At 45.8% G+C, this 143226-nt stretch overlaps 1 protein-coding gene across 1 annotated transcript; it reads right to left on the minus strand.

Moving 5' to 3' along the window:
- Window positions 1-33736: 33736 nt before the first annotated feature.
- LOC140722871 (NACHT, LRR and PYD domains-containing protein 3-like) lies at window positions 33737-84534 on the minus strand. The gene is made up of 9 exons (XM_073037508.1): window positions 84521-84534; window positions 82769-82863; window positions 66949-67115; window positions 55428-55593; window positions 55260-55325; window positions 50901-50978; window positions 49417-49574; window positions 34406-35589; window positions 33737-33827 (listed from the first exon to the last, which is right to left on the minus strand). The coding sequence occupies exons 1-9, from the start codon at window positions 84532-84534 to the stop codon at window positions 33737-33739; spliced, it is 2019 nt and encodes a 672-aa protein (XP_072893609.1).
- Between the last annotated feature and the right edge of the window lie 58692 nt (window positions 84535-143226).

Below are 143226 nucleotides of genomic sequence, written 5' to 3' on the forward strand. Positions count from 1 at the left end.
ATTTAAAAAATGCCAGGAAAAAAAAACACAGACAATCGAAAGCATTACAGGACCCTGTAACCGCTCAACACAATCTGAATAGTTACAGAGCCACAATCAAATGCAAACATCATTCATCTAAATCTGGCGTTAAAATGCAAACCTGGAAACGAAGTCACACCTTACATGCATACAATATGATCCATTTTTAGAGTCAAAATACCACAAATTATATTAAGTCAGATCAACTTATTGCAGACTGGACAATCCATAATAACAGTTCGGTGCAGTAGTACAGGATAAACAAGCAAGGGCAACTTACTTAATAGATCTAGCCATTCCAAACACACCTAAAATACAGAACTCAATAAGTTCAAATCCCAAAGAAAAGACCTCGGGGACGCGGATCTCAGTCTAATTTCACAAACAGGCGAGTTTTAACAGTCTCCGAATAACCAGCCTTACACGTGTTATATGTTCCTCACACCGGTTAGAAAAGATCAAACTGTCATCGAGATACCCTCAGTATATAGCATAGTCATGGCACCGATGGGGCAGATGTGTGGTTGCCATCTATTTACTAAACACCTCAAGGAAGTCGGAACACTCAGGGGTGGGGACGTATTTGACATTATCAGACGTCACAGACTCGGTAATTTTGGATCAGGATGAACTCAAATGCAGAGTAAAGTCTGTAATTAGCTCAGACTCAGACTCAAAATTAACAAAACGATACAAACACAATCCATTGGTGAAATCCCAATCAATAATACGAAAAATGCAACACTTCCGATTGAGCCCTGAGCGCTCAGTACGAGGACTTCATGCAGGGACTTTCTATGAATAAATATGACAGCAATAATAGGCAGTCTGATAAGGGACTGATTGATAAGGGACGTATATCATCAATACAGTTAAAACTGGGACAGCAAGTGAGGGATTACACTCTGCCGACTCGTTGTCTACTGGATCATGGAATTCAGTCGGCCCTTGTAAATACCCTTGAAGTGACAATTGAATGATGAACTGACATCACTCCCATGTCACAGTGTATCTACCTTGTGGTATCAATCCGGTAAAATTGAGAAAAGAACTATTTAAATATTCAAAACTGCTTCTCATTGTCCATCTACTTGTGAAGTGCGCTTGATCAAAGTCAAAATATCTGGGAAGAAGTAGATGAACTGTTACGTAGTCAGGCAACAATAAATATATGTGAGTAAGGCAAGGGTATTTATAACAAATAACACGTTTATTAAACACTGAAAACAACCCCCCCAAACGTAAACAAACACTAACGTAACCGGAAATCAGCTGCTGTGCTGCAGCTTAAACAGTTCTTAAAGCGATGGAACTCAATCAGTTTTTTAAAGTGGTATTGCCAAAAGTTCAAAATGCTCACAGTCCATTTAAGAAGGAGAGACATTTTAAGACGATTTAAATTATCTTTCACGTCGTTTTTCTTCAGTCCCACAAAGTCGAACGTTTCCCACGAAGAATTTTATGAAACAAAACGGCTTAAAGGCACTGACCTTTCCTTCCACACTGTCCTCAATCTTTTCTGCTACCCAGCAAAGATTAACACGAGAACAGTCAACAAATTCCTTCTGAATAAGGATCAAACAAGGTCGAATCTGTTTCACCGTTGAACATCGATTCTCCTCGATCTTTAAATCCCGAACTCCGATCTTCACTCACCACTGATTCTTAACTAGCAGTATTGTAAAGAAACTGCTGGCAATGACATTTTAAACTTTAGGCATTAGATAAAACTTCATCTTTCAACTAAACTGCGTCATCACATTAAATCTCGCAGTGGCATGAAGTCAACATCGCAAATCCAGCCACGAACTGCCCCACCTCACAGGGAGGGGTCCTCCTCTTATACCCTGTAAAAAAAAACCTGTCACATGATCTCTACTGGCGGGAAAATGACGTCACTCCACCGTCACAAGACGATTACCTCAAGTCCAGTATAGCTTCAACCCCAGTCACGTGACAAGGGTACCACTGTCACGTGTCACGAATACGTAACAAAACAATATACAGTTACACAGACAAAGAGACAGAGAAACAAGCAGGCAGAGGACAGGCACACCGGCAGACGGCCAGATAGTTAGAGAGATAGATGGATAGATAGGTAGATGTGCAGACACTCATATCGACAGACGAACATATATGTTGTCCTGAAACCATAATCTGCAAATCAGTGAACGGAAACGAGGCAAAGGCAATGGAAATAGACAAAGAAGATGCTTTTGTTCTTGCCATGTGATCGCAGGAATGGAGGTCCGTTCTCAGGGATGGCTTCATCAAAACAACTACAGGTGGACACAATGAGTTGTTTTGTTTTTGATGATCGAAAGCAAACCATTTTTAGATGAGAAGGAACAGTCTGTGACCTGGTGGTCTGATCCGAGTGTCTGGCTTGAACCAGTCTGAGTTGGGAAGGACAAAATCAGTTCCCAAGATCACATGTCGGAGGAAAGGACCATAAAGTTTGAGTCAACGACACTGACAGCTATTAGATTAGTGTGATAAGGGAAAGAGAGGAATAGAGGTTTTCAGGAGTACATGCAGCGACAACTCTGTGGAGACCAGCCATCGCGGAAGTGAATGACCCAAAGCTGAGATCTTGAAGGTTATATCAGGATGACGAGGAGCGCCCGGCCAGCGTGGATTACTTTCCTCCAGTTTTACCCTCCCTATGCGTTGACTCTTTGTAGCGGGTACAAACTTACTGGGCGAACACACAGGTATTTAATCTTCTTTTATAACACAGTCGCTTTCCACAATGTGCATTTCATCCTCGAGGAACTCTCGCGATTTTCTGGATGTGATTCGCCTGTCACTACACCACGTTAACCAATGCCGCCACTTTACTCCCTTCCATAGATCGGCCAGTGTTGTCCTTAGGCATTTGACAATGTTGGCCACATTATTTTTCCCAAAAGTGTGTATCGCTACGATGTCATTCCAAGGTGTGAAAGAGAAAAATTGTTAGAACACCTCCAAAGTAGCAGAGTGTGCAGAAAGTGAATCCCCGTTAATGGTTTAGCTGCTGTGTGTAACACCCCCTGGTCCTCCGCTTCAAGAGAATGACAGATTCTCCGCTGATATCGGAAATGTTCCATGTTCGGCAATTTCCTGGTGAAACACTTGTGCAGCGGCTCCACAGCAATCACGTCCATCACTCATGGGGAGCAGAAAATCAGACTACTATTATATATTATTGCATCATGACTTTTCCCGTCGGTGATGGCATCTGTTCAGAACGTATTGTATGCCCCATTGTAAATCTGCTTTCATACCTTTATTGATGTTTGGACTTCCATTTCTTTCTTCCTGTCCGCATCAGCACTCCCGAGAACCCCGTCACTCTTTGTGAATTTCCCAGCCATATTCACCCATGAAAAGTAACCTCGTACCTCAATATTGACCCCGGTCTGCCCTTCGCTGACTAGCTGACAAAATGACTAATTTAATCCCACAACCGACGACCCATTGATGAAGGGCTCTTCTCATGAGCCATTCTGTTCAGACCATTCAATACATAAGGAAATCGAGGTGGGATATTAGGAACATAAAAACAGAATAAACAATGTTGTGTTGTGTTTACCATGGAAGTGTCAAATAGGCAAATGCCATTGTCTACAACACTATCAACAACGCTAGCAATTTAGCGCATCTGCCAAACAATTGTTGTTACAAATGTAATGAATGCAGATGCTATGTCGGTTTACACATATACACAAATTCGTGGGTGATGTGTACGGCGGTTGAATTACTTTGCTTCATACCTGTGCGAGCATTGGTGGCCGCTGGTTTACTACACGAAAAACTGCATGTATATCAATTATATTCACATATAAAACGCTGGGAGTATCTCCGTAGTTCTGGCAGCATCTATGGAAATGAACAAACAGACGACGTTTCGGGCCAAGACCCTTCATCAGGGAGTAGAAACGAAGGAGGAAGATGGCAGAATAAGAACCGCTTGGGGAGAGGGAAGGACAAGCTAGAAGGGAATGGGTGTTGCCAGGTTGGCGAAATAAATGTCCGGGTGATGATAGGTGAACAAGGCAAAGGGCTGCAGAAGAAGGAAGCTGATAGGAGAGGAGAGTGGATCCAAGGAAAAGGGAAGGAAGAGGGGCGTCATCGGAAGGCGATAGGCAGATCAGGCGGAGCGATAAGAGGCCGAAGTGGGGAAAGGAAGGAGGGGAAAATACCGGAACTCAACGGACATCGATGTTCTTGCCATGAGATTGCAGGCTACCTGGACGGAATTTGAGGTGTAGCACATCCGGCCTGAGAGTAGCCTCATTGTGGCACGAGAGGAAGCCACGGGTCGACATATCGGACCGTGAACGGGGATCGGAAAGAAAATGGTTTGCCACTGGGAAATCTCGCTTCTGTTGATGGTGGTGAGGAGCGACGAAGTGTTAATTAATTTGAAGAAAGGTCTTGGCCAGGAAGGTCGACAGATTAATCTTTTCCAAAGATGCTGTCTAACCTGTTGAGTTCCTCCAGCATTTTGTGCGTGTTGCAGTAAATTTGATTAAACGTTTACGTGCATTCAGTAGCTGTGTAAGCCTGGATGTGATATCAGTTTAAGGTTCTTCACTATGTTACAGGAACTTACAAATATCTTATTCTTTATTTTATATTTCTGTTGCAAGATCTATATCGAGACAATTCCCAGAGTGAAACAGAACAGCCCATTGACAGTTTAATATTGGTCTATGTTGACAAAGTCCATGGATCCTCGGAATGGACAAGATCAACAATAACAATCGTGAAACCGAGATGAGTCTGAGATTGTCTCACAACAACATTCACTGACTTCTCCAATCGTAATTTCTTCATCTTTGAGATGTTGTAATTTCGTGTCAAACTTTTCATACCTCATCACATTTGGTAATTTACTTGAATGACATCATGTTTATTTTAATCCCAACTGTTGGAAAACACGTCAGTCTTGTGTGATATTAAATAGTTCGTGCGATGGAGCGAGTATAAATGAATGAGCGGGCGGATTCAACAGCTCAGAGCTTCTCCAGCGAGATCGCGGACAGCTAGAAGACAGGGTGAATATCAGACAGCATGCGTGAAACCTTTTACCGTGTGAGGAAGATATGGTACTTGGTCATTGCCGTGATCGGTGTTCCTGGTAAGAGCACAAGCAAATTAACATTTTAAGTTTTGTGTGCGCGGTCCGTGGACTCGTTCAGTGACTGGCAGCGCTGTGATGTCGGAGTATCAGAGAGTGCGGTGTTCACATTGCGACCAATCTCTGCGTTCCTTCAGAAGTTCCCTTGCTTTTTAATTCATGGCTTCTGCTGGAAGTAAACCGGCAGCTGAAGCGGCCGTAGAGAGGAAGATCGGGTAGATGGATTCATGTTGTAGATTCATAGCAGGCAGTTGTGATTTATCAATGCAAAGCCGCTGTCAAGTAAACCCCGATAGTCCAGCGCGCTCGCCACCTTTACGGCTATTTGGTTTAATACCGTTTCATCAGAGCAACGTGCTTTAAATTCAAAATTCAAGGTATTGTGCTCTGATTAGAGAAATACCTGCAAATTTGAAGGGAGAGCGGGAAGCGAATGGACTTTGTGATTCAGGGGAGAGTGGTCAATTCATTTGTAAGTCAGACTCCGAATATAAGTCAAGTCAGGGCCTGTGTGCGTGTTTTGTACCAGGGTTTATTACCACGCCCTGTTATCCGTGAAGTGAAGCAGGAGTTAAGAGCAAGCCCAGCGGTGTCCGTTAGAGGTCAGATGGGGTAAGGTGCACGCGATACTCCGCTCTTGTACAATATGCTTCGGAACATTTAGAATAATGCTGAAGTAATTCGGAGCGGCCCCAAACGGGGCAGACCTTTTGGAGTACCTACACTGTATTTGATGATATAAGCACTAGCGTGCAAAATAGTTTAAACTTCAGCGGGTCGAGCATAAACCTCAAAAACGAATATTGAGCCTTTCTGATCGGATTCGTTGAGAGCGTGTGAAGGAACCCCAGCCAAGGGTAGTTGCGGAATTTAAAAGAAGCCATCAAAACGGAGGTGGGTGGTGGGGGGGGGGGGGGTGCTGTGTGCGGGTGATAAACGGGGGGTCAAGAAGGAGACGCAGGCATTGGAACGGTGGAAATGAATTTGCTTTGAACTTTGTAGATGGACAGAGGTGGAGGGAGCGGGACTTCGCTGCACAGTGAGAGTGCCAGGACATAGGTGACAGGAACGCGGTAATCAGCATCGCTGAGAAAGTTGCCGAGGTACCCAGGTTTTACACATCAGTCCAAAACCTGACGGGGGGCGATTTATATTGATTTATCTCAATCGCTCTCGGCGATCCGCTGAAAACGCCTCCTTCCCAAACCTTGTTCGTTTTCCAGTATCGAGTACCTTCTCCGTTCACCCCGCATGCATTCGTGAGAGGGATCTGGGATTCCCGCATTACTCCTTTTAAACCCCCAGAAATGAGTTGTCTGCACAATGTGATTGTTCTCAATTTCCAGCTTGTCCTTTCCCTGAGACCCACTGATCGGTGAGACAGTAATTCACTCATTCTGTTTGCTGTTCCCCCAGTGAATTTAGTGGCGATTGTGATCCTGTCCCGGGGAAAGTGCGGCCTCTCTACCTGCACCACTCGCTACCTGGTGGCCATGGCAACGGCGGATCTACTAACCATCATCTTTCAGGTCATATTGTGGCGCGTCAGTTATTATCACTTACCCGGGACTTTCCTGGACATTACCCCCGTGTGCAGTGCGATCTCTGTCCTGGGACAGGCAGCTAGTGACTGTTCTGTCTGGTTCACCGTCATGTTTACATTTGATCGGTTTGTCGCCATCTGTTGTCAGAAGCGGAAAGCGAAGTATTGCACCGGGAAAATTGCGGCTGTGGTTCTGACAACAACCGGCGTTCTGTTCAGTGTTAAAAATGTGCCCGTCTTTTTCATATATCAGTCTGTGAAAGTGATTGAGAATATACCCTGGGACTGTATTGCGAAGCCAGGCTACTATAGGGATCCCGGGTGGTTGGGATATAACTGGTTTACCATAGTTCTAATGCCATTACTCACGTTCGTGTTAATACTACTGCTCAACGCTCTGACAGTCAGACACAGAGATCTTCACAGAGGCCGTCGCAGTGTTTTCATCTTGTTACTATGGAACTGACGGTCACCGGAGAACGAGGCAGAGGTGAGAAATAAACTGTTTTATAGCCCGAGATAGACACAGCACGGGAACAGACTCTTCGGCATCCGCAGCCCGCGACCTCCACCTCCTAACAATTACTCAGCTCTTTCCAGCATTTTCTTCGCCATACTCCCGCTCCCGTTACAGCCACACCCCTTTAGACAATGATAGGGCTGTTCAGGATCTGAGGACATTTAAGACCAATTCGGCAGATATGTAAGCCATTCGTTACTTTTGCACAAGAATAAAACGAAAAAGAAAGTCAACAGTCCGCACGAACTTACAGTAAACCTTACACTTGTCCTTCGCGTTAGAAAACCCTATAGTTGAGAAATATGTAACACCGCAGAAATCATGCATTCTGATTATAATCGTGCAAATTCCTATGGAAAACCCAGATGCCCACTCTGCTCCAGGGAAAGATTGTCATCTCACCTGACGATTTCGATTAAATTTCCACCCGAGGAAAATAAATGTCGAATCTCCTCTGCATTCATCCCAGTACAGTCGCAAGTTTATTATCACTGTATTTATACTAATATATAGTACCTTCAGTATCAGGCGTTTGTATTGTAAAGCACGGTTTTGGTGAATGACTCTTACCACTGATTTCTGCCTGTGTAAGAAATCAGACTGAATTAAACTGTTGTAGGACTCTGTAATGTGTTGGATAGCTTCTGTGCTTTCCTCGGCATTTTCTACTTTTATCGTCTTGAATTTGTTGGACTTTTGTTGTGTAATTTTGATATTTTTGTGCTAACCACCTGACACCCTTTTACCACAAGCAACCACTCCGTTTCTGGAAGGAGGTCTCCAACATTGAAACAGGTTTTGGACGCTTCCTGTCGACATCTACTCTGCTCCGATTGAGGGGATGTCGATAGAAGATCATGTTCATCCACTGCTTAATCATTTCATCCATGGCGACGCTGTAGAAGGAGATTCACTGTTTTCGACATGTCGAGAGTGTGATGGGACAGTGTGGAGTGAGCTGTACTCTGTATCTGAGCACGTGTGTGTGTGATGGGACGATGTGGAGGGAGCTTCACTCTCTGTCTGACCCCGGAAGTGTGTGATTGGACGGTGTGGAGGGAGCTTCACTCTGTGTCTGACCCCTGGAGTGTGCGATGAGACGGTGGGGAGTGAGCTTCACTCTGTGTCTGAGCCCTGGAGTGTGTGGTGGGGCGGTGTGGAGGGAGCTTCACCCTCTGTCTGACCCCGGTTTTTTTTTGAAGCTAGAATGCGGAAAGAGCGTCACTTAGTGTTTGACCCCGGGGTGAGTGATTGGACGGTGTATACGGAATTTCACTCTGTGTCTGAACCCGAGGAATGTGTGATGGATGATGCAGATGGAGCTACTCTCTGTTTCGGACACAAGGAGTGTGGGATGGGATGATGCGGATGGAGCTACTCTCTGTTTCGGACACAAGGAGTGTGGGATGGGATGATGCGGATGGAGCTGCTCTCTGTTTCGGACACAAGGAGTGTGGGATGGGATGATGCGGAGGGAGCTTCACTCTGTGGGTCGGGCGTGTTTGATGGGATGATGCGGAACGAGTTCCATTGTGTTTGTGATCCCCGGAATGCTTAATAGAACGTGCAGGGAGTTTCACTCAGTGTCTGAGGAGACGAGGCTGAATGAGCTTCACTGTGTGTCTGACCCCGTGAGTGATAAGAGGATGAGGAATGAGCCTCTCTGCGGGGCTGCATCAATGTCACAGCGTTCGGCTGGAGCTGGGGTCCGATGGAACAGTTGGGAATGAAACCCGGAGCGCGGCCGTTAAAGGGGAGGATGGCTTTGAATGGGTCGGCGGGGAAGCGGCCAAAATGTCCCAATCCCAAACCACGGTTCACACATTCGGATGTTCACAACTCACTCTCAGTTCGGGTCTGGGTTCCTGCAGAGATCTCAGTTCCTTCTTCCATTTCTGACTGAACTGATTGTACTGCAGACTAAAACAGATGGAAGGATACAGATGAAATAAACAGATTACACAACAGTGTCAGTAACAGGACAGTGGGTTAATGTTTCAATAACACTCATTGACAAATATTGCCAGAAAACCCACGGATCGGCTGAAATTTTATCACATTGGTAACACAAACACTCATCCGATCGGGAGGGTCAATATGAGGCTGTGGAGAGCGGGGACAGATCAGCCTGTCAGTCAACTTGATACCAGATCCAGCACCGTCACTGATGGGTTTGTACTAAGAGCAGAGACGAGATCTTCGGCACCAGAATCTGTGAAGCAGATACTGGGCAGCCTGAAGATGAGAGAGAGTGAGGGTGAAGGACACAAAGAGACAGGAGACGGTACAAATTCCCAGTGTTTATCAGTAACACAATTACTGATCACATTAATATTCAGTGTCAAACACCCAGTGACTCTGTACGCAATCTCCCAAAGTCAGGTACTTAACACCAGTGTCTGTATTTTACACTCCGGGTTCCTCAGAGACGCAGACATCAGTTTCAATCCTGAATCTCCCAGTTTATTTCACTTAGGTTCAGCGTCGTCAATAACACAGTGGGACGGGTGGTCACCAGCACTGAACACCCTGGGAGCAGCATGCCCTGGATTAAACTGTACACAATGTCAGACATCTTGCACCGGAATGCAGGATCTGTGCATGTGTATTGGGGTTCTCTGTCTCTCCGGCTGTCAGCAAAATCAATGTTGTCATTGAATTCATCAAAACCATCCAATATGAACAGCAACACCTCTGGGTTGTGTTCTATTTGAAGGCTACGGATGTGTTCATTAATTATACGCCGACTCTGAGACGGGTATCAGTAATATCTGTCAACGTAACGTCCCAACACACTCAGGCTGTATAAACGTTAAAGTGAGAGACTCAGTCCAGATTGCGTGTACAAGTAAATGTGCAAAATCTTCATGAAGCTAGTCATTCCCCGTGACGCCGCTAGTTACTCCTTTCTGTAGATACAGAACCGGGTCAAAAACTTTACCGGGTGTTTTTTATAGGCGGCCAAATAGTAACAGGGACATCGAGGAGCAGATCGGGAAACCGATCCTGGAAAGGTGTAAGAAGAACAGAGTTGTCGTGATGGGAGATCTTAATGTCCCAAATATCGATTGGCATCTCCGTAGTGCTAGGGGTTTAGATGGAGTGGAGTTTGATAGAACACAGAATAGTACAGGACATTACAGGCCCTTCGGCCCACAATTTCGTGCCGACCCTCAAACCCTGCCTCCCATATAACTCCCCACCTTAAATTCCTCCATATACCTGTCCAGTAGACTCTTAAACTTCACTAGTGTATCTGCCTCCACCACTGACTCAGGCAGTGCATTCCACGCACCAACCACTCTCTGAGTGAAAAACCTTCCTCTAATATCCCCCTTGAACTTCCCTTCCCTTACCTTAAAGCCATGTCCTTTTGTACTGAGCAGTGGTGCCCTGGGCAAGAGGCGCTGGCTGTTCACTCTGTCTATTCCTCTTAATAACTTGTACCCTTCTACCATGTCTCCTCTCATCCTCCTTCTCTCCAAAGAGTAAAGCCCTAGCTCCCTTAATCTCTGATCATAATCCATACTCTCTAAACCAGGCAGCATTCTGGTAAATCTCCTCTGTACCCATTCCAATGCTTCCACGTTAGGTGTGTTCAGGAAGGATTTTTGACACAATATGTAGAAAGCCTATGAAGAAATGTTGCAAAAATTCAATAAGATTTGTCGAACATGACCTTCCACGCACAAATCTCTGTTGACTGTTCCTAATCAGACCCTGTCTATCTAAGAGTACTTTCCATTAATTTACTAAGTCTGTGACGTCTGATGATGTCAAATACGTCCCCACCCCCGAGTGTTCCGACTTCCTTGAGGTGTTTAGCAAATAGATGGCAACCACACTACTGCTCCATCGGTGCCATGACATGCTATATAGTGAGGGTATCTCGATGACAGTTTGATCTTTTCTAACCGGTGTGAGGAACATATAACACGTGTAAGGCTGGTTTTTCGGAGACTGTTAAAACTCGCCTGTTTGTGAAATTAGACTGAGATCCGCGTCCCCGAGGTCTCTTCTTTTGGATTTGTCAACTTTGAAACATTTGACTTTTCTAGGATGTGCTCTCACTTCCGTTTAGTAGCGTACTCTTCTTATCAGAATTGCAATGCTCTCAAGGAGGGCCTATATTAATCTTATTATTTACTATGTTTGTATTTGCACATTTTGTTGTATTTTGCACTCGTTCGCTTAGCGTTGTTGGTGCGGACATTCATTGATTCCGTTATGGTTACTGGGATTATTTCAGTATGCCCGCAAAAATGTGGCTAGTCGTTTCCACCCATATGGTGACATGTGGCTACTTTCGTAATAAATTTACTTTGAACTCTGAAAATGATCATCCCTGTTTAAATTGATCCGAGAGGACCAGCTTTTCGTCGCCTTCAAAGTGAAATCCTCCCTGTCAACTACTGTCATGTTCACCGCAGTCGGTGGTACAACTCTCTTCCTCACTTAATTTCCTCTTTAACAGCGCATTCGGACCCGGTCAGCCTGAGATGCCAATCGTACTCATACGTCAAACACATTTCCATAACCATGTGTACATAATACTGTCATTCACAACCACCTGCAGATTTTACTGGATTCACTACTCTCAGAGATGAAGAAAATAGCGATACTAATTTAAATAAATCCGCTAAATGACTATAATTACTATAATTATATGAAATTATAATATTATAATAAATATCAAAATAAATATAAATATAATATAAATATAATAGATTATAAATATCCCTAAATAATATTTAGGGAAGACGATTGCAAAACATCGCTTTGTCTTCCAGTAGACTGCACCATAAAGCACGTCGTCATTAAAAAATAAATTTATAATTGAAAGGTGTTGCTAATAATGTAAATATTGCATTTCAGTTTGACAAGGTGACTGAAGTATTTTTAGACTCGGAGATATTTATTTATTCCCCATGAAGCTGCATCGGGGCAGAGCAACAGAATTTGTATATCTTCTCCGATTAAAACTGAATCTTAGCAGCGTGTGTGTGCGTTAAGTCTTCGCGATTATGGACGCGATTAAACAAAAACGTGCATTTGATGTCAAGATTAGCATATTATTGTTGGTGAATGTGTAAAAATAATTAAAGTCCAACAATTAAAAAACTAAAAATGCATTAAATATCTACTACAGTGTGTGTGTCTGTGTGTGTGTGTGTGTGTGTTTGTGTATTAACAAGGATATTCATTGCTAGTGGAGACGGGATGTCGCAACGTGCAAAATTACGACCATATAGTTTCAGCTGTCACATTAGATCTTGACCTCAGAATTTTACTGTGCAGCGTATTCGACTTGCAGTAGTCTGTGTTTCTCACGGTCATTTTATTTTCCTCCAAAATTCAAAAGACTTTCGGGGAGCCATTCAAGGTTGCTTCGTTCGCGGACACTAGTAGTTTGTTGATTAGTTTCCACTTAAAAGTCCTCCACATCCTGGTCACATTTTATATCGGTTGTGGGTCGAACGACACAGCGATCTTGAGATTGGATGACACAGGAGCCGTCTCATCTTGTGAACGTAACGAGAGAGGTTTGGATCAGGATGAACTCAAATGCAGAGTAAAGTCTGGAATTAGCTCAGACTCAGACTCAAAATTAACAAAACGATATAAACACAATCCATTGGCGAAATCCCAAACAGTGATACGAAAAATTTAACTCTTCCGATTGAGCCCTGAGCGCTCAGTACGAGGACTTCATGCAGGGACTTTCCATGAATAAACATGACAGCAATAATAGGCAGTCTGATAAGTGAGAACGGCATTCATTCTTTTACATTATTACGTTGTATGTCCAGACACCACATTAGGGCTGAGAACTTGTATTTTCATTTGAGCTGATTGTCCACTCACTGTGCTTCATTTGCTCAGCCAGTTCACGTGAACCTTCACTTCATTGTTGTACTCCATGTCCAACAAACCATATGTCATCAATACAGTTAAAACTGGGACAGCAAGTTAGGGATTACACTCTGCCGACTCGCTGTCTACTGGATCATGGAATTCAGTCGGTCTTTGTAAATACCCTTGAAGTGACAATTGAATGATGAACTGACATCACTCCCATGTCACAGCGTATCTACCTTGTGGATATCAATCCGGTAAGATTGAGAAAAGAAGTATATAAATATTCAAAACGGCTTCTCATTGTCCGCACTCTTGTGAAGTGCGCTTGATCAAAGTCACAATATCTGGGAAGAAGTAGATGAACGATATATAGTTACGCAGACAAACAGACAGAGAAACAGGCAGGCAGAGGACAGGCACACCGGCAGACGGCCAGATAGTTAGAGAGATAGATGGATAGATAGGTAGATGTGCAGACACGCATATCGACAGACGAACATATATGTTGTCCAGAAAACTATAATCTGCAAATCAGTGAGCAGAAACGAGGCAAAGGCAATGGAAATAGACAAAGAAGATGCTTTTGTTCTTGCCATGTGATCGCAGTAATGGAGGTCCGTTCTCAGGGATGGCTTCATCAAAACAACTAAAGGTGGACACAATGAGTGCTTTTGTTTTTGATGATCGAAAGCAAACCATTTTCAGATGAGATGGAACAGCCTGTGACCTGGTGGTCTGCGCCGAGTGTCTGGCTTGAACCAGTCTGAGTTGGGAAGGACAAAATCAGTTACCAAGATCACATGTCGGGGGAAAGGGCCATAAAGTTTGAGTCAACGATACTGAAAGCTATCAGATTAATGTGATAAGCGAAAGAGAGGAATAGAGGTTTTCAGGAGTACACGGAGCGACAACTCTGTGGAGACCAGCCATCGCGGAAGTGAAAGACCCAAAGTTGGGATCTTGAAGTTTATATCAGGATGTCGAGGAGCGCCCGGCCAGCGTGGATTACTTTCCCCCAGTATTACCTTTCCCATGCGTTGACTCTTTGTGGTGGGTACAAACTTACTGGGCGCACACACAGGTATTTACTCTTCTTTTATAACACAGTCCCTTTCCACAATGTACATTTCATCCACGAGGATGATTCACCTGTCATTACACCACGTCAACCAGGGTCTCGGCCCGAAACTTCGACAGCTCTTCTTACTATAGATGCTGCCTGGCCTTCTGTGTTCCTCCAGCATTTTGAGTGTCTGGTTGTTTGAATTTCCAGCATCTGCAGATTTCCTCGTGTTTGCACGTCAACCAATGCCTCCACTTTACCCACTTCCATAGATCGGCCTGGTTTGGCCTCAGGCATTTGACAATGTAGGCCACATTATTTTTCCCAAAAGTGTGTATCGATACAATGTCATTCCAAGGTGTGAAAGAGAAAAATTGTTAGAACACCTCCAAAGTAGCAGAGTCTGTAGAAAGTGAATCCCCGTTAACCCTAACCCACGGGATTGAGTCAAGTGTGCAAGTGTGCCAATTTTCAACATGGAGATGACAGAGCGGTGAAAGATCAATTAGACCATGGAACTTTATGCGAAATACTGGCCGTTATTTAGGATTTTGTGGTACCGGGGCAGGAAGAGGTCATGGCCATCATCGGAGTAAAAGCAAAAGGTAATTCAGCCAGAATAAGAAAAAAATAGCAGTGTGTTCTCTATCATTGTGAGGTGTCTAGTCGGAAGATGAGATGCCGTTCTCCTCATTTATGTTATGCCTACGATGGCAGTGGAGAAGGCCCCAGACAGAGGAAAGAAGTCTGAATATCAGTGGATTAAGTATTAAATTGTGATGAGCTCAGGATCAACCATGCTCGCAGTCCGAGCAAATCCAGGTTGTGTTTTATTTTCCAATGTAGTGGAGACATCATTGTGAACCCTGAAAGTGCAGTAGGCTCGGTCGGCAGGGCACAGCACTAACAAGCTAATTAAGGTCTGAGAACTTGGTCAAAGTTATCTCAGAGCTCAAATCTCTTGCGGTACCCAAACTTTTGTATGGTGCTCCTTTCCTATTTGTCACTCTAAAATTGTACAAAACAAAAATAATATACTAAACTTGCTTAAAATGATGAAAAAAAGTTGCATCAATAACTTTATGACTTCTGGAGATCATTTCAACTTTTCTTCACTTAATTATTCAAAGTAACATAAATTTTGACCAGTGGTACCCCAGACTTTTACAAGACTGTCACTAATAATAGTTTAGCTTCAGTGTGTAACACCCTCTGGTCCTCCGCTTGAAGGAGAGAATGACAGATTCTCGGCTGATATCGGAAATGTTCCATGTTCGACAATTTCCTGGTGAAACACTTGTGCAGCGGCTCCACAGCAATCACGTCCATCACTCACGGAGAGCAGAAAATCAGACTACTATTATATATTTTTGCATCATGACTTTTCCCGTCCGTGACGGCATCTGTTCAGAACGTATTGGATGTCCCATTGTAAATCTGCTTCCATACCTTTACTGATGTTTGGACTTCCATTTCTTTCTTCGTGTCCACATCAGCACTCCCGAGAACCCCGTCACTCTTTGTGAATATCCCAGCCATACTCACTCATGGAAGGTAACCTCGTACATCAATATTGACACCTGACTGCCCTTCGCTGACTATCTGACACAATGACCAATTTAATCCCACAACCGACGACCCATTGAGTGAAGGGCTCTTCTCATGAGCCATTCTGTTCAGACCATCCAATACATAAGTAAATCGAGGTGGCATATTAGGAACATAAAATCAGAATAAACAATGTTGCGTTGTGTTTACAATGGAAGTATCAAATAGGCAAATGCCATTGTGTACAACACTATCAACAACGCTAGCAATTTAGCGCATCTGCCAAACAATTGTTGATACAAATGCAATGAATGCAGATGCTATGTCGGTTTAAACATATACACCAATTCGAGGGTCATGTGTACGGCGGTTGAATTACTTTGCTTCATACCGGTGCGAGCATTGGTGGCCGCTGGTTTACTACACGAAAGACTGCATGTATATCAATTGTATTCACATATAAAACGCTGGGGGTATCTCCGCAGGTCAGGTAGCATCTATGGAAATGAACAAACAGACGTCGTTTCGGGCAAAGACCGTTCATCAGGGGGTAGAAAGGAAGGAGGAAGATGGCAGAATAAGAAACTCTTGCGGAGAGGGAAGGACAAGCTAGAATGGAATGGGTGTTGCCAGGTTGGCGAAATAACAGTCTGGGTGATGATAGGTGAACAAGGCAAAGGGCTGCAGAAGAAGGAAGCTGATAGGAGAGGAGAGTGGATCCAAGGAAAAGGGAAGGAAGAGGGGCGTCATGGGAAGGCGATGGGCAGATCAGGCGGAGCGATAAGAGGCCGAAGTGGGGAAAGGAAGGAGGGGAAAATACCGGAACTCAACGGAAATCGATGTTCTTGCCATGAGATTGCAGGCTACCTGGACGGAATTTGAGGTGTAGCACATATTTCTATTGCAAGATCTATAACCGGGACAATTCCCAGAGTGAAACAGAACAGCCCATTGACAGTATAACATTGGTCTATGGTGACAAAGTCCATGGATGCTCGGAATGGACAAGATCAACAAGAACAATCATGAAACCGAGAGATGTGCCTGAGAGCGTTTCACAACAACATTCACTGACTTCTGCAATCGTCATTTCTTCATCTTTGAGATGTTGCAATTTCGTGTCAACCTATCCACACCTCATCACAACTGGGATTTTAATTGAATGACATCATGTTTATTTTTACCCCAGCTGTTGGAAGACACGTCATCCTTGTGTAGTATTGAATATTCAGTGTGCTGGAGCGAGTATAAATGAATGACCGTGGAGATCCATCAACTCAGAGTTTCTTGGGCGAGATCGCGGGCAGCTGGAAGACAGACTGAATCTCACGGAGCATGCTAGAAACGTTTTACCGTGTGAGAAAGATATATTACATGATCATTGCCGTTATCGGTGTTCCTGGTAAGAACATAGGTGAACAAATGTTTGCAGTTCAGTGTGCGCGGTCTTTGAACTCCTTCAGTTAGTGACCGAGTTGTGAGGCCGGTGTATCAGTGAGTGCGGTGCAGACATTGTGAAAAAACTCTGTGCTCGTTCAGAAATTCCCTTGCAATTTAATCTGTGCCCTCGGATAAAATCCAACTGGACGTTGCAATGGACGTGGAGTGGAAGATCTGGGAGATGGAATCATTGAAAGGAAGTTTCATTTATCAGCGTAAAGCCGCTGTCGAAGTTAACTCCGACAATCCTGCGCACTCGGCACCTTTACGGCCGACTTGCTGTTATCCGTATTAAAAGTGAAACTTGCTTTAAGTTCAAATTGGAACGTATTGCGCTGTTTTCTAAGGATTTGCTGAGAGTTGAAGGGGATGCGGGAAGCGGATCACCGGTGTGATTCAGGGGAGAACGGTAGAAATCACTTGTGAGTTTGACTCCGTATCATCGTGAGGAGGTTCTAACATTAGAATAAGTGTCTGTCTGCATTTTAGTCAACCTGATTTGTTTTTCTCCACGCCTTATTATTCATGAAGTGAAGAGGGGTTTCCTTTAGAGGTCAGTCGGGTTAAGGATATGCGATACTCCGCTCTGGAACCATACGCGTCGAAGCATTTAGAATAATGCTGCAGTCATTCAGAGTAACCACCGAAAGTGGCAAATATTTTGAGGTGTCGATATTGTCTTTGCTTTGGAAGTCTGATGGCTTTAGCAGGAACGTGCGAAATAGCTGAACACTCAGAGGGTCGGCAAAATTTTTCAAAGTGAAAATTGAAGTTTTCTGGTTGTATGCCTTGCATTGCGTACAGGAAACAGTGGCCGAGAGTAGTTGGTGACTTTAGAAGAGAAAAGCCATGCTGGGCCGCTGTGGACTCTTGACCATCCAGAGTCGAGGAGGGGACAGACAGACAAACTTTATTGATCCCGAGGGAAATAATACTAAGTCATGCGAACGGGTGAAATACATTGGCTTTGATATTTGTGAATTGACAGAGGAGGGGGGGAGCGCGGCCTCGCGGTATGGGGAGACTGACCTAACATAGGTGACGAGAACACAGCGATCTCCATCGTGACAAAGTTGCTGAGGCGTCCAGGCTTTGCACCTCATTTGAAACCGCGATTGTGGGAAATTTATATTGATTTCTCCAAACCGCCGTCGGTGATCAGCTGCTAAACACTGTCAAACACTACTCCTCTCCCTGAACCGCATATCGGACCCTATCGCGCAGATTGCACTCGTCTGAGGCATTCGGGTCTCCCGCTCTACGACTCTGAATCCTCCAGAAATGAGTTACCTGCAAAGTTTCATTGTTCTCAGTTACCCGCTTATTTCTGTCCTGCGACATAGAGAGCGACGAAACAGCTATTAACTCTTTTTTTTTGCTGCTCCCCCAGTGAATTTGGTGGCGATAGTGATCTTGTCCCGGGGCAAATGCGGCGTCTCCACCTGCACCACTAGCTACCTGGTGGCCATGGCAACGGCGGACCTTCTTACCATCATCTTTGAACTCATATTGTGGCGGGTCAGTTATTATTACTTCCCCGGGACTTTCCTGGACATCACCCCGGTGTGCAGTGCGATCTCCGCCCTGGAAATGGCAGCCACAGACTGTTCTGTCTGGTTCACCGTCACTTTCACGTTTGATCGGTTTGTCGCGATCTGTTGTCAGAAGCGGAAAGCGAAGTATTGCACCGGGAAAACTGTGGCTGTGGTTCTAACAACAACCGGCGTTCTGTTCTGTGTTAAAAATGTGCCCTACTTCTTCATATATCACTCTGTGAAAGTGATTGACAATATACCCTGGGACTGTATTATAAAGCCGGGCTACTATACCGATCCCAGCTGGGTGGGATATGACTGGCTTTCTACAGTTCTAACGCCATTACTCCCGTTCGTGTTAATACTACTGCTCAACGCTCTGACAGTCAGACACATTTTAGTCACTAGTCGCGTCCGTAAGGGGCTGAGAGGACAGAGTAAGGTGGAGAACCGCAGAGACCCGGAGATGGAGAGCAGGAGGAGGTCTGTGATCTTACTTCTCACCATCTCCGGAAGCTTCATCATCCTGTGGTCGGTGTCTGTTGCCGAATTCCTTTATTACACGATTTCCAGATTGGATCAGAATAATTACAACGATTCGGAATACATATTTCAACACACCGGAGACATGCTGATGGTATTAAGTTGCTGCACAAACACGTTTATTTACGGGGTAACTCAGTCCAAGTTCAGAGAGCAGTTCATCAACGCAGCGAAATATCCGCTCGCGTCAATTATTCAAATAATTAATAAACAGAATATCTAAGTTCTTCTCAGAGGCGGTCTCACTGTTTTCCATCATATTACCACCGAACGGGCCGTCGTCAGAGAACGTGGCAGAGGCGAGGATAAACTTGGTTAGAGCCCGAGAGAGAAACAGCTCAGGAACAGATCCTTCAGCACCCGCAACGGACAGTCTAATTCTCAAGGTAGCTTCCCGACATTGTGAAGTAGCTGCCTGTATTCCTCATTTCACTGGGTATTGTATCGTAGGTTAACATAGAATTTTGACGAACACCAACTGTAGAAGCGAGCATAGGCACATCAGTAAACTTCAGGCGGAGGCCTGGCGGTTAATTCAAATGGTCATATGGGATGAGCTGATGATCAAACCAACAAGACACACGAGCAGAACTGGGCTCTTCATTCCACCGAGTTCCTCAGCCTTTCTTTGTCCTTTGTTCTGCTCCACAACCACAATATCCTTCTTTATCCCGAAAGCCGTTAACCCCCCACACCAATCAAGAACATTTCAAGCTTTTGCGTCACTACATCCAATGGCTTACGCTGCAGCATTTCTGTGGCATCAAATTCGACTCCCCTTGAAATGAATGCCAGCATTGCATTTGCCTTCGTTACTGTCGAATTAACTCACAAGTTCGCCTTCAAGGAATCCAGTCAAAGACTCTTAAGTCCACGTACATCTCTTATTTCTGAATTTTCTTTTCAGTTGGAAACTTCTCTGAAATTTAATCGATCGTTCCAAAGTGCATACCCCACACCTCCATACTTTCCATTCCTCCTGTCTCTTCTTTACCCACTCGGTCAAATTGATGCCCTACCGGAGACACTAATTGCCTCTGCAGCTAAATTCTGCCCATCTGAATCCCATCCATTAACTGACTCTCCACCGTTGTAAATCTCATCTACCACTCAGTCCCTGTCTGGTCTCAGTTTCCCATATAAAGGTACAACATTAGATGTTTGCTGGCATTTCAAGTCATTGCTTCTTGATCAGGCAGGCGCAAAGATCTCTGCCAAGGTGGCAACATCCTGCGCTCTTCTTTCTCATAATATCCTGGGATAAGGATGGCGAGGATCTGGGGGCATTCATGATGACCTCCAGCACGTCATCCATTCTAACGTAGATATGCCTCAGACAGCACAGTTTCCTCCGGGGAAACTCACAAACTATGTCCGTCTCAGGAGTAACTGTAGAAGAGATGTATTAATTTAACATTTCGATCATTTTTAGTGATTCTATACATTGATCTTCCTTAAGGCTAACGCTGTCTATTCCGCACCTACAGCCTACAGCCAAGCATGAAGACAAATCAGTTCTCTATTTACCCCAAGTATACAGTACTATGCAAACGTCATAGCCACATATATGTATCTAGACTGTCAGAGACCTTCACACCGTGCGGAGTTGTCAATCTTGAGAGGAAAGCGAGTTTGTAACGCGTCATCTCCAGTCTTTCCCGCTGCGTGTCCAGTCCCGATGAAGGATCTCGGCCCGAAAAGTCTGCTGAGTGTAGAAATGCACAACCATTGTGTGCATCGCTCTAGATTTCCAGCATCTGCAATACCTCTTGATCTTTGTACATCTGTCGGGGTCAAAGGAGGATGGGAATCGGGAGGGTGGAGCGCAGCAGGAGGTGTGTAGGGCTGCTGGCAGGAAATCAGAATATTATTAGGCACATAGAGCACACCGGCAATGAAATAGGCCCTTCGGCCCATCGAGTCTATCTTCCGTTAATGCCCCTCCTCCCCTTCTTACAACATCCCTGACATATTTTTTTGTTCGTGATTTTTTTCACTCTCTCTGCCCATCACTCTGCCTGTTCTCCATCTCCCTCGGGTGCTCCCCTACCCCTTTCTTTCTTTCTTTCTTTCTCCCTAGGCCTCCCGTCCCATGATCCTTTCCCTTCTCCAGCTCTGTATCACTGTTGCCAATCACCTTTCCGGCTCTCAGCTTCATCCCACCCCCTCCGGTCTTCTCCTATCATTTCGTATTTCCCCCCCTCCCCCACTACTTTCAAATCTCAGTATCTTTCCTTTCTGTTAGTCCTGACGAAGGGTCTCGGCCCGAAACGTCCACAGTGCTTCTCCCTATAGATGCTGCCTGGCCTGCTGCGTTCCACCAGCATTTTGTGTGTGTTGCTTGAATTTCCAGCCTCTGCAGATTTCCTCACGTCTGAACTTTTATTTGGTTTCTGCTGCCTCGGCTCTTTAGTGCTTAAATCAGACTGGCATCTAGCACTACCGTGGGCAGCTCATTCCACACCCCACCAACCCCTGAGTGAAGTTCCCCTTCATATTCCCCTAAAATCTATGACCTTTCAAACTTAACCAATGAGTACAATGAGGGAGGAGAGGGAAGCTAGTAAGGGGAAGGGAGGCCGAAGGCAGAAAAAGAAACAAAGGGGAATGTTTATACATACTGCCTTTAAAAAAAGTGTTCGATCTCACTTGCTGCAAACTTGCTAACTGTACCCTATACGTTCTCAAGCAAAATATTGATCTACATGTCAAGTAGCAATAGTCAAAGTAAATTTTATTATTAGAGTACATACATGACACACCGAGATTTATTGTCCTGCAGGCATATACTCAACAGGTCTTTAGAATAGTAACAATAACGGGATCGATGAAAGATCAAGTAGTGCATAGAAGAGAGTTTTCACTCAAATGTAGTTAAACTCTGGATCATTCTGCCCAAGGTGGTCGTAGAGGCAGGTCCCTTCACAGCATTAACGCAGTGGATGAGCATTGAAACTGCCGAATGCTGATAAATGGGACGAGTCTAGACAGTGAGTGGACGGTCAGAAAAGGTATGACCAGCGGTGTGTGATTCACCACTCCGGATGTGCTCAATTAACAATGGTGGCGCTGAAAGTCAATGGTTTCAAAACTCCACACCCCTCTCCAGCCTGAAATAAACCAGAGTGCACCCCTTAGTCGCCACTGCGAATATCTGTTTCTGTCAAGGTAACCTCGAGCTTGATAACTTCTGCTCACAACTGACAATTGATGCAGTTTACATATCTTCAAATAATGCTGCATTCTTACAGAAAAAAATAAGCATCTCTAAACTAATTTGTAAGGGGGATGGGACCCAGAGCGATAGAGCAGTGAAAGAAGTGCATGGAGTAATGCCAGATCTAACATATAGAGATACTTTCAGGAAAGAGAAGCAGAATAAAGGGTGTAAAGGTGGTAAGGTAGAAGGGCTAAAGTGTGTGTATTTCAATGCAAGAAGCATCAGGAATGAACTGAGAGCTTGGATACATACATGGAATCATGATGTAGGGGCCATTACGGAGATTTGGCTGGCACCAGGGCAGGAATGGATTCTCAATATTCCTGGATTTCAATGCTTTAAAGGGGATAGAGAGGGGGGGGGGAGGGGAGGAGGGGTGGCATTACTGCTCATACACGGATATTGCAGGATGATGTCATTCACCGGACACATTGACCCGGGAATGAGAATTCCGTCACCAATGGGAGATGGATATACAGCGTAACGAGTCTGACTGTGAGCAGGTTTGTGCTTCGTTAGGGGGTTGCTCTGTTAATGAACCGGAGTACTGAAATGAACGGATATTTCACCGCGCTTTTCACCTGCTCTCGGAATCTGGACTGAGTGGCGGCGTAAATGAATGTGTTCGTGTAGCAGCTGAAATTCCTCAGCAAATATCCGGCATAGGTGTAAATAATTTCCGAGTCATTCCCCTGTGTTCCTATCCCGGTGATGATAGTTGGAGATAAATTCTGCAACATTCGTCAGCCACAGGAGGATGAAGCTGCCGGAGAGGGTGAAGAGCAAAACCACAGACCCTCTTCCGGCTCTCCATCTCCGGCTCACTGCTGTTTCCCCCCTTGCTCTTACCCCTCAGCCCCCTAAGGACCCGACTGGCCACTAAAATGTGCCTGAGTGTCAGAGCTTTGAGCAGCAGAACTACATCGAATGGGAGGAACGGAGTCATGTCAAACCAGTCATACGCCACCCACGCCGGTTCAGTGAAGTAACTTGGCTTCGGATAACAGAACCATGGTACATTGTTAATGATCTCTCTGTAAGTGGAGTGGGCCGTTTTTCAGACGGAACAGACCGCTAGATGGCGCTAGAACCACGGCCGCCGTTCTCCCCGTGCAGTACTTTGTTTTCAGTTTCTGACAGCAAATGGCAACAAACCGATCGAAGGTGAAAGTGACGGTGAACCAGACGGTACAGTTCACGGCAGTGTGGGACAGGACACGGAGAACAGTGCACACAGAGGTGACGTTCAGGAAACAAACGGGAAAATAATGATAATGAAGTTGACATAAAACGACCTCAGTGATAATTAAAAACACAAAATGCTGGCAGAACTCAGCAGGTCAGACAGCATCTATGGGAGGAGGTAGTGACGACGTTTCGGGCCGAAACCCTTCATCAGGATACTTCCTCACATAGATGCTGTGGCCTGCTGAGTTCTGCCAGCATTTTGTGTTTTTATTTATTTCCAGAATCTGCAGATATACTCGTGTTGCCTCAGTGATAATGACCAGTAGATCCGCCGCTGCCATGGTCACCAGGTACCGCGTGGTGCAGAAGGAGAGGCCGCACTTTCCCCGGGACAGGATGACAATCGCCACTAAATTCACTGGAGAAGGAAAACGGAATGACATAAACATTATGATTCGCAATCAGGCACCCCGAACTTAATCGCCCTCCACTACCCATCAAGGGTAAGGTTCAGTTACTATTAACCTCAGATTCACTGTTATCGGATTCCAATGATTCTCCACTCAAGAGCGTTAAGGAATTTCATCTGATATCCGTCGTGAGCAGTGTATTCATTCTTCTGATATTTTGCCTCCTAGGCTTCGACTGCACGGTGCAGGATACATATTCCCTGCACCCGGTCTGTCAATCATAGAATCATAGAAATCTACAGCGCATTACAGGCCCTTCGGCCCACAATGTTGTGCCGACCATGTAAACTCAGATAGAGATTATCTGCAATATTTGCCAATCATTCATCTTGCTCAGTGTGAATGAATGCACAGGTCATTGTTTGAATGCATTAGCTTCGTGACGGAGGGTCCAGTCCACGTGATCCAATCGCCGTCACAGTACAGCCACGTCAGAAGCTAAGATGGTGAACATTCCTCTATTGCGAGTCGGTTTTTCTTAAGCACGGAGCACAAGTTACATGCGACACTCCAAATTTTGCCTCATAATGTCGAGACGAAGTTGGAGTAGGAAAACATTACTCTGACAGGGGGATAAAAGTTACTTGCTGAGAATATCAACTGACCATCTCTGAATCTGACGGGTTGTCCTATTTACACGTGAACAGTGAACAGTGTTCCAGGTGACCTGAGAATTGGCGCACGAGAAGTTTCCAATATATTATGCAAGTCGCTATTTTGGTAACACTTCGCTTTTAATTTTCCCCATACAGTACATTTATCCGCGTTATTTATTAATTGCCATGGATTTTCGCACACATCGAGATTCACAAAATTGCACTGGATCATCCCGGCGTCCTCATAATTCTCCACATCGCCCAATTTCACCTCGCCCGGGACGCCAAATAAATATGTCTCGTCCGCATAATTCTCACATCAACCAATTTCACCTCGCGGGAACAGTAAAACCCATCCTCATAATTCTCCACATCGCCCAACTTCACCTCACCGGGAACGCCAGAAAAGAATAAAACGCCCGGTCCCGATCTAATCGACATAATCGATACAGTCTATATCGTGACAGACAGGCTCCATTCTGTCCGGTACCGCACATATGATTGCCTGCTACCCTAAAACGGAATAATTTCTTGCCAATGTCTGTATTTTTCGTCTGACAACGATTGTTCAAACTCGCACATCACTGTCATTTACGCGAGGGAATTTATCCGAGATAATACTTATAATTTCATACTTTATCGGGGATCAGAGAATCGTTCCTGTTATTGCTGATAGACTAGACAGTTTAGAGAGCTGGGGCAGAAAAGGAATAAAAGGGTGGGAAGAGGGGTGGAGAGAGGAGCATAGGGTGTGGAGAGGGGTGGACAGAGGATAGGGTGGGGAGAGGGGTGGAGAGAGGACGATAGGGTGGGGAGAGGGGTGGAGAGAGGATAGAGTGGGGTGAGGGGTGGAGAAAGGAGGATAGAGTGGGGAGAGGGGTGGTGAGAGGAGCATAGGGTGTGGAGAGGGGTGGAGAGAGGATAGGGTGGGGTGAGGGGTGGGGAGAGGATAGGGTGGGGAGAGGGGTGGAGAGAAGACGATAGGGTAGGGAGAGGGGTGGAGGATAGGGTGTGGAGAGAGGAAGATAGGGTGGGGAAAGGGGTGGAGAGAGGAGCATAGGGTGTGGAGAGGGGTGGAGAGAGGATAGGGTGGGGAGAGGGGTAGAGAGAGAGGATAGGGTGGGGAGAGGGGTGGAGAGAGAAGGATAGGGTGGGGAGAGAGAGGTGGGGGATGAGATGAAGAGGGGACAGGGAGGGAGAGAGAGGCTGAGGGAGTGGGTAGTGTGACATCTCTCCTCATCTTCACTTTCTCCCCTGCCCTCCACATTCTCCCCTCCCTTCCTCAATCTGATCCTTCCCTTTCCCCCACCCTGCAGAAAATGGTGGTGATTCACGCCAACCAGCCCGTGCCGCCAGATCTCGCCTCCGTCTTCTCCCGCAAGCCAGCGCCCACTCCTGCCTTTGACGGGCCCCACTCCACGGGACAGCCTGAGGGATTCAGACCGAGCGACCTGAGGCTCGGCCCGAAAGAAAAATCAAGGCGGGATTTTGGAGACGGAGGGGGAAGGAGGGTAGCGGTGCTGGCCACATTCCTCCCCATGGGAACACCCCCAGTTCCAGCTCCCTTGTTACGAGTCGCCCTCTCCCACCCTCGGCTCCCGTCACTCCTGAAACACTCCGCTCTCTGTCCCCTCTATCACCGCCCATCTCACCCTGGCTGGCGGCCATTTTGTGATGGTTACCATTGACAACCGCTTTCCCACCATGGTAGAATGGGGCACACCCTTTTCATCACCTTCCACTCACTTCCCTTCCTGTTTATTCAATCTCAAATCCTCATCCCTCCTCTCCTTTCCCTCGGTGCCCGATCTCCCGACTCTCCATTTAACCTTCTGCCGACAGCCATTGTGTGACAGTGTGAGACCCTCCTTCCCACTTCCTCCACCATGAAGTGTGTCACTCCCTCACACTCACCATCTTGTCACCCTCCTTCCCATCCCATCACTTGCAAACACCTTCCCTCCCTCCCCTCGCTCTCCTCTCCCAACCACCTCGATGCTCTGCATCGTATGCTGGTTGGCTGCCAATTTGCGATGCCAATCTTCACCTCTCCTCATCGTCCTGTCTCTCTGTCTCTGTTACCCAGTGATTCACTCCCCTACTCACCCCATCACTCCTGACACCCTTTCCCCTTTCTTCCGCCATGCACCACATCCTGGGTGATGAACGGTTTCTGATGGGAAATTCTGCTCCCGCACCCGATCCCTTCCCTCCGTCGTTGAGTGAGTCGCTCCTCTCTCCCTCTGTTGGGACACTCAACTCTCCGTCTCATCAGCCCTGGCCGTGTCCCCAACCGCTCCCCCCCCCCGCTCCCCCTTGCCTCCGAGCACGCCGCCTTTCTTGCAGCTCGTCTTATTTGCGAAGGCAATTGTCACCACCCATTCATCTTCCACTATTGAAAAAGTCACTCTCCCACACTCCCCACCCTGTCCAATCAGACCACTCCCTCCCGTCCCATTACATCCTCTCCCTTCCCATTACATCCCCTCCATCCCCGTCCGAGCACTCCCCCTCCCTTCACATCGTTTCACTCCTCCTCACCCCGTCATTATCTTCTCCGTGTCGGCCACCAGTTTGTGACAGGAACTTCCGCCCCTCCCCTTTCCGTCCTCTGACTTCGCCAGGCTCACCGGCTCATCAGTCCACTCCTCGTCCCATCACTCCTCTTGCTCCCAAATCCCTCACCCCTCCTCCCCAAAACCCACATGTATATGTGTATGTGTGAATATCTGAGATACGTACATTAGTTTATTCAATGACAACATTATTAGAATTAAAACATATATACAATATGGTAGACGATATAAAACACAAATTAAAATACTGTTATTACAATCAATAACACACTCGATCCCGGGATTGTATCCATGGGCACCGCATGCTCCTTCGCCATAGATTCTGTGTGTGACAGTGGCCATTGTAAGTCAGTGTCTCACTCCATCCCTGGCGGCCACATTAACCAAGGATTCGCCCGTTTTAAATCAGCGCGTCCCTCCCTCTCTTGTGCTCACTTCTACCAAAGCCGCCACTCCCTCCCCAGCGGCCATTTCAAGTGAAGCGTCGGACATCCCAACTCTCCCGGAAGTTCCGGGAGTCTCCAGCCTATTGACAGCGGCTCCCTGACGCCCGCAAATTGTATACAATATCCCGGAAATCGATTTTTTGAGAACGATCGAGAGAGAGAGAGAGAGAGAGAGAGAGAGAGAGAGAGAGAGAGAGAGAGAGAGAGAGAGAGAGAGAGAGAGAGAGAGAGAGAGAGAGAGAGAGAGAGAGAGAGAGAGAGAGAGAGAGAGAGAGAGAGCGCCATGGCAGAGTATTCCAAAAAATAAAATACAAAACGTACTTCACCCCAGACTACACTAAAGTATACCCCTGCTTAAAGGGGGTCAAAAATAATGACAGTTGCTCGCTGCACTGTTTACTGTCTGCAACTGTGAATTTTCTATTGCCCATGGGGGGTTAAATCACTGTTAAGGTGAGTTTAACGGTTGTCATTCGTTCATTAGCATAGCTAACGTTATTTAAACTAGCTGGCTAGCCGCTAAGGAGCTACTCTATTGCAGACATCCCACCTCTCCCGGGAGTTCCGGGAGTCTCCCGCAAATTGATGGTGACTGCTTCCCTGAAATGAGATTTTGCAGGGTGGGATTAATTGAGTGATGGAATGGTGCAGACGGAGCTTCACTGTGTGTTTGGCATTGCAAATGTGTGATGGGACAGTGTGGAGGGAGATTCACTCTGTGTTTGAACCAGGGACTGTGTGATAGGACGGTGTGGAGGGAGATTCACTCTGTGTCTGACCCCGGGAGTGTGTGATGGGACAGTGTGGAGGGAGCTTCACTCTGTGTCTGACCCCGGGAGTGTGTGATGGGACAGTGTAGTCGGAGATTCACTCTGTGTTTGAACTAGGGACTGTATGATAGGACGGTGTGGAGGGAGATTCACTCTGTGTCTGACCCCGGGAGTGTGTGATGGGACAGTGTGGAGGGAGCTTCACTCTGTGTCTGACCCCGGGAGTGTGTGATGGGACGGTGCAGAGGGAGATTCGCTCTGTGTCTGACCCCGGGAGTGTGTGATGGGACGGTGTGGAGGGAGATTTACTCTGTGTCTGACTCCGGGAGTGTCTGTATGGGATGGTGTGGAGGGAGATTCACTCTGTGTCTGACCCCGGGAGTGTGTGATGGGACGGTGTGGAGGGAGATTCACTCTGTGTCTGACCCCGGGAGTGTCTGATGGGACGGTGTGGAGGGAAATTCACTCTGTGTCTGACCCCGGGTGTGAGTAAATTTACAAATATAAATTAAACAACGTGTGAGCTGCTGACGTGCGGGAATAAATAAGCTGCTCCCGACTCACTCACAGTCACACACAATTAACTGACCGGCGACAACGAGTGACAGTTTGAATAATCAGTCCCGTTTCTCACCGTCACTCTGCATCGGGGAACCGATGATTATAAAATCACATTTCAGGGTCGTGTCCGAGATCGCTGCAGATCCAGGGTCACTGCCGAGGGATTTGTCAATTTAACATCATTATTTCGGCCAGGCTGCGGAATGCACCGTCCTCAGCAAAGGGAGCAAAAGGAATCTCTCTCGGGATAATCCCACCCCGGGACACCGGCGTCCCAGACTGAGCCCCGGCCCCTGGATATTCCTGTCTGGGTAATTCCCAGGGGTGTCACGTGGGCGGGTCTCGAACCCGCACATCCGGCGGAAGCTGCGCCGCCGGACAACAGGCGGAAACACGTCACTGCGGGACCGCTCCGAGCGACACACAGCGCGAGACCTGAGCCGGTTCCGTTAAAACCGTTCGGAATCACCCCCGGCGCGCAGCCATTAAAGGTAAGGGCGGGAGTTAAAGGGGAGGGCGGGGAATCGGCCAAAATGTCCGCATCCCGCGGGCGGGGATGTTCACACATTCAGTTGTTCAGATTCCCACTCTCAGTCCGGGTCTGGGTTCCTGCTGAGATCTCAGTTCCTTCCTCCCGGTCCCACTGAACCGATTCCCCATCAGCCTGAAACAGATGGGAGAATAAAGATGAAATAAACAGATTACACAACAGTGTCAGTAACAGGGGACTGGGGTTAATGTTTCAACAACACAAACACTCACCGGATCACCTCCAGACTCGGAAGGGTCAGTATGAGGCGGCGGAGAGCGGGGACAGACCGGTCTGTCAGCGAGTTTCCATTCAGGTCCAGCTCCGTCAGTGATGGGTTTGTACTGAGAACGGAGGCGAGATCCTCGGCACCAGAATCTGTGAGACCGACCTCCCTCAGCCTGGAGATGAGAGAGAGTGAGGGTGAAGGACACAGAGAGACAGGAGACGGTACAAATCCCCAGTGTTTATCAGTAACACAATTACTGATCACATTAATGTCCAGTGTCAGACACCCAGTGTCTGTAAACACAATCTCCCACAGTCCGGTACTTACCGCAGTTTCTGTATTTTACACTCCGGGTTCCTCAGAGCCGCAGACACCAGTTTCACTCCTGAATCTGCCAGTTTATTACCACTCAGGTCCAGCTCCGTCAGTGATGGTTTTGTACAGAGAGCGGAGGCGAGATCCTCGGCTCCAGAATCTGTGAGACCGACACGCTTCAGCCTGGAGATGCGAGACAATGAGGGTGAAGGTCACAGAGATACAGGAGACGGTACAAATCCCCAATGTTTATCAGTAACACAATTACTGATTTTTTTCTTCAGCACGACTGCGCAAGTCGGCCAGTGAGAACAGCGAGAAGAGTTTAAAAGGAAGACAGATTTACAGAGCGAACGTCAGAGGAGCGGGAGACAGAGTAGGAAGGCTTTGGCTCAACGGGGCTTCGGCGATAAAGGGTCGAGGCGAGGTAGGTTATCTGTTTACAATACAGACAGAGAGTATGTGTGTGAGGCTGGTTTTCTGTGCTCGGTGTCAGATGTGGGAGATCCTGGAGACTCCCAGCCTCCTGGACGGCAACATCTGCACCCGGTGTGTCGAGCTGCAGCTCCTTAGGGACCGAGTTAGGGAACTGGAGATGCAGCTCGATGACCTTCGTCTGGTCAGGGAGAGTGAGGAGGTGATAGAGAGGAGTTACAGGCAGGTGGTCACACCGGGGCCACGGGAGACTGAAGAAGTGGGTCACAGTCAGGAGAGAGAAGCAGGTACTAGAGATGAATAAAGCGGATGAGCTTAGAGTGTGGATCAGTACTTGGAGCTATGATGTTGTGGCCATTACAGAGACTAGGATGGTGCAGGGGCAGGAATGGCTACTTTGAGTGCCAGGCTTTAATTGTTTCAGAAAGGACAGGGAGGGAGGCAAAAGAGGTGGGGGTGTGACACTGTGGATCAGAGATAGTGTCACGGCTGCAGAAAAGGAGGACGTCATGGAGGGTTGTCTACTGCGTCTCTGTGGGTAGAAGTTAGGAACAGGAAGGGGTCAATAACTCTACTGGGTCTTTTGTATAGGGTACCCGACAGTAACAGGGACATCGAGGAGCAGATAGGGAGACAGATTCTGGAAAGGAGTAATAATAACAGGGTTGTTGAAGTGTGAGATTTTAATTTCCCAAATACTGATTGGCATCTCCCTAGAGTAAGGGGTTTTGACGGGGTGGAGTTAGGTGTGTTCAGCAAGGTTCCTTGACACACTATGTAGATAAGCCTACAAGAGCAGAGGCTGTACTTGATCTGGTATTGGGAAATGAACCTGACCAGGTGTCAGATCTCTCAGTGGGAGAGCATTTTGGAGATAGTGATCACAGTTCTATCTCTTTTACCACAGCATTAGAGAGGGATAGGAACAGGCAAGTTAGGGAAACCTTTAATTGGAGTAAGGAGAACTATGAGCCTATCAGGCTGGAACTTGTAAGCATAAATTGGAAACAGATGTCCTCAGGGAAACGGACCGAAGAAATGTAGAAAATGTTCAGGGGATATTTGCGTGGGGTTCTGAGTAGATACGTTCCAATGAGACATGGAAAGGATGGTAGAGTACAAGATCCGTGGTGTACAAAGGCCGTTGTAAATCTAGTCAAGAAGAAATGAAGAGCTTCCGAAAGGTTCATAAACTAGGTAATGATATGAATCTGGAAGATTATAAGGCTAGCAGGAAATAGCTTAAGAATGGAATTAGGAGAACTAGAAAGGGCCATGAGAAGGCCTTGGCGGACAGGTTTAAGGAAAACCCCAAGGCATTCTGCAAGTATGTGAAGAGCAAGAGGATAAGCCGTCAGAAAATAGGACCAAACAAGTGTGACAATGGAAAAGTGTGTATGGAACCGGAGGAAATAGCGGAGGTATTTAATGAATCATTTGCTTCAGCATTCATGACGGAAAAGGATCTTGGCGATTGTAGGGATGACTTGCAGTGGACTGAAAAGCTTGAGAATGTAGATATTAAGAAAGAGGATGTGCTGAAGCTTTTGGAAAGCATCAAGTTGGATAAGTCACAGGGTCATGAAGGGATGTACCCCAGCATACTGCGGGTGGCAAGGAAGGAGATTGCTGAGCCTCTGGAATGATCTTTATATCATCACGGAGGACGAGAGAGGTTCTGGAGGATTGGAGGGTTGCGGATGTTGAAAGGGAGTAGGGATAGCCGAGGATATTTTAGGCTAGTGAGTCTTACTTAAGTGGTTGGTAAGTTGATGGAGAAGATCCTGAGAGGTAGGATTTATGAACATCTGGAAAGGCAAAATATGATTAGGAATAGTCAGCATGGCTTTGTCAAAGGCAGGTCGTGCTGTACGAGCATTATTGAATTTTTCGAGGATGTGACTAAACACATTAATGAAGGTAGATCAGTAGATGTAGTGTATATGGATTTCAGCAAGGCATTTGATAAGGTACCCTATGCAAGGCTTATTGAGAAAGTAAGGAGGCATGGGATCCAAGGGGACATTGCTTTATGGATCCAGAACTGACTTGCCCAAAGAAGGCAAAGAGTGGTTGTAGACGGGTCATATTCTGCATGGAGGCCGGTTACCAGTGGTGTGCCTTGGGGATCGTTTCTGGGACCCTACTCTTTGGGATTTGCATAAAGGACCTGGATGAGGAAGTGGAGGGATGGGTTAGTAAATTTGCAGATGACACAAAGGTTAAAGGTGTTGTGGATAGTGTGGAGGGCTGTCAGAGGTTACAATGGGACATTGATAAGATGCAAAACTGGGCTGAGAAGTGGCAGATGGAGTTCAACCCAGATAAGTGTGAGGTGGTTCATTTTGGTAGGTCAAATGTGATGGCAGAATATGGTATTAACTGTAAGACTCTTGGCAGTGTGGAGGGTTGTGGGGATTTTGGGCTCTGAGTCTGTAGGTCACACAAAGCTGCTACACATATCGAAAGCTATGCATTCTATACATATGCTATGCTAAGAAGGCTTACGGTGTATTTCCCTTTATCAACTGTGGGATTCAGCTTAAGAGCCGACAGGTAATGTTGAAGCTATATAGGACCCTGGTCAGACACCACCGAGTACTGTGCTCATTTCTGGTCGCCTTAACATAGGAAGGACGTGGAAACCATAGAAAGGGTGCAGAGGAGATCTACATGGATGTTGCCTGGATTGGGGAGCATGCCTTATGAGAATAGGATGAGTGAACTCGGCCTTTTCTCTTGGAGTGATGGAGGATGAGAGGTGATTTTGATAGAGGTGTACGAGTTAATGAGAGGCATTGATCATGTGGATAGTCAGAGGCTTTTCCCCAGGGTTGAAATGGCCAGCACGAGAGGGCATATTTTTAAGGAGCTTGGAAGTAGGTACAGAGGAGATGTCAGTGGTAAGTTTTTACACCGAGAGTGGTGAATGCGTGGAATGGGTTGTCGGCAGTGGTGGTGGAGGCGGAAACGATAGGATCTTTAAGAGACTCCTGGATGGCTACATGGAGCTCAGAAAATAGAGGGCTATGGGTAAAACCTAGGTAGTTCTAAGGTAGGGACATGTTCGGCGCAGCTTTGTGGGCTGAAGGGCCTGTTTTGTGCTGTACGTTTTCTTTGTTTCTTTGTTTCTGCTGATCACATTAATGTTCAGTGTCAGACACCCAGTGACTGTAAACACAATCTCCCACAGTCTGGTAGTTACCACAGTTTCTGTATTTTACATTCCGGGTTCCTCAGAGCCGCAGACACCAGTTTCACTCCTGAATCTCCCAGTTCATTCCTCCCGAGTCTAAACACAAACAGACAGATTGATGAACAAAGTGATTCAAACCGTGGGTTTGGGTGAATTTCTGTCACTAGGATATTTCAGGAAACATTAAACCCTTCAGTAAATCACTGATCGGAGTTCCCATCACTGTCAATGTCCCTCACTGCCCAGCTCCAGCGTATTCACCAAATGTCAGAAATTTAGTCTGTCGGTGTGACCCTGTAAACTCCACATATTCTGTCTCATTCCCCGATGGTTAGAAAAGTGTTCCTGATGTGAGAGGGTCGGGAGGGGAGGTATGAAGGACGGGAGAAAGACCCACAGTGAGGAAGATTTGTGAGTGGGAGAGGAGATGCGCCCATGGGGTCTGGGTCTGTGGTAGTGAGCACAGTCACACAGGTGATCTGATGAAGTCTCCAAAATTCCTTCACAAGGAACTACAGAACCCTCCCGTCCTTGGGGAATTGCTGACTGACCCCGTGGGCATTTGTCACAATTCTTCACAATCTGATTTACTACAAATTTACCGAAATTCCTTTACACTGAAACAACACAATGGAACAGTTTCACAGTTCAGATTGAGAGATAAATCAAGTTACCTCAACTCCTGGCACTTGTGCAGCCCGGGTCCCAGCCACTGGATTCCTTCATACTGAATGTGGCAGTTCCCCAGGTCGAGGTGTTTTATTGTATCACAGAGTCCGATGGCATGAGACAGGACCGCGCAGTCAATCGGGGTCAGTGTCATTTCACTGAATGAAAGTGTTTCCACAGATCCCAGTGTGGCCTGAGCCAGTGGACGATTCTGAGACTCAAACAGGTAGTGCAATGTGTTCAGGAGGCTCCTTTTACCAGCTTCACTCCATGTGTTTCCACTCCGGCGTTTAACCTCCTCCTTTACCCAGTCAATCACCCGGCAGGTTGTTTCATTAGGAAATGGACCCAGAAACTCCTCCAGGCCCCGAGCAGTCATTGGGTTGGAGAGACCAGCAACAAAACGGAGAAATACCTCAAATCGCCCATCAGTCGTGTTGTGGGCTCCAGTGAGGAATTTCAGGATATTTCCGGGATGTGGATTCAGGAATTGTGCGACTGCAGCTACAAACTCTTGGATGGTGAGGTGTGGGAATGTGTACACCACGCTCCGGGCAGAATACTCTCTCTCCAAAAGCTCCATCAGGAATCCGGACAGGAACTGGGAAGGCTGTAGATTGTAGTTGATCAAATCTCCATCTGTAAACACAATCTTCTTCTCGGACACTCCTCTGAAGGCCATCTGGCCAACTCTGAGTAACACATCACGGGGGTTCTCAATCTCACGGCCGTGGTTTTTCAGGATGTTGTAAATATAGTAGGAATACAGTTGGGTGATGGTCTTGGGAACTCGCTGCGGGTCCCTGACTCTTTGTGTGAAGAATGGGCCCAGTGCCAGAGCGAGGATCCAGCAGTAGGAGGGGTTGTAGCTCATGGTGTACAAGATCTCGTTCTCCTTCACGTGTTTGAAAACAGCTTCTGCCACCGTCTGATCTTCAAAATGTCTGATGAAGTATTTCTTCCGTTCCTCATCAGAAAATCCCAGGATTTCAGCCTGGATACCGATCTGAGCATTTTCCAATAAATGTAACGCAGTGGGGCGGGTGGTCACCAGCACTGAACACCCTGGGAGCAGCTTCCCCTGGATTAAACTGTACACAATGTCGGACACTTCACACCACCACTCGGGATCTGGGCACAGGTGCTTGGATTCTGTACCTCTCCGACTGTCAGCAAAATCGATTCTGTCCTTGAATTTATCCAAACCATCGAATATAAACAGCAATCCCTCTGGGTTCTTCCAGACCTCTCTCAGGATAGTCGCAAAGTAGGGATACTGATCCAGAATCAGTTCCTTCAGGCTTATTCTGTTGTTACCGGAGTTTAAATCCCGGAATTTGAAACTGAAGACAAACTGGAACTGTTGGTATATTTTCCCCATGGCCCAGTCATAAACAATCTTTTGAACCATTGTTGTTTTCCCGATCCCCGGGACTCCGGCCACTGCTGCCGTACTCCAAGATATGGAGTAACTTTGGGAAAATCTGCTCTGGAACAACTGATCAGTCCGGATTTTTTCCAGCACTCCGTGAAGATGTTTCTGTCTCCACTCCTCGTGGTCTCTGCCTTTTGCCAGCAGCTCATGTTCCACCAGTTTCCGATCTCGAACAGTAGAAATGACCGTGAGCTCAGCGTATCGATCAACAAGTTGGAAAACCTTCACCTTTTCCCTCATCAGCATCGTGTTCACTCTCAGTGTTTCAGTTTGTGCCCGCAGAGTCTCCTTGTGTTTCTGTTGAACAACTTCCATGGGAACAGACAGTGGACAAACTGTTAGATGCCTCAACTCAGAACTCAGTATTTAAGTGCACAAGAGTTAGTTAGCGCAAAGCTATTGCATTAACTGGATTCATCAATGGATGTTTGCACAGTAAAGTATATTTGATTAACAGACCCGAAACTGGACAGAGAGGCACGGTCTAGATAAAAATCCAATCATCACATTTCCACATTAATTGTGTTGTAAAGGTCAGTATTTTCCTGGTAGTTTACTGACCCCCGACTGTCCCGTACCAAAAAATCTCCCACTACTGTCACAACTGTCATTTTCTTCTGTGGAAGAAACTTTCAATCCTCAGTGTTGATGTGGCCTATGGAGATAGAGAAGAGGGTGGAGGGCATTCTGTCAAAGGAACAGGTTGGGGAATCACAGCTCCCCCACCCATCCCACCGTCACTGATTGAAAATACCAAGAAGTGGCTTTGCTGATCAGCACGTGCACTGTGGGTGGGTGGTTGGGGTGTGTTGGGTATCACAGTGTGTCAGGACCCTGGCAGGAGTGTGTGGGGTCTCACAGTGTGTCAGGACCCTGTCAGGGGTGTGTAGGGTCTCACAGTGTGTCAGGACCCTGTCAGGAGTGTGTGGGGTCTCACAGTGTGTCAGGACCCTGTCAGGGGTGTGTAGGGTCTCACAGTGTGTCAGGACCCTGTCAGGAGTGTGTGGGGTCTCACAGTGTGTCAGGACCCTGTCAGGTGTGTGTAGGGTCTCAGAGTGTGTCGGGACCCTGTCAGGGGTGTGTAGGGTATCACAGTGTGTCAGGACCCTGTCAGGAGTGTGTGGGGTCTCACAGTGTGTCAGGACACTGTCAGGGGTGTGTGTGCTCTCACAGTGTGTCAGGACACTGTCAGGGGTGTGTGGGGTCTAACAGTGTGTCAGACCCTGTCAGGGGTGTGTGGGGTCTCACAGTGTGTCAGACCCTGCCAGGGGTGCGTGGGGTCTCACAGTGTGACAGAACCTGTCAGGGGTGTATGGGGTCTCACAGTGTGTCAGGACTCTGTCAGGGGTGTCTGAGTTCTCACAGTGTGTCAGGACCCTGTCAGGGGTGTGTGGGGTCTCACAAAGTGTAAACACCCTGTTAGGAGGCTGTTGCGTCCTACTGTGTGTCAGGACACTGTCAGGGGTGTGTGGGGTCTCACAGTGTGTCAGGAACGTGCCAGGGTTGTGTGGGGTCTCACAGTGTGTCAGGATGCTGTCAGGGGTGTGTGGGGTCTCACAGTCTGTCAGGACCCTGTCAGGAGTGTGTGGGGTCTCGCAGTGTGTCAGGACCCTGTCAGGGGTGTGTAGGGTCTCACAGTGTGTCAGGACCCTGTCAGGAGTGTGTGGGGTCTCACAGTGTGTCAGGACCCTGTCAGGGGTGTGTAGGGTCTCACAGTGTGTCAGGACCCTGTCAGGAGTGTGTGGGGTCTCACAGTGTGTCAGGACCCTGTCAGGTGTGTGTAGGGTCTCAGAGTGTGTCGGGACCCTGTCAGGGGTGTGTAGGGTATCACAGTGTGTCAGGACCCTGTCAGGAGTGTGTGGGGTCTCACAGTGTGTCAGGACACTGTCAGGGGTGTGTGTGCTCTCACAGTGTGTCAGGACACTGTCAGGGGTGTGTGGGGTCTAACAGTGTGTCAGACCCTGTCAGGGGTGTGTGGGGTCTCACAGTGTGTCAGACCCTGCCAGGGGTGCGTGGGGTCTCACAGTGTGACAGACCCTGTCAGGGGTGTGTGGGGTCTCACAGTCTGTCAGGAACGTGCCAGGGTTGTGTGGGGTCTCACAGTGTGTCAGGATGCTCTCAGGGGTGTGTGGGGTCTCACAGTCTGTCAGGACCCTGTCAGGAGTGTGTGGGGTCTCGCAGTGTGTCAGGACACTGTCAGGGGTGTGTGGGGTCTAACAGTGTGTCAGACCCTGTCAGGGGTGTGTGGGGTCTCACAGTGTGTCAGACCCTGCCAGGGGTGCGTGGGGTCTCACAGTGTGACAGACCCTGTCAGGGGTGTATGGAGTCTCACAGTGTGTCTGGACTCTGTCAGGGGTGTCAGAGGTCTCACAGTGTGTCAGGACCCTGTCAGGGGTGTGTGGGGTCTCACAAAGTGTAAACACCCTGTTAGGCGGCTGTTGCGTCCTACTGTGTGTCAGGACACTGTCAGGGGTGTGTGGGGTCTCACAGTGTGTCAGGATGCTGTCAGGGGTGTGTGGGGTCTCACAGTCTGTCAGGACCCTGTCAGGAGTGTGTGGGGTCTCGCAGTGTGTCAGGTCCCTGTCAGGGGTGTGTAGGGTCTCACAGTGTGTCAGGACCCTGTCAGGAGTGTGTGGGGTCTCACAGTGTGTCAGGACCCTGTCAGGGGTGTGTAGGGTCTCACAGTGTGTCAGGACCCTGTCAGGAGTGTGTGGGGTCTCACAGTGTGTCAGGACCCTGTCAGGTGTGTGTAGGGTCTCAGAGTGTGTCGGGACCCTGTCAGGGGTGTGTAGGGTATCACAGTGTGTCAGGACCCTGTCAGGAGTGTGTGGGGTCTCACAGTGTGTCAGGACACTGTCAGGGGTGTGTGTGCTCTCACAGTGTGTCAGGACACTGTCAGGGGTGTGTGGGGGTCTAACAGTGTGTCAGACCCTGTCAGGGGTGTGTGGGGTCTCACAGTGTGTCAGACCCTGCCAGGGGTGCGTGGGGTCTCACAGTGTGACAGACCCTGTCAGGGGTGTGTGGGGTCTCACAGTGTGTCAGACCCTGCCAGGGGTGCGTGGGGTCTCACAGTGTGACAGACCCTGTCAGGGGTGTATGGGGTCTCACAGTGTGTCAGGACTCTGTCAGGGGTGTCTGAGGTCTCACAGTGTGTCAGGACCCTGTCAGGGGTGTGTGGGGTCTCACAAAGTGTAAACACCCTGTTAGGAGGCTGTTGCGTCCTACTGTGTGTCAGGACACTGTCAGGGGTGTGTGGGGTCTCACAGTGTGTCAGGAACCTGCCAGGGTTGTGTGGGGTCTCACAGTGTGTCAGGATGCTGTCAGGGGTGTGTGGGGTCTCACAGTCTGTCAGGACCCTGTCAGGAGTGTGTGGGGTCTCGCAGTGTGTCAGGACACTGCAAGGGGTGAGTGTAGGCTCACAGTTTGTCAGCAGCCAAAGAGGGGTGTGTGTGGTCTTACCCTGTGTGTCAGGACTCTGTCAGGGGTGTCTGAGGTCTCACAGTGTATCAGGACCCTCTCAGGGTGTGTGGGGTCTCACAGTGTGTCACATCCCTCTTATGGGTGTCTGAGGTCTCACAGTGTGTCAGGACCCTGTCAGTGGTGTGTTGTGTCTCACAGTGTGTCAGGACTCTGTCAGGGGTGTGGGGGGTCTCACAGTGTGTCAGGAACCTGTCAGGGGTGTGTGGGGTTTCACAGTGTGTCAGGACCCTGTCAGGGGTGTGTGGTGTCTCACAGCGTGTCAGGACTCTGTCAGGGGAGTGTTGTGTCTCACAGTGTGTCAGGACCCTGTCAGGGGTGTGTGGGGTTTCACAGTGCGTCAGGACCCTGTCAGGGGAGTGTGGGGTCTCACAGTGTGTCAGGACTCTGTCAGGGGTGTGTGGGGTTTCACAGTGTGTCAGGACCCTGTCAAGGGTGTGTTGGATCTCACAGTGTGTCAGGACTCTGTCAGGGGTGTCTGAGGTCTCACAGTGTATCAGGACCCTCTCAGGGGTGTGTGGGGTCTCACAGTGTGTCACGTCCCTCTTATGGGTGTCTGAGGTCTCACAGTGTGTCAGGACCCTGTCAGTGGTGTGTTGTGTCTCACAGTGTGTCAGGACTCTGTCAGGGGTGTGGGGGGTCTCACTGTGTGTCAGGAACCTGTCAGGGGTGTGTGGGGTTTCACAGTGTGTCAGGACCCTGTCAGGGGTGTGTGGGGTCTCACAGCGTGTCAGGACTCTGTCAGGGGAGTGTTGTGTCTCACAGTGTGTCAGGACCCTGTCAGGGGTGTGTGGGGTTTCACAGTGCGTCAGGACCCTGTCAGGGGAGTGTGGGATCTCACAGTGTGTCAGGACTCTGTCAGGGGTGTGTGGGGTTTCACAGTGTGTCAGGACCCTGTCAAGGGTGTGTTGGATCTCACAGTGTTTCAGGACTCTGTCATGGGGTGTGTGTGGCCTCACAGTGTGTCAGGACTCTCTCAGGGGTGTGTAGCGTCTCACAATGTGTCAACACTCTGCCAGGAGGCTGTTGCGTCTCGGTGTGTGTCAGTCCCCTGCCAGAGTCGTGTGGGGTTTCATGGTATGTCCGGAACCTTTCACTGGTGTGTGGGGTCTCACAGTGTGTCAGGATCCTATCAGGAGTGTGTGGGGTCTCAATGTTTGTTAGTATCCTCTTAGGAGGGTGTGCTGTCTCTCATTGTGTTTGGATCCTGCCAGGGTTTTATGGGGTCTCAGTGTGTGTCAGGACCCTGTCAAGGATGTGTGGGGTCTCACCGTGTTTCAGTACCCTAAGAGGGGTGTGTGGGGTCTCACAGTGTGTCAGGACCCTGTCAGGGGTGTGTGGGGTCTCACAGTGTGTCAGGACCCTGTCAGGAGTGTGTGGGGTCTCACAGTGTGTCAGGACCCTGTCAGGGGTGTGTAGGGTCTCACAGTGTGTCAGGACCCTGTCAGGAGTGTGTGGGGTCTCACAGTGTGTCAGGACCCTGTCAGGTGTGTGTAGGGTCTCAGAGTGTGTCGGGACCCTGTCAGGGGTGTGTAGGGTATCACAGTGTGTCAGGACCCTGTCAGGAGTGTGTGGGGTCTCACAGTGTGTCAGGACACTGTCAGGGGTGTGTGTGCTCTCACAGTGTGTCAGGACACTGTCAGGGGTGTGTGGGGTCTAACAGTGTGTCAGACCCTGTCAGGGGTGTGTGGGGTCTCACAGTGTGTCAGACCCTGCCAGGGGTGCGTGGGGTCTCACAGTGTGACAGACCCTGTCAGGGGTGTGTGGGGTCTCACAGTGTGTCAGACCCTGCCAGGGGTGCGTGGGGTCTCACAGTGTGACAGACCCTGTCAGGGGTGTATGGGGTCTCACAGTGTGTCAGGACTCTGTCAGGGGTGTCTGAGGTCTCACAGTGTGTCAGGACCCTGTCAGGGGTGTGTGGGGTCTCACAAAGTGTAAACACCCTGTTAGGAGGCTGTTGCGTCCTACTGTGTGTCAGGACACTGTCAGGGGTGTGTGGGGTCTCACAGTGTGTCAGGAACCTGCCAGGGTTGTGTGGGGTCTCACAGTGTGTCAGGATGCTGTCAGGGGTGTGTGGGGTCTCACAGTCTGTCAGGACCCTGTCAGGAGTGTGTGGGGTCTCGCAGTGTGTCAGGACACTGCAAGGGGTGAGTGTAGGCTCACAGTTTGTCAGCAGCCAAAGAGGGGTGTGTGTGGTCTTACCCTGTGTGTCAGGACTCTGTCAGGGGTGTCTGAGGTCTCACAGTGTATCAGGACCCTCTCAGGGTGTGTGGGGTCTCACAGTGTGTCACATCCCTCTTATGGGTGTCTGAGGTCTCACAGTGTGTCAGGACCCTGTCAGTGGTGTGTTGTGTCTCACAGTGTGTCAGGACTCTGTCAGGGGTGTGGGGGGTCTCACAGTGTGTCAGGAACCTGTCAGGGGTGTGTGGGGTTTCACAGTGTGTCAGGACCCTGTCAGGGGTGTGTGGTGTCTCACAGCGTGTCAGGACTCTGTCAGGGGAGTGTTGTGTCTCACAGTGTGTCAGGACCCTGTCAGGGGTGTGTGGGGTTTCACAGTGCGTCAGGACCCTGTCAGGGGAGTGTGGGGTCTCACAGTGTGTCAGGACTCTGTCAGGGGTGTGTGGGGTTTCACAGTGTGTCAGGACCCTGTCAAGGGTGTGTTGGATCTCACAGTGTGTCAGGACTCTGTCAGGGGTGTCTGAGGTCTCACAGTGTATCAGGACCCTCTCAGGGGTGTGTGGGGTCTCACAGTGTGTCACGTCCCTCTTATGGGTGTCTGAGGTCTCACAGTGTGTCAGGACCCTGTCAGTGGTGTGTTGTGTCTCACAGTGTGTCAGGACTCTGTCAGGGGTGTGGGGGGTCTCACTGTGTGTCAGGAACCTGTCAGGGGTGTGTGGGGTTTCACAGTGTGTCAGGACCCTGTCAGGGGTGTGTGGGGTCTCACAGCGTGTCAGGACTCTGTCAGGGGAGTGTTGTGTCTCACAGTGTGTCAGGACCCTGTCAGGGGTGTGTGGGGTTTCACAGTGCGTCAGGACCCTGTCAGGGGAGTGTGGGATCTCACAGTGTGTCAGGACTCTGTCAGGGGTGTGTGGGGTTTCACAGTGTGTCAGGACCCTGTCAAGGGTGTGTTGGATCTCACAGTGTTTCAGGACTCTGTCATGGGGTGTGTGTGGCCTCACAGTGTGTCAGGACTCTCTCAGGGGTGTGTAGCGTCTCACAATGTGTCAACACTCTGCCAGGAGGCTGTTGCGTCTCGGTGTGTGTCAGTCCCCTGCCAGAGTCGTGTGGGGTTTCATGGTATGTCCGGAACCTTTCACTGGTGTGTGGGGTCTCACAGTGTGTCAGGATCCTATCAGGAGTGTGTGGGGTCTCAATGTTTGTTAGTATCCTCTTAGGAGGGTGTGCTGTCTCTCATTGTGTTTGGATCCTGCCAGGGTTTTATGGGGTCTCAGTGTGTGTCAGGACCCTGTCAAGGATGTGTGGGGTCTCACCGTGTTTCAGTACCCTAAGAGGGGTGTGTGGGGTCTCACAGTGTGTCAGGACCCTGTCAGGGGTGTGTGGGGTCTCACAGTGTGTCAGGACCCTGTCAGGAGTGTGTGGGGTCTCACAGTGTGTCAGGACCCTGTCAGGGGTGTGTAGGGTCTCACAGTGTGTCAGGACCCTGTCAGGAGTGTGTGGGGTCTCACAGTGTGTCAGGACCCTGTCAGGTGTGTGTAGGGTCTCAGAGTGTGTCGGGACCCTGTCAGGGGTGTGTAGGGTATCACAGTGTGTCAGGACCCTGTCAGGAGTGTGTGGGGTCTCACAGTGTGTCAGGACACTGTCAGGGGTGTGTGTGCTCTCACAGTGTGTCAGGACACTGTCAGGGGTGTGTGGGGTCTAACAGTGTGTCAGACCCTGTCAGGGGTGTGTGGGGTCTCACAGTGTGTCAGACCCTGCCAGGGGTGCGTGGGGTCTCACAGTGTGACAGACCCTGTCAGGGGTGTGTGGGGTCTCACAGTGTGTCAGACCCTGCCAGGGGTGCGTGGGGTCTCACAGTGTGTCAGGATGCTGTCAGGGGTGTATGGGGTCTCACAGTGTGTCAGGACTCTGTCAGGGGTGTCTGAGGTCTCACAGTGTGTCAGGACCCTGTCAGGGGTGTGTGGGGTCTCACAAAGTGTAAACACCCTGTTAGGAGGCTGTTGCGTCCTACTGTGTGTCAGGACACTGTCAGGGGTGTGTGGGGTCTCACAGTGTGTCAGGAACCTGCCAGGGTTGTGTGGGGTCTCACAGTGTGTCAGGATGCTGTCAGGGGTGTGTGGGGTCTCACAGTCTGTCAGGACCCTGTCAGGAGTGTGTGGGGTCTCGCAGTGTGTCAGGACACTGCAAGGGGTGAGTGTAGGCTCACAGTTTGTCAGCAGCCAAAGAGGGGTGTGTGTGGTCTTACCCTGTGTGTCAGGACTCTGTCAGGGGTGTCTGAGGTCTCACAGTGTATCAGGACCCTCTCAGGGTGTGTGGGGTCTCACAGTGTGTCACATCCCTCTTATGGGTGTCTGAGGTCTCACAGTGTGTCAGGACCCTGTCAGTGGTGTGTTGTGTCTCACAGTGTGTCAGGACTCTGTCAGGGGTGTGGGGGGTCTCACAGTGTGTCAGGAACCTGTCAGGGGTGTGTGGGGTTTCACAGTGTGTCAGGACCCTGTCAGGGGTGTGTGGTGTCTCACAGCGTGTCAGGACTCTGTCAGGGGAGTGTTGTGTCTCACAGTGTGTCAGGACCCTGTCAGGGGTGTGTGGGGTTTCACAGTGCGTCAGGACCCTGTCAGGGGAGTGTGGGGTCTCACAGTGTGTCAGGACTCTGTCAGGGGTGTGTGGGGTTTCACAGTGTGTCAGAACCCTGTCAAGGGTGTGTTGGATCTCACAGTGTGTCAGGACTCTGTCAGGGGTGTCTGAGGTCTCACAGTGTATCAGGACCCTCTCAGGGGTGTGTGGGGTCTCACAGTGTGTCACGTCCCTCTTATGGGTGTCTGAGGTCTCACAGTGTGTCAGGACCCTGTCAGTGGTGTGTTGTGTCTCACAGTGTGTCAGGACTCTGTCAGGGGTGTGGGGGGTCTCACTGTGTGTCAGGAACCTGTCAGGGGTGTGTGGGGTTTCACAGTGTGTCAGGACCCTGTCAGGGGTGTGTGGGGTCTCACAGCGTGTCAGGACTCTGTCAGGGGAGTGTTGTGTCTCACAGTGTGTCAGGACCCTGTCAGGGGTGTGTGGGGTTTCACAGTGCGTCAGGACCCTGTCAGGGGAGTGTGGGATCTCACAGTGTGTCAGGACTCTGTCAGGGGTGTGTGGGGTTTCACAGTGTGTCAGGACCCTGTCAAGGGTGTGTTGGATCTCACAGTGTTTCAGGACTCTGTCATGGGGTGTGTGTGGCCTCACAGTGTGTCAGGACTCTCTCAGGGGTGTGTAGCGTCTCACAATGTGTCAACACTCTGCCAGGAGGCTGTTGCGTCTCGGTGTGTGTCAGTCCCCTGCCAGAGTCGTGTGGGGTTTCATGGTATGTCCGGAACCTTTCACTGGTGTGTGGGGTCTCACAGTGTGTCAGGATCCTATCAGGAGTGTGTGGGGTCTCAATGTTTGTTAGTATCCTCTTAGGAGGGTGTGCTGTCTCTCATTGTGTTTGGATCCTGCCAGGGTTTTATGGGGTCTCAGTGTGTGTCAGGACCCTGTCAAGGATGTGTGGGGTCTCACCGTGTTTCAGTACCCTAAGAGGGGTGTGTGGGGTCTCACAGTGTGTCAGGACCCTGTCAGGGGTGTGTGGGGTCTCGCAGTGTGTCAGGACGCTGTCAGGTGTGTGTGGGGTCTCACAGTGTGTCAGGACCCTGTCAGGGGTATGTCGGGTCTCACAGTCTGTCAGGACCCTGTCAGGGGTGTGTGGGATCTCACAGTCTGTCAGGACCCTGTCCGGAGTGTGTGGGGTCTCAATGTTTGTCAGGATCCTCTTAGGAGGGTGTGGTTTCTCTGAGTGTGTTAGGAACATGTCAGGGGTGTGTAGCATCTCACAATCTGTCGGGAACCTGCGAGGGGTGTGTGGGGTCTCACAGTCAGTCGGGACCATGTCAGGGGTGTGTGGGGCCCCTCAGTGTGTCAGGACCCTCTCAGGGTAGTGTGGGGTTTCAGAGTGTGTCAGGAACCTATCAGGGGTGTGTGGAATCACACAGTGTGTCAGGACACTGTCAGGGGTGTGTGGGGTCCCACGGTGTGTCAGGAACCAGCCAGGGTTGTGTGGGGTCTCACAGTGTGTCAGGATGCTGTCAGGGGTGTGTGGGGTCTCACAGTCTGAAGGACCCTGTCAGGAGTGTGTGGGGTCTCACAGTGTGTCAGGACCCTGTCAATGTTGTGTGGGGTCTCGCAGTGTGTCAGGACACTGCAAGGGGTGAGTGTAGGCTCACAGTTTGTCAGCAGCCAAAGAGGGGTGTGTGTGGTCTTACCCTGTGTGTCAGGACTCTGTCAGGGGTGTCTGAGGTCTCACAGTGTATCAGAACCCTCTCAGGGGTGTGTGGGGTCTCACAGTGTGTCACGTCCCTCTTATGGGTGTCTGTGGTCTCACAGTGTGTCAGGACCCTGTCAGTGGTGTGTTGTGTCTCACAGTGTGTCAGGACTCTGTCAGGGGTGTGTGGGGTCTCACAGCGTGTCAGGAACCTGTCAGGGGTGTGTGGGGTCTCACAGCGTGCCAGGACTCTGTCAGGGGAGTGTTGTGTCTCACAGTGTGTCAGGACCCTGTCAGGGGTGTGTGGGGTTTCACAGTGTGTCAGGACCCTGTCAGGGGAGTGTGGGGTCTCACAGTGTGTCAGGACTCTGTCAGGGGTGTGTGGGGTTTCACAGTGTGTCAGGACCCTGTCAAGGGTGTGTTGGATCTCACAGTGTGTCAGGACTCTGTCAGGGGTGTGTGGGGCCTCACAGTGTGTCAGGACTCTCTCAGGGGTGTGTAGCGTCTCACAATGTGTCAACACTCTGCCAGGAGGCTGTTGCGTCTCGGTGTGTGTCAGGCCCCTGCCGGAGTCGTGTGGGGTTTCATGGTATGTCCGGAACCTTTCACTGGTGTGTGGGGTCTCACAGTGTGTCAGGATCCTATCAGGAGTGTGTGGGGTCTCAATGTTTGTTAGTATCCTCTTAGGAGGGTGTGCTGTCTCTCATTGTGTTTGGATCCTGCCAGGGTTTTATGGGGTCTCAGTGTGTGTCAGGACCCTGTTAAGGCTGTGTGGGGTCTCACCGAGTTTCAGTACCCTAAGAGGGGTGTGTGGGGTCTCACAGTGTGTCAGGACCCTGTCAGGGGTATGTCGGGTCTCACAGTCTGTCAGGACCCTGTCAGGGGTGTGTGGGATCTCGCAGTCTGTCAGGACCCTGTCCGTAGTGTGTGGGGTCTCAATGTTTGTCAGGATCCTCTTAGGAGGGTGTGGTTTCTCTGAGTGTGTTAGGAACATGTCAGGGGTGTGTAGCATCTCACAATCTGTCGGGAACCTGCGAGGGGTGTGTGGGGTCTCACAGTCTGTCGGGACCATGTCAGGGGTGTGTGGGGCCCCTCAGTGTGTCAGGACCCTCTCAGGGTAGTGTGGGGTTTCAGAGTGTGTCAGGAACCTGTCAGGGGTGTGTGGAATCACACAGTGTGTCAGGATACTGTCAGGGGTGTGTGAGGTCTCAATGTTTGTCAGGACCCTGTCAAGGATGTGTGGAGTCTCACCGTGTTTCAGTACCCTAAGAGGGGTGTGTGGGGTCTCACAGTGTGTCAGGACACTGCCAGGTGTGTGTCGTCTCACAGTGTGTCAGGACGCTGTCAGGGGTGTGTAGTGTCTCACAGTGTGTAAGGACCCTGTCAGGGGTGTGTAGTGTCTCACAGTGTGTCAGGACCCTGTCAGTGATATGTGGGGTCTCAGTGTTTGTCAGGATCCTCTTAGGAGCGTGTGGTGTCTCTCAGTGTGCTAGGACCCTGTCAGGGGTGTGAGTGGTCTCACTGTGTGTCAGGACCCTATCAGGTATTGTGTAAACACGTGATGAAGACCATGGAGCGGCTGATAATACAGAATCTGAGGCCACAAACCAGGCACGCCCGGGTTCCGCTTCAGTTTGCGTATAAGGAGAAGGTGGGAGTGGAGGATGCTATCACGTATTTGCTGCACAAATCACTCTCTCACCTAGATGGGGTCAGTTGTGCTGTGTGGATTACATTCCTTGACTTCTCTAGTGCCTTTAACACCATCCAGCCCAAGATCTTAAAGCACAAACTAACGGAGATGGGAGTAGACTCTCACATGGTGGATTGGATAGTGGACTACTTGACAGATAGACCTCAGTATGTGCGGTTGGGAGACTGTAGGTCTGACACAGTGGTCAGCAGCACAGGAGCGCCACAGGGAACCGTACTCTCTCCGGTCCTGTTCACCCTGTACACATCTGACTTCCAATATAACTCGGAGTCCTGCCATGTGCAGAAGTTCGCTGATGACACGGCCATAGTGGGGTGTGTCAGGAATGGACAGGAGGAGGAGTATAGGAAACTGATACAGGACTTTGTGATATGGTGCAACTCAAACTACCTGCGTCTCAATGTCACCAAGACCAAGGAGATGGTGGTGGACTTTAGGAGATCTAGGCCTCATATGGAGCCAGTGATCATTAATGGAGAATGTGTGGAGCAGGTTAAGACCTACAAGTATCTGGGAGTACAGTTGGACGAGAAGCTAGACTGGACTGCCAACACAGATGTCTTGTGCAGGAAGGCACAGAGTCGACTGTACTTCCTTAGAAGGTTGGCGTCATTCAATGTCTGCAGTGAGATGCTGATGATGTTCTATAGGTCAGTTGTTGAGAGCGCCCTCTTCTTTGTGGTGGCGTGTTGGGGAGGAAGCATTAAGAAGAAGGACGCCTCACGTCTTAATAAGCTGATAAGGAAGGCGGGCTCTGTCGTGGGCAAAGTACTGGAGAGTTTAACATCGGTAGCTGAGCGAAGGGCGCTGAGTAGGCTACGGTCAATTATGGAAAACCCTGAACATCCTCTACATAGCACCATCCAGAGACAGAGAAGCAGTTTCAGCGACAGGTTACTGTCGATGCAATGCTCCTCAGACAGGATGAAGAGGTCAATACTCCCCAATGCCATTAGGCTTTACAATTCAACTGCCAGGACTTAAGAACTTTTTTTTTTAAAGCTATTATTAATGCTTTTTGAGTTAGTGATTTAGATGCATATCATATTATTACTGAGTTAAGTATTGTATGTAAGGAGTTTTTGCTACAACAAGTGTATGGGACATTGGAAAAAATGTTGAATTTCCCCATGGGGATGAATAAAGTATCTATCTATCTATCTATCTATCTATCTATCATTCAAAGTATTCAGGTGAAGCAGGATAATATAATATTAATTGTTGAAATGTTTACCTTAAAGAATGTGACATTGGTTGAAATAATGTTCTTCAATAATCAGGGAGAGGGTCTATTTAGTATTCAGAAATAGATATGGGTATTTCACTGCCATGACAATTCCCTCAGCAAACAGCATGAAGAACAGTGAAGAATAAGTTTGTAGGGAAACCGTACAGAATTACCAAATCCTTAGTGCAGAGAAACGGAGGGTTTTTATTGTCTGAATGTGGACTGGAAAAACATTAACACAGATGACAGAAATGTGAGCAGTTTGAAATCTTCCTCTGGTACCATTTGAAAATTAACATCTTTGGAATTAGTTCTTGGAAATGAGACAGGCTGAGGCAGGCTGAATGTGGATGTTGGCCTAGATACTTTATATTTCTGTTCAAGGGCTTCGAGCGATCAGTTAAAACATTGGTTACTGTAAGATTAATAATTTTTACGATATCTGTCTTTGCTTCACTCTCTACTCTGTTAAATGTGCAGTTGAGTAATCGAATTCAGTCTGAGATCATGACCCCTGACAATCTCTTGAGCCCATGGACTGCCCTGGGCTCCATTTTCACCGACACAATGTGTTTACGGATGTAGTGAGTTTCTTATCCAGTCGATCACAATTTAATTGCAATATTACTTATAGAGATGTTCAGTTCTCTCCACCTTCCTTGCCGCAATCCCACAACCCTCGGTTTCTCTGTCCTAATTCCCATCTCTCACCCTTCCACAGTGTCCATCACACAACACATCAATCTCAGCTTCTGTGGACTGAGATGAGGATTTTGTCCCCATGTCACCCTCACGAACACTGTCTCCTGATGGAATTCCCAGGATTATTGAGTGGCAAATTAAACTGGATAACTGTAGCAGTGTTTGCACTATGGGAGTGCAGATGTGAACAGAGTGGGGTTCATATGCTGCTTTGGGGTTGAACAGACTAGGTGGGGTGTTACCTGCTTTTCTCATTAAATTATCATTGTTATTCTGTGACGAGAACTTCAATGGATTCCCGGTTCTAAAAAGGATCATCTGTAGGATCTGAGGGAATTTAGAAAAGTGATTTGGGATGAGGGCTGTACTGGGGGTTGTGTGGTTGTAGGGAAAGGATTTCACCTTTCAGAGTAAGACATTTCCCATAGTGTCTTGCCCTCTTCTCCATTCTGACCCCGGTGGAGGGATCTGTAGTTGCGGGACACAGAGAGGAGTGATCCCGTTCAGCAAGGCCCCGAACTCTCTGAGTTGTTCCTCATAATGTCCGGTGAAAACTCTCCCTCCAGCAAACATTTTTCCATGCGCTGTGTCACGGTGGAACATTTACCTGATCAAATCCCCGTGGCTCAACAACGACATGGCCCTACACAACATCAACCTGTGGTGGAAACAGCGGTTTCTTTACTTAGCGTTCAGCTCACTGGGAATCTCCGGTACGGGTTGACGGACCGGAACAGAACCTGTTAGGATTTAAACAATTTGACACACTTCAATTCCTCTAATTATAAGTATGTAATGTTTGAATCCAAAATTAAATTAATCTCTGATACTATCTCACCATATTCCTGTATTTCTTTCAGTATTTCTGTTTATTGAAAACTTGAAATGACTGTTTATTCCTGAGAATATAGTAACCCATTACCATCACTCTCCTGGTAAAGTCCATCACCACCGCTTTGCTCTGGGTTACTGTCTGCCTGCCTGGTCAACCCCTCCCTCAGCAAATCTCTGGAATATCTCACAAAATGCAGGAGCTACTCAGCAGGTCAGGCAGCATCTCTGGAGGAGAATTAACAATCAACGTATCGAGACAAGGCCCTTCAACAGACTGGAAATGAGGGGACAGAAATTCTGGATATTGTCACATTACTTTCTATTCCTTGTGATCCTGATCCGAAACATTAACTGTTTATTCCTCTCCATGGATGCTGCCTGACCTGCCGAATTCTGCCAATGTTGCTCAAAACTTTAAGCATCTGCAGAACGTCTTGTGTTTTGAAGCACCTCTCTGTTTTAATGTCCGTCTCAGTTTGCAAGACGAACAAAAAGCAGACAGTAATTGCACCCCTTCCACATGTGATTGTTCCCCCAGAGATGTTAATTCTCTCTCTCTTCTCTCTGCTCAGTCCCCTCACAAATATTTGGTGAATTGCCAATATTGCATTAAACTCAGACACAGAGTTAAGGCAATATTTATAAATTTGCAGACATACCCGTGTCCTTTCCCGATGTTGACGTCTCTGGAACTCCTCCTCTGCCCGCCTGTCCAGGTGTGATCAGATTTTGCTGCTCTGCAACAAACAAAATTAACAGGAGGGTCAGTGTCGCTTGGGGGACGTTGGTGGTGAACCCAAATGCAAAACACAGTCACTGAGGTACAAGGAAAAGGACTAGTTGTATCAAGAAAGCAAGGGAAATGGGGACGAAACGACGCTGGACATCAACACAGGCGCTGGACGAGACCAGGATTCAGGGCCTGGGCTGCGACATGGACTACAGGCACAGGACCCGGGCGTGGACTAGGAACAAGCGGCCTGGACGAGGAACACGGTACTCCGGAACAAAGCCTGGACAAGGACCCAGAACCTGAGTCTTGGTTGGAACTAGGAGCCTGGGTCTTGACTCGGAAAACGAGACACATGGACAGGACGAGAACACGAAGCCTTGACTAGGTTTTGGGGAAACTGGAAACACAGAACCTTCTCTTGGACATGATGCAGCTTCAGAAGGAAGAGAAAGGAACAGTCCTGCACTGAAGCTGAACCCAGGAGGTATTTATGTAGCCAGCCCAAAGTGAGAATCAGGTGCCTCAATTGAGACACCCCAGTAGAACAAGTGAAAATCATAATGAGGATCGATGGACTGGACCATGAACCGGAATGCGGACTTCATGGACCGGACCACAACAGTCAGACATTAATTGAGGTGCAAAGGAGAACATGTTTTGTTTTTAAACTGAGGAAAGCACTTCCAAACATCTTGGAACAGCCACTGACACGGCTGGATCCACCTGCGCCCATCCACACACACTCACACAATACTTTCAGCTTTCTCCATGGATTGTACACTGTGCCGGGTTTCTCCGGGGTGCCCTCGCTATACTGCTGGCAGTTCCTTTTTATGAACCAATCTTGTGTCTTGGACCAGCAGGAATGTGCCAACAGAATATCAAGGCAGGTTGAGCAGACTGTGCCCACCTATTTGGTCCTCCAACCACTGGTGGCGCTATGGTGAGTAATGGCAACGGTTATACCAGTGTGGGTTGAAACATTTCTGCTGACGATGAGACTTCTATTCCTCTCGTCACTGAATTATACAGATTTCTCAGTCACACCTGATTCCCACCGTCTCCTTTCAGTTTAACATCCCCCGGCATTGACACCTATGTAAATATATCGTTTGACAGAACTGAAATATCTAATACCAGAGGGCATTTGGTTTGGGTGAGTTCTGGTAGAATCAAAGAGCATGTGGGTATTTTTTCAAAGAGCGGTGGGTGCCTGGAATGTATTGCCTCAGTGGGGGACGAAGCAAATATGATTGGCGTGTTTAAACTGCTCCCAGATGAACACAAAATGGAAGGTTCTGGTCAATAATGTAAAAGAGGATATCACATTTCTTCCCTTCCCGCCTCCCCAGATAGATAAAGAGTAAAATAGAAAATGGATGTTGAACCACTGGAGAATGAAGTTGCTGACCTACTAAAAAAGAAATGGCGGAAGAACTCAATAAATACTTTCCGTCAGGAATAGCAGACAAACTCATCAGTATTTTCCATTGCTGCTGCAGCGGTATGCCAGATAGTTAAGAGTGCAATGAGGTAGAAGGGAGTGCGGTTGCTATTACGGCAGAGAAGCTGTTTTCAAGGCTGAAATGTCTGAAGTGAGATAATGCACCTGGACTGGATGGCACAGTATATCAGGAGTCTGCCTTGGGTATGTGGGGATTCCCCGTGTGTTTGGCACCAGGAGTGAAGGTCTTAGCAGAATCAACAACTCTATCTCATTTACTATTTGGAGAGGGATAGGAACAGACAAGTTAGGAAAGGTAAAATTGGATTAATAGGCAATATGAGACGATCAGGCAGGAACTTGGAAGCATAAACTGGGACAGAAGTTCTCAGGGAAATGTACGGCAGAAATGTGGCAAATATTCACAGGTTATTTGCCTGGAGTTCTGAATAGGTATGTTCCAATGAGACAGGGAAGTGATAGTAGAGTACAAGAACCACGGTGAACAATACCAGGTATACATCCATTCATGAAGAAGAGCTAATGAAAGGTTCGAAAACTGGCTAATGATAGAGATCTAAAAAATACAAGGCTAGCAGGAAGCAGCTTAAGAATGAAATTAGAAGAGCTAGAAGGGGCCATGAGAAAGCCTTGGAGGACTGCATTAAATAAAACCCCAAGGCATTCTACAAATATATGAAGAGTAAGAGGATAAAACATGACAGAATAGAACCAATCAAGTGTGACAGTGGAAAAGTGTGTATAGAACCGGTGGAGATAGCAGAGGTACTTAATGAAAATTTTGCTTCAGTATTCACTGCAGAAAAGGATCCTGGTGATTGTAGAGATCAGTGGACTGAAAAGCTTAGCATACAGATATGAAGAACGAGGATGTGCTGGAGCTTCTGGAAAGCACCAAGTTGGTTAAGTCACCAGGACCGGACGGGATGAACCCAGGCTTCTGTGGGAGGCGGGAGAGGAGATTGTTGAGCCTCTGGCGATGATCCTTTCATCATCGATGGGAACGGGAGAGGTTCTGGAGGATTGTAAGATTGTGGATGCAATTCCCTGCTTCAAGAAAGGGAGTAGGGATAGCTCAGGAAATTATAGACCAGTGAGTATTACTTCAGTGGTTGGTAAGTTGCTGGAAAAAATCCTGAGGCGGGATTTATGAACCTTTGGAGAGGTATAATATGATTAGGAATATTCAGCACTACTCTGACAAAGGCAGGTCATTCCTTACGAGCCTGATTGAATTTTTTGAGGATATGACCAAACACATTCATAAAGGTAGAGCCGTAGATGTAGTGTATATGGATTTAAGCAAAGTATTTGATAAGGTACCCCATGCAAGGCTGATTGAGAAGATAAGGAGACATGGGATCCAATGGGACATTGCTTTGTGGATCCCGAATTGGCATGCCCGCAGAAGGCAAAGTATGGCTGTAAATGGGTAATATTCTGTATGGAGGTCAAGTGACTAGCAGTGAGCCTCTGGGATCTGTTCTAGGACCCCTACTCTTTGTGATTGTTATAAATGACCTGGATGAGGAAGTGGAAGGAAGGGTTAGTAAATTTGCTGATGACACAAAAGTTGGGGGTGTTGTGGATAGTGTAGAGGGCTGTCAGAGGTTACAGTGGGACATTGATAGGATGTAAAACTGGGCTGAGAAGTGGCAGAAGGAGTTCAAACCAGATAAGTGTGAGGTGGTTCATTTTGGTAGGTCAAATATGATGGCAGAATATTGTATTAATGGTAGGAGTATTGCCAGTGTGGAGGATCAGAGGGATCTTGGGGTCCAAGTCCAAAGGATGCTCAAAGCAGCAGTGCAGGGTTAATATGTTATTAAGAAGACATACCGTGCATTGGCTTTCATCAATCATGGGATTGAGTTTAGTAGCTGAGAGAGAATATTTTAGCTCTGTAGAACACCTGTCAGACGCCACTTGGAGTACTGTGCTCAGTTCTTGTTGCCTCACTACAAGAAGGATGTGGAAACCATCGAAAGAATTCAGAGGAGATTTACAAGGATGTTGCCTGGATTGGGGAGCAGGCCTTATAAGAACAGATTGAGTGAACTTAGCCTTTTCTCTTTGGAGCGACGGAGGATGAGAGGTGACGTGATAGCGGTGTCCAAGATGATGAGATAATTCCCGGAATGAACGGGTTATGATATGAGCATCTTGTGGATAGTCAGGGCTTTTTTTTTTTCGCCAGGGCTGAAATGGCTACCACGAGAGGGCACGGTATTAAGGTGCTCGGAAGTAGGTACAAAGGAGATATCAGGTGTAAGTTGTTTTGTTTTTTACGTAGAGAGAGGCGAGTGCGTGAAATGGGCTACCGGCAGCGGTGGTGGAGGCCAATACGATAGGGTCTTTTAAGAGAATTCTGGATAGGTACATGGATCTTAAAAATTAGAGGGCTACGTGTAACACTAGGTAATTTCTAAAGACAGGACATGGTCGACACAGATTTGTGGACCGAAGAGCCTTTATTGTGCCTCTATAGAGTTTCTATGTGTCTATCAACAGACGTCCAGAAACATTGACTGTACTCTTATCCACAAATGTTAACTGTTCTGCTGAGTTCATCCAGCATTTTGTGGGTGTTGTACCAATTTCCAGCACCTTCAGATTTCCTCTTGTGTGTGAGCAGAAGCAACAGCTGGATTCGTGAAAAATACATTATAGCATTTTCAGGATGCAATGAGACATTCTTTCAATTGTAACTTGCGTCCAGAACTCAGCACATGATTATGGTGAAAAAAATCGATTCCCAGGTTGTGCCAAGCCATTTCTAAGATTTGAGATGCTGTTTGAACCGGGCATTTCATCACTCACCTATCAGTTGAGTGGGTACCTGAGATAACCCTTGGGAGATGTTTATGTCTTCCTGTGGGTCGGGGCCTGTTTAAGTCAAAAGGCTTTCGTGAAAACAGAGTTGATAAATTAAAATTGTTATAATTCAGTACTGTATGACTTTGTGTTCAGTGCGTGTCTTTAACATACCGAGCTCCTGTAATTCCTTGAGTATTTTGTTCAACTTCTGTAACTCAGTCCGCATTTTCACAAAAGATTCCCACATCGCCCTTCCAGTTTGCGAGCCTTCTCCCATCATCAAACTGAGGAAGAGTGTGATACTCTCTGTCCGATTTTTCTTCAGTTCAGTGACTTCCTATAAAAGAAAAACAGTGAATTCATTCGGTTGCACACGAAAAGACATGGAGAATATGACAGAATATACCTCATTGTCTCGGTAGCTTTCTGAACAGGCACAATCATTGCTATTTCATCTACCGAACTACTTCGTCCTCCCTCTAAATATCTGGGCTTTACCACGCAGAGAGATGTGTAACTGAAGGAAATTCCAAATCAATATTGTGCCCGAATAAGGACAATCAGCAGGAGAGGTTTTGTGATTAGTTTGCTCAATTCGTCAGATTCGCAACTTTGCTTCAGTTTACTGAAGAGTGGCATGAAACATCTGTATAAAATTAAATCAATACTGCAAAACAAAACAAAACAAAATGACACAATGTGAAAACATGTAGCAGTTTATCCGTTATTTATGGAGAGAGGAATAAGGCTTATGTTTCAAATATTTCATTAGTAGAGATATCTATATTTGCCAATATTGATATTGAATTTGTTAGAGCAGTTTCTCACAACTTCATCATTTCATCCTTCAGGGTTTCAGCTAAGTCAAGCCAGCATCACGTGACACATTAATTAAAAGGACATTTTACTGAAGGTGACAGCAAGCAAACAGACATGGCCGTCAAGTTGCCGCATCAACCCATTGCTTTAATCAGAAACAGTGAAGAATTCAGGAATTTGCATTTGACCTGTTAGATATTTTCTTTTGGCATAACTACTGCTGATATAAAATCCCTCACCACATATTTGGCAATGGGGTTAGATTGTTAGTGCAGGCAGAATTTCTGTGTATGTTATTTTTTTTCATCCAATGAACAGTGCTCCAAGACACATATCCGATGGCGTTGGAAATGGCAGAATGATGCGGAAACAATGCGGAGTAAATTGCAGAGTGACAACAAGGCAAAGGGAGGGTAGAGCGGGAGTTAAAAAGATGGAGTGTGGGATCAAGTCTCACATAGATGGGAACATGACTGAATTTTCAGAGGCTGCAGTGTAGATAATTGGAACAGGCCACATTCAGTGTAACAGGCATTCGGTAAGTTGTGGGCGAGTTCGGTCGCAGCGGCTTCTACGGGGTCAGTAAAAGGTGCTACGTTATTCCTAATGATCGTAAGATCCTTCTATGCATTAGGAACCTAACGTAATGCTGGGCAACACCATCAGCAAATTTTTCGCGGGTGGAGAACATGAAGGAGCTACTCAATGTGCTACTTCCTGAGTCCAAAGGAGGTTTACAGTCTAATAGCCAGTGGCAAGTTTGATTCACCAATTCATTGGTCTGAGAACAGGGGAGGATGGCGTGGGAGCTGCGTGGTAGCAGTCGTAGTGAGGATATGAGCTTAAGCCAGGAATGAGAAGTCGAAACCAGTTCACACCCCCGGTAGTGGTGTGACACAGCCTCCAGGATGGAGTCAGTGCTCTCTCCCAGTGTTTGGCTCGGCAGAATACAAGCGGTGCTGTGGACTGGACTGATGGCCTCATGCCGCGGGGTTGCCTGTTTTATAGTTACCAGCAAAGAGGCGCCTTAGCTGGTGCACTACAATGTTCACTTGACAAAGGCAAAGCTCTATTGTGGTCGACTGAAGGTTTCAATAGTTTGGGCTGTAAACTGCATGCATGCATCTTTGGATGGTTGCATTTCACTGATATTTTCAGTTGGCCTTTAACAATGTGCCGCACATGAGGCTGCTTAGCAAGCTATGAGCCCATAGTACTATATGAAAGATTATGGCGTGGACAAGGCAGTGGTCGATTGGCAGGGACAGAGAGTGGGAATAAAATAAGCTTTTACTGGCTGGGGGAAGTTGACCAGTTGATATAGCATTGATTTGGATGATGGAATTGATGGCTGTGTTGCAAAGTTTTCAGACGATATGAAGATAGGTGGAAGGGCATGTAGTTTTGTGGAAGTAGAGGCTACAGAAGAATTTAGACAGATTAGGAGAACGGGCAAATAAATGGCAGAAGGTATACAGTGTTGGGGTATGTTCATATACTTTGGTAGAAGAAAATAAAGCGTTGACAATTTTCTAGACAGAGAGAAAATAAAAGAAAAACTGAGGTGCAAAGGGTCTTGGGAGTCCGTCTGCAGGATTCCTTAAACGTTAATTTGCAGGTTGAGTCTGTGGTGAGGCAGACAAAAACAATGATGGCATTCACTGCAAGAGGTCTAGAATATAAAAGCAATGATATAGAGCAAAAACATTTATAAAGCATTAGTGAGACGCCACTTGGTGTATTGTGAGCATGTTTGATCCTTTTATCTCGGAAAGTATGTGCTGAAACTGGAGAGGGTTCAACAGGTTCACGAAAAAGACTACAGGATTGAATGACTTGCTATATGAAGGGCGTTTGAAAGCTCTAGGCGTGTCTTTACCAGAAATGAGAAGGACGAGGGTAGACCTCATTGAAATCACCGAATAACGAAAGACTTTAATAGATAGGACGTCGAGAGAATGTTTCCTATGGTGTAAGAGTATAGGACGAGAGGAGACAGCCTCAGTATACAGGGTCGTTGTTTTAGAACGGAGATGAGAAATAATTTATTTTGCCAGAGAATGAGGTTGAGAGGCATTAGAGAGGTTCCAGTGAAGAATCACAAGAAAAATTCCTGGAATGAAAGTGTTAACGTATGAGGACCCTTGGGCGATTCCGCGCCTGTACTCCCTGGTGTTCAGAAGGATTACGGGGAGCATCATTGAAACCTATGAAATATTGAAGGGATGTAGTTATGATGTTTTCCATATTTGGGGAGTCTAAAACCAGAGAACACAGCCACAGGATAGAGAGACCTCCATTTAGAAAGGAGATGAGGAAGAAAGTCTTTTAGATGAGATTAGATTAGATTATGAGGACACTGAGTCCTCGTTTATTGTCATTTAGAAATCTATTCGTTAAGAAATGATACAATGTTCCTCCAGTATGATATCACAGAAACACAAGACAGACCAAGACTAACTTAGAAAAAACACATAATTATAACATATTGTAGCGATGTACTACATACAGAGCTAGAGACAACAACAGCAGTCGGTAAATCGTTTCAAGACTAGTTTATTCAAACTTCGCGGCGCTGGCATTTAATCCCTAGCGCCCGCCCTCTCCGGGCGGAAATGACGTCGGAGGTGCATTACCAAAGCACTGGCTATTTGTGAGCCGGTTCGCCTGCGCAGAAAGTGGGTCGCCACATACTCCCTCCACCAGAACCGGCGATACACCGCCCAATGTCCACAATCTGGATCAGCCTCTGTTTGGGAGGTCTGCTTCTGCGCCGCGGTGCCTGAACCTCGACCGGCTGCGCCAAGACCACATGGGTTGGTTTGAGTCGGTCCACCGTGAAAACCTCCTCTTTACCCCCAATGTCCAGAACGTACGTGGACCCGTTGTTGTTGATCACCTTGAAGATCACCATACTAATGAACTCCTGCAGGCCTTTGACCGTGTTGGGCCGGGCAAAGTGGCGGATCGCGTTTACCTTGGCGGGCAGAGGTGTTGCCCCGTCTTTGGTAATCCTGTGGCCCAGGAAGTCGATGGTATCGAGACCGAACTGGCATTTGGCCGGGTTGATCGTGAGGCCGAAATCACTCAGGCGGGAGTAGAGCTGGCGGAGGTGGGACAGATGCTCCTGACGACTACTGCTGGCTATGAGGATGTCGTCCGAATAGATGAACGCAAAGTCCAGGTCACGTTCCACTGCATCCATTAGACGCTGGTACGTCTGTGCGGCATTCGGAGGAAAACGAACGGGGTGATGAGTGCTGTTTTGGGGATGTCTTCAGGGTGCACCGGGATTTGATGGTATCCCTGGTCGAGGTTTACTTTGGAAAAGATTCTTGCTCCGTGCAGGTTTGTTGCAAAGTCCTGTATGTGCGGCACGGGGTAGTGGTCTGGAGTTGTAGCCGGCTGCTTTGGGCACCATGTGCAGGGGGGAGGCCCATGGGCTGTCGGACCTCCGTACGATCCCCAATTCCTCCATCCTCTTGAACTCCTCCTTCGCCTGTCGTAGCTTTTCCGGGGGGAGCCTTCGTGCGCGGGCTTGGAGGGGTGGTCCCTGGGTCGGGATGTTGTGCTGTACCCCGTGTCTGGGCATGGCTGCCATGAACTGCCGTGCCAGAACCGATGGGAAATGTGCCAAGACTCTGGTGAAGTCATTGTCGGACAGTGATGGACTCCAGGTGTGGGGCCGGCAACTTGGCTTCACTCAGGGAGAATGTCTGGAAAGTCTCGGCATGTACCAGTCTTTTCCCTTGCAAGTCGACCAGCAGGCTGTGAGCTCGCAAGTTGCCCGCCCCCAGGAGTGGTTGGGCCACCGCGACCTGTGAAGTCCCACATGAACCGGCTGGCGTTGAACTACAGCTGCACTGTGCGGGTGCCGTAGGTCCGTATCGTGCTGCCGTTTGCGGTCCTCAGGGTGGGCCCTGGCTTCCTGTTGCGGGTGTCATACCCCGTCGGGGGCAAGACGCTGATTTCCGCTCCGGTGTCGACCAAGAAGCGGCGACCCGACTATTTGTCCCAGACGTACAAGAGGCTGTCCTGGTGGCCAGCCGCCATAGCCATTAGTGGCAGCTGGCCCAGGTCCTGGCCCTTGCAGGGCGGGAGACAACGGCGGGCTTCTGTGCCCCACCACTGGTGGTAGAAACACCACTGTTCACTGGCCTCCTCACTCCTGCCTCTGTGTTGTGTGCGCCCCCCTGCGGGCCCTGGTCTGGTCTGCTGTTGGGCGCGTGGCCTGGTAATCTGACTGATGGACGCCACACTCTCCCTCTTGGCTTTCCACAGCACGTCTGCCCGTGCCGCCACCTTCCCGGGGTCACTGAAATCTGTGTCGGCCAGCAGCAGATGTATGTCCTCAGGCAGTGACTCTAGGAACGCTTGCTCGAACATGAGGCAGGGCTTGTGTCCGTCAGCCAGGGACAGCATCTCGTTCATCAATGCTGACGGCAGTCTGTCTCCCAAACCATCCTGCAGCAGGTGGGCACCCCACTCACACCGGGAGAGGCCAAAGGTCCCAATGAGCAGTGCTTTGAATGCTTCATATTTGCCTTCTTCCGGGGGCGACTGCATGAAATCCACAACCTGGGCGGCCGTCTCCTGGTCAAGGGTGCTCACCACGTGATAGTAACGCGTGGAATCAGAGGATATCTGCCGAATCTGGAACTGTGCTTCTGCTTGGCTAAACTACACGCGTGGTCGCAGCGTCCAGAAAGTCGGCAGTTTTAGCGAAACTGCGTGAACAGATGAAGAGTCGGTCATCTTTGGTCCAAATCCCGTATGGACCGTCGGGGTCACCAATGTAGCAATACAGCGCTGAAATAACGACACGCAGTCGTAAGTCGTTTCGAGACTAGTTTATTCAAACTTCGCGGCGCTGGCATTTAATCCCCAGCGCCCGCCCTCTCCGGCCGGAAATGACGTCAGAGGTGCATTACCAAAGTCTCTCCCCGCGCGTGGCTATTTGTTAGCCCATTCGCCTGCGCAGAAAGTGGGTCGCCACAATATAGTTGCAACAGTGGAAAGCAATACCGTAATTTCATACGGGCAGACCATGGACACGGTAAAAAAAAGTCTCAAAGTTCCCGACAGCCCATCATCTCACGCAGACGGTCGAAGGAAGAAAAGCTCTTCCTGCCATGAACCTCCAGCGCCGCAAAACTTCCTGATGCAGCCTCTGGAAGCATCCAACCACAGCCAACTCCGAGTCCGTCCGAAAACTTCGAGCCTTTGACCAGCCCTCCGACACCGAGCACCGAGCACCATCTCTGCCGAGCACTTCGACCCCGGCCCCGTCCGCCAAGCAACAGGCAAAGCCGAGGATTCGGGGCCTTCCTCTCCGGAGATTTTTCGATCACACAGTAGCAGCGGCAGCGAAATAGGCATGTCAGAAGTTTCACCAGATGTTCCTCCGTCCGTCCCCATCAAATCAGGATTGTACACGGCATCCTACTTGACAGATAACAGATATTCATCCTGGAGTGGCCGCTGCGCGCTGACGTCGCACCGCCATCTTCTCTTCTCCACCTTATTATTTTCCAGTTGGAAGCGCATCTGTAGACTTTGTTGGCACAGATGGTTGTAGAGACCATGTCACTGGGTATATTTATATCTATCCTCAACCAACATACACCTAAGACGTCATGATGGAATGAAGGAACAGGATGCAACTGAAGACAGACAGGCCTCGGACTTTGCTCTGAGAAATAGCTAGTGATGTTCTGGGACTAGAACCAGAGATCTCCAAGAAAGGGCACCAATAGGGAAATGGAATGATTTCCCCTAACAGGAATAGTGGAGATAATTGTGGAATATTTCAGCATAATTTCCTGATGGTCCACTGCACTGGGAAATAATCCTCAGTTTCACTATTACCGGGTCTGAGGAGTTACAGTTGTGAAAGGGATTGAAAGGTTTAAGTTCCATGCCAGTAAAATTGAAGTCTTCAGATGATGAATTTGTAGATGAACATACATGTTTACAAATCGCTCCACTTGCCTGATTAATTACATCTAGCGCCAATCAATCCCAACGAGAACAGAGTCAATCGCTTGTGCCATGCACTTAATTTTCTAATTCCACTACTGGCTGGTTAGGAAATATCGTAATGGGAAGCTTTGCTCGTGATATACATTTGAGAGGGGTGGGGAGTGGGGTGTTGGAGGGTAGAGTTTGTTCAATCTGGAGTTGCAGAGTGATGGGAACCATAGTGCCGGGCCAGATAGTGGGAAGATTGTGGAGACATATGTCGTAAAAAAAAAATCAGACAAAGTTAGGCATGAAAAGGTTGAGCATTGGGTGAACATTGTCTTGAGGAGCGTATATCTCAATGCAATACGTATGGAAGGAAAGGAGGATGAACTCAAGGAATGGATCAATTATGAGACTTTAGCATTTCCACTTATTGACTGGGTCTTCCATAGTCTAAAAGGATTAGATGGGTAGAATTTGTCAAATGCGTTCAAGAAAGTTTTCTTAATTAGTTCACAGAAATCCCAATGAAAGAATGTGTGTTACTTGATCCGCTATTAGTGAAAGAGACAGGGCAGGTGCCAGAAGTTTGTGTATGGAACACTTTGCATCTAGTGACCACTCTGCCATTAGTTTCACAGTAAATATGCAAAAAGATAGGCCTGGTCCGTGGGTTGCGATACTAAATTATTCTAAATTAGATGAAGGCGAATTTTGATGGTATCAGAAATGATCTCACAAGTGCCGATTAAGACAGGCTGGTTTCTGCAAATGTGTACTTGATAAGTGGGAGATGTCAGAAGTGGAGCTTTGATAGTATAAAGCTTATATATGCCTACCAGAATATAATGTAAATATAATAAGTTTTGGAATCTTGGTTTTCAAGCGATATTGAGGACCTGGTTGATAACATTGCAGGTGTAGGCTGGTTAGAAAAATGCGGCGATTATGGAGCATAGAAATGCAAAAAAAATACTAAAGAAAGAAATCAGGGGGCTTAAAAGGAGTCATGAGCTTGCATTAGCAGACAAGGTGTTGGAAAATCCAAAGGGATTCTACCGATATGTTAAGATCAAAAGGATTGCACTGGACAAAATTGAACAAATACAGAACTGGTCCTCTGCAAGATCAGATTGGTAATTGGTGCATGGAGCCAAAGGAGATGGGGTAGATTTTAAATGCATTTTTTCATCTGTGTTCACTCAGGAGACGGACACAAAGTCTATACACCTAAGACAAAACATCATGAACTCCATACAGATCATGAGGAGGAGTTTGCTGTTTGAGGGCAAATTAGTGTGGATTACTCCATTGCCTGCCAAGGTCCCTACGTCCCCTGTCCCTACGCCTGACAAGGTGGTCCCTCTGACTCTGCGGGAGGCAAGGGCAGGAAATGCTTGAGACCCATTTAAATCATCTTTAACGATAGGTTAGGTACCAGATTGTTGAAGGATAGCCAGTGTTGTTCATCTATTCAAGAACGGCTCGAGAAATAGAACAGAAAATTATAGGCCAGAGTGCCTGCCATCAGTAGTGGGGGAGTTATTCTAAGGGACTCAATATATAAGTATTTGGCTGCAAGTGGAGTGACGAAGGATAGTCAGCATGGCTTCAATCGTGGTAGGTCGTGTCCAATCAAGCTTAGTTATTGGTGGAAGGTACCAGGAAAGTTGATGAAGGCAAGGATGTTCTCTATATGGACTTTATCAAGGCATTTGGTAAGAGCCCGCATGGGAGGTTGAACAAAAATGATCAGTTGTTTGGCATTCAACATGAGGTAGTAAATTGGATTAGACTGGCTTTCTGGGAGAAGCCAGAGAGTAGGAGTACATGTTTACCTCGCTGACTGGAGGCCTATAACTAGTGGAGTGTCTCAGTGGTTGGTGCTGGACACGTAGATGTTAGTCATTTCTATCAAAAGTCTGGATGATCACATGGTTAACTGCATCAGAGCATTCGGTGAGATCTGGACCAGCTGGAAAAATGACAGATAGAACTTAATACAGATAAGTGCGAGGAGCTGCAATTTAGTAGTAGGTAGATCTTACACAGTGAACGGTAGGGCACAGGGCACAGAGGAGTGTAGTACAAGAAAGGTATCTGAGAGTACAGGTCTATAATTAGCTGAAAGTGGCATCGTAGTTAGATAGAGTTGTTAAGAAAGCTTTTGGTACATTGGCCTTCATAAATCAAAGTATTGATTACAGGAAATAGGATGTTTAAGTTGTATATGGCGTTGGGGAGGCCTAACGCTGAGGACTGTGTGCAGTTCTGGTCACATATCTACAGAGAAAACAAAAACAAGAATGAAAGATCCCCAGCTATAGGTAAGTAACCCCACAGATTTATAGGCAGCCTCATGAGTAACGGAGTGTATGGGAATAAACACAGGCAGAAAAATGGGAGTGGCGCCCCAAAGGCAGCTGGACATAACTGAACATCCTTCCAGCGTCTTCCTGTGGCCAAGTTGGTGCCAAACGAATTGCATCGCTTTCCGTTGTCCACAGCGATGAGGCCAAGAGTGGGATCTTGACGACCGGAACTCTACACCTTCCGCCCTGGCTTGTACCCGGGAGAGGTCACTCCAGTGCCGCTGTTCGCAGCGACACTAATGTATAGGCCCATTCTGCACTCACCGTTGCCCCTCGAGACAGGCCGATGACAACATAAGGCACAGATAAATGAAATGCATGCAAGCTTTTTGCATTGAGTTTCAGTGGCACTAAAACTAAATATCATGGTTTAAGTGGAGAATGTAAGATGTTCAAGGGGACCAGGAGTGGAAACTTATTTACTCAGTGGGGCGAGAGAGTGTAAATAAGTTGCCAGAACAAGTGGTGCAAACAAGTTTGATCTCAACGTTTATAGTAGCTACGGATGGGGGTTGGGAACGCTGTCGTTTGTGCTGTACTCATACACGGATTGTAGCGTAGAGACGACTGTCGATGGTGCTGTATAGGTACAAGGGTAGTAGAGATAGGTAATACTGTCGATGGAACTGTATAGGTACACGGATAGGTGTAGGGAAGCCTGTCAGTGGTCCTGTGCAGTTACAGAGATGGGTGAAGGGAAGGCTGTCGATGGTCCTGTACTGGTACAAGAATGGTAGGTGTGTAGGGAAGGCAGTCGAAAGTGTTGTATTGATACACGGACGGCAAGTGTAGGAAAGGCCCTGGTACTTTAGTTGGTACTGTAGAGGTAAGTGTAGGGAAGGCTGTCGATGGCGATGTACAAGTATACGGATGGCAGTGGTAGGGAAGGTTGTAGACGGTATACGTACATGGAATGTAGTGATTGGGAAGGCTGTCGATAATGCTGTACGGTTACACGAACAGGTGTGGGGAGGCTGTTGATGATGCTGCACTGGTACACGGATCGTAGGTGTAGTGAAGGTTGTCGATTGTTTGTAAAGAACACGGATGGGTGTAGTGAAGGATGTGGATGGTGCTCTGCAGATACAGGGAAGGGTGTAGGGAGGGCTGTCGATGGTGCTGTACAGGTACAAGGATTGCAGGTGTAGGGAAGGCTGTTGATTTTGCTTTACTGGTATTGGAATGGTGATTGTAGGAAAGCTGTAGATGGTGCTGTACACGTACACGGATGGTAGGTGTTGGATAGTCTGTCGTTGGTGCTGTACACGTATACGAATGGGGGAAGGGAAGGCTGTCGATGGCGCTGTACAGTTTCACGGATTGTAGAGTTCGCGAAAGCTGTCAGTGGTGGTGTACAGTTGCATGGATGGGTGTAAGGAAGGCTATCGATGGTGCTGAACAGCTACAGAATTGGCAGGTATAGGGGAGACTGTCGTTGGTGCTATACAGATGCACCATTGACTCTAGAATAGTCTGTCAATGGCGCTGTAAAGGTACACGAATGGGTGTACGGAAGGCTGTTGATGGTGATGTACATGTACACGAATGGGCGTCGGGAAGGCTGTTGACTGTACTGTACAGTTACACGGATTGGGGTAGGGTAGGCTGTAATTGCTGCTGTACATGGACGGATTGCAGAGGTAGGGAAAGCTGTCGATGGCGCTGTCCAGTTACACGGCTGGTTGTTGTACCGAAGGGTATCTATGGTGCTTTACAGGTACAAGGATGGTAAATGTATGGAAGGCTGTTGATGGAGCGGTACAGGTATACGGATGGGTTTAGGGAAGGTTGTTCAGGGTGCTGTACATGTACACGATGGATGTTTTCGGGAGGGGTCTCTGACGCTGTACAGGTACACGGATCGGTGACGAGAAGGCTATCGATGGTGCTGTAGAGGTACATGGATGGCTGTAGGGAAGATTTTATATGGTGCTGTGCAGATACACTGATAGCTGATGTAGGGAATCTGTCGATGCTGCAGTATAGGTATATGGATAAAAGTAGGGAAGTGTGTCGATGGTGCTATACGGGTACATGGATGGTAGGGGTTGGGGAGACAATCGATGATGTTGTACAGGTGCACGGATAGTAGTGGTAGGATAGGTTGTTGAGGTGCTCTACTTATCTATGTCTATAAGAAATGTCACCCGATGAGTTATTTGCGAACTCAGATGGAGACCAGAGCTGGTATCGCTGCTGGAGTTCCATCCCTCAGTGGCTGCAATGAAGCCAGCGGGTCAACTGAACTATACTGATTGCCCTGATAAGATGCATAGTTAGTTTGAAATAGACTGCCTGTTTAACAGTTCGGATATGCAGAAACTGTTTTAGTGCCACGCTGGCAAATACAGCAGGTTTGAGAAGAAGTTCAGCAGCTCCCCACCTCAATGAGCTTCATGGCTGAGACCTGGTCTGCTCTGGGCAATTCGGAGATCGAACATTTTGCCATGTCGAACCCAGAACCTGTAGGAGATTACTTTTGATCACTATCCCCCCTGATATAAACTGTTCTGCGATAATTATCTAAATACACTCACCTCATGTTCTTCTGCATGGAAATGTCCCTCCTTTGACGACATACATCTGAGTGTTTTCACCCCTTCTTCTATCGCTTGTTCCAGCCTGTTCCTGTAGTACTTCGTCAGTTCGTACAGTCCACATTCGTTCCACTGTGCCAGGAGGGCGGAGATTGTAGACTCTGCGACTGTGAATATGAAAAAGAAGAAAGCAGATACTAAACCAAATTACCACGTCTCCAACGCTCTCACCACACGCAGCAAGCCATTCATGTATCGAAACTCCAGCGCTCAGCTACAAACGCAGATTATCTCCCAACATCCAACACTGGCCTTAAACCCTACTCAACAATGAACTGGGAGTTATGTTACCAAAAGGAACATATTTGCCAAAAACTATACCCTCCCTCTCCACTCACGCACCCAGTTCAATTTTGGATGGGCAATAAATGCTGGGATTGTCAATGATGCTCACTTCATAACGATAATCTCTGCATCCGGGCGGCTACATGTCCCTTTATTCACATTCCAGAAGTACACTCTTCAGCCGTATGACTCCATATGCTCTACAACCCATCCTGAAAACCCTAAGAGCAGGTAGAATATTTCTTGTAATGCGGAAACGTTTGCCCCACTACAACACATGCATCACAGGCACACCAACTGACCAACCTCAAACAAGGAACCGCATTCTGCGACCACATCACCCTCGTATATCACTTACTCGCTCCTTGTCGTGCACTTGTCAATTCCGTGTTCAATGAGCCAAACAGAACAAGGATTTACAATGGGTGTCTGCAGTGGAGCCGAGACTCTGGCTGACCAGATTTGGAGTGGGGCTGTGCTGGTGAATGTGAACCACACCTCCTGCCAGGTGACCATCCCGATAAGCCGGTGACTGGACACATCAACTCCCCGAAAAAAGAGCAGGATAGACAATGACTACGCGGTAGAAACATTGAAAGCCTATATCACAATACCAGACCACAACGCTGTGCCGCATATGTCCTTACCTTAGAATTTACCGAGCGTTACCCATAGCACGCTATTTTTCTAGGCTCCACATACCTATCCAGAAATCTCTTAAACGACCCTATTGTATCCGCCTCCCCCAATGTCGCTGTCATCCTATTCCACGTACTTACCTCTCTCCGCGTAAAAAAAAACTTACCCCTGACATCTCCTCTCTAGCTACTTCCCAGCAGCGTAAAACTGTGCCCCCTCCTGTTGGCCATTTCGTCCCTGGGAAAAAGCTTCTGACTATCCACACGATCAATGCTTCATCTTATACACCTCTATCCTCTCATCCTCCTTCACTCCAAGGAGAAAAGGCCGAATTCAGTCAACCTATTCACACAGGGCATGCTCCCCAATCCAGGAAACATCCTTGTAAATCTCCTCTTCACCCTTTCTATGGTTTCCACATCCTTCCTGTAGTGGGGAGAACAGAAATGAGCACAGTCCTCCAAGTGGGGTCTGACCAGTGTCCTATATAGCTGCAACATTATCTCTCGGCTCTTATAATTTATCCTACAATTAATTACAGCCAATGCACCGTATGCCTTCTTAACCACAGAGTCAATACGTGCAGCAGATTTGAGTGTCCAATGGACTCGGACTCGAAGATCCCTCTGATCCTCCAGACTGCCAAGAGTCTTACCATTAATACTATATTCTGCCATCCTATTTGAACTACAGAAATGAACCACCTCACACTTATCCGGGTTGAACTCCATCTGCCAATTCTCAGCCCAGTTTTGCAACCTATCAATGTCCCGCTGTAACCTCTGACAGCCCTCCACACTATCCACAACACCTCCAACCTTTGTATCATCAGCAAATTTACTAACCCATCCCTCCACTTCCTCAGCCAGGTCATTTATCAAAATCACGAAGAGTAAGGGTCCCAGAACAGATCCCTGATTCACACCACGGGTCAACGGACTACATGCAGAATATGAACCATCTACAACCACACGTTGCCTTCTGTGGGCAAGCCAATTCTGGATTCACAAAGGAATATCCATTTGGTTACCATGCCTCCTTACTTTCTGAATAAGCCTTGCATGGGCTACCTTATCAAAGGTCTTGCTGGAACGCCTATACACTATATCTACTGCTCTACCTTCATCAACGTGTATAATCACATCCTCAAAAAATTATATCATGTTCTTAAGGCACGACATGATTTTGACAAAGCCATGCTGTATTTATAATCATATTATAAGTCTCAACATTTTCATAAATCCTGCTTCTCAGGATCTCTTCCAGCATCTTGCCAACCTCTGATGTAGGACTCACTGGTCTATAATTCCTGGGCTATCTCTACTTCCTTTCTTGATTAAGGGAACACTATCCGCAACCCTCTAATCCTCGGGAATCGCTGCACGTCACTAATATTCTTTTTCGTAGTGAACACTGAAGCAAAGTATTCATTAAGTATCTCTGCTAACTCTTCCGGTTCCATAAACACTTTCCCACGGTCACACTTGATTGGTCCTGTTCTCTCACGTCTTATCCTCTTGCTCCTCAAATACTTGTAGAGTGCCTTGGGCTTTTCCTTAATCCTATCCGCTAAGGCCTTCTCATATCCCCTTCTGGTTCTCCTAATTTCATTCTTAAGCTCCTTCCTGGTAGCCTTATAATCTTTTAGATTCCCATCATTACTTAGATTTTTTTCTTCTTGATTAGATTTACAACATGGATCCTGCACCTTAGCATCCTTTCCATGTCTCATTGGAAAGTACCTATGCGAAACTCCATGCAAATATCCCCTGAACATTTGCCACATTTCTGCCGTACATTTCCCTGAGAACATCTGTTCCAATTTATGCTTCCAAGTTCCTGCCTGATATCCTCATATTTCCCCTTACTCCAATTAAATCCTTTCCTAACTTGTCTGTTCCTATCCCTCTATAATGCTATGGTAAAGGAGATATTATTGTGACCATTATCTCCAAAATGCTCTACCACTGAAAGACCTGGCACCTGACCAGGTACATTTCCCAATACTAGGTCACTTACAGTCTCTCCTCTAGTAGGCCTATTTACATATTGTGTCAATAAACCTTCCTGAACATACCTAAGAAACTCCACTCCATCTAAACCCCTCACTCTAGGGAGATGCCAATCAATATTTGGTAAATTATAATCTCCCACCACAAGAACCCCGTTATTATTACTCCTTTCCAGAATCTGTCTCCCTATCTGCTCCTCGATGTCCCTGTCTCGATTAGGTGGTCTGTTAAAAACACCTAGTAGAGTTATTGGCCACTTCCTGTTCCTAACCTCTACAAAAAAGACTCTGTGGACAATCCCTCCATGACATACCCCTTTTCCCCAGCCGTGACACTATTTTTGATCAACAGTGCCTGGCCCTCACCTTTTTTTGCCTCCCTCCCTATTCCTTTCTGAAACTTCTGAAGCCTGGCACTCGAAGTAACTATTCTTGCTCCTGAGCCATCGAAGTCTCTGTAATGGATGCACTTTATATTACCATGTACTGATCCACGCTCTGAGCTCATCCGCTTTGTGCATAATACTCCTTGCATTAAAATAGACACATCTCAAATCATCAGTCTGAGCACGTCCCTTCTCTGTCACCTGATTTTAGCACTGCCTAGAAGTTTCTCTATTTGTGAACCAACAGCCTCTTCCTCCGTCTTTTCAGTTCGATTCCCATCCCCAGCCAGTTCAGTTTAAACTCTCCCCAGAAGCTTTAGCAAACCTCCCCGCCAGGATATTGAGCCAGCCGCCTCTTCCCTAGTCTCTTCAGTTTGGTTCCCACCCCCAGCCATTCTAGTTTAAATTCTCTCCAGTAGTTTTAGCAAACCTCCCCGCCAGGATATTGGTCCCTCAGCATTCAAGTGCAACCCGTTTTTTTTTTTTGTATAGGTCACGCCTGCCCCAAAAGAGGTAACAATGATACAGAAAACTGAATCTCTGCACCCTGCTCCAATCCCTCAGCTACACATTTATCGTTCACTTCTCTCTATTCCTATTCTCACTGTTGCGAGGCACGGGCAGTAATCCCGAGATTACTACCTTTGAGGTTCTGCTTCTCAACTTCCTTCCTAACTCCCTGTAATCTGTTTCCTCCTCCCTTCTCCTACCTATGTCGTTGGTACCAATATGTACATTTCATTTCTCAATATTTTTATTGATTTTCAAATAAAGAATATACAAATCAGAGGAGATTTAACAAACAGATAATATAAAAGACAAATAAACAACAATAATAAAAATAGAAAGTATATAATTTCAAAATTAAATAGATAAAATATTATTCTGTTTTTTTATATATAATGGTCATAAACACTACAACTCCTCATAGCAATCATAAAAAAAATTGGAAATTATATTGATAAAAAAACACTAACTAACCTGAAACAAAAAAAAGAGAAAGGAATAAAAAGAAAGAAAAAGAAAGATTGGGCAGTCCAATTGAGGATAAAATTTTAAAATGAGAAAGAGAAGAAATACCCTTCCAGTCATCTCCGAACCTTCATGGATAAGGAATTTCCCCAAAGAAAATTTTAAAAATATATAATAATAATAAATTAAATCATGTGAAAATATTGAATAAAAGGTCTCCAGACTTGTTCAAAATTAAAGGATATATCAAATGTCTGGCCTCTAATTTTCTCCAAGCTTAGACATGACATAATGGAGGAGAGCCAATAAAAAACAGTCGGGTTGTTAGATTCTTTCCAGTGTTGCAAAATAGCTCTCCGAGCCAGTAAAGGTGAAAAAGCTATCACATGTTGGGCGGAAGCAGACACTTTGCTTGCTTCCTCTGGAGTAATCCCAAAAATTGCTGTAAGTGGATTAGGTTTCACATCCACATCTATAATTTTAGATAATATTCCAAACACATCCCTCCAAAAATTGTTTAAACTTACACATGACAAAAACATATGAGTTAGAGTCGCCACTTCTGCGTTACATCTGTCACAAATAGGGTTTATATTAGGAAAAATATGCGCCAATTTATCTTTGGACATATCGGCCCTATGTATTATCTTAAACTGAATTAAGATATGGCGTGCGCAGATAGATGAATTATTGACTAAATAATAAATTTTACTTGATTGATTATCTGAAAGTGAATGTTGAGGTTCTACTTCCCAGGTACATTGAACCCTATCATTAGGCGACATACGAGCATTCATTAACTGTTTATAAATGATAGCTATTAATCGTTTGTGAAAAGGTTTAAACTGAAAAATAGCATAAGCCAAATTTAAAGAGCAGGCCGAGAGGTAATTCATTAGAAAATCACGTAAAAATTCCTAACCTGTAAACATCTGAAAAAAAAATGTGTATTGGGGATATCATATTTATCCATTAACTGTGAAAAAGACATTAAACAATCTTGTAAAAACTAATCTAAAAAAGTTCTTATTCCCTTAATTTTCTATTTTAAAAAAGCCTTATCCGAAGTTGATGGTTGTAAAAAGAAATTAAAATAAATATTACTAGAAAGTAGAAAATCATTTAATTGAAAAAATCTACGAAATTGAAACCTAATTTTTAAAGTATGTTTGACAATAGGGTTGAAAGCTTGTCTACCAATTCTGGAGAGCGAAAACGGAAGAGAGGCTCCTAATAAAGAAGCTAACGAAAACCCCATTGCTGAATTTTCCTCCAGCTGTAATCGTGAAGGGCGATCTTGGTCGTCCATATCATAAATACAAAAAGTAATATAACAAATATTAATTTCCCAATAATAAAATCTAAAGTTTGGTAAAGCCGTCCTCCATCTTTTTTTGATTTTTGCAATAAAAGTTTATTCACTCTAGAGCTTTTATTATTCCAAACATAAGACAAAATCAAAGAATCTTTCTTAGCAAAAAATTTTTTTGGAACAAAAGCGGGAACTGCTTGAAATATATATATATATATATATATATATATATATATATATATATAAATTTCGGTACAATAACCATTTTTATAGCATTCATTTGACTTATCAATGACATCGACATAGGTGACCATTTTGAAAGCGCCTGTTGAGTATATTCAACTAAAGGAAAGAAATTATACCTATGTGGGTCTTTAAAATTTTTTAGTAATTTTGATACCAAGGTAATTAAAATGGCTTTTGGCAATATTAAAAGGTATCAGATCATAATAATCAGAATAATTATTAATAGGAAATAAATAACCTCTATGTGAATTAAGTTTATATCCAGAAAAAAGTATCAAATTCCATAAATATAGATAACATAAAAGGAATAGATTTCCTAGGATTTTAATTTTAAACTAATAAATCATCCGTGTATAATGAAACCTTATGTCATTTATCCCCTCTCCTAATACCCTGCACAGAATTAGAATCCCTGAGAGCAAAAGCAAGTGTCTCTAAAGCCAAATTAAATAATAAAGGACTAAGGGGGCAACCCTGACGGGTACCTCTATATAATCTAAAATAAGGAGACATTTGATTATTAGTTAGAATCTCAGCTACCGGGAAATGATAAATCAATTTAATCCAGGAAATAAATCCTGGACCAATATTAAACCTCTTCAAAACCTGAAATAGATAAGGCCACTCCACACTATTAAAGGCTTTCTCTGTATCCAAAGATACAATACATTCCGATTCTTTGGCTGAGGGGGAATAAATGATATTTAACAATCGTCGAACATTAAAATGTGAGTACCTATTTTTTATAAATCCTGTTTGATCGGTTGAGATAACATTAGGCAACATAGTCTCAAACCTATTTGCTAGAATCTTAGAGAAAATTTTTAAATCAACATTCAGTAAAGAAATAGGTCTATAGGATGAACAATTCAGTAGGTCTTTTCCTTTTTTTTGGGAACAATTAAATTAGTGCCTCATAAAAAGTTTTAAGGAAGGTTCCCAGAGGATGTAGAATCGGTAAACGTTTGATGAAGATGTGGTATAAGCACTTCATAAAAGGTGTTGTAAAATTTTACCGTATAACCATCAGGTCCCGGAGCTTTACCTAGTTGCATAGAGGATGCAACCTATCTTGTCTAATAGGTGCATCTAACATATCAACATCTTGAATCGAAATTTGAGGTATGTTTAACATTTGCAAAAACTATTCATTGTAATAGTACTTCCAACGAATTCAGATTTATAATGATTAGAATAAAGGTCCATAAATATCTTATTAATTTCATAAGGATCTAAAGATTGTTTTCTATCTGGTCGGTAATTTTTCAAAATCTGTCTTCTGAGCATCCCAGCCTTTAACTGACCCGCTAAAAGTTTAGCAGATTTTTCCCCATGTATATAAAGTAAGCTTTTAGATTTAAAAATGTTCTGTTCAATGGGAAATGTCAGAAGCAAATCATACTGTGATTGAAGTTCGACCCTTTCTTTATATAGGTCTTCAGTAGGTTTAACTGAATACACTTTATCTATCTGATTAATTTTATTAATAAGCACTGACAATTCCGCTTTAGTATTCTTTCTCAAGGCTGCTGAATATGAGATTATCTGTCCCCTAAGAAAAGATTTCAAGGTGTCCCATATAACCAGATTTGACATTCCTTCAGTTGTATTAAATTCAAAAAATATAGAAATTTGCTCCTTAATAAAATTAACCGAAGCTGGGTCCTGTAACAGTACAGGGTTCATTCTCCACTGTGAGATTTTCAAAAATCTTTCCGAAAGCTTAAGGGTTAATTTTAAAGGCTAGTGATCTGAGAGCGCAATGATGTCACACGCACATTCAACAACGGAGTTTAACAGACGTGTATCTAAAAAGAAGTAATCAATTCGAGAATACTTGTGATGGACGTGTGATAAAAAAGAGAAATCTTTATCATTGGGGTGTTTATATCTCCAAATATCGACATGGCCATATTCTAATAAAAAAGAGTTAATACAAGCTGCCGCTTTATTAGGAAGCGACGGATTGGTAGATGACCTGTCAATCGCCGGACTTAAACAACAATTAAAATCACGACCCATGATCAGCTTATATTCATTGAGATTCGGTAACTCTGAAAAACGTTTTTTTTAAAAATCAGAATTATCTACATTAGGTGCGTATACACACCAGAGCTACCTTTTGCTCACATAATAAACCAGTAATAATCAATTATCTTCCAATCGAATCAGTAGTTGTATTAAAGTGTACAAAAGTGATTTTGGGACTAAAAAATATAGAAACGCCTTTTATTTTACTATCCGATAGCGAGTGAAATAGAGGTTCTTTCCAAAAGCGGAAATAACTGTCAACATCCTTTTTCCGTATATGATTTTCTTGCGCAAAAATAATATCTGCATTGTGTTTTTAATTTCTTAAAAATCTTTTTACGTTTAATGGTGTGATTAACACCGTTCCAGTTCCAAGATATTATATTGATTTTATTAACATCCATGTTTAAAATTGAACTTAATATTATATAAAAGAAATGCTACACAAGTACAGATTAAACCAAAAAGTGCGGGTACAACCAGAAGGAGTGACGCATTTACGAAAGAGAAATCCATCAAAAGAATCAAGAAAAGAAACTACTCTCCATCACAACCCTCCCCTCTCCCCCCACCCAAAACATAGAAACTAAAGAACCAATAGGCTGGTCCCATGCTGACTAATAACCCTTGACCCTGTTCTCCATCTTGCAGCTCCGTATAGTAAAAATAAAGCAAAAATCCCACAAATAGCCATAATAAAAGACACTAACAGAATTCAACTACATAATGTTATGTCTAACATTAATAAAAGCATAATTAACAACGGCCATCTTAGAATCAGCTAAAGTACCTTAAACACATATTTAGAAAAAGGAAGAAATCCGAGCGAATAATATTGCAAACAATATTCGTTCTCTTGAAGAAGAAAAGTAAATGAGTAAATGAGTATAGACCTAAAACTATAAGTATTGAAACAGATAAAGGAAATAGAAAGATTAATACACAACAGGTCCTACATGGACCATTAAAGTGCAACACTATAAAAGTTCCCTGCAAGACTGCTGCATATGTGCTAATTATTAATAAGGTAAAAAAAAATAAATCAACCGCGTCCCATACCAGAGAATAAAAAGGTATAGAATGTACTTAACTCAGAAGCTCCATAAACAGCTCAAACAGCAAATACTTCAAACTTGCCTATTGAGTAATCCGAATAACTTTAATATTTTATTCAGTAGGCTTCGTTTTAAGGTTTTTAATATACTCCCATCCCTCCTGAGGAGAGTAGATTCTCAATGACTGGGCTTTTTCAGGAAAAATTATCAGCTTTGATGGAAAGCGAAGGGAGGGATTTAAATCTAATTTATACATTTCACTCATAACTTCTCGATATTTCTTTCTTTCGGCAAAAATCTCGGGAGGATAATCTTCGACTATACGAATCTGTGACGAATTAAAGAATAACATCCGCTTCTTTCTGGCTTCTCGAAGAATAGCTTCTTTAGTCGTATAATAATGCAAAGATAGTACAACTACTCGAGGATGTAATTCGGCTGAACGGCGAGAAAATGGAATTCTGTGAGCTCTGTCGATTAAGGGGCTAGCTTCAAGAGTCTCTTTGAAAAGTAAGTACAACATATCTGAAAAGAATTTTAACAAATCGCCAGCTTCAGTATTTTCAGGCAGTCCCAGAATACGCAGATTCCGCCGATGCCTTCTACTATTTAGATCAACCATACTTTTCTTCGTTTTAGATAGTTCATTGATTTCCTTTCCTTGATCTTTAATAGTTTGCTTGAATAGATCATGCTCACTCTAGATTCGGGTTGCAGTCTGTTGAAGTGTTTTAAGTTGAGAGTCCAAGTTTTTCAAAGAATCTTGAATCGTAGAAATAGTTTTTTGAAGCTTCCCGTTTGAACTGGCCAGCTTAACAATTTTAATATTAAGCGATCGGAACTCCGATTTCATGTCTTGTATTGAAGAAAATATTTCTGCTCGTGTAACAGCTTCCTCCGTTTTCTTGGTGTTATGAAGGATGAACAGCTCTGATGGGCAGAAGGGTGCAGAGTTGCCCATGCCCCCCGCGGGAGAATCACAAACCGTTACTGTTGCTATGCTGCTAGTGAGAGAGAGATGAAACAAAGACATGCCAGATCATCTGCTAGAGATAAGGAAGAGATAAAGCAGGGGGGGAGAGACTTGTTGATTCACCGGGTTATTTATCTTATACCATTCTGTTCATTAAAATTCCTCAGTGGACAGCCGGAGTGGGCTGGTTTGATGGACACAGCCAATTCAAAATTGATTGACAACTGAGACCCCGTGAGTAGGGATAAAAGTCAGGTCTGGAGAGACTCCCTTCAGACACACCAGGAGACACACTACTGAGCAATGATTGAGTGTTGGAACCCACGGGAAGGTGTGGGACATTGGAGAACGAAAAAAGAGATCGGTCAGTTTAACTCACAGTGTGATAGCAGGACCGGTGGGGGCTTGTGTGTGTGTCCACTCATGCCAGAGTGACGAGTTCACCACAGAAGAACTGTCTAGCTGAGGGACAGAGGGGTCATACCTGAATGGCCACAACAGAACGGCGGATCAAGAACGTAAAGGAAGCTTTGCCTGCCTGTAGCTGTTACTGCTCGCTCTCTCTCTCTCTCTCTCTCTCTCTCTCTCTCTCTCTCTCTCTCTCTCTCTCTCTCTCTCTCTCTCTCTCTCTCTCTCTCTCTCTCTCTCTCTATCCAACGATTACAAAACAACAACCAACATCTATCTCAGCACGTATGAACTGAACTGAACTTTATACTTATATATGACAATTCGTTATCCCCTAGACATCGGTAGAGCTTGTTTATTATTGATTATTATTATTCCCACACTTTTAGGTTTATTATTGCTAACGTGATTATCTATATATTTGCATTATTGATATCGATTTGTGTATTTTACTAGTAAACACTTTGAATATAGTACCACCAGACTCCAACGGATCTTTGCTGGTTAGACACCCAGTTACGGGGTACGTAACATTGGTTTGTTCCGTTTGTTCCATTTCAGAAAAAATCTTGCCGCTTCTCAGTTCAATACCAAAACGACTTTTTTCGGCCATTGTAATTAATTCGTAAATCCTTCAGTAGAAGTAACAACTCCTTCAGTAGAAGTAATAAGTCATCAAAACTTAAAAGGATCTGTTAGTGGGATATAAAATATATTAAAAGAGAGAGAGAGCCGCTAGGAATGCGACATAATCCATAAGCTACAAGATGGGAAATCGGTACCAATATGTACCGCGACCCCAGGCTGTTCTCCTTCCCACTTCAGGAATCGTGGACGCGATCAGAAACATCCCGGACCCAGGCACCTGGGAAGCAAACAACCGTCCGCGTTTCTTTCCTGCGTCCGCAGAATCGCCTGTCTGACTCCTAACTATATAGAGTCCACTATCACTGCTGCCATCCTCTTCCTTTCCCTGCCCTTTTAGGCCACAGGGCCAGACTCTGTACCGGAGGCGCAACCACTGTTGTTTCCAGAACGTCGGTCGCCCCCCGAACAGTACTCAAACAGGAGTACTTATTGTTAAGGGTGACAGCCGCTGAGGTACTCTCTAGCCTATAACTCTTACCCTTCCCTCTCCTGACTGTTACCCACTTGTCAGTCTCCCTAGGCCCCGGTGTAACAACCTGCCTATAGCTCCTTTCTATCACCTCCTCACTCTCCCTGACTAGACGAAGGTCATCGAGCTGCATCTCTAGTTCCCTAACCCGGTCCCCTCGGAGCTGCAGATCGACGCACCTGCCGCAGATGTGGCCGTCCGGGAAACAGGGAGTCTCCAGGACTTCGCAGAACTGACACCCAGCAAAGACCAGCATGCCTCACACACATGCTTCCTGTCTAATTCTACACAGGCAGCCTACCTCGCCTCAACCCGTCATTGTTTAAGACCCGGTGAACCAAAGCGTTCCTATTCTGTCTTCCATCGCCCGGTACTTCGTTGCCCACTCTGTAAAGCCGTCTCGCTTTTAAACTCTCATCGCTGTTCTCACTGGCTGACGTCCACACGCTTGCGCATTCGTGCCCCAATTGAAAGTGGTAGTTGAACAAACGGATGACCAGGCAATCTTAATGAAGCAGTGTCTGGTAATACTGGAAAACATCATTGTGATTATCTCCCACAAGCAAATATCACAAAGTGTCCAGTCACCTGTGTCACTCACAGTCCAGCCACTGGATTACATACTGTCCAATCAGCTAGATCTCTTAGTCCATTGTGCAACACACTTTGCTCACTTGGGTTGAATATTGACCATTACCATAGAACCATAGAACACTACAGCACAGTACAGGCCCTTCAGCCCTCCATGTTGTGCCGACCTATATAATCCAAAAAAGAAAAAGTACTAAACCCACACTACCCCATAACCCTCCATTTTCCTTTCATCCATGTGCCTGTCCAAGAAGCTCATAAGTACCCCTAATGTTTTAGCCTCCGCCACCATCCCTGGCAAGTCATTCCAGGCGCTCACAACCCTATGTATAAAATAAAGTACTCTTGATGTCTCCCCGAAACTTCCCTCCATTAATTTTGTACATATGCCCTCTGGTGTTTGCAATTGGTGCCCTGGGAAACAGGTACTGACTATCCACCCTATCTATGCCTCTCATAATCTTGTAGGCCTCTATCAAGTCCCCTCTCATTCTTTTATGCTCCAAAGAGAAAAGTCCCAGCTCTGCTAACCTTGCTTCATATGACTTGTTCTCCAAACCAGGCAACATCCTGATAAATCTCCTCTGCACCCTCTTCATAACTTCCACATCCTTCCTATAACGAAGTGACCAGAATTAAACACAATACTCTAAGTGCGGTCTCACCAGAGATTTGTAGAGTTGCAACATGACCTATCTACTCTATACTCTTGAACTCAATCCCCCGGTTAATGAAGCCTAGCATCCCATAGGCGTTCTTAACTACCCTATAAACCTGCGCAGCGACCTTGAGGGATGTATGGATTTGAACCCCAAGGACTCTTTGTTCTTCTGCACTCTTAAGTAACTGACCGTTAATCCTTTCTTCTGGTTTGTCCTTCCAAAATGCATCAGCTTATAATTATTCTCCCTGAAGGTCGGTGACTAGTGGAGTGTCTCGTCCTGGGGCCCCTGCTATTGTGATTTTTATAAATGACCTGGATTTTGAGGCGGAAGGATGATTGAGTAAGTTTGCAGATGGCACGAAAATTGGAGGACGGATATAGTACTTTTTCTGCTTCTTCCCCAAGATAAGGACAAATAGTTCGTGCAACAGGAAGAACAGTGCCAACTTGTCCTGATTCCCCTTACAGCTCAATAGCTACACTCCAGGTAATACCCTCTGGAATATTTTCTGTGCTTTTTTCCATCTTAATGACATCCTTCCTGTGTCCTACCGATGCGTATAAACAATTCCAGGGAATCGTGCATCTGTACCCCTGTCTCTCCCTGTTCTACAACACTTTTCAGGGCCCTAATATTCACTGTGCAACTCCTGCACTGGTTTAACTTTACAAAGTGAATCTATTCCAGGGTGCACTTTCCACGTTCGTTTCAGTCTCCTTATACGTCTCAGTCTGACACGGTGGTCAGCAGCACAGGAGCGCCGCAGGGAACCGTACTCTCCCCGGTCCTGTTCACCCTGTACACATCAGACTTCCAATATAACTCGGAGTCCTGCCATGTGCAGAAGTTCGCTGATGACACGGCCATAGTGGGGTGTGTCAGGAATGGACAGGAGGAGGAGTATAGGAAACTGATACAGGACTTTGTGATATGGTGCAACTCAAACTACCTGCGTCTCAATATCACCAAGACCAAGGAGATGGTGGTGGACTTTAGGAGATCTAGGCCTCATATGGAGCCAGTTATCATTAATGGAGAATGTGTGGAGCAGGTTAAGACCTACAAGTATCTGGGAGTACAGTTAGACGAGAAGCTAGACTGGACTGCCAACACAGATGCCTTGTGCAGGAAGGCACAGAGTCGACTGTACTTCCTTAGAAGGTTGGCGTCATTCAATGTCTGTAGTGAGATGCTGAAGATGTTCTATAGGTCAGTTGTGGAGAGCGCCCTCTTCTTTGTGGTGGCGTGTTGGGGAGGAAGCATTAAGAAGAGGGACGCCTCACGTCTTAATAAGCTGGTAAGGAAGGCGGGCTCTGTCGTGGGCAAAGTACTGGAGAGTTTAACATCGGTAGCTGAGCGAAGAGCGCTGAGTAGGCTACGGTCAATTATGGAAAACCCTGAACATCCTCTACATAGCACCATCCAGAGACAGAGAAGCAGCTTCAGCGACAGGTTACTATCGATGCAATGCTCCTCAGACAGGATGAAGAGGTCAATACTCCCCAATGCCATTAGGCTTTACAATTCAGGACTTAATCCAGGACTTAAGAACTTTTTTTTTAAAGCTATTATTAATGCTTTTTGAGATAGTGATTTAGATGCATATCATATTTTTACTGAGTTAAGTATTGTATGTAATTAGTTTTGCTACAACAAGTGTATGGGACATTGGAAAAAAGGTTGAATTTCCCCATGGGGATGAATAAAGTATCTATCTATCTATCTATCTAATCTAATATAACCCCGTTATACCACCGATTTTGTTGTCATTTGTCAACTTACGAACGGTATTAACAACTTTATTTACCAAATCATTAAGATAAAAAAAAACAAACAGTAGAACTTGTAGTCCATCCACACCACTAGCCTCAAGCCTGCAAATTTAATAGCACTCTGTTATTAACCCTCTGAATCCTTCCGCATAGCCAATTTCATATCCAGTTGGCTAGTTCGCCTGCAAGAAAATGAACCTCCGAGTTATATATGGTGACGTATATGAACTTTGATTAAACGAAAGTGAAATTTGAACTTCTAATTCTCCGAAGATAACTGGTAGCAAAGTGTGGAGTCGATAATTGGCATGTTTGTCTTCATTAGCCTCAGCACAGAATAAAATTGCAGCGTGGTCTTTTGACGTTTATAACCTGCTGATTGGGTCAGTATACTGGAGGGTTCTATTAGTACTGGGGATTGCAGACCGAATAGTTCAATTATAAGAGATTAGGTCCGATGCACATCTTCTTATTCAGAGACTCGGCTCAGCAGGTCAGGCAACATAGATGGAGGGAAATTATTAATTTCCCTCCATCTATGTTGCCTGACCTGCTGAGTTCCTCCATCAGTTGGCGTGTTACCCGAACGAATTAGCCTCATGAAATGCCGGGGGATTCATTTTAATCCTACTCATCAATGACATTAGTCCCGATGTTTATCTCCTGCTATTTTAGATTCCCTGTGCCCTGTCAGCATTGATGTTCCTTAAAGGTCTTTTGAGAAACCCACGATCAGCATTTCTCCATAGCCCAGATATTGATATTAAAACACCGAAACAGAGCACAAATTTATCTAGAATGAAAGGTCTCCTGATCCTCAGCAATTCTCAAAGTTGGCAAAGTTCTCGGCTCGGCTACAGAAAACAGGGAACACAAAATCTCTGAAATCGTAGAAATGCTCAAATCATTTGGCTCTGAATTTTACAAATGACAGTTGGAGTTGTCAGGGCCTGCCTAGAGGTGAAGCAGAAACTGACCCTGGAATTTTACATAATCTACAAGCCCGCTGTTGCACTCCCGTGTTTCACTCACAGCGATCTGATCCAGGAGTCCCTGCTCCTTTCACTCAAGTGAAGCTTTACGTGGTGAGTGGAGGGATTACACTATTACCAGTGTCAGGTCCCTGCCCTGAAACTGTTGAAGTGATTCATTACTTAATGCAGCTTTCCAGTGGGATCAATGACCATGCGTCATGAAACTTCTCTGTGCTCCGTTAGGGCCAGTGTAAGTTTCTTCATCTAAACTATTGTGCACCAACAGGACAGAAATCTATTTATAAAGCTCCCAGTGAACATACCTATAGCCATTCTGACTGTGATTGACGATTGCTGATTGCCGTCTTCCTTTTTCCACTGGTCCCGGTGCAGGAAAGCTCCGCCAGCTGATGATGCTCTGAATTACAAACACAAGCTGAGTCAGACAGAGAGCGATGACTTTGCAAATATGATAGTATCTCCATCCCCTGTATCAGCGCAGCAGTTGGCTTAGGGGCTAAACATTCCCCTTTATCATTAACTTCCACGCCTTTTCTGAACGTCTGTCCAGTGATACCAGCGCACACTAATGATAGGGTCATAGAGCAATAGAGCACCAATATAGACCCTTCTACCTAACGAGACAATGCTGACCACAGTGCCCAGCAAAATGATCCCAATGTCCTGTGATGGGTCCATTTCCCTCCTGGCCTCTTCACTCCATTGTCATATTCCAGCTGCTTCTGGAATTATACAATTGTGCCTCTCTCATCCACCTCCTCTGGCTGCTCCCTCCACAAAATCACCAGCCTCTAAATGAAACCTTGCTGCTCGTGTTCGTTTTGCAACTTATTTACCACTCCAGTGACCATTTAGATACACTATAAGCTACGATAATCTTCACCGTGAGCACCATCTACTAATTTTGTGTCATCTGCGAACTTACAGATCAAGCCTTCTGCATTCGCATCGAAATCATTGCTATAAAACAACAGATATCTAAAGTCTCAACTTTGAGACCTTGCGGCGCACACTAGTTACGTGACTTCATTCAGAGGAGAAACCTTCTGTCACCACACTTTGCTTGCTACCTTGAAGGCTAATTTTGAATCCATCTACATTGATCTCTTTGGATCGTATGGAATTTTATCTTCCAGACCAAGCTGTCATGTGGCACCTTGTCAAAGGCTTTGCAGAAGTCCAATGTACAACATCCACACCCCTACCCTCATTGACACTGATCTTCAAAAGCCTTAAAAAGTATTATTTTAAAAAACAACAACTTTCCATGCACAATGCCCTGGTGCTCCTGATCAGACTCCGTCGGTCCAAAAGTTGGTATATATTCTGTGCGTAACTTGCACATATTGTGGAAAACTACCTCTGGCATCTCCCCTACACTTTTCTCCACTCACCAATAAAAAGCCATGATGGAAACAATTAATAATATTTTGCTTCTCAAAATGCACAAAATTCCTGTCCCCAAGTATCCTTTCCAAGGGTCTGCCCGCGACAGATGTAACATTCACTGGTCTATAATCCCAAGGATTATCCTTTTTACCTTTATTGAATTACCGAACATTTTCTATACTCCAATCCGGTGTTACTACGCCTTTGGCTAGAAAGGGCATAAAGGTCAGTGTCAATGCCCCTGTAAACTCTTCCCTCACTTCCAGTAGTAACGTGGTGTATATTGGAAGCTCCATCGACAACTCTTGCTTAACATTGCCGTGTTCCTACATTAATGTCTCAATCACAGCCCATCTTCTTGGTAACTCTGAAACAAGTAACTCATTAAGAACCGCACCATTCACCTCATAATCCAGACACGTTTTCAGCTTTGCTCCTGAGCATCCCTACTCTCAAACTATTCATCCTTCTGTACTTCACTCCTGTAAAACGCCTTGGGGATTTCCTTTATCCTCCTTGCCAAGGACTTCTCAAGTCCCATTAGACTTCTAATTCCTTCTTAAGATCCTTACTGACTAATTTATAATTCTCTGGTGTCATTGCAGAATATTTCTTCCTAACCCTGAATAACGCTTAAATTTTCCTCTTGCCTAAATGTTCCTTACCTCTTGTGAACCATGATTCGTTTATCTGAACATCATTTCCCTGATTGCTGGGCAAATCTATCTAGAACCCTAAAAAAGTGTCCCTGAAACCACCGCCACAGATCCAATGTGCATTTCCCTGAGAAACATTTTCCCAATTTACGCTCCCATGTTGCTACCAATACCATCATAATTGTCCATCCACTAATTAAATACTATCCGGTATCGTCTGCTACTATCATTGACCATGGTAAAAGTTGGGATGTTGTGGTCACTATCTCAAAAACGTAACTCATCGAGACTTCTGTCACTTGACCAGCTTCATTGCCTCATACTAGATGCAGTATGGCAACTCCTCCATTTAGCCCCTCCACACACTATGTCAAGAATCCTTCTTGGACACACAACACATTCTGTCCCATTGACATATTTTGGAACAAGGAGGTGGGATCAACGTCAGGAAAGTTGAGTTCAACAATGATAACAACCCTGTTGCATTTCCAACTTTCCCAGAACTGTCAGATTATCTGCTCTCATTATCCTGGTAGTTTGGGGGAGGCCTATATAATGCTCCAGTATGATAGCCCCCTTCCTGCTACTGACTTTCACCCACACTGAGTCTGTAGACGGTCCCTCCATGATGTCCTCCGTTCCTGTACCGTGATACCACCGCTGATTAGTCATAACGATTGTCCGCATTTGACCACCTTCCATATGCTTTCGGAAACAAATACACTTTGCAGCAAACAGCCAATTCTGTCATTGCAACAGTCAAGTCTGTGTAACGGTGTTAACACGTACCATCCATGTACTGAACCATGTTCTAAATTACTCTTATTCTTAACACATATCGTATTAAAGTAAACACATTTCAACCAACCCAACTGCTACATGATGCCCTGTCCGCAGTTAATCCTTCCAAAGCCTCTCTGAGCATCACACCTACCTTTATATAAACCGATCCATCATCTGACTCAATACTCTGGTTCCCATCCCGCAATAACTGAGTTTAAACCGACCCCGGCAGCTCCAGCAGACCTGGCTGCAAGGATATTCGTTCAATGCAAGTACAGGTATAAGCCATGCCTTTGGTACAGGGTCAATTTGGAACATAACTTTATTTCAATACCTATTTCTGCTTAATTAGCGGTTCATTCGTTCTTACAATTATTTAGTAGAAAAGTACTTGATGACTCTAGGGTATGTAAATTATTGGTTGGCATTTGCCAGTTAGGTCTGAATGAAAGGTGATGCTAGGACATTTGACTTCAAATGAGCTTGTTGCTAGCAGAGGGCAACGCTACACTGGAGGGCAAGAGTATCATTGCAGGTTTCAATAGCCAAAGGAATCAGTGATATGTTACTGTAATTCATGACAATTCCAATTTTTGGGCGATCACTACAGCGGGAAGCACTTGGGGCATCTTACAAAGTGAGGGAATTGTCAACGCATTTTGAGATGATTGTGACGTAACAGAACCAAGCATGGAGGTATGGGATCCGTGGGGGCATTGCTCTGTGGATCCAGAATTGGCTTGCCCACAGTATGCAAAGAGTGGTTGCAGACTATTCTTATTCTCCATGGAGGGTAGAAATGCTACCCCGGGACAAGTGGGCGATTTAACAACCATAACATTTCCCTGTATAGTCCCTGTTCTTACCTGGGGCTGGACTCCCGAGTCAGCTCTCGGCGAATCCGAGCTGATGTTAGGGAATGTTATGTCCCTAACAGTAAGTGAACACACGCTGAGCAATGTCCAGTTGATAACACGCTCATAAACATGAACTTCAGTCTATTCAGCATGTAACGCCACACCTTGTTCCACAACGCTTGTGTTAAACCACATGAAACCTTATTTTACATGAATGAGTCACTCTTAAAAGTGGTCTAAGCCAGAATTAATACTACAGCGCAAGCGATGCAGTAATTTCCTCTCTAGAATATTTGATCCGCTCCAGAGAGGAATCACAACCCGCATCCTGGTTCGGTTCTTTTGGTGTCGTCGGCTTTAATTTATTGTTCACCTTAGGACTAGTTTATTGTCAGATTATAAACCCCAGAGACAGCTCAGGGCAAAGATCGCTGTGGGTTTATTGCACAGAGACAGCAGAAGGAAGGGCGCAGTCAACTGTTGTAAAATATTCTGCATTTGGAGCCATTTATTTTTTGTTTCCTTTTGAAAACTGTGCATTCTGTAAGTGTGCCCTGGCTGCCTGAAGGAGGTACTTCAATGTCAGCCTGTTTATAAAGACCCACTTTAACAGAAGTCCGCAGATGGACCATTAGAACAATTGGACGATTGTGGAGGAACTGTGCCGAGATAACAATCTTCCAGAGATAACAACCGGTCAAATTCAAAAGCAAGATAAGAACACTCTTCCCCTTCCGTTTATTACTCACTTACTGGAAACAAGTTACCATGTCTCTGTAGAATCACATAAAATTATGATCTTTTCCCGCTAGCGAACTTGCCTGGCATCGCACTTATTTTACTAGGACATCTCCCGTTACTCGGCTGAGATCGATAGAAAAATCACCAAACACTAAATTCACTTTGTTTCTGATCTCTCAGAGTGCGCTGTTGGTATGTTGAAATAGTAACAGGACATTCGTCCACTCAGTCCTGTTCCTCCAATCTCTATGACCACAGCAGAACTGTGATCTCAGTGACACACTCCTGCGACCGCCTGGGACAGTTCACTCCCTTGCCTGTAGAGAATCTGTACTCTGCAGAATTAAGCACATTGAAAGAATACTCTGTTTCTACCTTCATTTGTGGAAGAGAATTCCAAAGACACATTAGTTCCACCTCAGAAAAATAACCTCATCTATCTTCTTCTGTTTCATAAACATGTTCGCCACATTCCTACAACACAGACAAAATGCTGGTGGAACACAACAGGCCAGGCAGCATCTATAAGGAGAAGCACTGTCGACGTTTCAGGCCGAGACCCTTCGTCAGGACCAACCGAAAGGGAAGATACTAAGAGATTTGAAAGTAGTGGGGGGAGGGGGAAATGCGAAATGATAGGAGAAGACCGGAGGGGGTGGGATGAAGCTAAGAGCTGGAAAGGTGATTGGCGTAAGTGATACAGAGCTGGCGAAGGGAAAGCATCATGTGACGGGAGGCCTCGGGAGAAAGAAAGGGAGGGGGGAGCACCAGAGGGAGATGGAGAACAGGCAGAGTGATGGGCAGAGAGAGAGAGAAAAAAACAAACAACTAAATATGTCAGAGATGGGGTTTAGAAGGGAAAGAGGGGCATTAACGGAAGGTAGAGAAGTCAATGTTCATGCCATCAGGTTGGAGGCTACCCAGTCGGTATATAAGGTGTTGATCCTCCAACCTGAGTGTGGCTTCATTTTGACTGTAGAGGAGGCCATGGACAGACATATCAGAATGGGAATGGGACGTGGAATTAAAATATGTGAACTTTGGGAGATCCTGCTTTCTCTGGCGGGCAGAGCGTTGGTATTCAGCGAAATGGTCTGCCAGTCTGCGTCGGGTCTCACCAACATATAAAAGGCCACACCGGCAGCACCGGACCTGTGGTGCTCCCCTCTCTCCCTTTCTTTCTCCTGAGTCCTCCCGTCCCATGGTCCTTTCCTTTCTCCTGCTATGTATCACTTTCGCCAATCACCTTTCCAGCTTTTAGCTTCATCCCACCCCCTCCGGTCCTCCTATCATTTCGCATTTCCCCCTCCCCCCCACTGCTTTCAAGTCTGTTAGTATCTTCCCTTTCAGTTAGTCCTGAGGAAGGCTCTCGGCCCAAAACGTCGACAGTATTTCTCCTTATAGATGCTGCCTGGCCTGCTGTGTTCCACCAGCATTTTGTGTGTGGTGTTTGAATTTCCAGCATCTGCACATTTCCTCGTTTCGCCACATTCCTGTCCAGACTCCGCGTAATGTTCAATGTCCCCAGCAAGGGCTCAGCGGATACAACCTCCTCACCTCCTAAATAACAAGGAATCAATCAATTCCCCGTCTTTCTCGAATACCAGCGAATACAGCGCAGTGGTCAGCATTGAAGTGGATAGGCAACGGCAACAGAAGCCCCTGGACATGCAATCAGTGGCCACATTATTAGGTACAGGAGGTACATTGTAAAGTGCCCACTGGGGGTAGAATTTACTATTTTTATCTACGGCCAGTGAGAATTACCACATTATTTTGTAATATAAATATCACTGCCAGAAGTACCTCGTCTTCCCTAAAAAACATATACAGAATAATCGAGCACACAGATCCGTAAAGCCGCGCGATCTCAATGATAATATTGATATGGTAGAAATATTAGAAATACTGCCGTTACAAGTGGGCTTATTAAAACGCCATAACACTGCCGAATACAGTCCATGTTCCTACCTGATGCAGAACTACCGGGTCTGGTTTCAGTGAATCTGAGAATCAGAATTGTATAGACACTAACAGTAAGTGAACACACCCTGAGCAATGTTCAGTTGATAACACGCTCATAAACCTGAACTTCAGTCTATTCAGAATGTACCGCCACACCTTGTTCCACAACGCTTGTGTTAAACCACACAAAGACTCACCTTGCTTCAATGAGTCTTTCTAACCTGTGGTCCGAACTAGAATTAATACTTCAGTGCGCGAAATTTTACCACCTCCAGAGAGGAATCACAACCCGCATCCTGGTTCCGTTCGGTTGGTGCCGTCGCTTTGAGTTTTTGTTCACCTTGGGACCAGTTTATTGTCGGATTATAAACTCCAGCAGCAGCTCAGGGCAAAGATCGTTCTGGGTTTATTGCACAGAGACAGCAGAAGGAAGGGCGCTCTCCACTCTGATGAAATATTATGTATTGGGAATAATGTTCTCTTTTGAACAGTAGGCATTCCCTTTCTCCAGATTTGGCTGTGCTCCCGTAGCCTGCACCTGCACTGATTTTAATTTGGCCAATTTAAAAGCAATCTTTAACAGTTGTCTGCAGTTGTAACATTAGGGTAATGGGAAAGTGGGGAGCGGCTGTGCTGAGATTACTATCTCCCAGTGATAACCACCAGTCAAAATCGACAGCAAGATAAGGATGTCCTTCGCCATCAGTTTATTGTTCACTTACTGGAAACAAATTGTAGGATCACAGCGCCATCATATGAAATTTAGACTATCTCCCGCTGGTGAATTTGCCTGATATCACATTTACTTTACACATACATCAGTGAGTGATGGAAGAACTCGAAACATTAAATTCACGGGGTCTCTTATTTGTCGGAGGTTGTTGCTGGCATATTGAATTAGTAGCAGGATATTCGGCTATTTCTAATTGAAGAAATAACAGGCGGGTTAGAGATGTTGATGTTGGGTACTTTGATTTTCGAAAGCCCTGTGACAAGGTGCCACGCTCGAGGCTGCTTAGCAAGCTACGAGCCCGTGGTGTTACATGAAAGATTCTAGCATTGATAAATTAGTGCCTAATTGGAAGGAGGTCTTATGGTCTTATGGAAATGCAGCTTCCCTGGAGGTGGAGGAAAGAGGACACACCAACAGGTGGAACTGGCTGTGGGAAGACATGGTTTGTCAGGTCTGAAAACGAGTTAAATTTACCATAACCTTCAGACTGAATCGGAAAACCATTCTGAGGGTATTTGAAATGTCAGAAGCAGGGGAGATGTGATCGCATGTGTTGAGAGCAGGGGTTGGATCTCCATCAGACCCTCAGTGAGATGGTTCAAGTTACAATGTGCAGGGATGAAAGCAGTGTCTGGCCCGGATTTAATCACTGATTCTGACACAGTGAGAGGGTTAGTTTTACTGTAAGAAAAAAACATTAATGGAAGAAGACACAGGAACTTCATCAACTGCCAGTTGATTAGCAGAAGTGACCAATCGTTACGTTACCTTGACAGAAATAGATATTCCCAGTGGTGACAAAGGGATTTATTTCAGGTTGGAGAGGGGTGTGGTGTTTTGAAATTTGTGCCCTGCGGTGCCACCATCGTTAGCTTAGCATGTCCGGAATGGCGTGTTACACAGCACGGAAACAGGCCTTTGGCCAGCCATACCTTTTCTGACCATCCACTCACTGTCTACACTGCTCCCATTTATCAGCACTTGGTTCATAGCTAACTGTATCTCGGCAGTTTCAATGCTGATCAGGTTTATTCCCTGGATCACTTCTTGAATAATGCATCTACATGAGGTTCTCTAGGAGTTTGCTGGTGGTTAGGCAGGACACAATGATATTGATCAAGGCCTTCACTCTTCACTTTCCTCTCTCTGTACCCTGATGGGTCTGGAGACGTATATGCCTTAATGCACTTTAAGGGACCCAACACTGTCTCATCCTTTATTTCAAAATGCCCGAGCATACTTGTACTCTCCACACTGATCTCCCTATCCTCCATATCTTTCTCCTTGGTAACTACTGATGTAAGTTACTCATTAAGGACCACACTCATCCTGGAGGGCTCTGTTTGATTCGACCATCCTGAGCTTTACATACTTTTCCTTATCTTGCTTGACTAAATTCATCACTTCTCACGATATTTAAGGTTCTCTGACGCTGCCAATCTCGTCATTTCTTCATACTGGAATATACCCGTCCTTTACTCCGTGCAGATGGACTTTAAATGCCTCCTACATGTCAGATGTGGACTTGCCAGAAGCTTTTGTTTCCCATTAACTCTCCCTAGTTCCTGACTTATGAATTCGTAATTTACACTGATCCAATTGATTACCTTCCCGCAAAGTCTACACTTTCCTTCTCTTTAGCTCTCTTAAACTTGAGGCGTTCTGCCCTAACTGTTCAACTACCAAATGGTCGGGCATCTTGCAAGAATAAGTACACAAACCCAGGTCCATTACAGCTCCTGCTTTTGTTGGACTATCTAGATACTGATATAAGATGTCATCCCAGATAGCAAAAATAGTTGAAACTAGAGAATTTAGGAGCTTTCAATAATCAAAAGCGGCAATTTAAAAAACAATATGCAGAGAAAATGTGAAATATGAATACAAGCTAGCCAATAATGTAAAATAGGACACCAAAATCATTTATCAGATGTCTCAAGAGTAAAAGAGGGCCAAGAGTGATGTACTCGGTGAAAGGCGCAGCAGATATGTGAGTATTGTTTAGGGAGCATTGACACGGGGTTCAGTAAGGGCTTGTCTCATTGACCCAGGGAAAGAATGATAGCGTAAAGTAACAAGAAATATGGACGATTCAAGACGAAGAAAAAGGTAGTTTAGGTTTAGGAAGAAAGGATCTGGTAGGGTAATGGCGAGTCTCAATGCAGACAGGAAATAATTTAACAGTGGACTTAGAAAAGACATAAGGGGACTTGAGAATGCCTTAGCGAGTTGCACTAAAGTAAGCGAAGAACAGGAGGATGACTAGATCGAGCGTGGGCAGATCATTGGTAAAAGAGGAAAACTGTGTTTGGAATCAAAGGAGGCGGTGAAGGATCCTCACTGAATACAATGATGAATGTGAACACAGCGTCAAAAGAACATGCCGACGCTAAGAAACTTGGAAAACATTATGATAGATGATTCTCCGGTGTCAGAATGGATACAATCCAGGTAATTTTGGAAAGCGAGCGAAGAAATTGCTGTAATTTTAGACGGAATATTTATGTCTCAGCTGGCCATGGAAGTAGAACAAGAAGATTGGGGGGTTGGGGGGGTGGGGGTGGCAAATGTTAGTCCTTAGTTGACGAGAGATAATAGGGATACTCCTTCGAATTGCAGACCAGCGAGCATTATGTCAGCAGTGGGTCGAAATTTCGGTACACTTTACAACTATATTTGGACTTTGCATTTATAGAGGGAAATAACCGATTTAATCTGACCACCCAGCAGCAGCTGGATAATATATGGAATTAGGGCTGATGACGTAAGCAAATCGCTGAGCGATTGACTACACCGCCACGTTATCTAAACTGACCTGTCAATTACATATTACAGGGCAAATGCTACAATGACTTCAAAACAATCTTTTCCAATGAGACCTGCAACTTAATGCCAACATTTCAAAGTGTTCAGCAGCAGCTTTTGCTTCTCATTAAAAGAACCAGCCTTCCAAAATGCCAATTCAAGTACCCACCAATTTATCCTAAATCCAATTGACCTCTGAATCGTGATTTTATTGTTTCGGGTGTAGAAACGGTCACATTTCGATCCCTTTAATCCTGAATCTACATGGCCGGTGTGGAGTCCGTGTCTCCATCAGAAATCTATAATAAATGAAGCATTCATAACTACACAAACTAAAAACGGGGCGCAATCAAACCAAACATCCGGGCTCACACTTGCCTTCCTGTAACACTGTCGCAGGCAATTGGGAAATATAGAATAAACAATTTCCAAAGCAAAAGGCCTCAGCAAGTATTCTAGAGAACCTAGCAGAGTGAGACATGGAGACCTGAGACTCACATACATTAGCACTTTCAAATTTCGGAAATTTCTCCGAATTTCGCATCAGTTCCTGGAAAACACTTCTCGCAAGGAGACACAAATTGTCTGCCTCATGTATGGTGTAAAAGAAGATTAATTTAATTATCCATCCAGCACAATCTACAGAAACACATGACTACCATGAAGTCATTCATGGCTGTAATCTTTCTATTTCTCTTTAAATTGAACTCAAATATGTCCAAACCTCGTGCTATATATTAAATCCCCAATGAATTCATATTTTCAAAATATCGCAGAAAATGACATACCCTTATTTGTTCAATAGTTAGCAAACATCTGTAATTGCAATCATGCAATATTTAGTAAAGCCTTTCGACTCCAAGACAAAGAGACGCAGAAAGTAATATATCCATATAACCATATAACAATTACAGCACGAAAGCAGGATATCTCGACCTTTCTAGTCCGTGCCCAACGCTTCCTCTCACCTAGTTCCACTGGCCCGCACTCAGCCCATAACCCTCCATTCCTTTCCTGCCCATATACCTATCCAATTTTACTTTGAATGACAATATCGAACCTGCCTCTACCACTTCTACTGGAAGCGCATTCCACACAGCCAACAGTCTCTGAGTAAAGAAATTCCGGCTCGTGTTACCCTTAAACTTTTGCCCACTAATTCACAAATCATGTCCTCTTTTTTGAATCTCCCCTATTCTCAATGGAAAAAGCCTATCGACGTCAACTCGATCTAGCCCCCTCATAATTTTAAATACTTCTATCAAGTCACCTCTCAACCTTCTACTCTCCAAAGAATAAAGACCTAACTTGTTCAAGCTTTATCTGTAACTTAGGTGCTGAAACCCAGGTAAAATTCTAGTATATCTTTTCTGTACTCTCTCTATTTTGTTGACATCTTTCCTATAATTCGGTGACCAGAACTGTACACAATACTCCAAATTCGGCCTTAACAATGCCTTGTACAATTTTAACATTACATCCCAACTCCTATACTCAATGCGCTCACAATTATCAGCATTAAATTCCAACTGCCATCGTTCTGCTCACTCTTCTAACTGGCCTAAATCTCTCTGCAAGCTTTGAAAACCTACTTCATTATCCACAACTCCACCTACCTTAGTATAATCTGCATACTTACTAACCCATTATCCAGATCATTAATGTATATGACAAACAACATTGGACTCAGTACAGATCCCTGAGGCACACCATTAGTCACCGGACTCCAAACTGACAAACAGTTATCCACCACTGCTTTCTGGCATCTCCCATCTAGCCACTGGTGAATCCATTTTGCTACTTCAATATTAATACCTAAGGATTGAACCTTCCTAACTCACCTTCTATGGGGAACCTTGTCAAAAGCTTTACTGAAGTCCATATAGACAACATCCACTTCTTTACACTCGTCAACTTTCCCCGTAACCTCTTCAAGAAATTCAATAAGATTTGTCAAACATGACCTTACATGTACAATTTGTAATCCATGTTGACTGTTCGTAATCAGACCCTGTCTATCCAGATAATTATATATACCATCTCAAGAATACATTCCATTAATTTACCCACTACTGATGTCAAACTGACAGGACTATAATTGCTAGGTTTACTCCTAGAACCCTTTTTAAACAGTGGAAACACATGAGCAATACGTCAATCCTCTGGCACCATCTACGTTTCTAATGACACATGAAATATTTATGTCAGAGCCCCTGCTATTTCTACATTAACTTCCCTCAAGGTCCTTGGGAATATCCTGTCAGGACCCGGAGAATTATCCACATTCATATTCCTTAAAAGCGCCAATACTTCCTCCTCTTTAATCGTCATAGTTTCCATAAGTTCCCTTCTTGTTTCCCTGACCTTACACAATTCAATATCCTTCTCCTTAGTGAAAACCGAAGAAAAGAAATTGTTCAAAATCTTCCCCATCTCTTTCGGCTCCACACATAGCTGTCCACTCTGATTCTCAAAGGGACCAATTTTATCCCTCACTATCCTTTTGCTTTTAGTATAACTGTAGAAACCCTTCGGATTTATTTTCCCCTTACTTGCCAAAGCAACCTCGTATCTTCTTTTAGCTTTTCTAATTTCTTCCTTAAGATTCTTTTTACATTCTTTGTATTCCTCGAGAACCTCATTTACTCCATGCTGCCTATATTTATTGTAGATCTCCCTCTTTTTCCGAACCAAGTTTCCAATATCTCGTGAAAACCATGGTGCTCTCAAACTTTTAACCTTTCCTTTCAACCTAATAGGATCATAAAGATTCTGTACCCTCAAAATTTCACCTTTAAATGACCTCCATTTGTCAATTACATCCTTCCCATAAAATAAATTGTCCCAATCCACTCCTTCTAAATCCTTTCGCATCTCCTCAAAGTTAGCCTTTCTCGAAACAGACATCTCAACCCTGGGTCCAGTCCTATCCTTCTCCATAATTATATTGAATCTAATGGTCTTGTGATCACTGGGCACGAAGTGCTCCCCAACACAAACGTCCGTCACCTGACCTATCTCATTCCTTAACAGGAGATCCAACACTGCCCCTTCTCTAGTTGGTACCTCTATGTATTGTTGCAAAAAATACCTATCCTGCACACATTTTACATACTCCATACAATCCAGCCCTTTTACAGAATGGGCTTCACTATCTATGTGTGGAAAATTAAAATCTCCCACGATCACAACCTTATGCTTACTACAAATATCTGCTATCTCCTTACAAATTTGCTCCTCTAATTCTCGCTCCCCATTAGGTGGTCTATAATACATGCCTATATAAGTATTACTACACCGTTCTCATTCCTCAATTCCACTCAAATAGTCTCCCTAGATGGGCTCCGTAATCTAACCTGCCAAAGCACCACTGTAACATTTTCTCGGATGAGCAATGCAACACCTCCTGCTCCCCCTCCGATTCTATCACAACTGAAGCAACGAAATCCAGGAATATTTAGTTGCAAATCACACCCCTCCTGCAACCATGTTTCACTAATATCTATAACATCATATTTCCAGGTATCAATCCATGCTTTAAGCTCATCCACCTTTCTTACAAAGCTCCTAACATCAAAATAGATGCAGTTAAGAAACTCTCCACCTCTTCCTCTCTGTTTATCCCTAACAATGCAATCAACTTTATTATCTCTTTCCTCCTTCTCCCCGACATCTTCGGTCTGAGCGCTCCCCTTCTCTATCACCTGCCTATCCTCCCTCACACACTGTCTACTAGCTTGCTCTATTTGTGAACTAACCTCCTCTCCCCTAGTCTCTTCAAATTGATTCCCAACCCCCCCCCCCCCGAACCATTCCAGTTTGAAGTCTGCCTAGTAGCCTTAGCAAATCTCCCCGCCAGGGTATTGGTCCCGCTAGGATTAAAGTGTAACCCTTCTTTTTGTATGGTTCACACCTGCCCCAAAACTGGTCCCGGAGTGGATATCGTCGACGAGTTAATATTCAACACAATAAAAATATGACGACTCCACAACTCCAAGCATCCAACGACTTCCGAGGTTTCCCACCTCCAATTTCCGCTCGGGAATAAAGTGCTAACATATGTAATCGTTCCTTTGAATGCAACACATCCAGTCCCGGCAAAAGCCGTGTAATTATTTTCTGCATTCTTTCAAACTTATTTACATATTTCCTGCAGGTAGCTGAACAAAACTGCAATAACATTCCAAATTAAGCCTCAACAAAGTCGTAAACAACATGAACATAACTTCCCATGTAATCAGTACTTTAATCGGCAATCTTTCCCATAATCCTGATTGAGAAGTTACAGATCCTCGGCCTCTATAATTGAACACTCGACTTCCTAACCTAAGTATACAATCTGTGCGGATAAGTGAAAATATCTCCTCCTCGCTGACGATCAACACTGATGCGCCTCAAGGTCGTGTGCTTAGCTCACTGCTCTATTCTCTCTATACGCATGACTGTGTGGCTAGACATAACTCAAATAGTATCTATAAACTCGCTGATGATACAACCATTGTTGGTAGAATCTCATATGGCGACGAGAGGGCGTAGAACAGTGAGATATACCAACTACTTGAGTGGTATCACAGCAACAACACGGCACTCAACGTCAGTAAGACGAAAGAGCTGATTGTGGACATCAGGAAGGGTAAGAAGAAGGAACACATGCGAATCCTCCTTCGGAATTTGAGGAGATTTGGTACGCCAACAAATACACTAAAAACTTTTATGGATGTACCATGAAAGCATTCTGATAGCTTGCATCACTGTCTGGTCTGGCTACTGCACGGGACCGAAAGAATCTCCGAATCAGAATCAGAATCAGGTTTATTATCACAGGCATGTGAGGTGAATTGTGTTAACTTAGCAGCAGCATTTCAATGCAATACATTATATAGAAGAAAAAAATCAGAATAAAATAATAATAACAAATAAATAAGTAAATTACAGTATACATCTATTGAATAAAGTAGAAATCGTGCGTAGATTTAAAATAAAAGAAGTTGCAGAGGGCTGTGAATTTAATAGGCTCCAACTTAGTTACTAGCCCACAAGTTCACCAGGACATCTTCCAGGAGCGGTGTCTCAAAAAAGCAGCGTCCATTATTAAGGGCCTCCAGCGCCCAGTGCATGCCCTTTTCTCACTTTTACCATCAGGCTGAAGGTACAGTAGCCTGAAGTCACCCACTCAGAGATTCAGGAACAGCTTCTTCCCCTCCGCCATTTGATTCCTAATGGACATTGAACGAGTGAACACTACCTCATTTTTGAAATATGTATCTTTTTGTTTGCTTTTTGCACGATATTTAATCTATTCAATGTACGTATACTGTAATTAATTTACTTACTTATGCATCATTATTATTATTATTTGTCTTCTATATTATCTTTTGCATTGAACTGCTGCTGCTAAGTTAACAAATTTCACGTTTCACACCGACGATAATAAACATGAATCTGATTCTGATTTCCATTCTGAGGTCCAATGCGCGCAAAGCTTTTTTAACGACCCTGTCAAACTGCGCCGGAACATTCATTGAATTATGGACCTGCATTCCCAGATTCGTTTGTTCTATCGTACTCCTCTGTGCCCTGTTTCTCATTGTGTCAGACCAACCCTGGCTAGTCCGCCCAGAGGACAAAATGTAACACTTGTCTGCGTTAATTCCAATCTGCCATTTTTCAGCACATTGTTCCATCTGGTACAGATCCCACTTCATGGTCCGCTAGTCTTCCTCGTTGTCAACTACACCCGCAATGTTGTTGTCATCGGCAAATTTGCTGATCTAGTTAACGACATTATTATCCAGGTCGTTGATATGCATGACGAACAACTACAGACACAGCCTCGACCCCTGTGGCACTTCACTCGTCACAGGTCCACAGTCAGAGAGACAGCCATCTATTACCACACTCTAGCTTCCCCAACATAGCCAATGGCTGATCCAATTCACTACCTTATCGTGAAAGCCAAGCCATTGAACTTTCTCGAGCATCCTCCCATACGAAACCTTGCAAATTCCTTGCTGAAGTCCCTGCAGATGACATCTACTGCCTTGCCTTCAACGCCATTCCTGGTCAGTACCATGTGAAGGCCTGTAAGATTGGTTAGACATGACCTAGTACGGACTGGCCCATACTGACTGTCGCTCATGTTCCTTTTTGTTCATATACTTCTCTTCATACCCCATCACCAGCGTAGTCTGAACACCCAGGACAAATCCTCATTACGTAATACTTGACGAGTCCCTTCCAAGCAAAACTATCGATATCAGCCAGCGGCCAGCACTGACATTTATGGCCTTTTCGTGTTAAATCCTCCTCCAGCATTTTATTATCAAACGCTTTGAGAGCTGTCTGGAAAAGCAAGGCGTCGTAGCTTAAAATAATTAATCGACTGGACGGAGATCGTATGATACAGTAGACTAGACAAGATATAGAACAGAAAATACTACAGCACAATACAGCCCTTCGTCCCACGAGTTTCTAAGAACCTTTCAACTAATTTAAGTTCAATCTAACACCCCCACCCCGCATCTGAATCTGAATCGGAACCAGATGTAAAATCACAGCCATACGTCGTGAAATTTGTCAACTTTACGGCAACAGTACAATGAAATACAGGATACATAAAAATAGGGAAAAACTAAGTGCTGGCGGGGAAGAAGCTGTTTCTGAATTGCTGAGCGTGAGCTTCCAGGCTTCTGACTCCCCTTCCCGACGGTAACACTCTGCAGAGGGCGTGTCCTGTTGGTGGCGGCTTTAATGATGGACGCCACTGTTACAAGGATCACCCCGTCTAATAATGATCAGTGAGTCACAGAGAATCGGTATTTAACAACAAGTATCTTTTACTATTTCAACTAAATGACGCGTAGGGTCACACGCTATCTATCTGTGTGCACCCTACTAGAACCCCTGACACTCCATAAACAGTCAATGAAAAGAAAAGGTATTAAACGGGAAAGGAGTCTATACTAATCAGGCTTTCCTCGTGATCTCGATCTCCACGTGTCTGTGCGGTCCTCCTTCTCCACGATGGTTGGTCTCTGGCTGCTGGAGAGTTATCTTCCCTGCATATTTGGAGCTCCTGCGTCATAAATTGTTCCTTATCAATTGAACCATGGGATCTCCAACCCATTGGCTCAAGGTCACCTGACCGACCTGGGTCACCTGGTTACTGGTCATTGTACAGGGCTACAACCAACACTGTTTCATGGCTCTGCCCACCTCAGCCTTCTGTATTTGTGTCTTTACACTCTGACTGGTCCACGCCAGTTCAATGAGGCACACCAGACAGAGTCTCGCGAGATTACAGATTTCTTCTTTGGTAGGTCTGGCATTTTACATAACAAATAGCTCCTCCTCTGAGAATGGTCTCAGGTTTATTGTTCTCATTAGATTGTCCCAGAATCAAGAATCAGTTCAGAATCCAAATGGCTATTTGTTTGAGAATGGCCTCAGGTTTAGCAGATCATTACCTGAACCTTCCACCATAGTTAGTTGCTCTGATTAGATTATCCAAGAGCAAGAATCAGTCCAGAGTCCACAGAATGGTGTGGGGAAGGTAGAGAAATCAGAGCCTCTACATAACAAAAGGCTACTTGTTTGACAGTAGTCTCAGGGTTAGCAGATCGTCAACTGAAGCTTCCGGTGTCCACGTTCACTTGCTCTGATTAGATTATCCAAAAGCAAGAATCAGTTCAGAGTCCACAAAATGGTGTGTGTGGGGGGGGGGGTGAGGTAGAGAAATCAGTCCCTTAACATAACAAATGGCGACTTGTTTGAGAATGGTCTCAGGTTTAGCAGATCTTCACCTGAAGCTTCCTGTGTCCACATTCAGTTGCTCTGATTAGATTATCCAAGAGTAGACAAACTCGCGGGGGAAACAGAGAGAACTGGTGTGTCTGCTTCCCCTGTTCTTGATCAGACAGTAGTTTCTTTTAGTCAGCAGGGTGTTTTATGGGCCCTTCCTTCGGCCACGGACAGCTGTCGTTAAATGCTCCAGGGTGGATGGTGGAGGGTTTTGCTGAGATGCCGAGTGCTGTAGGGGTCGGAGGGTTTTACAGAAATGGGGAGTAATGTAGGGGTTGAAAGGGATTTACGGATGGCGAGGGGTGATTGGGTGTTCCTCTGCCACTGTGGAAATGTACTTGTAGTACCAAGATGGAATTTCTGTCTGTAACGAAATGAAACTTATATTGTGGCGCAGTTTTTTGCTAATAATGTTCATGCAATATTATACTGAGGGAACCTGAGTACCTGACTGCAGACCGCAGTCCCTACACTGTATTCCATCTGCCACTTCATTGTCGGTTCTTCAAACCTGTCTGAGTCCTTCTGCAGGCACCCACTTTGCTCGAAGCTGCCTATCCTGCACTTACGTTTGTATCATCTGAAAAGCTGGTCACTAGGCCATAAATTCTGATCATTGGTCCGGAATCCAGAACTGATCATTCATCCAGATAGTTGATATCTAACAAGAAAAGAGGCGTTCTCAATACTGACCCCAGCAACATACCGTTAATTACCGGCTGCAAAGAGTGTCGGCTCACATTGTACTGACTCTTTGCTCTTGCCAGTAATCCAACCTTCGATCCATTCCAGTAGCATTCCTGTAATACCATGACCTGTGATGTTGTTAAGCAGCCTCATGTGCAAAACCTTGCTAAAGATCATCTGAAAATTCATGCAAACAACATCCACTGCCTTTCATTTCTCTATCTTGCTTATTAATTACTCAAAGAATTCCAACAGATTTCTCAGGAAAGATTTCCCCAAAGGAAAACTCATGCGCCTCCAAGTAGACCGAGAAATCATCCTGAAAGGAATCCAAAGTCTTCCCAACCACTGAAGTCAGACCATCTGTTCTATCATGTCCCTTCTTCTTCCTCCCTCCTTTTAAAAGAGTGGAGTGGCATTTGCAACTTTCTAGTCCCCCAGAAACATTCCAAAATCGAAAACCTCTTGAAAGATCATTACTCCTTCTGTAAGAGAAACATGAGGCGGCACTTCTTCACTCAGAGGCGCTGAAAATGTGGAATGGGCTGATAGCGCAAGTGGCTGTATCGATTTCTACATTTCAGTGAATTTGGATGGATACATGGAAGCGAGGGCTACGGAAGGATATGGCTCCGCTGGAGATTGCTGGAACTGGTCCGATTACGGAGTTGGCACAGACTAAATTGGCCGAATGGGATTTTTGTGTTTTAGTGTTATATGGCTCTAATGCCTTCACAAACTCTTCAACTACCTTTTTCTGAACACTGGTCCAGAAGTCTTATCTACCTTCAGGCCTTTCAGCTTCCAAAGCACATATTCTCCTCAGTAATCGCATCTATGCTCACGTCTGCCCCCTATGCTCTTTCATTATTGGTATTGGTGGGAAATAGATGGTAAGTCAGAGTAAGAGGTGTACGGGGCAGGGGAGGAAGTACAAGGTAGTTTATTGATGAAACAGGGAGGGGGGTGGTGAAGTAAAATATCTCCTCAGGATATATTTTCTATAACGAAACCAGGATTCGCACTCCATGACGGATGTGTAAAAAATAATAAGAAGTACAGACAGATAAACTTAAGTGAAAGCACAATCCAGGGAAATGAAGAAATGGTCACTATAGAAAATTAAGTTAACCACTAATGACCCTCCATTGAAAACATCCCCGCGAGATGAGCAGACAAGTTCCTAGCAAACTGAGAAATGAGTGCGTTTCGCGCTGCCCGGACTTCCAGTTTTACCAGCTTGAGCTGAGAAACAATATAAATATAATAATTGTTTGTTATAGGTCGACAAATCCTCTACAGGCGGACGATCGCTGCTTCATCATCAAAGGCAGAGCAATTAATTTAATTAATAGAATTTATATCTAAAGATATAAACACGAACATTGGAAAAGATAAGTGCAGAGCAAAGTAAAGCATGAAAGTTGTAATAGAGCTGGTAGAATCAGCAAGATACAATACCACCAAGAGATGAGCATGAAACATGAGACCATAAGACGCAGGAGCAATTATTGGCTCATCGAGTCTGCTCCGCCATTTCATCATGGCTGATCTAACTTTCCACGCAGCCCCAATCTCTTGCTTTCTCCCTGTATCCCTTCATCTCCTGACCAATGGATAATCTATCAAACACTGTCTGAAATAAACGGAGTGAACTGGCCTCCACCACTGCCATTGGCAACGAATTCCACAGATTCACCACTCTCTGGCTAATCTCATCTTCGTTCCAAAAGGACGCACCTCTATTCAGAAACTGTGTCCTCTGGTTCTAGACTCTCCCACCATAGAACATTCTCTCCACATCCAATCCATCGAGACATTAGATAGGTTTCAATTATATCAGCCATCAGATTCTCTTCTTATGACAAGATATTCAACCCTGGAATCAATTTCGTTAAGCTCCGTTAAACTCACTTCATGCTCGTGCATCCTTTCTAAGATCAGGGGCACAAAACTGCTTACAGTATTCCAAGTGAAACCTCGCCAGTACTTTATTAAGCCTCAATATTAAGTCCTTGCTTTTATCTTCAAGTCCTCTTGAAAGGAATGCTAAAATTTGATTTGATTTTTTCACCAACAGAGCTAAGCAACCTTTTCTGCGTCCCTGCGCGTCCTTTCTAGAAACTTACAAGTATATCGGACACATGAGATGTGGTGGATACTGCAGGTGCTGGGAATCCAGAGCAATACACACAACGTGCTGGAGGGGCTCAGCAGGTCAGGCAGCATTTATGGACGGGATCAAAGTTTTGTGCTAAGACGTTGCATCAGAACTCTTGATACGCGGGTTTCTGGAATGCCAACAGGCAAGTGAAATATAAAGTCGTGCGATAAAGGGAAAGCATGACAAAATTTACCGCAAGGCTTAAGAACATTTGCCAAGCAGATCTCCATTGTATAGCAAATACATCAAAGGCAATAAACACTTCTGCTATACCAATATTTAAGTATTATTTCGGCAAAATTTACTTCCTCCCTTTCCAACCTGGAAACTTTACAAATGAAAAATAAGAACTGAAACGACAAATTAAAAAATAATGCACTGTTTACACTGAAAACCACTTAGATTAACACTACCGAGGACAGAAGGAGGAAACGCTATACAGACTTCTTAAAAAATCACCCAACAGTCTGATAACACTTCTAATGTATGTACTTGTATATAAAAAATAAACAGGATTCAGCACTGCATGAGAGTATACGGAAGTCTGCTAAGAAATACAGACCAGAATACTTAAATGAGAGGCCAGTTCAGAAAGATGAATCATCACTATGGAAGAAAACGTTAACAAGTGGAATTTAATTAAACAAATTTGGCAGGGGGATGGGAAGCGGGGTGATGGGGCTGAGGAAGGGGAAAACTGAAATAAATCAGAGATAGTGCGCGACACAGATGACAGAAAGGACAGGCAGGAGACGAGGCATAATCACAGCCAGTGGGATGAGTTACAGGACAACAGAAGCTTGGTGCAGTTACAATACGAACGACACATACTGGACTGAAAGTGTGGTATTTGAATGCACGCAGAATAAGAAATTAAATGGCCGATCGTGAAATTCAGCTGCAGGTAGGAAAGTATGACTTTGTGGCCATCCCTTAAACTTGGCTAAAGAATGGCCATTCTTTGGCAGCTGAACTTCCAAAGGTATACGGTGTATCGGAAAGATAGGTTAGTAGGCAGAAGAGGTGAGTGGCTCTGTGTATAAGAAATAATATTAAAGCATTAGAAAAGATCACATATGACTGGAAGTTGCGGAGTCTCTATGGGTTGATGAAACAACTGGCAAGAGTAAATGTACCGTCGTGGCAGCTGTATACAGGCCTCCAAACAGCAGCCGGGATATGGATTACAAATTTCAGAAGGAGATTGAAAAGGCGTGTCAGAAGGTCAATGTCATGATAATCATTGGGGAATTTAACATGAAATTTGTTGAATGCATAAGGGATGGCTTTTTAGAACATCTTCTTGCCGAGCCCCTAAGGGATCGGCTGTGCTGGAGTGGGTGTTGCGCAATGATCCGGAGGTGATGAGAGAGCTTAAGTTTAAGGAACGCTTAGGGAACAGTGATCACAATATGATCAAGTTGACTTTGAAATCTGAGGAGGAGAAGCTAAATTCCAACGTGTCGTTATTTCGGTGGAATAAAGGAAATGTCAATAGTATTAGAGGGGAGATGGCCAAGGCAGCACGAAAAGGGACACTAGCAGGAATGACTGCAGAACAGCATTGGCTGGAATTTCTGCGAAAAATGTTGGAAGTGAAAGACAGAACAATTTCAAATAAGAAGAAATTTTCGAATGGAAGAAGAACACTACCGTGGCTGACAAATGAAATCAAAGCCAAGGCAAAAACAAAAGAGACAACATACAAGGAAGCCAAAGTTAGTGGGAAGATAGAGGATTGGGAAGCTTTTAAAAACTTGCAGAACGAAACTGAGAAGTTCATTAAGAAGGAAATGGTAAATTATGAAAGGAAGCTGGCGTCTAATATCAAAGAAGATAAGAAAGTTTTTGTATAAGTATATAAAGCGTAAAAGATATAGAAATAGATCAGATATAAAGGGTAGCAATAGGACCAATGGAAAATAATGCTGGAGTTATTGTAATGAGAGCCGAAGAGATGGCATAGGAAATGAATGAGTATCTTTCATCAGTCTTCACAGTGGAAGACGTCTGCAGTATACCAGATATTCAAGAGTGTCAGGGAAGTGAAGTATGTGCAGTGAAAATTACGACTGAGAAGGTGCTCAGGAGGCTTAATGGCCTGGGGGTTGATAAATCACCTGGACGTGATGGAATGCACCCCAGGGATCTGAATGAAGTATCTGGAGAGATTGCGGAGGCACTAACAATGATCTTCCAGGAATAGATAGATTCTGGCATTGTACTGAATGACAGGAGAACTGCAAATGTTACGCCGCTACTTAAGAAGGTGGGAGGCAGAAGAACTGAAACTATAGACATGCTAGCCTGACATCAGTGGTTGGGAAGTTGTTGGAATCGATTGTTAGGGATGAGATTACGGAGTACCTGGAGGCACCTGACAAGATAGGCCAAAGTCAGCATGGTGTCCTAAAATTGCTACATTCTTTGAGGAAATTACAAACAGGGTAAACAAAGGAGATGCAGTGGATGTGCTGTGCTTGTATTTTCAGAAGTCCTTTGATACACGAGGCTGCTTAACAACACAAGAGCCCATGGAATTACAGGGGAGTTACTAGCATCAGTGGGTCTTTGGTTGCTCGGCAGTAAACAGGGATTGGAAATAAGGGATCCCATTCTGCCTGGCTGTCGGTTACCGATGGAGCTGCACAGGGGTCTGCGTTGGGACCACTCCTTTTTAAGATATACATCTATGACGTGAATTATGGGATTAATGGAATTGCAGCTAAATTTGCCGATGATACAAAGATAGATGAAAGTCTCTATTAAGCGGCATAGCGTCCTCAATAAATGAAGGGAATTTCCGGACATTTTAACCACTTCGTTTGTATTCCTCAAGAGTCGTCCCAAATAAGTTGCTACCCAAATTAACTGATGCCTTAATTAACTGAAAATATAAAAATACAAAAAATAAGTAAATAAGTAGTACCAAACCAAAAATAGTTCCTGTTCGTCCAGGAAACTGATGCTGGAGGGGAGAATGCTCGTCGTAAAAATTGAGTGTGTATCTTCAAGTGTCTGTACCTCCTCTCCAATGGCATTAATGAGAAGAGGTTGTATCATGTGTGGTTGTATGTCCTTAATGTTTCCTTTTGAAGGGATCCTCGATGATAGGCAAGCTAGAGTTCATGATGGGATTTTTTCAAGATTCAAGATTCAAGATTCAAAATCTTTATTGTCATTCTAACCGTACATCAGCTCTGCAGGGCAGAATGAGACAGCGTTTCCCAGGGGCAGTGCAATTATAACATAACAAACGCAACACTAAATAATAAATATAACAATAAATAGTAAAACACAACAGCCACATGTCAGTTAAAATCAAGTTAAAAGTGTCCAAAGCAGAGTGAGGTAGATCAGCTATTTAGCAGTCTGACTGCCTGTGGGAGGAAGCTGTTTAGTTACCTTGTGGTTTTAGTTTTGTTGCTCCTGTAACGTTTGCCTGATGGCAGAAGAACAAACAGTTCATGGAGAGGGTGCGACCGGTGTATAATGATGTACCTTGTCTGCTGGAGGCATCGACTCGGAAAGAGGTCTTGGACGGAAGGTAATGAGACCCCAATAACCTCTGCTCCCTTAACCACCGTCTGAAAGGCTTTTTTGTCGGCAGCACTGCAGCTGGAGTACCAGGCTGTGATGCAAAAGGTCATCACACTCTCAACAACGCCTCTGTAGAATGTAGTTAAGATGTTAGTGGGGAGTGATGCTTGTTGAAGCTTCCTCAGAAAGTGCAATCTCTGCTGGGCTCGTTTCGCAATCCCAGTGGTGTTCCTGGACCAGGTGAGATTGTCCGAGATATCCACGCCAAGGAACTTGCTGTTTTCCACTCTTTCCACCGTGGAGCCGCTGATGCTGAGGGGTGTATGCTCAGGCTGAGACCGACTGAAATCGACGATCATCTCCTTGGTTTTGGTGACATTAAGCACCAAGTTGTTGTCACTGTACCAGCTCTCTAGGTGTTTGGCCTCCTCTCTGTACATTGTTTCATAATTTTTGCTGATGAGCCCCGCCATTGTGGTATCATCAGCAAATTTAATGATCAGGTTCTCCTTGAATCTGGCTGCACGGTTATGTGTTAGCAGTGTAAACAGCAATGGGCTAAGCACACAGCCTTGTGGGGATCCAGTGCTCAGTGTGATGGAGTCAGAGATCTTCCGACCAACACGGACTGACTGTGGTCTCTCTGTCAAGAAATCCAGAATCCAGCGACACATGGTAGTGTTAAGGCCAAGCAGCGACAGTTTCACCACTAGTCTCTGCGGGATGATGGTATTGAACGCTGAACTGAAATCAATGTGCAGGATTATGGCATAAGGGTCTTTGTTGTCCAAGTGAGAGAGAACTGTGTGCAGTGTGGTGGATATTGCATCTTCCGTAGAGCGATTTGGACGATAAGCAAACTGTAGAGGATCCAGCGATGAGGGGAGGCTGGCTGTGATATGAGGCTTGACAAGCTATTAAAAACATTTCATCACTATGGGGGTCAGGGCGACGGGACGGTAATCATTCAGACAGGCTACAACTGATTTCTTTGCTACAGGGATGATTGTGGAGGTTTTGACAATGGCTTGAAAAAGGGAGATGTTGAAAATGTCTGTAAGGCCATCTGCTAATACATCAACAAATTCCTTGAGCTCACGTCCAGGGATGTTGTCGGGATCTCCCGTTTTTCGTGGGTTGACTATGGCAAAGGTCCTCTGTGTGTGCTCTGAATCAATGATTGGAGCCGGCTGGTCAGATGGTAAGAAGCGACTGGCTCTCCCCCTTGCTGTACTGTTTGATGCTTCGAAGCGTGCAAAGAATTTGTTAAGCCTGTTTGGAAGAGAGGCGACGCTATCACCGGTTTTTTGCCTGATCTTGCAGTCTGTTAGAGCTTTAATTCCCTGTCACATCCGTCTGGTGTCACCTTTGTCACAGAAGTGTCCATGTATTTTTCGCTTTCCTGATCCTGATCCAGCGCAGTCCTGGCTGAGCGAAACGCATTCCTGTCCCCCGATCTGTAGGCTGATCACGGGCCTTCAGTAGTGAACGCACCTCTGTTGTCATCCATGGCGCTGTATAACCACGTGCGGTGAAGATTTTCATCACAGTGACATTCTCCGTGCATTTGGCTATGTAGCTGATTACTGCCTCCGCATACTCCTCAATGTCTGTATGGTCATCACAGGAGGCTGCTGTTTTGAATATGTCCCAGTCTGTGTGCAAAAGACAGTCTTGTAGTGCTGAGGCTGCTCCTTTCGGCCAGACCCCTTTTCTCTGCTCTCACACGTTTAAGCTGTGGTTTATATGCAGGTGTTAACATGACAGATATGTTGTCAGAGTGGACAAGATGGGGGCGGGGGGCTGGTTTGTATGCCTGTGGTGTGTTAGGATAAACCAAGTCCAGTGTGTTGTCTGCCCTGGTTTTGAAATTTGGGGAACACAAGTCTTTAAGCTGGTGTGGTTAAAGTCCTCAGCAATCACCACAAAGCTGTCCGGATTTCGGGATGCGGACGGATTTAGGGTGTTTTCTCTAATATGGGGCAACATACTGAATTTTCGATTGCAGAGATTTAGGTGTATGCTTCAAATATGGGAGCGCGGAAGCATTCGCTGGGTGCACGGATTTGGGGATGCTCGCAGTCTTAGGGGTGTGATCTGGAAAATGGGGGTGCACGTGGATCTGGAGCTGAAAAGCAATGTTATGTTATGTGCAGATTTTTAATGTTGATGCAGTCATTTTTTTTCTCAACTGTTTGAAATGATTCCTGCTCTGAGATTTATTGATAGGTCCTTCAATATGGAGGTGCACACTAATTTGGGGATGTTCATTGGTTTAACCGTGTGTCAGCCTCTCTGGAGTTGCAAACGAGTTTCGGGGATGTGCGGAGATTTGCGTCTGTCGGGGTGTGTGGATTTGTGGGGTTCAGGCGTAGTTGGTGGTGCCCATGGATTTGGGCCTGCACACTGATTTGATGTTGCGTGTGGATTTGGGGCTGTGCGCAGATTTAGGAGTGTGTTCGTGAAAAACGGTTGCAAAAATGTGTATGTCGGTTGGTTTGGAGATATGACAATCTCGAGGCTGTTTCATTTGTAGACGCCTAAACAATAAATGCACTTTCAATGTTGAACTTTGTTCTTTCTGTATTAGTAATGTGGATACAGTTATTTTCTGAACTTTTTGAAAGGTTTCTTGCTCTGGGATAAACAAAGATGCATGTGGGGTGTCAACGGGTTTGGCGATGTGACGGATTTGGGGTTCATATCGATTTAGGGATGTGCGCCGATTTTGGAGTGTGCTGGGGAATATTGGCGCAGAGGAATTTAAGGTGCACTCGGATGTGGGAGTACGTGCGCAGATTTAGGAATTTATTGGCGCATATGGATGCACACGGATTTGGGGTTGCCAGTGGACCTGGGTCTCGAACTTACTTCATTTACAGGTATTTTCATAATAGATGGGCTGAAACTGAAACTTGTTCTGTCTACGTCTCTAATATGGAGGCAGAAATTCTGTGAAATGTTTGAAATGACACGTTCTCTGAGATAATGAAACATTCAGATGGGGGTTTGAGCAGGTTTGCGGGTGTACGCGGATTTAGGATGCACAAGCACTTCGGGATGTGCGCTGATTTATGGGCGTGTCGTCAAATATGTGGCTGATCACGAATTTGCAGAGTGTCGGTGCATTTGGACACGTGGCGTATCTCAGGAATGTTTCATTTCTAGATATTTTATTCATAAATGTATAAATGCACTTTAAACTGAACTTTAAACTGTTTCTTTAACGGGGAGACAACTATTTTGTGAACTATTTGAGATTATTACGATTTTTCACTCGGATAGCGATGTGTGCATGTGGGGATATCAGTGAGTTTGCGGGTGTACAGGGATTTGGCAATGTATGCATTTCGGGATGTGTCGTCAAATACAGGTACGATCACAGATATGGGGGTGCCGTTGGAGTTGAGGTCGTGGCGAATCTCAGGATTGATTCGGAAACCCTCTTTCTTCCCGGACCTCTCAGTAAACGGCTCCTTCGCCCTCGCCGGCAGTCTCCAACTCAGCGCCGAGAAACCCGCAATTCTCCAGCCTAGTACGTCTGGGGTTTACACACTCGGTCCCGCCAGTCCGTGAGATCGGGATATCCCGCCCACCCAGGCTTCAGCATTTGTCTGAATGCTGTGTGTCTTGCTGCCCTGTTACAGCTTGTCACAGGAGATAACAAATTCACACGGTACGCAAATAAAAGAAGTTTATTTAGAGCTGAAACATTACTGAATGTGCACAGGCTGGAGAATAAAACTTCCGAAACCCGATAACAAATTCATCGATCCGCAGCAGACTCCCCACGTTGTCTCCACCGAATCACGGTCCTCACCGGATCCGATCCTACGAACTGTCCTCTCCGGAGTTTTCGCCGGGAAGTAACGGCTTTGTTGGCCTGCTAACCGATGAACATTTACATTCGAGTGCGTGATTCAAAATCGAAAGCGGTATGCCGGGTGACGAGAGTGGGACTATGGTTGAAAAAAAAATGATAACATAGGAAAGGGCGAGCTTAATAATTGGTAGGAGGTGGTTGTCGTGGGCTGGGTGACGACTGGTCCGGAACTGTGTCTCCCTCAGGTTCTGGACCATAGAAACATAGAACATTACAGCACAGAAACAAGCCTTTTAGCCCTTCTTGGCTGTGCCGAACCATTTTCACTTGCAAATGGACCATATTCCTCCAAACCCCTCTCATCCATGTACCTGTACAAATGTTTCTTAAATGTTAAAAGTGAACCCGCATTTACAACTTATTTTGCCAGCTCATTCCACACTCCCACCACTCTCTGTGTGAAGAAGCCCCCCTTAACGTTCCCTTTAAACTTTGCTCCCTTCACCCTTTACCCAGGTCCACTGTTTTTTTCTCCCCTAGCCTCAGTGAAAAATACCTACTTGCATTCACTCTATCTATACCCATCATAATTTTATACACCTCTATCAAATCACCCCTCATTCTTCTACGCTCCAGGGAATAAAGTCCTAACCTATTCAACCTTTCTTTTGTAACTCAGTTTCTTAAGTCCCGGCAACATCCTTGTAAACCTTCTCTGTACTCTTTCAACCGTATTAATATCCTTCCTGTAATTAAGAGACCAAAACTGGAAACAATACTCCAAATTCGGCCTCACCAATGCCTTATACAACGTCACCATTACATTCCAACTCTGATACTCAATAGCTTGATTTATAAAGTCCAATGTACCAAAAGCTCTCTTTACCACAGTATCTACCCGTGACGCCACTTTTCGGGAATTTTGTATCTGTATTACCAGATCCCTCTATTCTACTGAACTCCTCAGTGTCCTACCATTTACCTTGTATGTTCTACCTTGGCTTGTTCTTCCAAAGTGCATTACGTCACACATGTCTGCATTAAACTCAATCTGTCATTTTAAGCCCAAGTCTCCAGCTGTTCCAAATCCCTCTGCAAGCTCTGATAACCTTCCTCACTGGCCACTACCCCTCCAATCCTTGTATCATCAACAAATTTGCTGATCCAATTTACCACATTATCATCTAGATCATTGATATAAATGACAAATAACAATGGACCCAGCACTGATCCCTGTGGCACACCACTAGTCACAGGCCTCCACTCAGCGTAGCAATCCTCCACTACCACTCTCTGGCTTCTTCCATTGAGCCAATGTCTCAACCAATTTACTACCTCTCGATGTACAACTAGCGACTGAATCTTCCTAACTAACTTTTCATGCGGACCTTATCAAAGGCCTGACTGAAGTCCATGTGGTCAACATCCATTGCCTTGCTTTCATCCACTTTCCTGGTAAGCTCCTCGAAAAACCCTAATAGATTTGTTATACATGACCTACCACGCACAAAGCCGTGTTGCCTCTCCCTAATAAGTCCCTGTCTAACCAAATATTTGTAGATCCTATCTCTTAGTACTCCTTCCAATAACTTACCTAGCAATGGCGTCAAATCTACCGGCCTATAAATTTCCGGATTACTTTTAGAACCTTTTTTAAGTAACGGAACAACATGAGCTATCCTCTAGTCCGCCAGTAGCTCACCCGCAGATAACGACATTTTAAATATATCTGCCAGAGCCCCTGCAGTTTCAACACCAGTCCGAGGGAATACCCTGTCAGGTCCTGGGGATTTAGCTACTCTGATTTCCCTTAAGATACCAAACACCTGCTCCTCTATTTCCTATCAGCCAATTTACTACCTCCATGACCTCAATACTTGTTTGCCTTATTTCCATAGACTCCATGCCAGTTTCCTTAGTAACTACAGATGCAAAAAAAAAACACATTTAAGATCTCCCTATTTTTTTTGTTCCATACATAGCCGACCACTCTATTCATCAAGAGGACCAATTGTATCCCTTACTCTCCCTTTGCACTTAATATACCTGTAGAATCTCTTTGCATTATCCTTCACCTTGACTGCCAAATCACCCTCATGTCTTCTTTTAGCCTTCCTGATTTCTTTCTTCAGTATTTTTTTGCAATTTTATGCTGCTCAATCACCTTATTTGCTTCCTGTTGCATATAGATGACATACATCTCTCTCTCTTCTTCTTTATCAGAGTTCCAATATCCCTCGAGAACCAAGGTTCCTTATTTTTAATCCCTTTGCCCTTAATCCTAACAGGAATATACAAACTCTGCACTCTCAAAATTTTTCCTTTGAAGGCCTCCCACTTACCAATCACATCCATGCCAGAGAACAACCTGTCCCAATCCACGCTCTTTAGATCCTTTCTCATTTCTTCAAATTTGTTCTCTTTCCTGTTTAGAACCTCAACCCGAGGACCAGATCTATCTTTCTCCATGATCAAGTTGAAACGAATGTTGTTATGATCACTGGAACTAAAGTGTTCCCCTGCACACACTTCCGTCACCTGTCCTAACTCGTTTCCTAAAAGGAGATCAAATATTGCATCCTCTCTCGTCGATACCTATATATATTGGTTTAGAAAACTTTCTTAAACATATTTTACAAACTCTAACCCGTCCAGAGGTTTAACCGTATGGGAGTCCCAATAAATATGTGGAAAATCATAATCCCCTACTATCACAATTTTATGTTCCTGCAGTTGTCCACTATCTCTCTGCAGATTTGCTCCTCCAATTCTCGCATACTATTGTGTGGTCTATAATACAACCCCATTAATGTGGTCATACATTTCCTGTTTCTCAGCTCCACCCATATGTCCTCAGTAGACAAGCCCTCTAATCTATCCTGCCTGAGCGCTGCCGTGACATTTTCCCTGACTAGCAATGCCCCCCTACCCGTCTTTCCTTTGCCTCTAACACATCTGAAACATCCGAACCCTGGAGCATTGAGCTGCCAGTCCTGCCCCTCCTGTTCCCCCAGTTTTATTCCCCCCGCTGGCACGTCGTCCGGTGACAGTCAGTTCTGCAGTGTCAAGATGGAAAGCAGTGCGACCGCTTGTAAAAACAACTCAATATATATTATTTATTAATCAGTTGAATAATTGACAAGAGCGGATATTTCGCTGCGCTGATGAACTGCTTTCTGAACTTGGACTGAGTTACCCCATAAATAAACGTGTTTGTGCAGCAACTTAACACCATCAACATAATTCCGGAGTGTCCAAATATATATTCTGAATCGTTCCAATTATTTGGATCCAGCCTGGCAATGGTGTAATAAAGGAATTCGGAAACGTTCACCGACCACAGGATGATGAAGCTTCCGGAGATGGTGAGAAGTAAGATCACAGACCTCCTCCTGCTCTCCATCTCCGGGTCACTGCGGTTCTCCGCCTTGCTTTGACCCCTCAGCCCCTTACGGACGCGACTAGTCACTAAAATGTGTCTGACTGTCAGAGCGTTGAACAACAGTATTAACACGAACGGGATAAACGGCGTTAGGACGGTAGAAAACGAGTCAAATCCCAACCACCCGGGATGTGTATAGTAGCCCGGTATTTCAGTACAGTCCCAGGGTATATTGTCAATCACTGTCACAGGTTGGTATATAAAGAAGTAGGGTACATTTTTAAAGCAGAACAAAACGCCGGTTGTTGTCAGAACTACAGCCGCAGTTTTCCCGGTGCAATACTTTTCTTTCCACTTCTGGAAACAAATGGCAACAAATCGATCAAATGTAAAAGTGACGGTGAACCAGACTGAACAGTCAGTGGCTGCCTGTCCTAGGGCAAAGATCACACTGCACACGGGGGTGATGTCCAGGAAAGTTCCTGGGAAATAATAATAACTGACCCGCCACAGTATAACCTGAGATATGATGGTTAGTAGATCCGCGGTTGCCATGGCCACCAGGTAGCGAGTGGTGCAGGTGGAGAGGCCGCACTTTCCCCGGGACAGAATCACAATCGCCACTAAATTCACTGCGGGAACAGCAAAAAAAAAAACAAAATGTGAATTACTGTCTCACCGTTCCGTGGGTCTGAAGCCACAGATAAGCTGGAAATTGAGCACATTACAACTTCGCAGACAACTCATTTCTGGAAGTTTACAAATGTAAAACGGCACGCTGCTCGGTACTCGAAGAGGAGCAGTGTTTGGGAAGAAGGCATTGTCAATTGATTGCCGAGAGGGCTTTGGAGAAATTAATGTAAATCTCCAGCAATCGGGTTTTCGAGTGATACGTGGAGCCTGGCTACCAGGGCAAATTTCTCAGCGATGATGGTTGCCGCGTTACTGTCACCTATGATCTGTCACTCTCCCGATACAGCGGTCCCGCTCCCTCCGCCTCTGTCCACTTACACAGTCCAAAGCAAATTTACAGCCACCCGTCGCATGTCCTCGTCCCCTCTTTGATTTCTGTTCGTCACCCGCCCGCAGGAGCCCCGCTTCCCTCGCTTCTTTTAAATTCTGCAGCTACTCCTTCCCGGGGTCCTTCACACCATGTCAAAGTGTCCGACCAGAAAGTTCCTATTCGCCCTTTTAATAATTTTGCCTGAGCCACTGAATGCCTGACGTATCTTGCACGTTAGTGCTTTGAACATCCAGTACATAAAGAAAAAAAGGAATAACAAAGGCACTTCAGAAACATTGTCCTCCTTTAGGCTGATGTGTAAAGTCTGGATACTCTTGTGCATTTCTCACTGCCGCGATCCCGTCACCGATGTACTGACACTCTCCTCATACAGCGAAGCATCGCCTATCCGCCTCTGTCCATTAGAAAAGCAGGTTTATTCCCTCCCCACCCAGTTCGCATGTCTCGTCATGAGTTGCTCCAGACTGCTACAGCATTGTTCCAAATACTTCAATGCTCATTGTTCCTGAGCGGAGTATCGCAGGGACCTTACCCCGGCTGAGCTCCATCAGACTTCGCTATGTTGTCCCTTCACTCCCTCTTCACTTCACGGATAACAGTTCATAAAACAAATCCTGCTGTACTAGACCTACACAGAACTTTTTCTTTAATCTTTCGAAACTCCGGATGTTTGAGACTGACAAGTGCTGTCTGCGTTCCTTCCCGAAATCTCAGCGGCGATTCTCTTCTCGCATTCCCTTCAAACTTGTAGCGATTTCTAAACGCATAGCGCAGTACCTTTCAATTTGAATTTAAAGTATGCTACAGTATTGATACGGAATTACACCAATAGTCCGTAAAGGTGCCCAGCGCTCCGGATTATCGGAATTTACTTTAGCAGAGGCTTTGCATTGATAAATTAAAACTGCCCGCCATGAATCCACAAAATAAATTCGTCTCCGCGATCTTCCACTCTACATCTGTTTCAGCTGCCGATCTATTTTCGGCCGAGTCCACGGATCAAACTGCAAAGAAACTTCTGAACGAACGCGGAGTGTTGTCACAAAGCCTCCACCGCACTCATAACCGCATAACAACCGAACTAGTCAAAAGAAAGCGCAGTCACAGCCGCAAATGTTACTTCGCCCATGTTCTTACCAGGAACACCGATAACGGCGATGATCATGTACCATATCTTTCTTACACGGTAAAAAGCTTCAAGCATGCTGCGTGAGATTCAGCCTGTCTTCCAGCTGCCCGCGATCTCGCTGAAGAAACACTGAGCTGATGAATCTCCACGGTCATTCATTTATACCCGGTCCGGCACACTGAATATTCAATACTGCACAAGGCTGACGTGTCTTCCAACAGCTGAGGTAAAAATAAACATGATGTCATTCAAGTCAAATCCCAATTGTGATGAGGCATGGCACTAAATTGTAAAATCTCAATGTACAAATCTAAATTGTAAACTTGGACTGAACGCAGGGAAACTGTTAATCATATTGATTAACACTTTCTGGAGCACCTCAGCTCTATCCACAAAAATGCGGGAATTCACAGTGGCAGACATTCTCAATACACTTACCCACTCCGTTTCCGACATGTTTGTCCATGGCCTCATCTTGTGCCATTATGAGGCCACTTTTATTTTGGATAAGTAACACCGCATATTCCGTCTAGTATCCTCTAATCTAATGGCATCACCATCGATTCATCTAACTTCTGATATGTTTCCCTACTTCCTTCCTTATTCCTCATTTCTCCACCTTGGTATCTTACCTCTTCTCCTCTCCTGCAAGCCTTCATATTCTGGCAACTTCTACTTCCTTTTCAAGCTCTGATGAAAGACTATGGGCAAAAACGGAGACTGTTTATTCATTGCCATAGATGTTGCTTGACATACTAAGGATCAGAAGTGAGTCCTCCAATCACACACCAGTTAACTTCGCGTATTACCATCATCCATTCAACCATTAATATCCCTACTCAAATACCAATCTTCTCTCCCTCTGATCAAAGATTCCCGCACCATTATTTCAAACCCGTTCTAACCTAGCTCCACACTCCGAGTAATATCTCCCGTCACCGAACACCCCCGACACAACGATTGCTACACTCGTATTACAAACTCATTCTAATATCCTTCCACAATCCGATTAACATCTCCCGTCCCCTAACGTCCTCTCCCTATACAGAACGATTACTACACTAGTGTTTCAAACCCATTCTAAACTTCCTTCAGACTCCAATCAATATCTCCCATCCCCTAACAGCCTTTCCCTCAATACATCCATTAACCCACCAATGAGTATCGTTACACCTAGATCTCTTCGAAAAAAAATAATTTCGCCGTCTATTCCAACCCTTTTCTCTCCCTTAATACCTCACCCTGCACAATGTCACCTCCTTAGACCAGACAGAATTCCAAATTCCGCTTTATCCACTTAACCTGGTACACTTCACCTAGTGTAATTCCATAATGTCCTTCCCACACGCCCCTTAATGCTGTACCCAATGTAATCCTTTTTGCCTCTCTCTCAACCCACCCACTAATATTCCACCGTCTCATCAAACTCTGCAATTCATCCACACGCTCATTAATACAATAATTAATATAATCCCTCTTTTCTTTGAGGTACGATGAACCTAATATTTCACATCATTCTGCAGCGTGAATGACACCAGCAGTATGAAAGAAGGTTGCGACTGTTATTGATGGAAGTGAGTGTAGTTTCTATTGCTGAGGAGAAGATGCTTGAGAGTCTGAAATACGCGAAGTTAGAAGCACTAATCAGCTGGACCAGCTGGAGGAGACCAGGATGCTCTGTCTGGTTCACTGCCACATTGATATCTGATCAGTTTCTCGCCATCTGTTGCCAGATGCACCGGGGAAACTGGGGCTGTGGATCTGACAACAGCCTGCGCTTTCTGAAAGATGAGGCTGAGAACGGCATTAGCGGTGAACTTTGAATAATGATTGGATTTTGGAATAATCCGGAAGAGTGAGAAGTAACAAATGTCAATCCACTCCCTCTGAGAAGAGAGGTGGGCAAATGATACGAAACTATAGGCTGGATAGCCTGACCTCACTGGTTGGAAAGATGCAGGACCCCATTAATAATGATGAGATTTCTCGTATATGGCGAGTAATGATAATATAGGGCGGATTTTCCCGTGGTTTCCTAAAGGGGATGTGTAGCTTTATCAATCTGTTGGAATGATTTGAGGAACTCAAAAAGCAGATTTCACACAGAAGTGTCAGTGGATGTTGTTTACTTGGATTTTCAGAAGGCCTTTGACAATGTGCCGCGCTTGAGGCTTCAAACAGGATAAAACGTCTTTAATACAGAAATATACTATGATGATGGAAGATTGTGTGAATGGAAAAATGCAAGGAGTAGGACTGAACGGAGCTGATTAGTGGTGTTCGGCAGGGGTTGGCTCTGGTGCCGCCTCTGTTCGCTTTCAGTGAAGGGAAGATTTTTATTGTCACCAAATAAAATCTCCCATGGATCAGGCGGTCAGACTGTGATTTACTCAACTATGGATTTCGTCATGGTGTTTTCTGAAGAAACTTTTACCTGTATTTGCACGTAGATGCTTAGCCATTCTTCGGGCCAGATATTCATTTCTCCTTCCTACCCTGCTTCCAGAATGACTGTTTGTCTCTCTGAAAGATGAGGCAGTCATTATTCAGAAAAGTCTTTATTCACATCCGTCATTCCTGATATTCAAAGCCGCATGCGCACTCTGCAGGGCCCCGCTATATGTCAGTACACGGTGGGGAAATGCTGACGCTGTGAGTTTGAACCTCATCTGGGGCATGCGTTGTTTAGATGGTTGTCGCAGCTGTGAGAACCACTCTCTAGCTACGAATGTTCTATTTTGTTTTGTGCTCGCCCCTCACCCTGTAGATGGCGTGTATTTAACTTCTAAACGGTGCATCTTTGTTTTTGCTCTGAGGGATATAATTTGAGTTTGCACGCGGTTGATCCTCCTTTATTCACAAAAGGAAGCATGTTCCCATAGGGTTTCGTCAGGACCTTGCAGAAATCATCCCACATCCAATGTAAACCTACTCACTGCCACGCATTTTAAAGCCCGGGACACTCATCCCAGCTGGAATATCGCGGCTTCTGGCCGTTCCACCCCTTCCCCGATATTTCGATTTGCTCATCACAAAAGCCGCAAATATTCTCCGTTTGGTTCTTGTGTTCAACCCGCTTCGCCTCGCTACTCATTGTTGAACATGTCCGAACAGGTGGGTTGTTTGCCTGATCCAGACATGACTATTCCCCTCAGCTCTCCGTCTTCTCCCAACTATAAGTAACCAAAAGGTGAAGTCACGGATCCGACCGTTCCTAAAACCATGCACCAGAATTAGCTGGCGCACTGGAATTGCGCATCACCTTCACCGTTGTCCTGTTGATTAAATTCACTCAGTTGAGGAATGAGGCCATACACACCTTTGATCCCTTTCAGTGTGACGAAATGCAAATATTGCCTGAGTCGGAAATTTGCTTAAGGCACAAACTAATCTCAAACTCAATTAATCTCAACACGTATAAACGCTGGATGAACTCAGCAGGTCAGGCAGCATCCGTTGAAATAAGCATTCAACGATTCGGGCCGAGACCCTTCGTCAGGACTGACGAAAGAGGGGGCAGTGTCCCTATAAAGAAGGTGGGGGGAGGGTGGAAGGTGCCAGGTGAAAAACTAATCAGAGGAAAGATCAAGGTGTGGGGGGGGGGGAAGCAGGGAGGGGATAGGCAGGAGAGGTGAAGAAGGAATGTAAGGGGAAAGCAGTATGGGTAGTAGAAGAAGGCAGAATCATGAGAGAGGTGATAGGCAGCTAGAAGAGGAGACAGAGTGAAGGTGTGATGGGGAAAGGGAGAGGGAGGGAATTACCGGAAGTTAGAGAATTCGATGTCTCCTACCAAGGGGCTGGAGACTACCCAGATGGTGTCTGAGCTGTTGCTCCTCCAACCTGAGTTTGGCCTCATCATGGCATGCTCCTCTCTTATCACCATTCAGGGTCCCAGGCACTCCTTCCATGAGCATTAATTGTTTACATTAATTAGGCGTTAATCAGAAGTTAATTCATAACTTCAATAGCATGCTACTTGAAGATTTCTGATATTTGATTATCAGAAATTAAAATATATAGCGGTCCAATGCTGCAAGCGTCCAGTTGTCCACTGAAACCGTGTGACACGGTACGGACATGCCAAGGACGAGAGTGCAGTGTTTCCATCTTCCAGGACGCTGACATGGGGTTCGACTTGTCGACCTCGCCACCTGAGTGCAGCTGTGGTAGCCACCCAGTGTCATCGGAATGTAATCCAGATTGTCCAGAGCCGGGCAATTCCTTTGTTGTTTTTCACACGGAATGTAATCCAGATTGTCCAGAGCCGGGCAATTCCTTTGTTGTTTTTCACACGGAATGTAATCCAGATTGTGCAGAGCCGGGCAATTCCTTTGTTGTTTTTCACACGGAATGCAATCCAGATTGTCCAGAGCCGGGCAATCCCCTTGTTGTTTTTCACACGGAATGTAATCCAGATTGTCCAGAGCCTGGCAATTCCTTTGTTGTTTTTCACACGGAATGGAATCCAGATTGTCCAGAGCCGGGCAATTCCTTTGTTGTTTTTCACACGGAATGTAATCCAGATTGTCCAGAGCCGGGCAATCCCTTTTTTATTTTTCACACGGAATATAATCCAGATTGTCCAGAGCCTGGCAATTCCTTTGTTGGTTTTCACACGGAATGTAATCCAGATTGTCCAGAGCCGGGCAATTCCTTTGTTGTTTTTCACGCGGAATGTAATCCAGATTGTGCAGAGCCGGCCAATTCCTTTGTAGTATTTCACACGGAATGTAATCCAGATTGTGCAGAGCCGGACAATCCCTTTGTTGTTTTTCACACGGAACGTAATCCAGATTGTCCAGAGCCGGGCAATTCCTTTGTTGTTTTTCCACACGGAATATAATCCAGATTGTCCAGAGCCGGGCAATTCCTTTGTTGTTTTTCACAAGGAATGTAATCCAGATTGTGCAGAGCCGGACAATCCCTTTGTTGTTTTTCACACGGAACGTAATCCAGATTGTCCAGAGCCGGGCAATTCCTTTGTTGTTTTTCCACACGGAATATAATCCAGATTGTCCAGAGCCGGGCAATTCCTTTGTTGTTTTTCACACGGAATGTAATCCAGATTGTCCAGAGCCGGGCAATTCCTTTGTTGTTTTTCACACGGAATGTAATCCAGATTGTCCAGATCTGGGCTATTCCTCTGTTGTTTTTCACACGGAATTTTATCTGATTGTCCAGTGCCTGGCAATTCCTTTGTTGTTTTTCACACGGAATGTTATCCAGATTGTCCAGTGCCTGGCAATTCCTTTGTTGTTTTTCACACGGAACGTAATCCAGATTGTCCAGAGCCGGGCAATTCCTTTGTTGTTTTTCACACGGAATGTAATCCAGATTGTCCAGAGCTGGGCTATTCCTCTGTTGTTTTTCACACGGAATGTAATCCAGATTGTCCGGAGCCGGGCAATTCCTTTGTTGCTTTTCACACGGAATTTTATCCAGATTGTCCAGAGCCTGGCAATTCCTTTGTTGTTTTTCACACGGAATGTAATCCAGATTGTCCAGAGCCGGGCAATTCCTTTGTTGTTTTTCACGCGGAATGTAATCCAGATTGTCCAGAGCCGGGCAATTCCTTTGTTGTTTTTCACACTGAATGTAATCCAGATTGTCCAGAGCCGGGCAATTCCTTTGTTGTTTTTCACACTGAATGTAATCTAGATTGTCCAGAGCCTGGCAATTCCTTTATTGTTTTTGACACTGAACCTGCCGCGCCCACAATTCCACTTCTGGACAGAACTATGAATCAGTTCCTACGTGTCGCATGTGATCAGATTCTGACACTTCACTAAGCCTCTGGTGAATTGGAGAGCTCTTCACGACTACTAGGGAGATGCTGAGCATCTTTTTGGGATTGTATGTCCCTTCTCTCTGGGAAGCGATTATTCCAATATGACCTCTGATCAGACCCACTCAGTGCTGCTGAAAAATGCAACTATTTCTGCTCTCCTGTCATATGTTTCTCGCTTCCTTATGGGTGTTATGAGCAATATCCTTTCACGTAGGTCGTTTAATAGGCCGCTGATATCTTGGTCTGGTTTAGATCCAACGGAGCAGATTGGAATATTGTGATTAATATGGAATTAATCAAACATGAGTGTGATGGTGTATTTGCTGACAGTGCACCTCGATGGAATGAATGGTTGTGGTTTCGACACACAGCTTCCGTGATCTCACGCGTCGCTCTTGCTTTCACTGTTCCTCTTCACTATAAATGTAACTGCCCTATGGTTCCGTCCGTTCCTTCAATAAGCATCTTGCCTGAGCTGAGGCGAACGCAAGAGACTGACGGAGACTGGCGACGAGCTGACCTAGAGCGAGAATTCTCTAATACACCGGCGAATTATTCTGAAGAGGAGAGAGCCACCCAGTGGTGACCGACGGACAGGGCAATGGCCAAGGTGTATCATGTCCTTGCTTTATATACGTCACATAGTTCGTCACTACGGAATCAGAATAAGGTTTATTATCACAGGCATGTGTGGTGAAATTTGTTACCTGAGCAGCAGTGGTTCCATGCAATACATAATATAGAAGAAAAATAGATAAATAAGCAAACAAACAAGGATCAAATAAATACACACATGCATAAATATGGATATGCATAAATACATAATTACGGAAATACATATACAAATAAATGCATGCATATTCAATAGATTAAAAATCGTGTAAACATAGTGTTGAATATCCTGGCCTGACTAACACACCACAACAAATGCTTATTGTTGTTCCTTGTTCCAGAAACCGGGCCGAGAGGGCGACTGTTTTGCAATATATTTTATCTCTTTCGTTTAAGCAGAATATGTTCTACTTAGGAGCAATGTGAGTGAAGGTGACCAGTGTTTGGGACAATGTTATAGACTATTATTGAGGATGAAGATTCGAGGTACTTATAAGAACATGATAAAATGGTCCTAACCCATGTTTCGTTTCCAGTAACCTCGGGGGTTGAGACCACATTTTTTGCATTCTATGTCAATGATTTCGATGAAGTTGTTGATGGTTTTATGGCAGATTTAGTGGTGGGACAAAAACAGATGAGGGTCATATCCCATTGAGGTCATAGGGAGGCTACAGGATGGCACACAGATTAGGGAATGGCAAAAAAATGTCAGATTGAATACAATGCCGGAGGTACATAGGAATGCACTTTGGTAGAATAAATAAACGAGTAGACTATTTTATTAAGTTGTATGTGAAGAAAAAGATGACTGGAATGAGTATAGGACCTGTCGGGGATAGAAGATGAAACAAGCCCCTGAGGTCGGGGGAAGAAGGACAGGTGAATGAATAAAGACTTTAATTCAGTATTCCCCAGTGAACGGGGATACTTGCGAGGAGAGCGTTACACGGGCCGACGTGCGACAACATATCGAGGTTAAGAGAGAGGCTGTACTGGAACTTCTGAAAAAAAAAACTAGGTTAAATACGCCTTCTTGTGTGGTCGGGAGAATCCCTGGGCGACTGCGGGAAGCGGTGAGTCCTACTTCAGTGACGGGCAAATTATTGGAGAACATTCGTAGTACAGGATTTACGAGAATTTCCAGAAGCAGTAACTGATTTGGAAGAATCAGTGTGGCTTTGTGAGGGGCAGATCATCTCTCACGTGCTTGATTCAATTCTGTGAGGATGTGACGGTCATCCTTCTGTTAAACATGGTATCACCTTTCAGAACTTTAGAAAACTTGTTACCCTGGAAAAGTTGGCTTGTGGATTCAGGACTGACGCCCAAGAAGGCAGAGGGTAGTTGTAACGTTCTCGCTCGGTTGTAACGGAACGCCGAGTTAAACGTCGAGATAAACCAAAGTCAATGCAAACAAGGCCGCAGTAAGATTAACCATTTACTGTTCACTCTTCACATTAACGTATGGTGAAAACTGTTAATAAAACAATACAAGATTGGTACAGTGTTTGTTTTCTTCTAAATATCACATTTACATTGTGAATACTTGCAAAGGTAAAACTACAATAACTACATTACATTAAAGTGCAGCATACAGTCAGAATCTAGCTGCTCCATTGACTGCTTTAAATACACTTCAATACAAACTATCCCGACTCTTTAACTAACGAAAACATAAACCTTACCGTCCGTCGTTACTTTTAACAGAATCGGCGTTAGCATTTTAACTCAACATATCGATTATCTAATGACTTACAGCGTTGCTTTCACTGTGTCTTTGGTGCGTAGAGAAAACTTAACCAGCGCTGTGACGACACATGTGAGTGACCCCCACCCTTGCGTTTATCTCAAACCGGTATTTTCCCACAAGACGCGGCGAACCCTGATGTGACGTCATCGCAGCCGCGATGTATTACAGACAAATAAATGGATTTAAACAATCCTAACTTTAACTAGAAAAATGCTAACAAATTACTAAGCGAAAATATTATAAACTAAATACCTGCCATAAAGGCAGCACACTCCCCGTTTGACCTTCGTAAGGTCACAATGAACATAATACAAACTTCAGTCTCTAAATCAGTCATTATGTAGAAGTAGAATGACTTCTGTAACTGGCCTTTGGTAAATTTTCACATCGCCTTGGTCGGTAGTTTTCAACTCGACTTTCCTGACACGTCCATCCCTACTAGGGAATGTGGCAGTGATTCTGGCCATTGGCCAGCAGTTGCGGGCGATTTGCTTGTCCCTGAGCAGGACTAAATCTCCAACTTGAAGGTTCCTTCTCCATTGCTTTGTGTACAGGTCCTTATCAGAGAAGTCCCCTGGTGGAGGGGCAGCTCCTGCCTTCTGCGTAAGGAGCATTGGTGGCGAGAGTATGAAGGGGTTTTCCGGGTCAGAAGGCACGGGTAGGGGTAGTCGTGCATTCATAATGGCTGTGACCTCTGCCATTAGTGTGCCCAGTACCTCGTGGGTCGATCGGATGCGTTGCTGCATCTCAGGTTTCCTTTTCATGGTTTTTTGGAAGGACGTGAACCGCTTGACTGCCTGCTCTTTGTTGTTTGGCAAGCACTGGCGTGGTTCTCTGAAAGGTAGTGGGGCGACCCCACTATTTGCTTTGTCTCTGAAGACCTTGGTGTCCTCTGTTTTTAAGATGATGGCGTCTTGAGCCGATGGAGCAAGTTTATTATCATGCTCCTTTTGGGCGAAGACTGACTGACCCAGCGTCTCGTCAGTTACTTTGCGCTTGTTAAAGCCTTGTTGTGCTTCCTGGACGCACATGGAACTTGTGCGGGGTTGAAGAATCGAATGGCGACTACTCTCTAGCACATTGGTCTTGAGTGTGTTAACCGTTGATTTGTGTTCATTGCCAGGGCACACCTCTCCTATCACCACCCAGCCCAGATCCAGGCGTTGCACAACGGGGGCGTCGTGTGGTCCATTGACCTGCTGCCTAACCTTGTGTACCCGGAGAACATCCCTCCCTAATAGCAGGAGTATTTCTGCTTTTGGATCCAGCTCTGGGATGTGTTTGGCGATGTGGTGGAGATGTGCTTGGTGTAGCACCGCACTTGGCGTCGGGATCTCAGTGCGGTTATTCAAGATTTTCTCGCACTCTACGAGTGGAGGGAGACAGATGAGGACTTTACCATCCAGGAACTCGATCTGGAAGCCTTCAGCCCTCCTTCCGTAAGTTTTCCGGTTGCCTGAGCAAGTACTAAGGTAGTATGGGAACTGCTCACTCTCAATGTTGAACAAGTTAAAGAACTCTGGACTGACTAGCGAGCGGTTGCTCTGATCGTCCAGAATTACGTAGGCTTTGATGGCCTTGTCTTTGGCTCCCTTAGGGTACACCTTAGTGAGACAGATCTTTGACGGCTTGCCTGAGCTTGACCGCAAACATCTCTACAGCTCGGGCTGACAACAGATGTCCTGGAGTGAGCTTCTCCCTCCCCGCCGTCCTGTTGTGAGGGTGAAGGAGCGTTGTCGGTTCGCGGTAACGGGCCAGGATGCATGGCCCCGTCGTGATTAGTGCTATTACATTCCGGGCACTTCACGGCGATCGTACACTCTCTAGCAAGGTGAGAGGTCGAGGAACAGCATTTAAAACATATTCTTTTCTCCTTGAGAAGGGCCATCCTCTCTTCAAGGGGTTTTTCCCTAAACGTTCTGCATTCCTTGACGGGGTGGGGTTTGTCATGCAATGGACAATTCTTGCTAGGGTTGTTGTTAGTTGTAAAGACTTCAGTCTTAAGCGCTGAGACTGGTTTAGTAATGTTGGAATTATTCGAAGTGGATTTATCTGGCTTGGTGTAAATTGTACTGCTTCCTGGACCTATGAGGCTAGGATCATTTCGCTTCTTCGCCTCCTTGCACACAAACCTAGTGAAATACTCGAAGGGAGGAAATCGACCTTCGTGTTCTTCCTTGTAATCTGAGGCAACGGACAACCACCTGTCCTGCAGCCCAAATGGAAGTTTGTCCACGAGTTGTTTAATCCCGGTTGGAGTGTCTAGGTATACTAGACCAGCTGAGTAGCCATCTTCTTTGGCGCCTTGAATCTCCATGAGTAAATCTCCGAATTCTCTTAGCTTGGTGTGGTCCTTGGCTGACACCTTAGGAAAATTTCCCAAACGTTGGCATAGCGCCGCCTCAATAATTTCGGGGGCTCCATAGCCCTCCTGAAGTCTCTCCCATGCTTTCTTCAATGCTAGCTCGGGTTTGTTGATGTACACTGAACGCATGCGTCTCACCTGTTCACATGATTCTTTTCCCAGCCATTTTGCCATAAGATCCAGCTCCTGGGTTGCTCTGAGCTGGACTCCGTCGATAGCGTTGGTGAATGTGGAGTGCCATGCACGGTAATTTTCAGGTTTATCGTCGAACTGGTATAGTCCTGAAGTGACGAGATCCCGTCGTGCGAAATACTGTGCTACGGGTTCGTCTGCAAGTGGCGTGCGGGCTGAGGGAACATGTCCGCAGGTACGCGACTGAGGGCGTACATCTGTTATGGAATTTGCTGGTCTGGACTCGGTCTTTGCCTCTCTTCTCCTCAAATCTGGTAAGTTCGGTGTCGAGAAATACTGGTCATGAGCCCTTTCATTCCTGGATTCATCGCGGAGTTGTGAGGGTAAATTATCTTTCTCGGATGGACGTGATGCCGTCGGGCCTCTCCGAGACTCCTCATGAAGTGGGACGTTATCGAATAAGTAAGGAGAGGAAGAAAGAGTCTTCCGTTCTATTTGAGATTGGACATAGTCGCTTGTGCGTTCCAATCTGATCTTTTCTGAGGTAGATTTTCCGTCAACCGGATCATGCATTTCTTCAGCATCTTCTATTAACTCTGCTTCCACCCCAGCAGCTGCTGCTTCTCGTTCTAGCTTCAGCACCTCCAACTGTGCCTCTACCCTTTTCCTTTCCAACTCGTTTTCGGCTTCTCTGGCAGCCGCTTCCTTCTGGTTTTCGGCTTCTCTGGCAGCCGCTTCCTTCTGGTTTTCGGCTTCTCTGGCAGCCGCTTCCTTCTGGTTTTCGGCTTCTCTGGCAGCCTCTTCCTTCTGGTTTTCGGCTTCTCTGGCAGCCGCTTTCATCTTTACTTCTAGTTCTTCTTTGGCAAGGCGCGCTCGCACCTTGGCGGCTTCTGCTTTAGCTCTTGCTTGGGTGGCCTTACTTGATGCCCTACTGCCCCTGTCGCAGGATGGCGACGACTTTGGCAACGACTTGATGCTGGACCGAGTTGACATGGCTACACTTTAAACACCTGATAATGCCGCTTTTTCACTGTAACGTTCTCGCTCGGGTGTGACGTAACGCCGAGGTAAACGTCGAGATAAACCAGAGTCAATGCAAACAAGGCCGCAGTAAGATTAACCATTTACTGTTCACTCTTCACATTAACGTATGGTGAAAACTGTTGATAAAACAATACAAGATTGGTACAGTGTTTGTTTCCTTCTAAATATCACATTTACTTTGTGAATACTTGCAAAGGTAAAACTACAATAACTACATTACATTAAAGTGCAGCATACAGTCAGAATCTAGCTGCTCCATTGACTGCTTTAGATACACTTCAATACAAACTATCCCGACTCTTTAACTGACGAAAACATAAACCTTACCGTCCGTCGTTACTTTTAACAGAATCGGCGTTAACGTTTTAACTCAACATATCGATTATCTAATGACTTACAGCGTTGCTTTCACTGTGCCTTTGGTGCATAGAGAAAACCTAGCCGGCGCTATGGTGGCACATGTGAGTGACCCCTACCCTTGCGTATATCTCAAACCGGTATTTTCCCACAAGACGCGGCGAACCCGGATGTGACGTCATCGCAGCCGCGATGTATTACAGACAAATAAAGTGATTTAAACAATCCTAACTTTAACTAGAAAAATGCTAACAAATTACTAAGCGAAAATATTATAAACTAAATAACTGCCATAAAGGCAGCACAGTGTTGGTTTTTTACGTAGTTCAGTCTAGTTTTTTGTACTGTGTCATGTAACACCATGGTCCTGAAAAACGTTGTCTCATTTTTACTATGCACTGTACCAGAAGTTATGGTCGAAATGACAACAAAAGTTGACTTGACTTGACTTGACAAGCTTGCTGCTCTCAAAATGTCGCTTTTGAAGGCCTCCCGTTCGCCAAGTCACCATTGCCTGATAACAGCGTGTCCCAAAGCAGAGTTCTCAAAGCCTTCTTAGAGACCATCAAAATCGGCATTTCTCTAATTTATGATCACATCCCGCAGGCCAGACCATTCCTTATCTATATTTACATTTAAAATAATGGCATTGTGATCGCTAGATGTAAATATTTGGCCTACAGAATCTTCTGTCACTAGCCGTGTCTCAGTAACTAATCGGAAATCAAATCTCACACACTCTCTCGATGGGACTTCCACGTAATGATGAAGGAAACTTTTCTGAACACATTTAACAAATACTATCCAGTCTAGGAATTTTGAGCATGGGAGGCCCAGTCAATGTGTGGAAAGTTAAACTCACCTACTTTCACAAACTTATGTTTCTTTGAACAGTCTGTGATCTCTGTACAAATGTGTTCCTCGAAATGCCCCGGACTGCTGGGTGGTCTGTAATATACCCCCAGTAACGTGGTCCTATCTTTTCTCATTACTCAGTTGTACCCATAATGCCTCACTAGAAGAATTCTCCAGTCTGTCCTGACGGAGCACTGCCACCATATTTTCCCTGGCTGGTAACGCGACCACTTCTCCTTTAAACCCTCCCGCTCTGTGACGTCCAAAACAACGCAACCCCAGAATATAGATTTGTCAGTCCTTCCCCTGTCATAGCCAAGTCTCCCTGATGACTACAATATTGTAAATCGTGTCGATTCATGTCCTGATCTCATCTGCCTTTTCTTCAATCCTTCTTGCATTGAAATATACGCAGAGCAGAACATTAGTCTCAACATGCTTTACCTTTTGATTCCTGAATTTGCCTGAGGGCTTAGCATCTGTTTAAGAAACTTGAATAAGTACGTGGATGGGAGGGCTATGGAGAGCAGGTCAGTGGGAATCGGCAGATTAATAACTTGCCACTGAGACGGGGAGCAGTGAACAATAACCTCCCGGTGTGGAATACGGAGACTAGGAATCGTGTGCGGTAAAACTCCCCGCTGTCGGATATGGCGACTAGAACCATACGCCGTAAAACTCCCGGCATGCAACCGTAAGCCCACGGTGGATTTGTTCGATGATTTCTGAACATACATGATTAACGACCCTGCAACTGGGGACTGAATGAATTGTTGGTCTAACAATTCTAATCAGAGACACCATCTCCCCGCCTTTCTCCGTCACTCCTGTCTCGTTATCCCGTCTCCCTCACTCCCTCCTCACAGTCCCTCTTCCTCATAGGGCCCTTTACTCCAGCCTTCCCTTCTTGCTCAGTCCCCTCACCGTCTCACCTCTCCCTCACCTCTTCCTTATCATCGTCCGTCTCAATCATTCTTGCTTCCTCACCGCCTCTCTCCCTCCACCTTCCCTCTTCCCTATCCCTCTCAGTTACACCCCTACTTGACCAGTCTCCCACTTTCTTTCACCCTTTTCCTCGCTATTTCCTTCTCTTTCACCCCTCTCTCTACTACTCTATCAACAACAGGTCAACAGAGGACGCCATCTCCACGGCACTTCACTCTGTCCTGACCCACCTGGACAACCCCAACTCTTGCGTCAGAGTGCTGTTCATTGACTTTAGTTCGGCTTTCAATACTGTGGTCCCCTCCAAGCTGATCGCCAAACTTCGCCAACTTGGTATCAGCTCATCCATCTGCAATTAGACCTTGCACTTTCTGACTAACAGACCCCGATCAGTTAAGTTAGACAACCCCTCCTCCCCTACTCTCACCCTGAACACCGTCGTGCCTCAAGGCTGTGTGCTGAGCCCTCCTCTGTACTCCCTTTTCACCTATGACTGTGTTCCTCTACATGGTTCTAACTCCATAATCAGATTCGCAGACGACACCACGGTGGCAGGCCTGATCAGAGGGGATGCCGAGACGGCCTACAGGGACGAGGTCCAGTACCTGGCCGCATGGTGTGCCGACAACAACCTGGCCCTTAACACCCAGAAGATCAAGGAGATGATTGTGGACTTCAAGCATGCTAGGAGCCACACTCATGTCCCCATCTACATCAACGGAGCTGTAGTGGAGCGTGTATCAAGCTTCAGATTCCTTGGTGTCCACATGTCCGAGGATCTTACCTGGTCCCTGAACTCGTCCAACCTGATCAAGAAGGCACAAGAGCGCCTTTATTTCCTGCTGAGCATCAAGAAAGATCGCCTCTGTCCCAGGATACTGACGGACCTTTACCGCTGTACCATTGAGAGCAGACTCACCAACTGCATCTCAGCGTGGTGTGTTACGTACCGCGTAACGGGTTAAAAAGAACCAGGAGAAATGGACACACCTGGAGTCTGAGTCTGCCGTTATAAACTCTATTTTATTAGTAACTACGTGAATAAAGTGATATAAAACGAGATAAAGTAAACAGGTTAGCAGAGTTTATGCACATATATAGGTGAGTAAATAAGCTTCCCCAGCTCAGGTGATTGGGTGATACAGTCTCATGGTGGGATGGCAAGTAATCAGTTCAGTTCTGGAGTTTGGTTTGAGTAGAGTTGGAGAGAGAGTTAGAGTGTTGGTTTGTCTTCCAATGCCGATGCCGATCCTCACGTCCTCCTCCTACTCCAGAAGCTTACAGTCACCGACTGTGACCAGAATAAGGGGATGCCGTCTTCCGTGGTGGAGTTATTAACCCCAAACCAGGGTTAAACACACCGATAGTTCTCCACCGGTCACCCCTTTGTCCACACTTTGAGCAAAAACCCCACCCTCGTCGTGGGAACAGAGAGCTCACCAGCGTCCCCCTTGTCCCTGGAGTCGTGTGTCTCCTGTGGTGTGTCTGATTAAAAAGTCGACTGACCTTGCATATATCTATGTAGTGCGAAACACGAGCTGTCTATCATATAGCTCCTCCTTTCAGTTCCCAAGGAAACTCACGGTCTTTCTGTCTCCCTGCTGCTGAATCAGCACACAAGCTGTTCGCTCGCTCTCTCACTTTCTCTCTCTCGTTTAAATGAACAGTCCACTTTAGAATACTCCTTCAGATCTCGTCACAGGTATGGCAATTGTCCCGTATCGGACCGCAAAGCACTCCAGCGTGTGGTGAAAACTGCCCAGCGGATTATCGGCACCCAATTGCCCACCATTGAGGACACCTACCATAAACGCTGTCTGGGCAGGGCGAAAAGCATTATCAAGGATGCATCTCACCCTAACCATGGACCTTTGACTCTCCTCCCATCTGAAGGAGCCTCCGCTCCTTCACCAGCAGGCTCAGGAAGAGCTTCATCCCTGAGGCTGTGACCCTGCTGAACCCCACATCACAGCGCTAAGCAATGCTGCACCCATATTGTCCTGTCTCAGTACTGTTATATTTGTGTACTGTAACACTTAATTCTATATTCGCAGTTATTTTGTAAATAACTCTATTCTTTGCATTTCTGGTTAGATGTTAACTACATTTCACTGGCTTTGTACTGGGTACAAAGTTGAATCTAATCCAATCTAACCTAAAAACAAACCGTACTCCTCTCTCCTGCATCTCTTCATCTCCTCACTCTCTCATGCCTCGCTCTTCAGTTTTCTCATACTCTCTCTCCCCTTCTCCCTTTCTATTCCGTCTGTTTCTCTTATTCTCCCATTCTCTTTCCCATCCCACAATCCCTGTCCCTACCCCTATCACCCGCCATCTCACTCGCAATCTCAGTCACCCTCTGTCTTCCCCTCTCCATCTACCCCTCTCCTCCTTCTTACTCCTCTCTCACTCCATCTCTCTCGCTCTCTGTCTGTCTCCCTATGTCCCACCCTCTCCTCCTCGCTCTCCCAAACACTCCCCCTGCTGGCACCCGTATCCCACCGTCTTCCCCTCTCTCTCACCCTCTCACACCACGCGTTCTCCGTCTTTACGCGTGCTCTCTCTCCTTCTTTCTCTCTCCCTCCCTCCTGTCACACCCTGTGTTCTCCACCTCACCCCAACATATATCAGCAGTATGTAGATGCCAAGCGGCATTTGTAATAGGGATCGTTGTAGGTTCCAGATCCTCGGCAATGGTCTCTATATATGAGGAGCAGAGGGATCTTGGGGTCCGAGCCCACAGAGCACTCAAAGCTATTACGCAGGTTGACTCTGTGGTTAAGAAGGCATACGGTGCATTGGCCTTGATCAATCATGCGATTGAGTTTAAGAGCCAAGAGGTAATGTTGCAGTTATATAGGACCCTGGTCAGACCCCACTTGAAGTACTGTGCTCAGTTCCGGTCACATCACTACAGGAAGGATGTGGAAAACATTGAAAGGATGCAGAGGAGGTTTACAAAGATGTTGCCTGGATTGGAGAACATGCCTTATGATAATTGATTGAGTGAGCTCGGCCTTTTCTCCTTGGAGCGAAGGAGAATGAGAGGTGACCTGATAGAGGTGTACCAGATAATGAGAGGCATTGATCGTGTGGATAGTCAGAGGCTGTTCCCCAGGGCTGAAATGTCTAACAAACACTACCCAATCTAGGCATTTTGAGCATGGGAGACCCAGTCAATGTGTGGAAAGTTAAAATCACCTACTTTCACAAGCTTATGTTTCTTTGAACAGTCTGTGATCTCTGTACAAATGTGTTCCTCGAAATGCCTCGGACTGCTGGGTGGTCCGTAATATAACCTCAGTAACCTGGTCCTATCTTTTCTCATGACTCAGCTTCACCCATAACGCCTCACTAGAGGAATTCTCCAGTCTGTCCTGACGGAGCACTACCACGATATTTTCCCTGACTGGTAACGCGACCACTTCTCCTTCAACCCCTCCCGCTCCGTGGCGTCTAAAACAATGAAACCCTGGAATATATATCTGCCACTCACGCCCCTGTTATAGCCAAGCCTCACGGATGACTACAATATTGTAAATCGTGTCGATTCATGTCCTGGTCTCATCTGCCCTTTCTTGAATGCTTCTTGCTTTGAAATATACGCAGAGCAGGATATTAGTCGCAACATGCTTTACCTTTTGATTCCTGACTTTGTCTGAGGGCTCAGCATCTGTTTAAGAAACTTGAATAAGTACGTGGATGGGAGGGGTATGGAGAGCAGGTCAGTGGGAATCGGCAGATTAATAATTTGGCAATGTTTCGGGGAGCAGTGCACAATAACCGGTGTGGAATACGGAGACTGAGAATCGTATGCGGTAACACTCCCCACTGCTAGATATGGAGACCAGAACCGCAGGCGGTAAAACTCCCGGCGTAGAAACGTAATCTCACGGTGGATTTGTTCGGTGACTTGTGAACATACATGATTAACGATCCCGCAAGTGGGGACTGAATAAAAAGATAGTCTAACAATTCTAATCAGGCACACCATCTGCTCGCCTTTCCCCCTCACTCCAGGCTACTTACACAGTCTCCCTCATCGCTCCCTCCTCCCAGTCCCTCTTCATTATCGGGCCCTCTACTCCAGCCTTCCCTTCTTGCTCCCTGACTCCTCTCCCTCACCCCTTCCTTATCATTCCCCATCTCAATCATCGTTACTTCTTCACCGCCTCTCTCCCTCTCCCTTCCCTATTCTCTATCCTTCAAAGTTACACCCCTATGACCAGTCTCCCAATCCCTTTCACCCCATTCCTCGCTCTTCCCTTCTCTTTCACCACTCTCTCTACTCCTCTATTAACAAGTCGTACTCCTCTCTCCTGTCTCTCTTCATCTCTTCACTCTCTCATACCTCTCTTCATTTCTCTCACACTCTCTCCAATCTATCCATCTGTTTCTTTTACTCTTCCATTCTCTCTCCCATCCCACAATCCCTGTCCCTACCCCTATCACCCGCCATCTCGCTCTCAATCTCGGTAACCCTCTGCCTTCCCCTCTCCATCTTCCCCTCTCAAGCACCCTCTCACCTCACTCAAACTCGTCTCTCTCACTCACTCACTCATATGCCTCTCTGTAACCTCCCCCATTTCCAACCCTCTCCCTGTCTATCTCTCTCCCTGTCCAACACTCTACCCCACGCTCTCCCAAACACTCTCCATGCTGGCTCCGGTATCCCACACTGTCTTCCCCTCTCTCTCACCCTCTAAATGCACCGCTCATCCAACCCGTTCTCCCTCTTCGCTCCCTCTCTTACTCTCTCAACCGCCTCTCCCTCTCGCAATCTCTCTCTCTCCGTTCTCTCTCTGTCTGCTCTCTCTCTCTCTCTTCCTCCCTCCTGTCACAGCCTGCGCTCTCACCTCATCCCATACACACATCAACAATATTTAAATGCCAAGTGGCATTTATAGCAAGGATCTTTGTAGGTTCCAGATCTTCGGTAATGGTCTTTATATATGAGGATTAGAGGGATCTTGGATTCCAAGTCCATAGGACACACAAAGTTGCTACGCAGGTTGACACTGTGGTTAAGAAGACATCCGGTGCAATGGACGTTATCAATCATGGGTTTGAGTTTAAGAGCCGAGAGGTAATGTTGCAGCTAAATAGGACCCTGGTCAGACCCTAATTGAAGTACTGTTTTCAATTCTGGTCGTCCTCAGGGAGGATGTGGAAATCATAGAAAGGGTGCAGAGGAGATTTACAAGGATGTTGCCTGGATTGGAGAACATGCCTTATGAGTACTGGTGGTGTGAACTCAGCCTTTTCTCCTTGGAGTGACTGAGGATGAGAGCTGACCTGATAGAGGGGTACAAGATCATGAGAGGCATTTTGTGTGGAAAGTCAGAGGTTTTTCCCCAGAGCTGAATTGACTAGCACAAGAGGGCAATGTTTTAAGGTGCTTGGAAGTAGGTACAGAGAAGATGTCAGCAGCATAATCCCCACCAGGCGAGATTCAGAAGCGGGGTGATCACTGATCCAAACACAGACAACGGATGTTTGCAAATGAAGATACAAAATACAGTATCAGAAAACGAATTATTCTCATCTGAATTCCATCTTCTCATCTTAATTCCCCAGGAGTATTCTGAGAGGAGGGGTGTTTTGAAGTTGTTTCTTTCAGCTAGCCCCGCCGGCTGCCTCCACACGCTCCCTCTCGCGGATCATTCGTAACCAGGGCAACACTCAAAATGCTGGAGAAACGCTGCAGGCTAGGCAGCATCTATTGATGGGAATAATAGGTCGACGTTTCGATCCAAGACCCTTCAGCAGGACTGGAATGGAAGGAGAAGAGGCCTGATCATTGATCGATTTGGAAGGTACGTGTTGTTGTTCTGTGAAACTCTGAGGCCAGGGTCTGTGTGCAAGCAGCTGCCTGTCTGGTCCCATTCCTGAGAACAGGGAGCCGCCTTTGGGCTGAAATCAAATCGAACCGGTTCCGTAAATCACTCTCATTAGGGTGTGTGCAAAGTCGCTTTAATATTGTATTTAACCCTTTCTGCAGCAGGGAAGAGCGATAGAATCTGTATCTATCCGACCTTCTTTTTCAATTTTTTAACTCAGATTACAATTTTCTACAGTTGTTTTAAAAATATTTTTCACGATTCATTTAAATAAATGAGTTATCGTTATTCCCAACTGTAGCATTCCTTAATATAGAAACATAGAAACCCTAAAGCACAATACAGGTCCTTCGGCCCACAAAGCTGTGGCGTACATGTCCCTACCTTAGAACTACCTAAGCTTAGTCATAGCCCTCTATTTTTCTAAGCTCCATGTAGCCATCCAGGAGTCTCTTAAAAGACCCTATCGTATCCGCCTCCAGCACAGCCGCCGGCAGCCCAATCCATCACACCACTCTCTGCATATATAAAAAAACTTGACATCTGCTCTGTATCTACTTCCAATACTTTAAACCTGTGCCCTCTCGTGCTAGCCATTTCAGCCCTGGGAAAAAGCCTCTGAATATCTCCCCGATCATTACCTTGTACCCCTCTATCAGGTCACTTCTCATCCTCCGTCACTCCAAGAGACAAGGCCGAGTTCACTCAACCAATTCTCATAAGGCATGCTTTCCAATTCAGGCAACATCCTTGTAAATCTCCTTTGAACCCTTTCTATGGTTTCCACGTCCTCCCTGTAGTGAGGCGACCAGAATTGAAACATTACTTCAAAGTGGGGTCTGACCAGGGTCCTATAGAGCTGCAATATTACCTCTGGGCTCTTAAACTCAATCCCATGATTGATAAAGGTCAATGCACCGTATTCCTTCTTAACCACAGAGTCAACCTGCGAGGCTGCTTTGAGTGCCCTGTGGACGCGGACCCCAAGATCCCTCTGATCTTCATATATAAAGAACATTACCAAAGATCGGGAACCTGCAAAGATCCTTGTTATAAATGCCACTTAGCATTTAAATATTGCTGTTGTATGTATGGATGAGGTGGAGTGCGAAGGGTGTGTCAGGAGGGAGGAAGAAAGAGAGAGAGGAGACAGAGAGAGACAGAGAAGGGAGAGAGAGTGAGAGAGAAATCAATTGAGAGAGAGGAGGGTTGAGAGAGTGCGAAGAGGGAGGACGCGTGGGGTGAGCGGTGCATTCAGAAGGTGAGAGAGAGGAAGAAAATGTAGGATACGGGAGCCAGAATGGAAAGTGTTTGTGAGTGCGAGGGGGAGAGGGTGGGACGAAGGGAGAGAGGGAGAGGGAGAGAGGAGGAGATGGGGAGGGGAAGGCAGAGGGTGACTGAGATTGAGAGTGAGGTGGCGGGTTATAGAGGTAGGGACAGGGATTGTGGGATAGGAGAGAGAATGGAAGAGTAAGAGAAACAGATGGATAGAGGGGAGAGAGTGTGAGAGAATGAAGAGAGGCATGAGAGAGTGAGGAGATGAAGAGATGCAAGAGAGAGGAGTACGATTTGTTGATAGACTTGTAGAGAGAGGAGTGAAGGAGAAGGAGAGCAGAAGGAAAGGGGTGAAAGTGAGTGGGAGACTGGTCGAGTAGCAGTGTGACTGAGAGGGTCAGAGAAGAGGGAAGGGGAGGGAGAGAGGCGGGGAGGAAACAAGGATGATTGAGAAGGGCGATGCTAAGGAAGGGATGAGGGAGAGGTGAGACGATGAGGGTGTCAGGGAGCAAGAAGGGAAGCCTGGGGTAGAGGGCCGGATAATGAAGAGGGACTGGGAGGAGTGTGTGGTGAGGAGTACGGGTTAAGTAGCCAGGAGTGAGGGAGAAACGCGAGGAGATGGTGTATCTGATTAGAATTGTTAGACTAACTATTCATTCAGTCCCCAGCTGCAGGGTCGTTAATCATATATGTTCACAATCACCGAACAAATCCACCATGGGAATACGACGGGAGTTTTACCGCATAGGCCACTGGTCTCCGTATCCGACAGCGGGGAGTTTTACCGCACACGGTTCTCAGTCTCCGTATTTCACACCAGCTCCGTGCCAAATTATTATTCTGCTGATTCCCACTAACCTGCTCTCCATAGCCCTCCCATCCACGTCCTTATCCAAGTTTCTTAAACAGATGCTAAGCCCTCAGGCAAAGTCAGGAATCAAAAGGTAAAGCATGTTGAGACTAATGTCCTGCTCTGCGTATATTTCAATGCAAGAAGCATTGAAGAAAAGGCAGATGAGATTAGGGGCATGTATCGACGCGATTTACAATATTGTAGTCATGGAGAGGCTTGGCTATGAGTGACCGATATATATTCTAGGGTCCCGTTGTTTTAGACGCAACGGAGCGAGAGGGATTAAAGGAGAAGTGGTCGCGTTACCAGTCAGGGAAAATACCGTGGTAGTGCTCCGTCAGAACAGTCTGGAGAATTCCTCTAGTGAGGCGTTATGGGTACAACTGAGTAATGAGAACTGTAGGATCACGTTACTGGGGCTATATCACAGACCACCTAACAGCCTGAGGCATTTCGAGGAACACATTTGTAGAGAGATCACAGACTGTTCCAAGAAACATAAGTTTGTGAAAGTAGGTGATTTTAACTTTCGACACATTGTCTGGGTCTCCCATGCTCAAAATGCCTAGATTGGGTAGTGTTTGTTAAATGTGTTCAGAAAAGTTTCCTTCATCATTACATGGAAGTCCCATCGAGAGAGTATGCGAGATTTGATTTCCGATTAGATACTGAGACACGGCTAATGACAGAAGATTGTGAAAGCCTTGACACGCTGGCTTTCATAAATCAAAGTGCTGATTACAGGAGACAGGATGTAATGTTGAAGTTGTAGAAGACACCATTGAGGCCTGACTGGGAATATTGTGCGCCGGTTTGGTCATCTACTAACAGGAAAGCTATAATCAAGTTGAAGCAGTCCAGTGGAAATTTACAAGGATCTTGTCGGATCTGGAAGACCTGATTTTTAAGGAAAGAAGGATAGGTTGGCATTTTATTTCTTGGTGCGTAGAGGGTATTTGACAGAGGTATAATAAATACTGACGGATACATATGGGGTAAATGCAAACAGGAGTTTTCCACTGAGCAAAACACACACACAATGCTGGCGGAACTCCGCAGGCCAGGCAGCATCTATACACAAGTGTAAACTGTCGACGTTTCGGGCCGAGACTGTTCATCAGGACTGAGCCTGAAACGTTTACTCTTTTCGATAGATGCCGCCTGGCCTGTTGAGTCCCAGCGGCATTGTGTGCGTGTTGCTTTGACTTCCAGCATCTGTAGATTTTCTCGTGTTTCTTTTTCCACCGAGGTTGGGCGAGACTACAGTCAGTGGTCATGGGTGATGGATGGAAGTTGAAAAGCTGAAGAGGAAAGTGAGGGGAAACTTTTTCACTCACTGGATGGTGAGAGTGTGGAACGAGCTGCTACTGCAGTTGTTGCATGCGAGCCCGTTTTCAACGTTTCACAGAAGGTTGGATAGGTACCTGGATGGCAGGGGCATGGACAGCTGTGGTCCGGGGCAACTCGATGCGAATAGGCAGTTTTTTTCACAGAATAGATGGGCCGAACAGACTGTTTCTGTGTTGTACTTTTCTATGACTCTGTGAATCTATGTCTCGTTATTGGAAATCAAACCCACACCCAACTTCCATTAGTTCCCACTCTCTCCGCCCTCTGAGCGAAGGAGATTCCCCTTATGTTCATATTAAATATTTCTCCTTCCACCTCACACAACCCATGACCTCTAGATCCAGTCACACCCAACCTAAGTGGATAAAGCCTGCTTGCAATAACCCGATCTATACCCTTCAGAATTGTGTGTGCCTCTGCACTGTTCCTTACGCCACAACGGGGGTTTCCTGCGCCCAGTATAGGTCTCCGTATCCTACGCTGCGAACTCTTTCCTTGAATGAATATCTCTCTCTCTCTCTCTCTCTCTCTCTCTCTCTCTCTCTCTCTCTCTCTCTCTCTCTCTCTCTCTCTCTCTCTCTCTCTCTCTATCTCTCTCTCTCTGTATCCCCCCTCCCGCCCTCCCTCTCCCTGTCCCTCTCCCCCTCCCCCTCCCTCTCTCCCTCCCTCCCTCCCTCCCTCCTCCTCCTCCTCCTCCTCCTCCTCCCTACTCTCTCCACTCACCACAGTCTCTGTCTTCTCCACTCTCTCTCTCTCTGCCGTAGACCATAGCCTATCAGTTTGCGAATGTCATTAGCGCTTTTGTCTGCCCTCGCTTAAGTATTTTAAAATTGGAAATCATTCCCTTCCTGACTCCCATTTTTCCTACCACACAACTCCCTGGCTGGTTCTAATTTTCAATCAATCTGTCATCCCCTCTCTGACAGCGGGGTTAACTGCAGTGAAGATAGTCAGCTTCTCCATCTCTCCCTCCCCGACGGCCATTCCAATAACAGCGAGGACGCCCATCGCAAGTTCATGCGTCACTCCCTCAATAGCGCCTATTTCCAAACAACCGCTCACTCCTTACATGAGCACAATTTCTGGCCATTTAGAATGTGCGTCTGTTGAGAAAGATAAATTTCACAAAAGTTTCAGGCGCAGTGAGAATCAACAACCCGCTGGTTAACCGAGGGCGAAGGTGTTTCTTGTGGCAAGAATTGCCCGGATGGAAATACAATAATCAGTTAATGCTGGTGGCAATAAATGAATATTTATAAACATCCCTGAATCGTACATAGGCGAACAGGTTTTAGTTTGTTTCCAGAAGAAAGGATTAAATTACGTGTCCCGGAACATAGAGTCATGTAAAATGACAGCACAGAAACAGGCCCTTCAGCCCATCTAGTCAATACCGAAAATGGTTGAACTGCCTACCCACACCGACCTACACCGGGATCATAACCCTCCATATCCCTACTATCCATTTATCGGTACAAACTTGGACTGAACATTGAAATCAAGCTCGCCCGCACCACTTATACTGCAGGCTCATTCCATATGGAGTCTCGACCCGCTGAGTGAAGACGAATTGCCTAGAGGTAACCCTAGGTAATTTCTAAAGTAAGTACATGTTCGGCACAGCATTGTGGGCCGAAGGCCCTGTATTGTGCTGTAGGTTATCTATGTTTCTATATTTCCCTCCACGGTCCCGATAAACATTTCACATTTCACCCCGATTGTAGCCCTAGCCAACCTAAACAGAAAAAGCCTGCTTGCATTTAGCCCATCTATGCCCCTTGTAATTGTGTATACCTCTATCAAATCCCTCTCAATCTTCCACTCTCTAAGGAATCCAGTCTTACCCTGCTCAATCTTTCCTTATGACTGAGGTCCCACAGACCCGGCAGCATCCTTGTATTTTTCTGTACTTCTTCAAGCTTCTGTACACCTTTCCTGTAGATAGGTGACCAAAACTGCACATTCTCCAAATTAGACCGCCACCCTATTATACAACTTCAACATAACATCCCATCTCCTGTGCACAGTACATCGATGTATGAATGGCAACGTGCCAAAGGCTTTCTTTACGACCCTATCTACCTGTGGCACAACTTTTACTGGATTATGTACCTGTGTCTCCTGATCTCCTTGTTTGATCACAGTCCTCGCTGTGTAAGAATTAGCCTGGTTGGTCTGAGAGAGGTGTGAACCCTTGCACTTTTCTGCATTGATTTCCATCAGCCATTTTCAGCCCATCTTTACAATTGATGCAGATCCTCTGCAAGCCATGATACCGTCCTCACTGTCCACTACAGCCCCAAGCTTGGTTCTATCCGCGAACCTGCTCATCAGTAAACCACATTAGCCTCCAGATCATCGATATAGATGACAAAGAACGAACGCCAAAGCACCGATCCCTGTGGCACGCCACTATAAAGCCGAATCCTGAATGCATCCCAAATGCCGAGCGACTGAACCTTCTTGACCAGCCTCCCATGCGGGGTCTTGTAGGCAACATCCAGTATATCACCGTCATCCACTTTCCTGGTAACTTCCTCGAAAAAGTCTATAAGAAGGCATTCTGACTATCCTTTTGTTTTTCCTACTCAACCCCATTTCACGGCCGTTACCCGGTAACTTTTGATGCCATGTCCAATCAAGAACCTATCAGACTCTGGCTTAAATACACCCAACGAATTGACCTCCACAGCTGCATGTAGCAGCTACATATTCACCGTTTAGCTAAAGAAATGTCTCCGCATATCTGTGTTAAAAGGCTGACCCTCTATCCTGAGGGAGCATCCTCTTGTCCTAGACTTTCCCACCTTTCCACATCTACTCCGTCCAGGCCTATCAACATTCGAAAGGATTCAATGAGACCCCCCCCACCACATCCTTCTGAATTCCAGCGATTGCTGACCCAGAATCGTCAAACATTCCTCCTGTGATAACCGTTTCATTCCTGGAATAGTCCATGTGAACTTCCTCTGGCTCCACTGCAATACCAACACATCTTTTCTAAGCTGAGGGACCCAACTGTTCACCATTCTCAAGGTGAGGCCTCATCAGTGCTTTGTCAAGCCTCAGCATCACATCGTTGCTCTTGTATTCTAGACCTCTTGAAATGAATGGAAATATGGCATTTGTCTTCATCTCCACCGACTCAACCTGCAAGTTAACCTTCCGGGTGATCTGCACAAGGACTCCCAAGTCTACTTGCATTTCAGATTCCTGGATTTTCTCCCCATTATACAAAAATAGTACGCACTTGTATTTCTGCTACTAAAGTGCATGACCATGCATTTTCGAACATTTGCCACTTTCTTGCCCATTCTCCTAATCTGCCTAAGTCCTTCTGCATCTGACCTGTTTCCTGAACTCTACCTTCCTCTCCACCAATCTTCGTATCATCTGCAAACTTGGCGACAAATCATCTATTCTACCATCTAAATCATTAATGCACAGCAGAGAAAGAAGTGTTCCCAACACCAACGCCTGTGGAACGCCACTGGTCACTGGCAGCCAACCAGAAAAGTACCCTTTTATTCCCACTCTCTGCCTCCTACCAATCAGTCAATGCTCTAACTATGTTAGTAACGTCCATGTCATATTTTTTTCACTTCTACAGATTTTATTCGTTGCTCTCTGTAAGATTTAAAAACCTGCCAATCCTCTATCTTCCTGCGAATTTTTGCTTTGTTGTATGCCCTTTCTTTTGCTTTTACAATAGTTTTGACTTCCCTTCTCAGCCCTGGTTGTACTATTTTGCCATAGGTGCATTTCTTCATTTTTGGAATACACGTGTCCTGCAGCGTCCTCGTTTCTTCCAGAAACTCACACCATTGCTACTCTGCTGACATCCCTGCCAGCAGCTCTTTCAAATTTACATTGGCCAGCTCCTTTCATAACACTGAAATATCCCTTACTCCGCTGAAATACTGCTACATCAGACTACGTCAGATTATCATTCTGATCTTCCGGTGATCCAGCTTTATCCCTTGCAATCCTTTTGCTCGGATCCTGTTTGTGGAATTCTCAATAACTCTCTTCACCTTGTCTATCAGAGGAACTTCATGCCGTCTTTTAGCCGCCCGGATTTCTTTCTCTTGCACTTACTATACTCCATAAGAA

Source organism: Hemitrygon akajei, unplaced genomic scaffold, assembly GCF_048418815.1.
Source record: "Hemitrygon akajei unplaced genomic scaffold, sHemAka1.3 Scf000092, whole genome shotgun sequence".
Classification (NCBI taxonomy): Eukaryota; Metazoa; Chordata; class Chondrichthyes; order Myliobatiformes; family Dasyatidae; genus Hemitrygon; species Hemitrygon akajei.

Bases quoted from the DNA above. Each gene is read 5' to 3' on its own strand.
- LOC140722871 (XM_073037508.1), bottom strand. The intron at 50,979-55,259 runs GTGAGTGATGAA...TGTTTGTTGCAG, and splicing joins GGTACCCACTCAACTGATAG to AGCAGCAAAATCTGATCACA. The intron at 49,575-50,900 runs GTATGTCTGCAA...GCACTCCCATAG, and splicing joins AACATCGGGAAAGGACACGG to TGCAAACACTGCTACAGTTA.